Genomic DNA, 144179 nt, shown 5'->3' with positions numbered 1-144179 from the left:
GGTAAAGCCTGTAAATATGCAGCTGAAATCAGCCCAAACTGAGACAAAGAATGACATGACACCCATACCAGATACTAGGGGCCCAGGGTACATTTGACCCTAACACAATGATGTATGGCCACCAAGAAAGACCAACATATGTGGATAGATTCATTGAAAATGGAAATCAGCAAAGGTAACAGTCACCACCAAATGAAAGACAAAATATGAATTATGTATGTCGCCAATATAATCAGTCCCCACCAATGGTCGACCATGGTCAAATGATGCCCATTCTATGCTCTCCACCTCCTGTGCCACGTGAATTCACGGGTAACACAAATAGAATTCAATCTCCTGAAAAATATCAGAACAGGCCTAATCAGGGCAAATTGAATCATTATCGCCCCAGACCACAAAGAGAGGAATTCAGAGACATGGACAGGTTTCAATGCTCAAGTCAAAATGTTGTCTTAACAGATAGAAAAATGATGTGCGGTTTAAAAGCAATAGCCAAGTGAAGGTGCGGAAGGTCATAGGAGCAATCTTGTATGTAGCAATAAGTGACTAACTAAAAACCTCTGCCCTGATGAAAACACTGATGCCCATGAATCCCCTTTGAATAAAAATACTGAATTGCTTACTGATTTAAAATCAAGAAAACAAACAAATGAAAGTGAAACAGGGAATTATAACACGCACAAAAAGGGAGTGTGGTTTAATTTGGAGTTGAACCAGACCATTCAGGTGTGTGAAGACGAAGAACAAAAAAGGCAAAATTAACAAGAAGAACGCAAAGAGAGTGAAGCAGATTAAAAAAGAATATCCAATTTGAATATGAAACACAAAATAAAGAATTAGGATCAACAGATAGGTTATCCTTACTTGATAATCAAAATACTGTGGCTACCCCTACAGAGGAAACAATTGCCCAAAAGGCAGATGCAGGACAGTCACCTGTGGAGTTTTTTGAGCCACGGATGTTCTAAGGGACAGAAATGACAGGCTCTGCACAAAATTCACCCACCAGAAACTGACATGCTGTCACGCGACACTTTTGAAAATACACAGCCAATAAGTTGCAATATTGAAGTAAGCATAGAGTATCCAGACAATGGGAAAAGGACAATATGAATGTACTATGCCTAGTAAGATCGTTTGTCTTGTCTTCCCTATGTCTTCCCCTCTCTGGCACGGTTGAGCTTTGAAACACTTGTGTATAAACTCTTAATAAACAATCAATCAATCAATCAATGAGAAATTGGGGTGTGAACACTCGTAGTACCAGGTCAATGCGGGAAAGCCAGTGGCTATACTCCAATTGGGTTCTGAGCACAGGAGAAGAGATGAAGAAATTCAAAATGAAGTGGGCAAAAGGAGGGAAAAATGCAATTTCATACACCCATTTGTCTAGCAAAAATTGAAAATGAGATATGAAAACAAGGACAGAGACAACAATCTTACTAGGCCAAGTGACATTGAGATCGAGTAAGTGGAGGGAGGGGGCAAGTGCCAGGGGAAAGGGGAGGGGGCAGTGTTGTACATGGGATCAAAACAATAACAAGAAGTGCAGCCAGCAGGTGGCAGGTGGCAGGTGCAAGGGTAATTGCAGACAGCAGATGTCCAAAAGTGAAGGAAGCAGGACTGTAGAGTTACAGATACAGACCCAAGTGCAAGAGTTGCCGGGAGGCAGTGTGGGTGTGCAACTGGGCGGGCAGGGACCTGGGCCCAAATCAGAGGGTAGCCAGGTGACCAGTGCAGTATCAGATAGGAAATAAGCTGGAGAGAGGAAGGGAGAAGCTAAGAGGAAGATCTTGAGGTGTTTCTGGAACCAGAGATGGTTCTTCTCAAGTTTCAGAGAGGCATGGAGGCTGTTCCAGATGGCGCCCCCAGCTGAAGATAGAGATCTACCACCAACCTGTTGCTTGGAGAAGCGACTGACCCTGAGGGGGTTGGAGGTGGAGTTGCAAAGAGCTTGAGTAGGAAGGTATTTGCAAAGAGAGAGTTGGAGGTATTTAGGACCCAGGCTCCAGAAAGCTTTGTGGACAATGCAGAGGGTCCTGAACTTAATCCTTGCAGCCTGTTAGGCAGAATCATATGCAGTACCCTTCGGGAACACCACACACAATTAAGGCTACAAGTGACAGTACAAATTCACCTTTGGTACAAGTATGTACTACACAGTAAAGTGGTAGCGATGGCTGAGCAGCCAGACTTATCTCAAGAGTAAAGTGAGCAGTACCAATAGTTACACAAAGGACAGCAATTACTATCGTTCAAACAAACACTGACTCAAGGTTTCTGAGTAAAAGAATATACATTTAATTACACATCAGTTGTAAAACAATTCACCAAAGTAAAGCAGTAGAAAAATGGCACTCCGACAATTTAAAAGGCAGGGAAAGACAAGGTTAGACACAAGTTGAGCAGCACCAACAAGTAAGTAAGCAGGGCAATCTATAAAAAGTAACTACATTGAGGAAATCAAATCAAAAGCTCTGGGCCAAAGTCAATGGACCAAAGTCTTAGCAGAGGATCACACAATTCAGGGTAGTTTGCGGTTAAGTTTTTGCCAAGAGTTCAGAATGAAGTTGGTCAGACGAAAAGTTATTTTAAAGAATAGAGAAGGACAAGCCCTCAGATTGGAAAAAGGTTTCAAACACTTTCACCACGGTCAGACGGAACGAACAACCGGGTTTGAACAGTACCTTAAAAGAAGAAGAAGGCTGTAGCTGAGGCAGACAATCCTTGTAGGTCCTGCAGGCTCACGGTTCCTGAAGCGACTGTCAGACTGACAGGGTCCTGCACTGCCCAGGGAAGAAACCAGCAGCAAAGCAAAGCAACAAATAAAAGGTGCGCTCCTTAAAACCCAAGAAGGGTCCGTTCTTCTTGGCTATCTGGTTCACTGTAGCTGTGCACAGAAAATTCGACCAGAGGAGGGAGGCCTGGCTTGTAGTTTGGCAAACTAATTGGTGCCACCAGCTGAAGGGGAGAAGATTCCCAGATCTTCCATGTTGTCAAAGTTTGGAGATTCGGACCTGCAGCAGGGCTTCACTGGGAGGTTCAGTCGTGGTAGAGGTCCTCTCCTGTCAGCTTCTCTTCGGTTCTCTCGATCCAGTGGTGACTCTGCCTTCTCAGTCCCAGAGACCTGCTTTTTATGCAGATTTCCCCCATTCAAACAGCCTGGCTGTCAATCACACAGCTGGGTGGCTGTCCCGGCGGGACAGTCACCACAGCCAATCATACAGAGTGCGACATAGAGTCTCAAACCCTTCACTCACATCCCGTCCCCCTCAGACTTTCAGGCACCTAAGCAGTGCTTTTGTGCAGAAGCCCGCCAAAGGACGGCGAACAAAGGAACCAAACCTGCTTTGGCTCACAGAGTAAAACACGAGAAAGACCTTTACAGAAAGAAATGTCGAATTAACCCAGCCAGAACCAAATAAAAGTAAATGGGGTCCAGCGGATTTAAGTTTGAGGCTACTAACTTAGCCTAAAACAGTACCAAGGCTATTTAAATAGACTGCAGTAGGAAAAATAGGGTAGATACCACTGCCACCAGCCAAATTTTAAAGACAGGGGAATGAAATAATGTTCCACGAGAAACAGACAAAAAGGGATAACTATTAACCCTTTCCAGAACTCTATGTAAGATAGTTTGTAGTGGGTCTGTGAATTTAAAAAGACTAATAGAGTCAATGGCAACTTTACATGTTCTGGGAGACAGCAGTCAGTCCCAAAAAATGGAGTGTGAGTTCAGAAGTCTAAAAAGAAAACCCTGTGTCACTGCGCTAAAGTTGCTGTGTGACACACAGAAAAAAGATGATGCCTGTGGAGTAGGTGAGGCTCCACAGTCCACGAGCACATACAAATGTTAAACACACACAGCAAAACACATGTAAGAGTGGGAAAAAAGGCTCACACTCTTACCAGGTGAAAAAAATAAATCCTAGAAATCCAGCAAAACTGCTAAGGGACTCAGTAGGTCAGGGGAATTAGCCATTCTGGAGAATTCTCCCTAACACAGCCACTGGGAGCCAATGCAGAGATTTCAGTGCTAGAGAGATACGGTCCATGGGCTTGAGGCCAAGGACAAGTTTCACAGTCCTGTTCTGTCTGGATGAGTTCCAGAGGGCAGAGAGTAGAAGCAGGCAGATTTAGAAAGAGGTTGTTGCAGTAGTCTAGCCTAGAGAGAACCAGAGCACTAGAGACAGTGAGCTTCAGGGGGAAGGAGAGGAAAGGAAGAACACCTCTGAGGAGGTGCAGTTGATAGTTTGACTTCTTAGAGATGTCAGAGATGTGAGGAGAAAAGGAAAGTGTGGATTCAAAGGAAAAAAATGGCCCCTGTGGCCTCTTGCTTTCTATTGCATGTAACCTTTTCCCGAAGGCCCGGGAAGCCCTGACCCTGTCCCTTCCCCCTGACTGACTGTTGGGTGGAAGTTCCATATATGGTGTTGTGGGGAAGTCCAGGCCAGACTGGCTGGAGCCTTCCCAATGACTGTATGTTGTGGGTATGCCTGTGGGGTGGGACTGAATGGAGTGTGTGACAAATACACATTCTGTGTTATGGGTTTCTAGTATCTGGTGTGACACAATGACTGAGACAGCCCTGCCCAAAACTAGTATAAATGCAGTGTGCAGTGCTGAATGTTGGTGTACTTGTCCGAATCTACTAGGCTGTATGAATGGGTGTCTTTCTGCATAAAAGCAGGGTCCTGAGGACTGAACGAGCAAGACGTTGCCACTGGAACTACGGAACCGAAGGGGAGAGAAGCCACAGACATCTTCAGCATCTACACCACCGGTGAAGCCCTGCCGGATCGTCTCACCACTTTTCTTCCACAGGAGAGGAGATCTTCAGCGAAAGAGCCTCCTTCCCTTGAGCTGGTGGGGTCAACGAGTTCACCTATCTCTTCCTGAGATTTGCCTTGGTCAAATCGACAGTGTCCAGCACTTGGAGACTGGATAGCCAGGCAGCTATCGACCCGGACCACGATTAAAAGGAGCGTACCTTTTAAACTTTGTTTGGCAGCACCGCGGCTGGTTTCATCCCTGGGTAGTGCAGCGACTCGAACCTTCCTCCAAGACGAGAGCCCCAGCCCCTCTTCCTCTGTTGGATCCCTCGACCTGCAGGAACTACCAGGAACAACCGCCACCGCATGAGCCACTTCTTCACGTTTAAGGTACATTGTTCCGCCAGGCCGCCCTTTTTCCGTGGTAGCCCTAAAGGTGTTTTAAATGTTTAACTACTTGTGGGGTCGGCCGCCCTCTCTCTTAACATTGTCTTTCACCTCGCATCTACCTCTTCAATATTTTTCCACTAAAGACTTGACTGCAGCTAAAAGAACATTTTTGCTCCTAAACTCTTGGTCCTGTACCACTGACTCTGGCTCAGGCCTATTGACTGATTGGCTGATTTGTTAGATCTGCTCTCACTAGATTGGTTTTCAATGAGAAATGTGTTGATGCATCTAAATCTTCTAAATCCCTCTTCCTTCCTACTGTTTTAACTTGTGGAGTGCCATTTTGCTCAGTTTTTATTCACTTATCTTTTGGCTAAAGTGTTACTGTGCATTACTTGTTCACAAAACTTCAGGGAAGTGTTGCTAGGGGGTGTCTGAAGATATTTCGGTTTAACTTGTACTTTCCCTCCCTTTTGTTTTATTGCTAGAGTGCCATTTGTAGTTGGTTTTTACTGTGCCGTTTTGCTCAATTTTTCACACTACCGCAAACCTGTCTACAATTGAATAGGGAGTTGTATTTACTTTTCCTTAACTGAATGTTTAACTTACTTTACCTATTGTGATTATGTGTTGACTTAGAAGGGTATAAAATAAATATATATTCTCTTTTTAATACAAAGCTTTGGTCGTGTTTCCTTGCTCCATAGTACTGTACTACCTATTGTGTAAACCCTGAATACTGCTCATCTCCCTCTTGAGATACGTCTGACTGCTCAGCCACAGCTACCAACTAAATCTTTGTGGTACAGACTGATACCAAAGGGGATTTATTGCTCTCACATGTAGTCCTAATCTGGTGTAGTGCTCCCTAAGGAAACTGCACTGAATTCTGCCTAACAAACTGTGAGGAGAAAAAGAGAAGCAGTCTTTGGATATTTATTTGTCCTCTAAGAAAAACTGTCACACAGAAATAGATGAAAACACATTGCATTTTTATCTAAATGAAGAAAAATACTAACCAAATATTACTCCAGAGTTAAATCAGGAAAAACGTATTTCAACAATTGAAGAAATACACATGGGAGAAGGGCAGCCATGGATCCCTATCCATGTGAATGGGGATTCTGAAATGATTGAAGCCACTTTGGTGATTGAGCATGATGGGAGTTGTATTAGTGAAAAGGTACTCTGGCAAATACTTCACAGAGAGTTTAAATTAAAAAAAAACACACATTTAGCCTAGATGACCCAGAGTTTGGACTAAGAATTGTAGGAGGATTCATGCTAAAGATTACATTTGGCTCTAAAAGCATTCATCACAAAGTGTTGATCGTGAGGGGAACACAAAACAAATTCTATTTGTAAAATGACATCATGCACAACATGTGTATGGTATTAGACTTACTAAATCGTAAGGTCTGGACCAGATTGGGTGGAGCTGCATCTGAATTTGAAGAGACAAGCTTATTAGTGTGCCCAAATGATGCCATATGCAATTGAGCTTCAAGTGAAAAAGATGTTATCATTCCCACATTTACAGACAATTACAGACAATTTACAGTAGCATTAAAATACAGTAACAGATAAAAGATGCTGATTCATTTCTGTGTCTTAACATACACCATTGACCATTGATAGAGATTGGGTATGGGCCCATTCAAATCCTGGTGGACAATAATAGGTGTCAAGACATTCATTTGGAAGTGAATAAAGCATTAGGAATGGCAGTAAATTAATCTTACTAAACTGCTGATTTCAGTAACCCAGTGATCTTAAATATCCCTGAAAGGTATGTGACTGCACATGATGAATTACCAGAATCATTGGATTCTAAACCTAAAGGAATCTTTAAAGTTCTAATAAAGTCTGTATAACCTTATGAGCCAAGGAAAAAGTATGCTGTCATCAGGATCATTGTATCCTATTCAAATTAGGTAAATCTGAAAGAGAAAATCAGCATATTGAAGGGGAGGTCAATATTCCAAAATATGTGATTGCAGCGACTTTCCAAAGAGACACTGCCACACAGTTAGAGGAAAGTACAGAGGTTCCTCCTTTGGAGTATTTCCCAGTTTTCGAAAATGATAGAGGAGCAGATTCAAGCTGCAGATGCTTGCACAAATAAAGAAGAAAAAGTCCAATTGAGGAAAATATTTATGGAGTTCAAATAGGTTTTTGCCAAAAATGCTTGTGACCGATTTGCATGTTGCCACAATACCAGAAGGACATGGTAGGGAGCTAGTATTTGGGTGCTAATATAGGTTGCTCTTGGCATGCCTGGAGTCACTGGTTGAAATAATCAAACATTTAGAATCTACAGGAATCATTAAGCCTATTCATAGTACATCAAATACTCCTATATTAGGTGTGCAAAACCCCATTGACCATTGGCGCTTGTGTGAGGATCTATGAGAATTAAACAAAAAAGTACGTGTTTCAAGGTGGCCCCTTCCATTTATTGATCAGGGTCTTGCACAGGTTCAGGGGTCAAAGTTTTTTAGTGCCTTAGATCTTACAGCTGGATACTGGTGTGTGCCACTAGCTGAAGCCTTCAACATTTATTGACAAATCACAATATGCATGGTTCTGGACCCCTTCTGGGTATATCAATAGGGGGAGTGAGTTTGGGATATTCCTGAGCAAGGCACTCCTGGATGCAGCTGGAAGAGGAACCATTGTTTATGTAGATGATGTGCTGATTTGAAAAGCCATTTCAATGAGATTACATATGTACTCAGTCAGCTGCAGAAGGCTGGGGCAAAATCTTTACAGAATGCCTAGTGGTGCAGAGAAAGGTTAAATTAACAAGGGGGGGTGGGCCATGGGAGTCCCTCTGCCAGACATTAGTCCTGGTTGTGAGAGCCTTATCCAGATTCTTTAGCTCACTATCCTTCACAGATGAAAAATATCCAAAACAAATCAGTCTTTGTCCTGCCCTGAGGCAGTACAGCACCGACATTCTAGGCAATTCTCCTCTGAACAAGAGTATCAACAGCAACCCCAGACATGTGTTTCGGTCTGGTTGGACCGCATCAGTAGGGTGGAGCTGTGCCTCTCTAAGAATAGTGAGCAAGGTGTCCAGCTCTGGATTTCCCTTGTAACTTAGGGTGAGTTCCAAAGTTACTCAAATTATGCAAATTAACAAGGGGGTTCCTGGGAGTCCCTCTTGCAGACATTAGTCCTGGTTACGAGAGTTTTACCCAGATTATTATTTAGCTCACTATCTTTCACAGAGAAGAAATATCCAAAACATATAGGTCTTTGTCCTGCCCTGGGGCAGTCCAGCACCGAAATGCTAGGCAACTCTCCTCTGACCAAGAGTACCAACAGCAACCCCAGACACATGTTTTGGTCTGGTTGGACCTCATCAGTAAGGTGGAGCTGTGCCTCTCTAAGAATAAGGAGCAAGGTTAAACATTGTAGGCCATGACGTGACAAAGCATGGATTAAACCCACAAATGAATAAGGAGGAAGCGATTCTGAAACTAAAATATCCCACTAACTTGAAAAGTTTAAAGAGTTTGTTTGGAATGACAAGTTACAAACGAAAGTTTATTGAAAATTATGCAGATATTACACAACCTTTAACGAGATTACTGAATCAGGGTGTACCTTGAAATGGGAAAAGGAACAAAGTGAGGCAGTGGGCATGTTTTTTTTTTGTTTAGTTGATCAAATCAACCTTTCAAATTACAAAAACAATTATCTTTATCTACTTGTATTACATTATAAAAATTCACAAATTCAAACAACACAAAATGAAAAAATGAGGTGAAAAGAAAAACTAATATACTATACTCCAAATAAATACAAGATAACATAACACATGATTTCCTTGACTATATAACAAACTGAAATACACATCGCAAAAATTTCTCTGTAAATGTACATACATCAATACAATTATAATGTCATATTTCTGGAAATATAGCATCCAAAAACTGTACTATTGCTACTTTCATGGCCAATTTGGAACATGAAATAATACACTGCCATGGATCTGTTTGCAAACACAGGTTTTGTTCTTCAAGTAAGTTTTTAAAGTAAAACCTTTTGAGTGACATCAATTGGGGGCAGTAAACTATACAGTGTTCCAATGTCTCTTTTGGGTTTGCTTTTTTACAAAATCAACACCGGTTTTGATCCTTCGAGATTTGTTTCCTTCTGGCCAGCACATCCACTGTATGCCATAGATTCAAGCGGAATCGGAGGTACTTATATCGCATCTTTGGGGAAGGGAATTTAACCAAATAGTCGTCAGTTGCTCTATACTGTTTGTGACCAAATAATTTACAGTCGAAATCTTTGTAACGCAAACATTTGGTTTCATTGACACACCAACCATGTTGATGGATCTTTATTTTTGCAAGACTTTGATTGGCTAGAAGCAGTTCTAAATCAATTGAGGTGCCCGCGAGTGCATTCAAGATGAATTTGCACCATGTTTGTGAGAACAACTGATTCCGAGTCAACAAATGGTTAGCCATTATTCCTAATATATATGGATGGCTCAAAGACTGTGCACATTTTTACAACAAGGCGCAGTATTTCCAGATGACATAAGAATGCATGCATAGAGAACCCAATTCAAAGCGAATTAATGGTAATGGGGTACATACAGGAAGATGTCAAACTTGCTTCCAAAAGAACGATTCCAGTTTTTCCACCACAAGGAATCTTTTGCTTTTGTGGATTCCGTTCCATAAGTCAAAATCAGGATCACTTCTTGGTGGTGAAAGGTCAACACATGCGTTACTGAAAATTTGTCAAACTTTCCCATTAAGATTTTCGCCTGTGAGACCAAAGGGCGTAATTTGCCTCTTATTTCTGGCTCATAAAATGGATTTATCAAGGTGTCAGAAATCGTTATGCCCACGTACCTGTATTGGAATACTTTTTCAAGAACGACATTCTGTATATTTATATGCTTTTACTTTTGTGTATGAATTCCATTTACATACCATCATTTGAGTTTTAGCTGTATTAATTATTAAATGATTCAGATTTACATAAGTTTCCAAACCATTTAATACGTTCTTCAGTCCTATGTGAGTTTTAGACACGAGCACTAGGTCATCTGCATAAAACAAATAGGCGATTTTATGATGATCCAAGCTCGGTGAGTCGCTCGCAATCTGACTAAGAGCCACTTCCAAGTCATATATAAACAGGTTGAATATTGTAGAGGCAAGTATACACCCTTGTTTTAAACCTCTATACGTGGGGAATTTCGATGACATTTGTCCCCAAAGTGATAGTCTAACCTGCATAGTTGTATTTGTCTGTAATAGTACAATTAGAGCCACAAGGGATCGAGGGCAATTATATTTTACCCGTTTGTTGTAGAGTAAACTCCGATCAATAGAGTCGACTGCCACACTGAAGTCAACGAAAGCCAGATATAGTGGCTGCCTCTGAGCGGCGTAGTCTGATAGAAGCGTGTTCAGAGTAATGATGTTTGGAATGGTACCCAAACTGGCAACAAAGCCTGACTGAAAGGGATCATTATACTGTGCTTGACCAGACCAATTATTCAACTCTCTCAGCATTTAACGTGAACATATTTTCCAAGGCGTGTCTAATAACGCAATGGGTCTATAACTAGAAGGCTCTTTCCTGTCCCCCTTTTTATAAATGGGGACTATAATGGAATATTTCCATGTTAGGGGTAGTATTTGAGTCTTGTTGGTGATAGAGAATATATGAAACAAAAATTGAGCCCAAATTTCTGGCAATTCTTTTAACATGTTATTTAAGCTATCGACTGACTTGCTTTATTAATGAGCAGTCTGATGTCATCCAAATCAAAATGTAATTAAAACTGAGTGGGAGTTTTTTTGGATTCTAGTTGTTTTGCCCGGTCAGGGACTTTATAAAGATTTGTAAAATGTTCAAGCCAAGAGATTTCTGATACTTCATTGGCTTGAGTAGACACTTGAGAACCCACACTGGCTTGATTTAGTAAGGTCCAAATTTTTGCTACGTTCTTATTTTGAACAGCATTTAGTAATGTCTGACCATCTATATGAAAGAGCTTGGCGTGCCTAAACTTTATCCAGTTCTTGTATCTGGTTCTTATGTTTGGTAGAGCTCTGTACCTGATATTAATTGGTTGATTCATTGCTTCAAGTTTCTGTGATCTATACAAGCTTTTTCGTAATTTTAATTCATGATCATACACATGCATTTGTGATGTTCTATCACCCTGTTTTGTTGAAGTAAAATTCAATTTTGTTTGGAAGGCTTGCATAATTTCTGAGTAAAACACATTACTAATACCATTACTTGTACAGACTCTTGATGCTTCATGATTCAAACACGTGTAAAAGTTACCGAGAGCCTTTTCCGACCATCATAGTCTATTGCCAGTGTTATTTAGGTTGAGATGACCTTGAGATTGATTATCTCTCTCTGGTGAAAGAAAACTTTGAAACTGCCATTTAGCTGTTAGTTGGTTGTGATCACTAGCTGTCATTTCAATAATTTAAAAATCAGTGAAATCACAAAAAAAGTCAGTGTTGGTATACCTGTAATCAATGGTGGACACAGAGGCGCCTCTCCTCCATGTCGGACAGCGGGGGATATCAGACTTAAAAGCTCCTTTTAATCTAAGCAAATTATGATGTTTCACAAATTGGTTCCACTTCAATACCCTGCTTGCGTTATTTCTTGGTCTAACATTCATACAATCAAGGTTCAGGTTGCCTGCAATTAGAAATGTTGATACAGAGGCATCCAATAAGATTAAATGTAACACTTTGCCTAGCTCATTTAAGAAGCATTCATCTGTTATCCGTACTGGGTTCCAGTCTACGTTTTTAATAGCATAAATTGTTACATACAATTGTAAACAAACCATTTGAATATATGAGTTAGGAGAGGCCCAGTGGGTAATGCTAGAATCTGCTCTTGCTTGAATGGCTATTAAAAGGTCAGCAGTTGGTCTTCCTCAAAGGTTTTTTTCAGCAGGAATCAGAAGAACGTCATAATTATCCCAGATAGGCACAGATGTCAACCACATCTCTTGTAACATTATCAAATTAAACCTACATAATGAGCTATTGTTGTTATTTAACAGAGGTGAAAAACCCCTTGTGTTACAACTAATTAAAATGAAATCTTTCAATACAAGATTTTGCACTAGTTATTGTTGACTGTCCATACGATTACAGAGCCTGTTCACTTTCTGACCGTTAGAGAGACTTTCACATATTACATTATGGGTCACCTTGTGTACATTTTGGTGAGTCAAGTCCTGATCGTCAAAGTCAGCTTCCACTGTTAACTCAAACCCTAAATCATACATCTATTTTTTTGTAGACCACAGAATATTCTGGATGACTCTGGATTGCATCCAGATTCTAGCGGCATGAAGGTTTGATTTATTTGGAAATTCAACCAGAACTAAATCATTTGAGCTGATGTCCTCTAGTTGAGGAACATCAGAAAAATAGACAATGTCGATCTACGATTTAGAACATATTGTGTGTTTGGAACAGGTCAACACTCCAGCTTTAAGGAGTAGTTGGCTGGGTGTTTTTGTTTGGGGATTATAGTGGTTTTCCCTTTCGCAGTCATCAATGACACTATTGTGTTAGAATGTGATTGTTTAACATCTTTATTCTGGGCAGCTTGTATCAACTGGAACAACTCTGGATCAACTTCCGCTAACAATGTTTGATTTTTTTCCAGGGATGTCATCTGATTCAGTTGATGTTGTACAACTCCATCGTTTTTTTGGCTTTTTAATGGACTAGGTTTAAGAGGAAATTCTTCAGACCTTCCCACAACTTGAGCCAAGGCGTGCTGAGGTACATGCAGGGCCGGTTTTTGTTGTACTTTAGGAGGTTCTACCATACTGAATTCAGTCTTAGAAGGGCCACTGGCTCTCTAGTCAGTCACACGATAACCGGCCATGTAAGAATCAACCGCCCATCGAATTTCCTGATGGTTCAACCCAGTTACAGAGCGATCAGACATCCCAATTTTGTTTTTATTATTTGAAGGTACAACATTCTGGTTTGAAAAAGGAGGGGACTGGGAGGCTCTATTCGCCACGGCCTCTTCTATCAAAGCATCCAATGGGGCATAGGGAAGTACAGGCTTAGTGCAATTTGAAATGGCATGAGCATTCGCTAGTTGATGATATTTTTTCGACACCGCTGTTGAAGCAATTAGGACACCTTTCATCTGTTCTTTAGGGAGTTGAAGAAAATGTTTAGTTTTTGATGAATTGTCCGTCTTTGGATCTTTTAGATTTTTCAGCTTTTTGCTTAGGTTCTGAGCAGGCAGCTGTTTGTTGCCCTTTTGAACATTTTTGGTAAAGATGGTGTAAGGAATATTCTTCAGAGTATTATCTACAGATTGAATTTCATGGCCCTCTCCATTTGTCACAGATGTGGTGGACTGAACAGAAACATTTTTGATAATTCCTTCGATTAGCGGAACTGCCAGATTATGTGTGTGCCTTTTAGGTTTGATGGGGTCATTCGACCCACCCATGGCCACCTTTTCATCTGAAAAAGTTTGAGTACAAAGGGTCACTGTCGAGGCTGGAATCCTTTGTACTAAATCAAGAGGGGGCTGCACAATGATTTTTTATTGTAATAGCAAACTTACATCAGTTTGCCATGCCATTACTTTGTCCAGTTGTTTCGTTTGCTCAGAAATTTTATCATTTAAAGATTCAAATAATTTAAATAAGGATTGCAACGCAACATTCATGGCAATCAGATTTGAATTTACTAGGTTCTTTTCAGCCACCACTGCTTCTCGATTAAGAGGTAAAGAGGGAGAACTTTGAGGGTGACGAGGGGTCGGGGCAAGATATGAGATTTCGATGGCACAGCAGTCTAAATCAATGTCAGAAAACATTACAGGTGAATATGAAAGCTTTTTAGACAAACCATCTGAGAGTAATTGTTGCAAAAAACTTGATTTGCGCCTATTTAAATCAATTATTGCAATATCGGAACAAACACGAGCCTCCACACTGATCTCATCATTTAGAGGAGCTGAAGCTGGCAAATTATGCAATAACACACTATCCGACAATGATACATGAGTTAAGGAACCAGAAAGACACAACTTAACTGCATTTGCAGTTGCACCGACTTCAATCGTGTTAGCTACAACATCATTCAAAATCGTACGCCTTTTGTTCACAGTTTCAGATAGATCAATAGAAGGCTGCAAAGTACTCACAGGCAACCCAATTTTGGGGGCAGATTTATCTTGGGTCAGGTTAAACAGCCTGGTTTTAGGGGGTCTTTATAGAACTGGTCAATGTCAGGCATAGGCGAACCTTTAAAACCAACCCTCGGCCCTTTGCACGCTCTCCCCATTACCGATGTTGAACAGGAAGCCAAAGGCGGTTTCTTCCGGCTATTTGCCATAATGGAGCTGGCGGGGGCTTTGTGAAGGACTGGCAATATATTCGCTGGCATTCCAGTTTTAAGAGAGGGGAGTCGAGATTGCATCTTTAGTCACTGTTTGTACTTATACTCGATCAAATTATAAGAGTTTGCAGCGTGAGTACTAGATAACAAGCTGAGGGGCCTTGCTGCGAGCTAGAAAGCTAGAAAGTGAGACAGCACCACTCAGCAGACCACTCTGCAGAATGTGGGCGCTGAACGCACACGCGCAGTAGTATTAATGGGGAAGTTGAGAACTGGAGGGAGGGGCTGATTCCGATGGGGGCGTGCCGGCAATGTCTACTGCAATACAAAGTGTAGTCAGCGTCTCAGCGTCTCTCCGCAGCATCCCAGCGAGACAGTACCACTCAGCAGACCACTCCGCAGAACGCTAAAAGTGTATCTAATAAAATTGCCATGTATGGCATATCCAATGAAAAAACAGGATTTCTTTGTAGAAATAGGATTCACAGATCAATGTATGTCACCAGTGTTATATCAAAAACATGATGCAATAATAAAACCATTGCATATGCTAGCAAGACATTGTCACAGTAGAGATCAAATTTAGTGAATCTGAAAAAGCACTTCTGACCACTGTCTGGGTATTACAACATGTGTGTCCCATATTTCAAGGGGAGCAGGTGATTGTTGAAACAAATCACCAGCCTCTGCAATGTTTGCTAAGTAAGAGGATCAGATAGGGATTTTGACCCAGTCAAGAAACACTTAATAGGCATTAAATCTTCAGGGATGTGCATACCATGCAGAAAATGATGCTGAAAAATAACTTGTGACAAGAATAGGAAATGTGTTTAAATGTGACAGCATTCCAAGAGTAAGCATGAAGATAGGCCCCCAAAACAGTGAAGTGCAGAATTGGCTGCCATTTTTGAGGCAATATCTACAGCAGTAAAAAATAGAATATGCACATAATAGTTATGTGGAGTATTTACCTGGCTGGAAGGTGAAAGGTATGCTCACAACTAACAAGAATCAACTTAAACATGGCAAGATGATTCAAGCTATAGAGAAGCTTGTGTCAGAAGATGACCTGATAATCCATTGGAGGGAAATATGTGGTCTTTTCGAAAACACCAGGTGAGTATAAGGAAGGAAATGATAAGGCATATCAATTAGCCAAAATTGGAGCTGAATAGAGGAGTTGTATTCTATTGAATACGCTCTAAAAATCAGAAAAAGTTGAACAGCCTATGGTACAATGGAGTTTTTATACTCCAGATGAAGTCTTGATTAAGGCACAAAAGGAGAATCTTATTCTAGGCTCATTTTACAACCATTTGCTAGATGTCGAACAAATTTCTTTGAATGAAGAGTACTACAAGGGGAAAGAGGAATTGAGGGTGTTATTAAAAGACAAAAAGAGAATTAGTTCACATGATGGACTGATGATTAAATAATCTGTGACAGGCCAAATCCAATGGGTAGTGCCCTTGTGATTTCGGGGATTGATAGTACATCATGTCCACGATGGCATAACTGCAGGTCACAGAGGTTCACAGAAAAGTTTGGAAATTCCAAAAGATGATGCTTATTGGCCACACATGTCTCAAGATGTTGAGCTCTACACCAGAGGGTGTTTAGTGTATGTACACTTTTAGCCTGTGTCACCAGCTCATAGAGCACCATTACTGAAAAGGGGTTTGACACTCCCATGGTCCGATCTACAAATAGGTTTTACAGCGCCTGGGCCAAGATCAACACGTGGAAACAGGTACGTGTTAATTGTTGTTTGTTTAATGTCTAAATGGGTGAAGTGCATTCAAGCTCCAGTCTGCAGTGCGCAAACGGTGGCCACTTTACTTGTGAATCATATTTTTTCAAGATTGGGTTTACCTCCAAGAATATAATCAGACCGTGGAAGTCATTTCACTAATGCAGTAATGACAACAATGTGGCAAATCTAGGGTGTGACGAAGAAGCTAAACATTTCTTACCAGCCTTCCTTCAGGGGGAATAGAACAATGTAACAGATCAATAGTTCACATGTTGAAAAAGTTTGTAGCTGAAGCAGGATCTAGCTGGGATCTGCGGCTTCCATTGCTATTAATGGCTCTCAGGTAGACGCCATCTAAATCAAAAAATACCAGCCCCACAAAGTTTTGACAGGTAAGAAAATGGTTTTACAGCGACACTTTACAGAACGAATGAACATTTTCTTGTAAATGCGTCCACAAACCATGAATATGTGAAAGAAAGAAAGCACTTGCAATATTCTTTTGTGTTTGCGCAGCAGGAAAAGGCTGCTGACAGTGCAAAGTCATATTATAATAGGAAGATATCTATGAGAGAATATGAGATAGGAGACCAGGTCTACAAATTCAACTTTGAGAAAGGTAAGCATAAACATTCTAAATGTCTTTCAGCGTTGCACGGGAACATAGAAATGTATATACACTTTCACCTGTTGTCTACAGAATTGCTAGAAAGGAGGGAGAATTAACAGTGGAACAGTTTGTCCATGTTAATTAGATTAAGCCCTTCCACTCGAAACATGAGGTGTAGAGGCTAGAGCGCATTGAGACTAGCAGGGAGTGAAACAACTGATGGCATGAAAGTAAAGCAGTTACATATTAAATAGACTTACCATAGCACGTGAAAAGGTGTAAATAATTTGAAGATATCAAAATAGGGTTTAAAGGCATAAAAGGGGAAAGACATATCAAATTAGTGAACAAAAATATAAATAAGTAACTAAAGGGGTATTGTAAATAGGTAAAGGCTTAGTTAATTAGCATTATTTTTATTAGATATTGTGTTATGATTGGTTGTGTTTCAAACAGTTACCTGAAAATTCCCCTGTTTTATTAGTGTATTTTATTTATGTTTTTTTTTCTGATGATCCTAAAGAGATGTCCTCACTGGATTATATTTTATTTTGTGTTTAATGTGCATTTGTGTGCATAATTAATTTTGATTTTGGATATCCAAATGAAAAGGGAAAAGTAAATGGATTGATATATTTGATTCTTAAGTTGGCTTTTTTCTCTTTGCCTTAGAAAAATAACTACTTCCCCCGTTAGTGCTTTGGGAGTTAGCCTCAGGCCCCTGAAGGATTCCGCTGGAATGGAGTCCCCTGGAAAAAAAACCTGGACCGAAAAAAGGGGTGAAGGTGATGACCCCAAAAGAAGTCCCTTCTACAGAGGATGGAAGTTCACTTCACCAAGAATAATTTCCTTAAGAATTTCTGACTTCACTGTTAAATATCATATTTTATTTTATTATTTGTACTAATATTGATTTTTGTATCAGACTGAGGACACTGGCACAGTTGTATGATTTTGAAATTAATAATGTCCTCCTTTAAAGTTTTTAAAAAAAATGCAAATAGCAGATCACCACTTAAAAGAAGATCAAAGATAAAGGTGATCAGAATATTAAATTATAATATAAAAAATATAAAATGTTAACAAAAATAAATAAGAAATGATTTTTCTAAAAATATAGATATAACAAGGCCTGCGGTAGTGGCCCTGTAGATATGGTTAAGTTGCTGAACTCATAGGAAGAACACTTTTTGGGCAGCTTATTACTCCCACTGGATGAATTCTTACCAAACTTTGCAATAAAAAGTATATGGCCCGGTCCAATGTTGTCTGGCAATTTTGGTGAGGTTTCATTAAGGGGGGCAAAGTTATAAGGGGGTCCCAAATATTTTTCATTTCCATAGACGCAATGGCAAAGAAATGTTGCTCACGCCTACAGCCCAAACTGCTGGACAGAAATTCACAGCAGGAGCCGTTGCTTGGTCCCAAAAGAGTGCTTTTGTAAATTTGGTGTAAATCCGTCCAGTAGTTTTCTTTAAAACAGGCAAAATGTAGGTGAACAAAAATTAGTGATATCTGGGTCCCACTTCCCTATCCGTTGTGCAGAAAGGACTCTAAATTGATCCAAAGGGTGATGTGAAGTCTGTTCTATTACTTTTCTCTTAACAAGTTTACAGTTTTGAGGAACAGGGTACATAATGAGATGGGGTGTGTAGAGTGCACGTATTCTGTTTTACTTTATGATGCAAGGAATGTCAGCCTTGACTTCGCATCAAAATTGACTAGAAATAGTCCTTCAAGTGTACATAAATGTGACAGTGCTACATGAAAAAATACCTTCTTTCAAGACTGTACTGCCAATGTCAATGAAAGCCTGATCTAGGGTTGGATTTTGCAATCTGTGAATAGTGACTGCATATGCAAGAGATAGAGAAAATTGTTCTCTGCATACATATATGTCTTTAAAAAGAAGGAATCCTGCTGTTGAGAGTCCTATCCTTTTAACTTATGAAAGTTTGTCAAAGTGAATTTTGACAAAATGAATGCTGTTGTCATGTGGATATGCCTGGAAGCCAACAATTGTTCCATTTGCTCCATTAACAAGACCTTGCTCCACGTCAAGGTTACGTTTCAGAATTACTGTGAGGTTTAAACATAATATTAATATTTTCTTCAAACCAGTTGTATTGGAGATACATTTCTCTAAGCTACTCAGTCATGCTGCTGCTTGATGACAGATAGGGAGTGTCATGCCATGCACTTTCAGTTTGTCTGTGGAGCTAATATGCACTATTGGTTGCATTTATTTTTTAAACATGTTCTCATTGAATTGCATGCAGCTTGATAAGGTTGGCATTAAGGACATGTATTTTAAATTTGTTTGTGCTAATTGTCCCATGACATGCTCATATAGCTCATGAATGAGTCTACTATTCAAGATAGATTGTGCATCTTTAGAAAGAAGACCAGTCCTAATGCTTTTTAAAATGTTAGCATAGGTGAGGTCTGCAGACTGACGCATGTTTTGAGTTATTTCTCTGTATTGGAAATGTTGTCAGAGATTTACATTTCCTATGCTGCCAAGTGTGTTGTGGCATAGTTTGTGTCCTATGGTTTTAAAAATAGGTTCACCTTTCACTCGGTGTTAATTGTAGGAAATATGTAAAAATAATAATGTGTGTTCCTCCAAAGAGTTCTTCGCAGTCCATTTTAAGGACTTCTTGCAATCTGAGGTAAATTGAAGCCAACATTGGGTTGGAGACCATGCTCACCTCATCTATTAGGAGCATTTTCATTTGTTTCAGAATTCTACATAGTTCAGTAGCAGCGTCTGTTGATAGTTTGTAGTACTCTAATTGGTTTTCGTGTTCTACTGGAAGAGTAGTTGGTGTAAAGTAACACCTCCTACGTTGTAGGCAGCTAAACCTGTGGGGGCTATTAAAACAGTGGAAAGCTTATTGTTTGTTAACTTTTGGAGGAATTTGCTGATGAGTTGTATTAAGAATGTTGTGCCTGAACCAGCTTCACCACTTACATAGAGTAGTACAGGTTTATCATTTTGACAGCTACACATTTTCAGTTCATGATGCAAACCATGTTTGATTTCTTTAGTCACTTCTAGGAAAATGCTAAGTTGCTTATCATTGAGTTGCGATTTGAGAATTGCTCATATTGATACATGGTGTTTTCTACTTCAGGCATGGCTCCTTCTGCTTCATTTACTATGAGTGGCTATCCAAGTGGTTCTTGGCTTCCTGTAACAGAAGGTTGACTAACCTCAAGAGAGACTACATTTACAGCCTGATTCATGGAATTATTTGTGTGAAAAACGCAGATTTGCACGCCTTTCTGCCCGAAAATCCCTGTTCAAGTATGGGGATTTTCGGGCAGAAAGGCGCGCAAATCTGCGTTTTTCACGCAAATAATTCCATGAATCAGGCAGTTAGTTGTGCTTGAACTTCTTCCTCTTGTTGGTGTTCATTGTCCAAGATGTTTTTGTATTGCTTGAAAATTACATTTGTTATACTGCTTTTATTTGCATTGAAAGCAGCTTCAAATGAGTCATGGGTGCCCAATAAATCTTCTTCTTTTCTCCATGGTTTAAAAAGTTAGAGTAGAGACGTGTAGTAAAGTTCTCTTTATGTTGAGGAGTTCTAAATGATAACTTTATAGGATTTGGTAACTTTAACAAGGCTGTCTTCACATGTTTGTACTATGTATTTTCCATTTTTTTCATCTGGTTTAATACTATTTTGGTATGTGACAAAGTTTTGGGCTATGAGGTATAGGCACATGTTTTCCAAAGCAGTACTTCTGTTTGGTTAGTATGTGTCTAATACATTGTTTTTCAAAATATCCTAGCTGTTGCCATCATTGTTGGCTATTGTTTCTATGTCTTGGTATGATTTGAGCACTATTTTTCTTGATGCAGCAGGACCAAGGCTTAGCCAGACGATCGGCCTCATTACGACTTTGACGGTAGCCATGCCCTTAATAGGGGCATGGATGCCACCAAAACCGGGTCTGGGTGCAGATTCCCTGAATGGGGAATTACTGGGCCATTCCAAGTTTGGAGGGCCTGGTAGATCCTCCTTCAGGGAACCCGGGCCCGGACCTTCCCCATTCCCATTTGAGCCCCCCATTTGATTACGACCAGCCCCTTTGTTAGCTCCCGGGTCCCGCAAGGGAACCTAGTAATGAGGCAGAATGGGTTTAACAGGTCCGCCAACATTATCAGAATGGGTTTACGGCGCAGTAAAAGGCTGCGGCGCCATTAACCTATTAGCGCCTAATTACGAGGTCCCTTTGCGGGACCCGACCTTAATGGCTGGTGTAGACCAGCCGTTAAAGTAGGGACTCGCAAAGGGACCTTGGTGCTAATTACGGTGCCGCAAATTGCAGCACCGTACTTAGCGCCTTCCACATTCCCATTGAGCCCTATGGGGCAAAAATGGAAATGGTGAAGGGCCATAGAGGAAGGGGGAATTACCGCCCCTCCAACCTTGGAATGGGGTGGTAATTCCCCCTTTCTCCATGGCGGAGTCAGTAAGTTACCAGCATGGACCATGGTGCTATTAGCACCACGGTCTTCTGCCAGGGTCGTAATGAGGCTAGAGTTGCTAGTTCACTTTCAAACAGGAGGTTGAATATGTATTCAACATTTTATCTGAATCTGGGGTCTTCAGAATACATTTGTAAACAGTGGTATTCTGATGCTGTTATTTGTGTGTATCTATCATAATATCTTCCTCGTTTTCCTGTAGGAAAGTGTAGAGGACAGGTTTGTGCTTTTACACTTATGATGATTGGAGATCCTTTTGCTTGACACGTTTGATATGTTTCTAGTTGATCATCTATGGTGTCTTTGGAGTGTAGTGGGTGAATTGTATAGTGGTCTATAATATTGGATGCCATAATAGAATCTACAAGTTCAAATTGGCCAGTTGGAGAGGAATCCTGAATTACTTCGGTGATTTCCCATAGGTTTTTTTCAATGTTTATTTCTTCATAGTATTTATTGTTCTCTTCAAGATATTGTAGGGCTTCTCTAACTTTGTTGAAGTCTACTACTTGTTGCCAAATTTATTTGTCTTTTGTTGGTAAACCATTCACTAGGATAATCAGGGATTGGTCTATTGGCCGTTGCACTCCTAGAGTGTCTACATTTGTATTAAGATCTAATGGCAAATAAACTACTTTGCCAGAAATGCCTTTTAGTAATTCAGAGGAGGCAATTTGGGTGTTTTAGGTTGAAGGTGTCTTATAGCTTGCAATGGGTGTACTCTTTGGATTATAATGCTCTCATACAAATTAAGCTGTTGGAGAGGTTTTGTAAGTGGGAATATTTTGAAGTTATTGTTGATAGCCTGTGAAGGCATTTGGTTATTATCAAGCTTTGTATTGCAGTATGTGCAACGTATGGAGGGGTTAGTAATTTTGCATTTGTTTTCTGCTATAAGATAGAGAGCTAATTGGAACCATTGGGATTCATCATTGTCTTCTATTTTGTACAGTATATCTACAGTTTTGGTGCTCTTTTTATAAAAAGGTTCTGCAACAATACACACATACTTGGTTTGGTACTTCAGCAGATGTGCTTTTAAATTTTGCTATTTATTTTTTGTACGCGTTTATTAGAAGATTGGCATTTGTAAGGTTTACGCTACTCTTCTCTGAAGAAGTGTTCTTCATTTCCAAAATATTTGCTTTGGATGTGGTCTATTTGTTGAAGGAGTACTTCCGCTGTGCCATGTAGGAGAATGTTATTAAAATGTTTCAGTTCTAAAGCGGGACATTTTGCATAGTACAGTCTCTGGACAAGGTTCTGTATAGTGGAATGGTGTGTTGCTAACATTGTGATGTGGTGGAAGGTGATTTTGCAAGCAGGTCCTGAAATGCAGGCTAAAGAATGTCCTCCAAGTCCAGTGTAATTGTGCACTGGATAGGAGACCATGGTTTGTATAGATTTTATTCTAATTTTCTCTTTTACTTTCACATAGTGATTGAGGAATTGTTCTAAAGAGTTGAAGGATTGTTTCTGTATGTTACACATTGAGCTGCAGGGCCATTTGTAGACTGGATGGATTGGTTTGGTGGAATGTAAGTGTGTTGGGCACATTTTTTAATTTAGGGTTTCTTGTATCATAATGGTCTTGTCCACCACTTCATATGCTTGGCCACTGCTATGTTTAGCAATTGGATTGTTCTGCTCTTGTTTATATGGCTCTTCATTGAAAAAGACGTTTACAAAGTTATCTATGTTGACATTGCGCATGTTTATAAGTACTTTTTGTAGTTTATTGATTACTTTTATTAGTGGTTTAATTCTGTTTAAAATTAATATAAACCATTTTCTTTTGAGGAGCATTGCGCTGTCAATGAGAGCTTCTAGGATTAGTCTTCTGCAGTAATTTTTATGGGTTGAGTGTGACTTCTGCTGTTTTCATAAGATTGTGAAGTACTCTACAGAGGAACATTTTTGTAAAATAAATGTTTTGGAATGCTTAACTGTGGCTACATTAACATTGGTAGATGTAGTGGTGGTGCTATTAGTAGTTTTATTTTTCTTAATACATTTCATTTTACTTTTACTTTTTAGAAGAAGGCCATCGTTGTTTTACGGCTACCCGGTTCAACTTTGTTGACTGACTGTTTTAGCTATTTTGTTTGAACATTTGCTATACATTCTGCTAGAGGTGGATGAGGATTTTGCATGCTTTTCGTTTTTTCTGCTTCATTTTTTCATTGTTTTCTACAGTGTTGCTTTTTGGTAGGCATTCTGTTCTGTCTGTGGGTTTGAAAGCTGTGCAATGTATTTACGTGCATTCCCAATTAGTGTGTGAATATCAGGGCAGGCATAAATAGAGGGATGTGTGATTGTTCAATGGACTGTTAGTTCTGGTTGGGAAGGTTGTAAGAGTAGCTGTGTGTGTGGATGTATGAAGGGCTTCCTTCAGTGCATAGAACAGTGTACTGTGCATGGATAAGTAAGGACATTATGATGTTTTCTTGATACTAGTGTTACGATACTGGTGTTCAGATTAGAATACAAGGGCCTTCATTACAACACCGGCGCTAAACCATGGCGCTATTAGCACCATGGTTGGTGCCGGTGTTGTAACGAGTCTGCCATGTTGAAATGGGGAAATACCACCCCATTCCAAGGTTGGTGGGGCAGTATTTCCCCATTTCACCATGGCCCTTCCCCATTTTTGCCCCATAGGGCTCAATGGGAATGGGGAAGGCGTAAACTACGGTACCGCAAATTGCAGTACCTTAATTGCCTGTGAGGTCCCTTTGCGGGTCCCTACTTTAATGGCTCGTCCAGACCAGCCGTTCAGGTCGGGTCCCGCAAAGGGACCTCGTAGTAAGGCGCTAAGTGGTTAACGGTGCCGCAGCCTTTCACGGCGCCGTTAACCACTTAGCGCCTGGGTCGTAATGAGGCCCAAAGAGTGTACCTGCAATGAGTAAGAGTGAAGTGTTAGTTTTAAAATAATTTTGTAGGCTACTATACGGATACACTGCACTGTATGAGTGATAGAAACAATGCTAGTACATTACTGCATTTTGTAGGATGTGAAGAGTCGTTTTCTTTCTGTTGTTATCTTCAAGGAGAGAGGTTGCTGTCTTTCATAAGGCTGTTCTTCACTGCAATTGGGAAATAAGAACATGAGTGGGTATGCTTAGTAATGGCAAAGTAATTGTAGTACAAGAATACATTATGTTGCACTGTAGGAGGAGTTGTTGGGACGAAGAGTTAGTAACATTGCACGTGATTATTAATATGGTCAATTTGGTGGCAACCTGCTATTGCAGGTTGCCAGTAGACTCCTAATAATTGTTTGGCAGCTAGCTTCCCAGTGTCACTAGGAGATTACAGGGCCTGGAAAGTCAGGTGGTGAAAAATATTAGTCTTAATTTGTGTGTGGTTGCATGGCACTGTATGTGAATGGGGGCATGGGAGCACCGGCTGCGTTGGTAATGGGGCCGGTGGTCCAGTGATAGGTATGTATCCACAGGACTGGAGTTTTGAAAGTGTGAGAGTTGTTGTTGCACTATTTGTATTAGAAATACACTGCAAGTTGTAGTATGCAGAGAAAAAGTGAGAAGTCAAGAAGCATGTATAGATTGGAAAAGAGAATATTAGTGTGTGCAATTTCGTTAACTTTTCCACACATCCAGCTTGGTATGTGAGTGCTATTGCAATATATTTGATGAATCAATTCCATTTTGTTTCATTTATTTATTAAAAATTGCACACAGAACTGATGTAAATGTACACATGCATTTATTTGGTTTCTTTCAAACGGTGCTCAAATGAGTAGTTTTACACGCATTGGATTTTGTCATTTTTCATTCCATGTACTTGCCATGCTTTACTAACATACATCAATTTTTGTTTTGATTGTGCATTGTGGGAGTTTTTGTGCACCTGTGTTAGTGGGAGAAGTGGTTTTAAAGTGACAGAATGAAAGACGAAAATAACAGTTTGCACATTAGAACGGGTGATATGGGCAAACATGCATGTCTTGGTAAAATATAAGTTTTACACAGGATCTGGCACTTAAGCATGCTGTGGACATGTTTCAAATGTGTTTTCTTTTGTTTTACAAACAAATCACAGAGAGTGCTGCTTAAATTGCAAATATGAGTTTTGAAACTGTTATGAAAATGCAAATTAAATGAAAACTTTCTAATCACACATCATTGTAAGTAACTGCCACTTGAAATCAGCAGATGGGACAGACAAGAGTATGATAATTGATTAGGTTATGCAGGGTAAGTAGCAGGATCCCTGTGTATATGGATTTGTAAAAGAGTTGGGAATTTACTTTACACAATATATGCATACCTGCACTTTGTGTTGATGGATGCAGATGTGGCTGAATCTGCAAATCGAAATCTTGCAGATTTTTATGGTAGTTTCTAATGCAGGCGCTTTGGAATAACAAGAGACCTGTACTCTGTGTTGAACAGTACATCTGAAGAGTTGACAGAGTTAGATGTTGAATTCTTGGTTGTGACTGGGTATGGGTGTGTGACTGCTTAACAGTGGCCATTGAGAAAGTACTGCAAAGAGTGAAGTGGAAAGGGAAGAAGGGCTGCCCTGTGTTACAGGGTCCACAGACACCACAGTAGTCCGCAGACAAGGTGTGCCACATTCAGGGGTTTCAGGATGCCTGGCATGGAAAGGGGACTGTGGGTATTAGCCGATCAGGTGTTCTGATTGTGCTTTATAGGAAAAGAGGGTATTTGTTTTTTTTCATTGCTGTGTGTAGTGAAGATGGCTGGGGTTGCAGAGATGGAGAGAGTCAGTGGCCCTCATTACGATACCGGCGCTAAACCATGGCGCTATTAGCACCATGGTTGGTGCTGGTATCATAACGTGTCCGCCATGGTGAAATGGGGAAATACCGCCCCATTCCAAGGTTGGTGGGGCGGTATTTCCCCATTTCCCCATGGCTCTTCCCCATTCCCATTTTTGCCCCATATAGCATAATGGAAATGGCGAAGGCGCTAAGTACCGTACCGGAAATTGTGGTACCATACTTACCGCGAAGGTCCCTTTGCGGGTCCCTACTTTAACGGCTGGTCTAGTCCAGCCGTTAAAGTCGGGTCCCGCAAAGGGACCTCGTAATTAGGCGCTAATGGGTTAACAGCACCGCAGCCTTTTATGGCGCCGTTAACCCATTAGCGCCAGGGTCGTAATGAGGCCCAGTGTGTGGATGGTGCGATATTGCTTTGTGACTAATCTGCAGAGGTATGCAGAGATAAGTGACATTTCTGCCAACCTTGGATTTGAGGAAGTGGAGGCTTTGTGGTGTGGTGTGCCTGGCCACAATTTGAAGGGTGTGCTTGCACTTTGCCGAGATATGCACATTGTTAATACTCGAGATGTTCCTGTGGTGCACTGTGGAGGACTGCCTTTGGGGTACATTAGTGCAGTAACTTTGCAGAGTGCACTGACCGATTTGCTAAAGCTTCTTTTTCCATGTGTAAAGGTGATATTTTCTCACATACCACCTAGAGCACTATGACACTGCAAAAATGAGGGAGGGCGAGGTGCGCACTCCAGGTCCTGGCCAATTAAACCTGTTGCAAAAAATATATATCTGGGTTAAATCCCAAAATGGACAAGTATTCACCAGGGTTAAATCCCATCTGCTGCAAATCCCAAAGATGAACAACTATTAACAGCGTTAAATCCCTTCTGCTGCAATTCAGTTGCTCAGTATTAACAGGGTTGGATCCCATCAGCTGCAGTTCTGTTGTCTGTAGTTGTTCTCCTCCAAGTGCTTTCTTATCTCAAATAATCATCAGGGAGGCTGTGTTTCTTTAACAGGTGTTACTTATTAGACTCAAAGGATTCTGGTAGCTGTAGTGAAAACGTTTTTTCAGTTCAGGTGACCAGGGACTGACACCCCTCCAAAAGCACTAGTCCTTCACAAGTTTGGGGGAGGGGAGAGAACCATCTTTATGATTCTCTAAAGTGGGGCACAGTAACCCCGGTGCCGCTGCCTGTAGAGCCCGGGACTCCCATAGCATTAAATGAAGGCTGGCGAGGTGCGCACTCCAGGTCCTGGTCAATTAAACCTGTTGCAAAATATATACATCTGGGTTAAATCCCAAAATGGACAAGTATTCACCAGGGTTAAATCCCATCTGCTGCAAATCTCAAAGATGAACACATATGAACACCAATGTCTTCTTCCCTCAACAAGATTAAGGAAGGTGTTTCATGAACAGAGAGCCTACAATAAATAAATGGAATATTGGAACTACAAATTTGACTACTTGCAATTATTAATTTGTGGAATTTTGCTTTTCATATTTTTTATGAGAGTACTCACCGAAAACAAATTCAAAACAAGTGGTTGGCGCATTAGAGTAAAAGTATAACTCTTATCGATTCTTAAGTTCTAGTTTGTTTCTGTGTAGCAACCACACATGGATTAGAGAATTACTCATGCTGACAACCTTCTTATTAAAAAAGTGAACAATTTTGACCACATAACTGTCGCCAAGGCAAGCTTTTTTGTTTGGTTGCAAACTTCTTTACTGACTCATCTAAACAACATTGTATTGGAACATTGTTGTTAATACAGGCACCTTATCATACATAAACACAGGCAGCAGGCACAACAGAAGTAAAATATTTATAATCTTGTAATTTTGAATAGTAAAATAATTAATGCTACCTCATCAGAGTTTTAAGTAATTTTAAACCTGTAATAACTTGCTAACAATGCAAGCCTTACTACACACTTGTGCTAGTACAATCAATACAGATGAATACCAACACTACATACAAATCAGAGGCACAAACAGGGAGACTAAAGTAAGGAAGAAAGAAACAGCATCACCAGAAATTATTAATAACATTAAAGTTTATCTTTATGTATACAAATAGTGTTTTTGAAGCCTGCTTATTGCCCTATATACATGCACCATGAGCTGCGACCAAACCCTAAGAAAAATATTTTAAGAATATACAACGTTAACATCTAGATATATAGCATTTTAATATTCTGACTGGTAGTGAAAAAAAACACCTGGCCTAGATATGTCAGTGAACAAAAACAAGTGGTCTAGATATGTGATGTCGTCAGTGATGTATTCAATGACATTTGTGATGTTATCTTTAATGTTCTGAGTGTTAGTCAAAACAGTGCACCGTGGTGGGGTGACTTATGGTTGGATAGCTTACCATAACTGGCAAATTTCTGGGGTTTTGCGATTTTACTCTTAACCAAAATATCCTTTTAACATTGTTTTTCCACAGAATTTGATAGGCTTTTATTAGTGCAACTTAACCATAATGTCCTTTTAACAAGGTTTTTTCACCCCTCAAAGTACACTTATAGCAGCTTAGAGGATATATATATATTAATTACACGGCCACGGTAGTGGGCGTGTAGTTATGGTTAAGTTGCTAATCCCCTAGGAAGAACACTTTTTGGGCGGCTTATAACTTCACTCCCCCTGGACAAATCCTTACCAAACTATGTAGAGTAAGTATATGGCCCACTCTGAATTGTTTTGCAAAGTTTGGTGAGGTTTGGTCCAGGGGGGGCAAAGTTATAGGGGGGTCTCAAAATGTATTTTTATCCCATAGACTGAAAGGGGAAAAACAATTGCTCATGCCTCCAGCCCAAACCGCTGGACAGATCTTCACCAAATTTGCACCAGGAGCAGCGTCTTCGTCCCGAAAGTGTGCTTTTGTAAATTTGGTGAAAATCTGTCCAATAGTTTTGTTTTTAAAAGACCAAAATGTAGGTCACAAAAAAATTGTGATATGTATGTCCGCTCCATGGACACATTTCCCTGTTTGCTCTGCGGATAGGGCACTGATTGGTTAATCGGCTTGCACCATGTTCGCAGACATATGACGTGTTCGCTGATTGGCTGGAATGAAGTGTGAGGGGAGTCGTATTGTTTTGATGCACCTGCCATTTTGCAGACAGCGCGGCAACGAACGGGGGAGAAATACAACTTTGGCAAGTGTGTTGGTGTGTAAGAGTGCTGGGGATGGTGGGGGAGTAAGAGATGCTGTATTTGTTTTGGTAGCAGGCACCTCTGATGTGTTTGTCACCGCAGCTGTCCGCGGACATAGAAAAATGCACTTCTGGCTATTTTACTTTAGTATGATATTGGTTTTGGGGACAAGTACCAGAAAACAGATACACTAATCATGCACACTGCCCCTGCACCCTGAATATGGATATATGATATGAAAACCTCTCGAACTTCACACAGCCTACAATTGCGCCTGTGATGAGTCCAAAGGACCAGGAACAAAAAGAAAACCCACAGAGGAAAATTAGGAGGTCACAGAAAGACATTGAGAGAACCCGTAAGGAAAGGGGCAATTCAGACTTACAGGCCCATTACTAACATCCCAGTCGCTCACTTATAATAAAGAAACTACGCAGTGCACAATATAAATACGACAAAGGGGAAAATTAACCAAGGAAACATAAGGGATGTCATGAGTGGATCCTTATCTGTGACCTATGCAATAAGAGGAGCTGAGAAATACAAAATATTAAACCAATTAGCAACAAATAGATTGAACACATGCAAATAATTCAGGTGGTGCTCAGGGGGGTTTCAGGATCTTGCTCTCACGTGGTTTAAGCCCATTACCTATGAAGTACGCATTCATATCAGGCTGTATGTGTACCAGTGGGGGCCACAGAGGAAGTGCGAATTAAGGCACACATCAGATTGAGCAGTCCATAGTTGTAGCTAGTGAGACCCACACAAAAGGGTTTTTGAAGATTTTACAGTTGGTCATAAGGCATCAGAAGATCCTGAAGCCTAGTAGTACTAGGTGTCCAGCTTTTCTCCTCCTCTACTGTTTCAGTAAAGGGAGAGAAATGTAATGAAACCCCAATAATTCAAACTGGCCTTTGCCATACCACATGCTGAATTTTGAGCACTTTAGTGAAATGGTTTTAAACAATGCCCTCATGCATGGGTATACCTCCACCCCCAGAGGCAGTTCAGATTACCAACCTGAAGCTATAGAAGCTTCTCTGATGGAGAAGTGTGCTTATAAATGACACAGGGCTACATAAAGAGTGTACAAGGAACTCTAAACTACAGAAAGCAGTCCCTAAGACTGGGACCACATGCGGTAGTGGTAGGTTTACTATTAGTCGGCTATATGACCATAGGTCTACTCTTCGAACCCAGAAGAACATACCCTTTTCTTAATTATCTACAATTAATTGCCCTGTTGCATGTTTCATCAAAGCAACAAGAATTCACATTTATACTAAAATATCTTTGAAAACGAACTCATACCTTGCTGTTACACACTTAGTTGGTATGTGTACATATATTTTTTGTCTTATGAATATAATGCATATGTTTTATAAATATTAAAGTTAAACTACAATCAATTCCTAGTATAAGAAGAATGTACATAAATACAATATAGTAAATCGTAAGAGGTGATGACTGGAAGGTTTAGAAATAATCTTAAACCTCTGCAATTGTTCTGGGAAACCATCCAGACCATGCATCCTCATCCTGCCAAGTCTTTAGAGAAAGGGGAAATGCCATATGCAAATCAGGCTTGGTCCTACCCCAAAAGGGTGAGCCAGCACAAACTGCTGGCTCATATCCCTTCTGTACACGACCACAAATAACCCCAGTGGATAATAGGGATGGATTTGCAGCTCATGCCACTTTAAACCTATAGACATTGAACACTGACCATTCTCTGAGGCATTGGCCACTGATAACACGGTGTGGGGCGTGGCAACTGGATATTGCTCGGCTACCAAACCCCTCAAAGTACACTGGTAGTGGCCTTGTAGTTATGGTTAAGTTGCTGTTTCCATAGGAAGAACACTTTTTGGGTGGCTTATAACTCTTCTCCGCCTGGACGAATCCTCAACAAACTCAACAAACTTTGCAAAGAAAAGTATATGGGTCACTCTGAATTTTTTTGCAAAGTTTGGAAATATTTGGGCCAGGGGGGGCAAAGTTATAGGGGGGTCCCAAAACGTCTTTTTTACCCGTAGACTGAATGGGGGGAAAAACTTTGCGCACGGCTACAGTTGAAACCGCTGGACGGATTTGCACCAAATTTGTGCCAGGAGCAGGGGCTTGGAGCCGAAAGCGTGCTTTACTAAATTTGGTGACAATCCGTCTAGTACTTTCCTTTAAAATGATGAAAAAATATGTCTGAATAAATTAGTGATATCTATGTCCGCTCCGCTGTCACATTTCCTTGTTTGTTCCGTGGACATGATACCGATTGGCCAGGGGGTGGCGTCATCACCGCAGACACACGACGTCTGCACCGATTGGCTACAGCGAGCCGTGATGTACATCAGAATGTGTGGATGCGCCCAACATCTTGGATCCGAAGACAGCGCGCTACTTACTAGAGGCAAAATGCTGTTTTCAAAACTGTTTTGCTCTCCTACAGTGTGTGGGGAGGTTCACAGAGTAAGAGACAGATGGAATACTGTACTTGTTTGGCCGGCAATTGCCTATTATATATTCTGCATTGAAGCCTTCTTCAGGATGTTTGTACGTGCAGAAAATGCAGGATCTAATAAGGCTACTATTTGAGTCCGTGCTGTGTCCAGGTACCTTGAAAATGTTCTCAGGACACGCGTGTTGTTAGTGACCATTAATTTTGAGTGTATTTCCCAATTACATTACATTTTCCTATGGGTGTGTTATTCCTTAGTACGGCACCATGGACATGACATGCTGCAGTGGTTGTGGACAGGGCCTAGAGTCTTGGATGCATGGCCGTAGGCCGAAGGCCATACTTCCAAGACTGTAGGCCCTGCCCACAACCATCGCTGCGTGTCTGGCCAGAATAAGTGATGCATGTCACAACCATGGCTACACGTGTAATATTGATTATCGCTTACATGGTTGAGGGAAGAGTGTACAGTGTTGGGTGCATGGCCAAAGGCCATGTACCCAACAAGAAAGTTATAAGCACTGGAGTTATAAGCCAGTGCACATCAACACATTGCAATAATATCTATGTACAAACAGGTAGGAGTGCAGTGTCTGGCCAGAATAAGTGAAGCATAGCACACCTATCAATACACCCGTACTACTGTACATCACTGAGGTGATTGTGGGCAGGATGTAAAGTGTTGCTTCCATGGCTGCAGCACGTAGCCCATACATCATATTCGTAAAACCCTAGGCCCTGCCCAGAAACACCACTTCATATTACTGCAGTGCATACACTTGTCCTATAGGTTAGCATGTCAGACGGTTCTGGGGAAGGTGTACAGTCTTGGCTGCATGGCCAAAGCCCATGCACCCAGTAACGACCTTGTTATCGGTGGAGGTATATGCCATTGTACACCTATACATTCAGAAGTACGTAAACATATATCTTAACCTCTAGGTCCTGCCGGCACCCACTGCAGCACATTCAAGAGGGAGTGGCTGTTTCCATAGAAAGAACTTTTTTTGCCTGCCTTATAAATGTCCTACCCTTGGACTAATTGTCACCAAACTTTGGGAAAAAAATATATCGCCCACTCTGACTTTGGTTGGAAAGTTTGTCATGTTTGGTGCAGGGGGGCGAAAGTTATAAGGGAGATGGTTATCAAAACATCTTTTTTCCCCTTACACTGAACGGGGGGAAAAGGTCGTGCTCACGACCATGTGGCTCTTTCCCAGATTGTTTGCAAAATAGCATGCAGTAAGGTAGCTTTGTTCGGTGGCCCCCTCTCTTCTACTAATGTTTTCGTGTGCGCGGATACCGCCAGAAACCGCTCCAAAACAAGAGAGCATTAGACTTCTCACACTCAAGTAATAGTATTTCACAAGGTGACCTTTGAGGGGGCCCAGTGAGCTGTGGAAGCACAAAGTGAAAAAGTGCAGTTTTCTTGTCTGCAAAAATATACGTTTAAATGGAATTTCGTGCTCACTGCACCACAACCAATTACAGCGTGTGGATTAAAATGTGTTTTGCAGTAATATTTCCCTCAGATTGGTCTCTACAGTTTTGAGAACTAAGGCCATCTTCTGCACTGTTTGCTTGAAACAGCGCTTCTGAAGCTGTATGGGAGTACAGGTTCTGATAAGTAGATTTCATTATGTTGCTTCAAAGCAAGAATGTATTTGCCTTCTGAGTGAAGGCCACACAAGTTGCTTTTTTGGTTGACCACTCAGTACGCCCGCGCATTCAAGTGAAAGTAAAGGGGCAATTGTTTTTTGACCTTGAGCCCAAGAGAAACTTGCGCGCTATTCACGGAATGAAAGGGTAAAAAAAAACAATTGATAAGGTAATGTTTTAAAAAGTTTGTAAGTGACATGCATATCAGTCAAGGAAGATTCTTCGCTGCAAACACATTTGTGACTGATTTGCCGTAAAATAATGGAGGCCATACTTCCAAGACTGTATGCCCTGCCCACAACCACCGCTGCATGTCACGACCATGGCTACACGTGTAGTATTGATTATCGCTAACATGGTTGAGGGGAGAGTGTACAGTGTTGGGTGCATGGCCAAAGGCCATGCACCCAACAAGAATGTTATAAGCACTGGAGTTATAAGCCAGTGCACATCAACACATTGCAATAATATCTATGTACAAACAGGTACGAGTGCAGTGTCTGGCCGGAATAAGTGATGCATGTCATGACCATGGCTACATGGGTAGTATTGATTATCGCTTACATGGTTGAGGGGAGAGTGTACAGTGTTGGGTGCATGGCCAAAGGCCATGTACCCAACAGCAAAGTAATAAGCACTGGAGTTATAAGCCAGGGCACATCAACACATTGCAATAATATCTATGTACAAACAGGTAGGAGTGCAGTGTCTGGCCAGAATAAGTGAAGCATAGCACACCTATCAATACACCCGTACTACTGTACATCACTGAGGTGATTGTGGGCAGGATGTAAAGTTTTGCTTCCATGGCTGCAGCACGTAGCCCATACATCATACTCGTAAAACCCTAGGCCCTGCCCAGAAACACCACTTTGTATTACTGCAGTGCATACACTCGTCGTATAGGTTAGCATGTCAGATGGTTCTGGGGAGGGTGTACAGTCTTGGCTGCATGGCTGAAGCCCATGCACCCAGTAAACGACCTTGTTATCGGTGGAGGTATAAGCCATTGTACACCTATACATTCAAAAGTGCGTGGACATATATCTCAACCTCTAGGACCTGCCGGCACCCACTGCAGCACATTCAAGAGGGAGTGGCTGTTTCCATAGAAAGAACTGTTTTTGGCTGCCTTATAAATGTCCTACCCTTGGACTAATCGTCCCCAAACTTTGTAAAAAAAATATATCGCCCACTCTGACTTTGGTTGGAAAGTTTGGTCATGTTTGGTGCAGGGGGGCAAAAGTTATAAGGGAGAGAGTTCTCAAAACTTCTTTTTTCACCCTACACTGAACGTGGGGAAAAGGTTGTGCTCACAACCATGTGGCTCTTTCCCAGATTGTTTGCAAAATACCGTGCAGTAAGGTAGCTTTGTTCGGTGGCTCCCACTCTTCTACTAATGTTTTCGTGTGCGCGGATACCGCCAGAAACCACTCCAAAACAAGAGAGCATTAGACTTCTCACACTCAAGTAATAGTATTTCACAAGGTGACCTTTGAGGGGGCCCAATGAGCTGTGGAAGCACAAAGTGAAAGCGTGCAGTTTTCTTGTCTGCAATATGATACATTTAAATGGAAGTTCGTGCTCACTGCACCACGACCAATTACAGCGTGTGGATTAAAATGTGTTTTGCACTAATATTTCCCTCAGATTGGCCTCTACAGTTTTGAGAACTAAGGCCATCATCTGCACTGTTTGCTTGAAACAGTGCTTCTGAAGCTGTATGGGAGTACAGGTTCTAATAAGTAGATTTCATTATGTTGCTTCAAAGCAAGAATTTATTTGCCTTCTGAGTGAAGGCCACACGAGTTGCTTTTTTGGTTGACCGCTCAGTATGCCTGCGCATCCGAGTGAAAGTAAAGGGGCAATTGTTTTTTGACCTTGAGCCCAAGAGAAACTTGCGTGCTATTCACGGAATGAAAGGGTAAAATAAAACGCAATTGATAAGGGTATGTTTTAAAATGTTTTTAAGTGACTTGCATATCAGTCAAGGAAGATTCTTCGCTGCAAACACATTTCGTGAATGATTTGCCGTAAAATAATGGAGGCTGTAAATATTATTAAGTTTACTTTGGCCCACAGTACGCAATCCGTGCTTTATTTTTCCACAACTGCCCATCTAATTGTGCTAATATAATTAACAATTATTTTTCTGCCCTTGTACAATTTTCCTGTAATTTTGCAGATTGCACACGTTGTTCATTTGCAGGGTATGACTGCACTCAACCTTTTTTACTATTTATATTTCTAATTTGAAACATTTACTTTGTCCACATAGCTTTGTGTATAACTTTGCACGTTTTTTTGGTCTTCTTTGAAATGACGAGACATATTTTTTTTTAATGTGTCCACTCTTTTTTGTTTCTTACCTAAATTATCGTCTTTCTGTGTACTTGCCATTTTGTTATCTCTTACGGCGCATGCAAAATCTCGCCGTTTCTAACCTCCACCTATAGGTACATTTGGACATTAGTAACATATTACTAAAATGTCAACTTTGAGCATGTATTTTTGTGTACCACTTTGCACATTTTCTATTTGATCTTTTATACATTTTTGGTACAGGTTGGTTAATGACACTTATTTTTTGTAAATTTTCCCGACTAGGTATATTTTGCCGTACTGTGCGTGCCATGGTTTTCAAATCCCGAGTGAGGGCTTCTTTAGACGACAAATACAAATGCTGGTGAGCGGTTGCCTGTCCATGACAATAATGTGGAATTACACTGTAAACCCGCTTTGTCCGTTCGCTGAACTCGTTATTCGGAGCAACGTGACATCATTTATGGTGCTGTAGGCTCAACGTCATGACGACTTTTCGGAAATAACTGTGGAAACAAAGCGACTGCTTCAACAAAGTCCCCAAAATGTTTGTTTGTGCAAAAAAAAACGCCTCTTTATCTTCAACATTTGCAATGCCTCCCTAACCAGCATTGTAATCATTGCATTGATTATGCGATTATTCCGATGATCTATGCAAGTTTGTTATTAAAAAAAATCTAGTTGGTAACCTGTAAAATGGTCATGTGTTCTTTACCATTCCTCTGTTTTATTTGTAAATGTAATTTATTAGCTTGTACATCGCTGAATGTTTATTTACAGGTTCTGCGTCACACCACATCCTTGTGGTTTTTGCAACCTACAATGGAAAGGGAAGAGGGGCTATGTATGCAATAACCGCCTTCCCTTTCTATGGTGGCCATCTTGAAAGAGGATTTCTTTTGTGATCCTTACTGCCAAAGTCGCCTAGGATTACAACAAGTACACGTCCTTTTTAGTAGCACACGTTACTACATTCATAATTTAGACTATTGCTGGCAAAGATTATTGTGCTTATGTACTTTACAAAGAAATAAGGAGTGCGTGAAGTGTATTCAAGTTTTTTTTTTTTCAATTATACTGTGAAAGGTCATTGTTAACTCATTATTAACTTTGTTTACGGGTGGCTTTATTTTTTGCACAGCAGGCAATAAGGTAATATGCGACTGGCATTGAGCAAAAAGGCATTGAACGGTAATATGAGTGACTGTATGTGTGGCAACAAATTCTTTCTGTCTGTTATGTGCAAGATAGCAACACAGTTTCTTATGCTTTTGCATTACACCACTGCTGCTGTTTCGTAGGGAGGAAGGCTGCATTTATCTGATGTCTTTTTCATATAAGTACAACTCTCCCTACCAATAGATAATGTGTAGTGCATTCGCAGTCGCTGCATACCAGTATGTGTTGGCGTTGTTTAAGGCAAATGTTGAAGGTGGACGTTCCTACATGAATATAAAATCTATTTCCAAATTTCCCATCAGGGATACTTCGTTCAGGTAAGTGTGTACTGATTCTGGGACATGTCACGGTGCTGTACGACAGTATATTTTCATGTGGCATTCTTCGGAAGCTATATATTGTTTACCAAACGACCCTTCCTAAAGGAACCTTTTGGTTATGTTGCACTACTGAAAAACTGTGCCATGCAGTACAACATTTTTTTCTTAGGTACACCTTATATGTAAATTGTACTACTAAAAACCCATACAATTCACTAAAAAATAACTTTGTTGAGAGGACGTTATGGTTAAGTTGCCCTAGCAAACACCTGTACACTTCACTACAAAAATACTTTCCTCCTCCCCGTTATGCTTCCAATTAAAACCGGAAAACCCCTGATAATCGCCAGTTATGATAAACTAAGCCCCCAACCCTGCCACCGCCCCTGTGCACTGCTAACACTAGCACCCGGACCATGAAATATGTCATCTCAAATGTCAATGATGACATCAATGATGACATCACTTGTTTAGCCCCTTTCTTTTCCTTCCCTGCCATACATATATATGTGCATTCAGTAAAAAAATTCACTAAAAGAATGTTATACTCCACAGTGCAACCACACACCACTGCGCATTCCCCCATTATAATAAGCTAAGCAACCAAAACTCGCACCATCTACGTGCATTGCTAAGACTAATACCCAGGACATCAAAGATGACAACACAAATATCATTGATGACATCTCTTCTTTTTTCTCCATGGTTTAAAAAGTTGTAGCCGGGACATGTTATATAGTTCTTTATTTTGAGGAGTTTTTAATGACAATTTCATATGATTAATTAAGCTTCTTTTGGTAAGTTTCACTAGGCTGCCTTCACAATTTGTCACTCTGTATCTACCTTTATTTTCATCAGGTTTTATATTATTTTTGTATGTTAAGTTTTGGGCTACGTGGTATAGACATATGGTTTCCAAAGTGGTACTTCTGTTTGGGTAGCATGTGTCTATTCAATAGTTTTTCAAAATATCTTGGCTGTTGGGGTCATTTTTGGCTATTGTTTCTATGTTGTTGTATGATTTGAGAACTCTTTTTCTAGATTTAGCAGTGCCAAGACTTAGCCATACTATATTTTCAGATTTCCCATATAAAGCAGTACCGGTTAAACGATCTGCAGCCACATTTTCTATGCGAGAGCATTTTTATGCCTAAGCTGTACAATTTCAGAGAGAGTGTTTTTTGTCTGATGATAGATCATTCCAGAGGTCTTGCAGCTCTGTTTTTTCTGCAGTGGAATTGTCTGCAATGTACTGCATATCTATGTTTGCATTCCACAAAATGATTGCATTGTAATCATTGATATATTTTGCTTCTTCTGTTCTTTTTATGTAATATGTGTTTTTAGGTGATTTACCTTTAACATTATGGGCCTCATCACGAGTTTGGTGGTAGCCCTTAAATCCGGTGGTAGTGCTGTTACCGCCAGATTTAAGGGTCCACCAAATCACGGCTTTTGCTGATTTCATCCCAGCCCTGAGCTGGGGGAAAATCCTCAGAGATTTTGCCAATTTTCAGCGCGTTTGCCACCGGAGGGAAATCCGCCGGTGGTAAAAGCGTGAAATTTCTCCATTGAGCCCAATGGGGAATTGGGCATTCCTGAATGGGCTAAATGGGGAATGGGGATTTCCCGTTCCACCCAACCCGTGATCCCGCGCTAATAGCTCTGGTGAGTTTGGCGGTAGGGCTAATAACGCCCAACTCGTGATGAGGCCCTATGTCTAATTGAAGACATGAAGTTGTTCACTTCACCTGTTTCTGTAACTGGTCTAGGGAAACCAAAGTGTCATTTGGTGTAGTGTTTCCCTTTGTTTTTGTATTTGCGACAAAAATATTTCCCACATTTGTGTCTTTGAAATTGTTAAATTTGTACTTGAAGATCACTATTTTTTGCTTGTCTTGGAATTTCATAAGTGACATATTTTTCGATAAACTGTAAAACAGTGGAATCACTGTCTTGACCAAATTTAGGAGCATCTTTAATCCATAAATGCATGTGGAAATGTGGTGCTCCTCTGGCTTGGTATTTTTTTCTCCAAAAGAAGTGTTGCACTTCTCCAAGCGAGGAACAGTTTTATTACAAAGAAAGAGTAGCATAGCAATGAAGCGATGATGGAAATATCTTGAAACATTAGCAGGATCTAGAGAGCAAAGTTCTCCAGGTGTTAGTACATCTATGTTTGTTTTGTTTTTGTTTGCTATGTGTAGGAAATCATGTAAATCTTCCCATGCATATTCTGCACAATTTAATGTAACAAACCAAGTGGGGGGGCAAAGGTTTCTTATCATACAATGTACATCTCTGTGACTTCTGAACCAGTACTCTTTAGTACCACGCATGTTTGCTGACGAATTTGTAATGCTTGATTGTGAAAACTCATCTTTTTCTTGCATTTTTTGTAGTAATTGCGTAGCTGACATATTTTGGGTACCTGATTTCAATGCGTGTGCACTCCGTAGCATAGAGTTGCTAGTTCACTTTCAAAGAGTAGGTGGAATATGTATTCCACATTTTATCTAAATCTGCGATCTTCAGAATACATTCGTAACGAGCGGTATTCTGATGCTGTTATCTGAATGGGTCTATCATTGTACCTTCCTCCTTTTCCAGTAAGAAAGAGTAGAGGAAAAGCATGTGCTCTATACTTTTTTCCCATATGCTGATTGGTGATCATTTGGTATATCGCATTTGGTACGTTTCTAGTGAATCATCTATGTCATTGGAGTATAATGGATGAATTGTATAATGCAAGACTTGTCTAACTTTAAGTAAGTCTACAATTTGTTGCCACATTTTTTGTCTTATGTAGGTAATCCATTTACTAAGACAATTAAAGATTGCTCAATTGGACGTTGCACTCCCAGAGTGTTCACATTTTCTTTCAGATCTAATGGTAAATAAACTACTTTGACACAAATGCCTTTCACTAAATCAGAAGGAGGTCATCTTGCTGTTTTTGGTTGAAGACATATTATTGCTTGAAATGGGTGCACTGTTTGAATTATGATGCTCTCATATGAATTGAGTTGTGGCAAGGGTTTTGGTAGTGGGAATAAATCAAAGTTATTTGTGATAGCACATGAAGGAGTTTGGTTGTTGTCAACTTTTGTAGTCTAGTAAGTGCAAATAATTAAGGGGTCAGTTGTTTAATATTTGTTTTCTGCTATAAGGTACAGAGCAAATTCAAACCATTTGGAATCTTCATTGTCTTCTATTTTGTATGTTACATCTACAGTTTTTGAGTTACTTTTATAAAAAGTTCTGCAGCAGCACACACACACATTGTTTGGTACTTCAGCGGATGTACGTTTAAACTGTAGTATTTCTTTTTTGTATGTGTGTAGTAGAAGGTTGCCATCTGTACAAATGTTGCTAGTCTGTTGTAAAGCTATTGCATTTTGTAAGTGGCTTTCACTTCCAAAATATCTTCTCTGGATATGCTCTATTTCTTCAAGTAGGTCTTTGGCTGTATCATGTAGAAGATTGTTATTTAAATTGGCTAGTGCTAAAGCAGGACATTTAGCATAGTACAGTTTTTAGACTAGATTTCTTATACTTGAATGATGTGTTGATATCATTTTGATTTTGTCTTTGCCTTTCACATACTGATTGAGGAACTGGTGTAAAGATTTGAAAGAATTTTTGGCAATGTTACACATTGACATGCACGGCCATTTGTATACTGGACGTTCTGGTTCAGTTGAATGGAGAGGTGATACTGAATTTTCTGGGGACATTTTTGTAAGTAGAATTTCTTGTTCCATAATGGTATTTTTAAGTTTTTCATAGCCTCTTCACTGCTATGTATGGCAATTATGTCTGTTTGGGTTTGTTTGTATGCTTCTTCATTGAAATATGGTTCTGTGCTTGTGGTGTGACTCCATTCACCTCCACAGATATTTAAAAAGTTATTTTTGTTGACATTCCGTTTATTGAGAAGCCTTTTTGTAATTTAGTAGTTAGTTTTATTGGTGGTTTCATTCTGTTTAACACTACAATAAATGACTTCCTTTTGAGAAGGATTGCACTGTCTGTCAAAGCTTCTAAAATTAATTTTCTATGGTAGGTTTTAAGGGTTGTGCATGATTTCTCTCCTGTTTTTACAAGATTTTGAAGGACTCTGTGGCAGAATTGTTTTTCTAAAATACTTTTTTTGGTATGGTTACTTGCCACTACATCAAGATATATACGAGCAGTGTTAGCAGTAGTGGTAGCTGAATTGTTGTTAATCATTTACTATTTTGTTTTACATTTTGAAAGAGGAGGGAAAGTTTTTGTACTGGAAGCTTGTTTTGTTTCGCTTAATAACTCTATTAGATCTTTTGTTTGAACTTTTTGTACAAATTCTGCTAGAGATGGAGGTTTATTTTGGACACTTTTATTTTCATTTACTCTACTTTTGTGTTGCTTTCTACGGACGTGGTTCTTGGTAGACATTCTTTGGGGTCCGTTGAAAAAAAAGAAGGTGTGGGTTGGGCTGTTCTGCAATGTATGTGTGCTGTGTGCATGAATGTCTGAGTATGATGGTAAGGATCTATGTGGTGGTGTGTGATTGTGCATTGGGAGCTTTAAGTAGTTAGGAAGGCTATTCTTGTATTAGTGTAGTACTTTACTTGTGTTCAGATGACAGTACAAAGTAAGCAAGTGGTGAGGAGAAGCACTAATACTAAATCTAATGGTATAGAATGAAAACAGTTCTTTTTTCTGTAATACTTACATTATAGGGTCTGAGTTATGTCATTTGTGCGTCGCAAAATGGGTATTTGTGTGCCATTCTGCCTGTTAATCCCTGTTGGGGATTTGTGGGCAGAATGGTGCACACATCTCAGTTTTTCGGCACACAAATTCCATGAATCAACTGCACAGTGAGTTTGAGTAACAGTAAGAATATTATGGTACTATTGTACTTACGTTTTTTGTTTGGAATGAGCAGGTTTCTTCTGAGTTGTTTGTACTTCAGATGCTGCTTCTTTTCAGGAAACTGGTCTTCGCTGCAATTGTAAAAGAAAGATGTCTGTGTGTTCATAGCACTGATGTTAATTTAGACATTTATTTTTATGTTTTTGTAGTAGTATTCTTGTTTGATAAGTGAACATAGTGTATGAATGCAGTTTCCTTTGACTATGTGCAGGCTTTATATTTTACTTACAATATGTTAGATGCTTTCTAAATGAGTAGAATTCTAAGTGTATGAAACTCACTTGGTTTCTTAAGTCTGTGTTGTTAAATGTTAGGAGATAGAAGACATAATGATATATTTATTTTGCAATTTGTATATGGTAAATGGCAGAAACTGTATAGAAAATAATGGAATGTATGCTTTTGTGAAGGTATGGGTAATAAAGCAGAAGAATGTGATTTATATGCAGTGGTGTTATTTCAGGTGGGAGCTTTTCAATGATACTGTCTATCTTTGTGAGTGTATGAAGATGCATAACTTTATCCTGGCTGTGTGTAATTTTATAATACACTACTGAATGTTTTTTCTACAATTATACTGTTATTTCTCCAATCTTTTAATATTATAATTTTTTAGATAGCTGTGTGTGTAAAAAGAAATTAGATAGCAGACAGGTTTGGAAGTGACAGATGATTATAGCAGATGGGGAAAATGACACTAAGTTATTTTTATTGGTTATACAGGTTCAGTGGCAGTTACTCTGTTTATATGCATTCATAAGTTACTCTGTTTATATGCATTCACAGTACATGTACTGTGCATAACATATGCAGACCTGTGGTTTGTATTCACGCATGTGGATATGCATGAAGCTGCAAGTAGAAATTTTGGAGACTTGTACAGTAGTTTTTGTAGTCGGTGCTTTCCAATGATCTGAGATTTGCACTCAGAGTGATCAACAGTACATTTTAAGTGCTGAACTCTGATGATGGAGTGAGATGTAGAGGTCTTGGATGTGATTGGTGGATGGTGTGACTTCCTAGCTGTATCCAATGAAGGAATTGCAGAGAGAGTGAAGTGGAAATGGTAGAAGGGCTGTCCAAGAGTTACGCTGTCTGTGGACACCGTGGCTGTCTGTGGTGGCGTGCCACATCCGGCGTTTTCCTGCACATCCAGCATGGAAAGGGGACTGTAGAGGTCAGCCAATCAGATGTTGAGGTTATGGATTTGTGTTGAAAGAGATTGTAGTGAAGATGGCAGAGGTGGACAAAGTCAGGGTGTTGGTGCTTGGAGTTATGTTTGTGCATGGTTTACAGCAGTATACTGAATGCAGGCTGTGGCAAACAATTTTGATGTTAATGGAGTGGAGGTGGAGTGGAGCATTGTGCCTGATTGCAATGCACAGGGAATTGTTCAAGTTTGTGAAGATATGGGCAGGATGAACTGTACCCATATAGTAGTTTTGCACTATGATGCTTTCCATTTGGGCTATGTCAGTGCCCCTACTTTGTTGGCAGATTTGGAACACTTGGTTCAAGCAGTAATGAACATTCTTCCAAATGCCAAAGTCATTTTTTCTGGATTAGTACCTATGGCATTATGGGGCAATAGTTCTGTTTTTTGTCCTCAGCAAAACATTACTAGGTGTGCAATCAAACGAGGCATGTGTGCTTTCATGCTTAGAGCTGGTATGTTCTTCTGTAATAATGAGAATATTGATTCCAGTAATGCTGTTTATTTTTAAGAAGATGGCATTTACTTATCTTTTATGGGACATGCCATGCTGTTCTGGAATGTAAGGGTTGCTTTGGAGAAGGTTATGTGAAGATTTTAGGAGTAAACTAAGTAAAGAAAAATACAAAATAACAGGTGTCTGTCTCTGCGCCAACTTCAAAGAGGAAATGGGGCACACTATTTAAATTTAAATTCACCACGCTCAGATTTTCGATATGTCCGTGGACAGGGCGCTAGTCCGCAGACATTGCATATTACATATGGGGATTTTAGGGTGGAGAGGCATGCAAATGAGAATGAGTAAAGCAAGGGATTGGTCACTGTTGTGTAAGAAGAGAGTTTGTCAGAAAGTATTTTTCCTGAGAGAAGAACAGATAGCTATGGCTGTGTGTTTCAGAAAACAGATTATCTGGATTTTGGGAGACGCATGGATACATTGGTTGGAGGTGCATGCAGAACGCTAAGGAGTATATTCAGATCTTGAATTCCCTCATGTGGAAGTGCACTGGCATGGAGTGCGTGGAATGAAGTAGCTGGACTTGGTGCCTCTCTGTGCTAGTTGGAGACAGAGCATCATTCAGACATAATTGAAAATCATTGTGGAGGGAACAGTTTAGGACATGTGTCTGGAATTTCATTGCAATTTGCAATGAAAGAAATATTTGGGAAGGTTATGGATATGTTTCCAAATTCCCAAGTAATTTTTTCTTGTATTGCACAGAGACAAATGTGGCTGTGTTCTTCTTCATTTGGTCCACAAATGGAAAAAACGAGGTGCAATGTCAATAAGGCTGTTTGTGCCTTTCTAAGAGATGTTGGCATGTCCTCTTTTCACATTCAAAATATTATGTTTCGTAGCACATACATTTTTCGCAGAGATGGAGTCCATCTTACTTATGCTGGCAATCAGATTTTTCTGAGAAATGTACAAACTGCATTGCAACCTTTTTTGGAATTACAGCCATCCATTTTGCAGTAGTTGTTGACCATTTGAGGTTTTTCAAACACAAACAAACACCACCAAACAGCTCTTTTCATATCCACCACTTCCTCCCAGAGAAAAGTGCAATGTTTATGATAGGGCAGCACCCAAAATGTTATATGTCTGCAAACTGTCCACGGACTTCTAGGAAATACACAGGACCCTGTTCCCTTTATTTGCCACTTCTGTTTTTAAACTGTGAAAGGCAGCTCTGAAAAGAGCCTTTTTGTTGGGGGATTTTTGTTGTTTTATATTTGTTTGGTTTTTAAGACACAACACACTAGGAGAGGAGGAGTAAGGAGGGTAAGCAAGGGACACCAACCACGGGAATAAGAAAGGGCAGGTGGAGAGAGGAAGATGTAGGGTGGGCATTATTTAGGTAGGTAGCAGACCTTCTCGTGCTCCTTGACCGCAGTCTCGAAAGCACTTTGAAGATTCTCCCCCCTGCAGAGTACTGCGTTGCAGTACATACACAATATTGTGACCCTCGAAATGTAAGGGTCAACAGCATCATGAATGGCCTATGAGGCAACTGGAAGGATGTGCTGTCCCACAGGAGTGTCTCTTGTGGTGACAGGAGTGGAAACGGAGGATGTGGTAGAGGAACTCCACCTACTACATTGATCACAAGGTACAACCTTGCGAACGGCCCCCCGTGGAATGACCTTAGGTGTTGCTTCATAGATGTCCTACCAAAGCTGTACAAACCAGGCCTCCCACGACTCAGTACCATTTTGCACTGGTTACAGCTGACCTTGTTCGCACATGCTTTTGGTACGTCACCATGAATGGTAAACAACCACCACACCCAACACTCACGGCGTGTGCTGGTAGTAGGGACTTCCACTACCTCATCCTCGTCATCCTCTTCATCCTCCTTCTCTACATCCTCACGCCTGTTCCCCTCTTCAGGCCCTTGGGGAGGTGCTGGTGGTGGAGGAGGTGGGGTGGTGCTGAGGCACTAGTAGCACCAGCTGGAGCAGCAAGCATAGATGCCATCAAGACTGATGGGAAGCAGCAAAAGCAGCAAACTCAGGAAGATCAGCAGCCAAAATATATAATGCTCTGTCAGATAGCCAGAAGCACAATGAGGATGAGCTCTGGGGTTTGGCCTTTTATAGTGGTACAGGTGCGTGCGCCGTGGACAACTGCGGAGTCCGCAAACAGTTCGAACTCGCCAAAAATGCTCAAAAAGTTCCAAAAAGTATGTAGAAAGGCAGGGTCATTGTCTGGGACATGTGCAATGGTGAATATTTACTGTAAAATACTTTGGATTGTCCAAACATTTATTTTAAAACGTTTGCTGTCCCGAACAGTGTCCGCAATTCAGGACACACGCTCAGCGAGGGTGCGGTCACATGATGACGTTGCGAACACGTCAGCGAAAGGAACTGGTCTCCGCAGGACACCAAATGCACATGAACGGTTGTGTGCATGCGTGCGGGTGTTCTACGGACAGTGTTCGGGTCCGCAATCCGATTAAAAGTGCAACACAAGTGAGAAGGACCTTTACAGACAGGCGCGATGTTGGTACAACTTATGGGTATGGTGCACATGTGTGTAGAGATTCTACAGACAGTATGGACAAGTACAGTGTCCTTAGAACACCTCCATTTTGGTTAGTTACGGACATTCGGGCATTGCGCATGTTCTAAGAACAGTTCCACCTTGCTTGCGGACAGTAATGATGGGTATAGTGTCCTTAGGACACCTCCATTTTGGTTAATTGTGGACATTCCAGATACCGAGAGTGTTCTAACAACAGTTCTATCTTGCTTGCGGACAGTACGGACAGGTATAGGGTCCTTAGAACACCTCCATTTTGGTTAATTGAGGACATTCCGGACACCTAGTGTGCTCTAAGAACAGTTTCATCTTGCATGCGGACAGTACAGACAGGTATAGTGTCCTCAGGACACCCCCATTTTGGTTAAATACAGACATTCCGGACACCCATGCTGCCTTTTAAAAAAAAATAAGACACACAGGAATAAATTAAAACACACATATTATTTTTTTTATTATATACAGATGTAAAATTTATGAAAGAGAAAGGGAAGCAGAAACTGACACAAACACAGTGGAATTAGGGGCTTAGAGAGGATGGATGGGAGGGGATGAAGGGATGGATGTCTTATCAAAACGTTATTCTTGGTGAAGAGGGTTTGGGGATAGTTGACTGGGACATGGAGAGGGGGAACAGGTGCATGTGGGCCAATGATATTTAATTTTTTCTTCTATATGGTCCTCCACAAAATGTTTCAAAAGATTGAAATGTTCCATAAGCATGTCAATTTATTGTTCCATGTGCTACCCAGTACTTTCTAATGTCTCTTTTGGTGTATTATTTTCAATGTCTGTATGGTCTGTTAAAAATATATATATGTTAACTACACATAAATTAATGGTTATTAATTTGTTTATATAGAAAAGTGTGTACCATTAGTATCACTGTCTGGAGATTTCCTCACGTGGGAAATTTTCCTCAAGCCATTCCAAAGTACTGGACATTTCTGTGTAAAAAAAATATATATTACTTTTAGTGTACCAAATATAGAAAGTTTAGAAATATATAAGAAAAATGAAGTTAACTTACTAGTGTCTGTTAAATTGCGTTTGTACTGTTGTGTAGGTATGCTGTTGCTCCTAGGTGTGCAGTTTTTGTCAGGTCATTATGTTGGAGGCATATATTTTTTGTTGTGGTATATTTCATTTTAGTACATATGGTATTTAAATGGATGGTTGATGTGTTACATATATAGGTTCTATTTCTTATTTATTATTACATATAATGTGTTTATGTGCTGCTTTATGAACTTTTTCAGTGTTTATATAGCGTGATAGAACACTCTAAGATACCCCTGGAGTTTTTGGGTAGTGTCGATGTTGCACGCATCCATCCGCAGACATTTGCACAGTCCGCGGACATCAAAATCACTAGCAGGGGGTTCAGCATGTTCTATGTTATATGTATATAAAGTAAGGGAATCCTAGTAAACATCTATCAAATTCACACTATGTCTATGAAATTCAGTAAAAAAACTTTGTTAATGGGACGTTATGGTTAGGTTGCGCTACTAAAAACATATGAACTTCAGTAAAAAAACATTGTTAAAGTGATGTTATGGTTCCAAATAAAACCGAAAAACCCCTGAAATTCGCTAGTTATGATAAATTAAGCAACCATAACTCGGGCCACCACCGTGCATTGCTAAGACTAACACCCAGGACATCAAAGATGACATCACAAATGTCATTGATGACATCACTGATGACATCACATGTGCATTTACTTTTTATGAAAATTCTGTACAAGGGATTCTTATTATAATGTTGACAAAAAAGTGTCAAGGATCATTGGAATAGATTTCTTGAGCTATGTAGTGCATTAGGCAATGCATTGATATAAATAGCATTCTATTATGAAGTTCTTTACAGTATATAAGCATTGTGTGCAGCATACATGATGGAGGTGCAATATTCATAATCTTCCCATGTTGAATAGTGAAATGATACATGCTTGTTTATTAGAGTTTTGTGTACTGTGCAACATGTAATAAGTAGCTAATAAAACCACTTACTACATAATTTCATTATTACATACAAAACACAAAGACACAAAAACACATACAAATATGAGTGTATATAGAGAAAGTGAAGTACACAAAAAAGCAGCAGTAGAAGCAGAAAGTGTTTACAAAAACACTTTCTGATTATCTTTACGCACAGAAAGGATTTCTCTGCTTTACACCTACTACTTCCCTATGTACAAATATCACATGATGTGACTGCACCCTAAAGAAAGTAATGCAAATACAAATATGAGCACATCCAGAGAAAGTACAGTAATAAAAAAACAGCAGAACAATAAGAAAGAAAGTGTTGATAGCCTTACTCATTGTCTATATACATAGAAAGCATTGCTATCTTTTAAGTGTGTATTTTTCCTATGTATATGTTTCATATGCTGTGAGTGGACCCTAAGTGAATTATGTTGAGAACATTTTTGAAGTATAAGTCTACAAATATAGTACTTTTTGATTTCTTTGTTCCTAACTATTACTGTCTAAGATATATCACTAAAGGAAGAAACAGCGAGTCAAACATGTGATGTCATCAGTGATGTCATCAATGACATTTGTTATTTCATCTTTGATGTCCTGGGTGTTAGTCTTAGCAATACACGGTGGTGGCACGAGTTATGGTTGCTTAGCTTACCATAACTTGCAAATTTCAGGGGGTTTTTTACTTGGAACCAAAACGTCCCTTTAACAAAGTTTTTTTTACTGAATTTCATAGGTTTTTAGTCGCACAACTTAACCATAACGTCCCTTTAACAAAGTTTTTTTTACTGAATGTATATATGATGTTTTTGTGTATGAATGTTACCAATTGCATGTTGTTTGTATTTTATAACTCTATTTGTTGGGATTAACTGTTAAGATCAAGGTAAACTCATGCTCCAGATCACACATTGATTATGTGTTGAAGACGGGATTATTGTATGTTTGTTTTTTCCTGCAGTGATTTGTTTTGTGTCCCAACAGAAGAACAGGAGGGTGTGTAGGGAAATGCTATAAAAAAAAACAACTTAGTTGTATAAAACCTTATAAAGTACAGCACAACAGTATTCTGTTAATCAATTTATCATCTTCATCTTTTATACAGCCATATTCATCTTTTATGCAGCCAACACATGTTTTGACCTTTTCTTCTCCTCAAGGCTGTTATTCACATGATACAACACATAAACAAAATCATAATTCATTTAGATAACAATAATGTCATACAATTTGTGTTTTATACAACCCAAACACCAAATCAGCAAACAATCATAAAGAGTGATGTGAAGAAAATAATACAAAATACAATAAAATAATATTGTATAAAATAAAATTGCATTACAGTATATCAAAAATCATCCCCACTTGTGAATTATTTTATGCTCCTAACAATCTTATCACATATTAGTGTTGCCTGTAAGACTATTCAGACCTTAGACAGGCTTAAACAACTGATTTAAAATCACCAGTGCAGCAACTAGTTCCACCATCTGAAGACACTGGTGTGTTGCTTGTGAAAATTCCAACCAACACCTGTCCTCTACTCTGCACCATTAGTGATTAACAAAACCAATAAACTATACCTTAATCAAATCCTTGTCTTAACAAATCTTGAATTGGCCCTATTTACAAAATACAAAATCATAGGAATAAGTGCAATAGCCTCATATTCAATAGAATACAAATCTGCACTTCTAAAACTCGAGACTTACTTAATTGCTCAGCGCCAGCATGCATTTTATTACATCTCCTAATTTTCTGTTTAAACTTTCCGTCCATCACTACCTGTAAGCAACAATAAAAATCTGTAATTTAATACCCAAGTACTTAAAATCAAACTAAATTAGGAAGCTCTCTATCTGATCAATATACTCACGGATAACACAATCTATAAAGCATGATTACGCTTGGTCTACTTCTATTTGGCTTCCAATTATCAAGAAAACCACGCAGCACAAGGCCGCCACTTTGGATTTTGGTACTTTAAATAATTCCTGTGACTTCAGATGCAATGTTCTACATCCGTTTAGATGTACTTTAAGTTCCCATAAATTGACAGTGCTGCCTCCATATATAAAACCTAATCAGCAAACCAATTGTTGACAAATAACGATATTCAAATTTGGTAATAGTTATCATTAATCTCATAATACTGATGTTAAGTAGCGTCATTGTCAATAATCCAACACAGTGCCATCTTGATAAATTCCTAAATCAAACTTACTCAACTCAAAAGAAATGCATTGTCTGTCATGACAAACAGCTACAGACTATAATAGTATCTTGGCAGACCAACAATCATTCACAAATGTATTTTCAGTACCAGAATTGCAGCCAATACAATTCATCAACAATGTATAATTAAAAGCCAAATGTGCATATAAATGATTCCCATCAGCCGCCTAGTACGAACAATGAAATGGCTATTATCTCAAAATAATCTCACTATTGGGTTAATATATACCGATACAATGGATGCCAGGTATTCTAAATCATAACCTAGCATTGCGGCATCCCCTGTCATCAGCATTACAACCAGTACTGCAACCGGTGCATTTCACCACTCCTCCCTTACAGTAATGGTCCTAATATTCATTGCTCTTTTGTACTTTTTAATGTTAACTTGCGGTCCAATTTTCAGATTCAGAGTCAATCAATCTTGCCACACTTCCACTTATTTATAATCATAGAAAATGACCCATTTCATGGTCTGTGTTCAAACCCAACAAAATTGTCCAGTATTTACAAATAATGTTGGCCTCTAATCTCCTTAACATGTTTTCTCTATTCCCCCCTCTGCGGTCTTTAATTGCCAACTTGGGACCTGTAAACCTGATTCCCATTTTGGCCACCAAATCATGAAACTGCTGCCAATCTGACACCAGCGGTAATTGTAAATCCATTTTTTGCAAAGCATTCATGTGTTCCCTAATCCTCACATGAAGCTCTCGTATTGTGCTTCCATTGTAGAGTAACCAACAAGCACAAATGTTTCCATAAACAACAATTTTTGTCTTAAAATTAATGAATTCAGTGATAATCAGTTGTTCCTTGGTGTTAATAGTCAAGCTACAGCATTGTTTAGTGTAACAGCATATACTACAACTCCCGCAATTGTGAAAACCTGACAACCCGTGGTGCAACCATATTTTTCTGGTTTTGATTGGTTTTAAAAAAGATAAACAACCATTGATTACCGTTAGTGATTCTGATAAAAGAATAATTATCAGGCGGTACTCTGAAGTTAGGCTCACCACTATACCAAAAATACCACTATACCCCAAATACTACAATACCACAAGAATGCCATGAGATAGCAAAAATATACCCAAAAAGATCTCTAACATCTGCTGCCCCTGTGCTGCTGAGACTTGGATGTCACTGCAACTGTCCAGCGGGCACTTTGTGACCATTGAACCTGCTCTATGCCACAAGTAGCAGCAGACCATAAGTATTCATATTGATATTGATATTTTATTTCTATTGTGCTCATACACAAGTGTTTCAGTCAGAGCGTGACAAGTCAAGAGAGGGGAACAAGGGAGAACAAAACAGCGATCTTACTAGGCCCAGTGACATTGAGAACGTGCAAGTGCATGGGAGAGGGAGAGGGGAAAAGTGCATGGAAGGGGGGAGAAGTGGAAAGTGCGAAGCAGACGAGAAACAGATAAATAACAATACATACATAATAAAGGAAACACACAGTAGTAGTGCAGCCAGCAATTTGCAAGTGCTAGGATTAGGGCATCAGACAGGGTAGGTCTGATAAGTGCCGGAAGAAAAAAGGGGGGCTATATGGGTACAGATACAGACCCCAGTGCAAGGGGTGGCCCGGAGGCAGTGCAGGAGGGGGGCAGGGTGAGCAGGCACCTGGGACTGGAGGACAGAGGGTGGACAGGTGCACAGTGCCAAGAGAGAACATATCAGAAGAGGAGAGGGGGAGCAAAGGCAGACGGAAAGAGGAAGGTCTTGAGGTGCTTCTGGACCTGGAGATGGTTCTCCTCAAGTTTTAGAGTGGCAGGGAGGCTGTTTCAGAGGGAAGCCCCAGCCGAAGACAGAGATCTACCCCCAACTCGTTTCTTTAAAAAACGACTGACCCTGAAGGAGTTGGAGGCAGAGGAGCGAAGAGCTCGAGAGGGGAGATATTTGTGGAGCGATAGCTGAAGGTATTTTGGACCCAGGCCCCAGAAAGCCTTGTGGACAATACAGAGGGTTTTGAATACAATCATTGAATCCACTGGGAGCCAATGGAGAGATTTCAGGGCTGGAGGATACAAACCAAGGGCTTGAGGCCAAGGACAAGTCTTGCAGTCCTGTTCTGGATTAGCTGCAGAGTGCGGAGAGTAGAGGCAGGTAGATTTAGAAAGAGGCTGTTACAATAGTCCAAGCTAGAGAGAACCAGAGCATGGGATACCATGAGCATCTGGGGAAAGGAGAGGAAAGGCAAAGTACCTCTGAGGAGGTGAAGTAGGAGATTTGACTTTTTAGAGACCTCAGAGATGTGGGCGGAGAAGGAAAGGGTGGAGTCAAAGATGACCCCGAGGTTCTTAGCCTTGCATGTGGGGGTAGGAGGAGGGCCAAGAGAGGCTGGCCAGAGAGTGAGGGGAAAGGATGGTGAAGGTGTGCTGATGAGGAGGATCTCCGTCTTGCTGGCATTCAGACAAAGATCATTGGCGGCGCACAAATCTTGAATGGCAGTTAGGCAATCAGATATGAGAGAGGGACAGGAGGTGGCAGAGGGCAGCCTGAAAATGAGTTGAGTGTCGTCAGTGTAGCACTGGAAATTTGAAAGTGGCAATGCAGTGGCCGAGAGTTGTATTGGTTGAAAAGCCAGGGTGAGAGGTTAGACCCCTGGGGAACACCACATGTAGAGAGGAAGATAGATGAAAGGAAGGACCCAAGATGGACCTGGGAGGGTCGATCTGAGAGGAAAGAGGTCAGCCTGGCCAGAGTCTGATCAGTGATACCCAGGTTTTCACGGAGACGGTTGAGCAGGATGGTATGGTTGACCGTGTCAAAGGCAAAAGAGAGATTGAGGAGGATGAGGACAGAGGGAATGTTAGAGTCAAGGTTGGAGAGCAGATCTTCACGGATGTTCAGGAGAGCAGTTTCCCTGCTTCTGGAAGCCCTGAAGCCAGACTGGTGGTCATGGAGACAGTCAACAGAATTGGAATGAAGGTTAAGCTGAGAGGTGGCCAACTTTTCCAAGAGTTTACCCAGAACACTACGTTTTTGGCATGGCAATGTTGAAAACAGGAATCCAGTCAGTGGATTACCCTTTTGGAAATGGAATTACCTGCATCGTTGTTTGTAATAAAACAAATGAAAAAAGGCACTACTTTGCACTTTTGCCAGATGGCAATTGCTCACAGTCTCAGCGAGACACATAGTTGCATTACACTTTTTGCCATGGGACATTATGAAAGTGGGATCTTATTAGCAGCTCTCACTTTCAGATACATAATTACCTGTATCATGTTATTGCTAAGAATCAAAAACCTTCACATGAACATGGCATCTGTATCACAAGATGGTATTCTGTCAAACTAACATATTGCATACACCTTTTCTCCAGCCCACCATCAGTGTGGAACTCATGTCGACCAAACGTGTACAAAGTAGTTTATCAAAATACATAGAACCATTCAGTTCTTAAATAAACCAGCCAATGTTCAGAGCTTACCCCACACACCATTCCTAATTGTCATATTGTGCTGTATCAAATCCTCTTCCAGGATGATCAAGTCAATTTGGGCTGTCATTTATGCACCCATCTCCCGAATTACCTTGCTATACTATTCTTATTATAAATCACTTCACAAATCTGCTCGCCATGTTTACAGGAAGTCGGTGTCTTGGTTGCACGTTTATGTTTATCCTTTCTGTTTTTGTTGAGATATCAATATTTTATCCATTACTCCACTTGGCAACTTCTTAAACTTCAGTCCTTTGTATTTAAAACTAACAATCCACATCCTCAAAACCCGGTTTCCTTAAGGTAATTGAAATATTCATAGCTGTTCATACTTTGAAAGCCTTCCCTCACATTGCTGTGTTCAAAATCCACCTCAAAGAATACGCAGGTGGCTGATGACTAAGTGTAGCTCGAGTGTGGGTGTTGAACACACTAATGCTGTTTTTTATCTTTCTGTTTTCGATATAATGATTCATAGCAGCCAGACTATTTTCACAAAACGTAAATGAAGCCAAAGTCCTATTCGAACAGGAGAACGATTCCTATAGCACACCTTGAGGTCTCTGATCAGCCTGTGTCAAATTTATGATGCGCATGACAATTTCTATTAATTATCCACTTTTTTGGGGTCCACATCAACATGAATTTGATCAAATTGTCTGTTTTCCTGTTTTATTCAATGTAAAACTGAATGGTGATGGTTGGAATATTTCCATTAAGTCACAAACCAGAGGTAGTACTCCACGCAACTCTCCAAACCCTTGTTTTTAGCCTGCAATGCCATTAAATAAGAGGTCACTTCACTATGCAATTTGGACTGGCCCTACCCCCAAAAGGTGCAGTGGACCCTGTGTGTGTCCGTCTGTACAGAGGTAGCACGACCCTGTCCTCCCCACCGGAGTCATGGAGCCCGCACTCAAATGTACATGGGCTACCATGACCCCCAAGGGGAAAGAGCGTTGGGGCCCGTTGGTTGGATCGGATGGGGGTAGTTGGGTAACCAGGTAGAGGGTTAGGGAGCAGTTATGGATAGGTAGCGAGCTGTTGGAAAGGCTCCTAGACTCCATTGTTGCTTTTTAAATGGCCCACACGTGGTTCTCAACAACATGCATCAACATATAACATAAGGAGCACGTTAGTATCACATGCTAATCATTGGAGCACGTTTGCATTATGTGCTATTTATGGCAGTACGTTAGTATCACGTGTTACTTACAATACACACCTCATGCTTGCCTTGGTGTGTTATGCTTTGGTTACGAGTTAGTGTACCATACCAACATGGGTGACTCAGGAACGCACATTAACTAAAGCATGTGTTGAATCTTAGAACCTTATGCAAACATAAACAGTTAATGTATGTCACCATGCGTATCATCCATTGAGACTTTGGTAATTAACTTTGGTTTCTTTTCCCTGAATGCTATGCCTGGACTGCTGTGAGAGTCGCGTGACTGCAACCAGCGAATCATGTCCCTCTACAAAGAGAAAGAATCATCAATGGCAGGCAAAGCGGTCGGAAGAGCAAATGCATACTGCGGCTCTTGTAGATTGCTGTGAGCCTGCAGTCTTTGCTACTTCTTGCCTTGTTAGTACACTATACACTGTAATGGAGAGCCAGATTTGGCGTGTGTCTGCAACATTACTCCTCCTGGTGATGTGCCCCCAGATAGTCTGCCTTGGCTGTTTTGCTGTCCTGCTTTCTCCTGCACCTCTGCAAAGAGGACATATATGGCATCTGGTGTGTTGCTTGGCCCTCCATGACCTAAAATAAGTACCAACATAATGACAATATGGGCATAACGACAATATGGGCTATTGTGGCAGATTTCTATTGGGCAAAGGTGTAGAAGCCCTGGCCTTTTTAATTTTCATACATTAATAAAATGATATGGGTACTTGCATCTTTGAAAGAGTAACCAGCAGACCCCCTTTCACAAGCTCCATGCCAAAAGCATAGTGTATATCTGTGATGTGCTGCATTAGTATTCTGATCTGCAGTGTCTGCTCTTCCAGTGACAAAGAGCAGGTTCAGAGGTCAAAGGTACCCATTTGACAGCTGCAGTGACAGCCAAGTCTCTGCAGCACTGGTGCTGTTTTTGAGATATGCACCTCTGTACCAGGACTGTGATGATCAAAAGTAGTCAAGGCTGGTGTCAGGGTAAACCCTAAAGATATAGATTAAGGCATGGTACATGGCAATACTCATGATCATTGCAGCCAAATTCAATTTGATGTCACATATGTGTCAGCTCTTGCGAGCAAGCTCAGCTGTTGAATGTGATGAATATTCTGGCCAGACGGGTTGAGCCTCACAAATGACAAGACAGGAAACTAAAAATCCATGCCTCTTCTTTGATCTCTTTGTGAGGATAGACAACATGCTGCTCCAGAGACAGCTACACCACAGTCAGCTGTCCTGGGCACAGGCATTAAAATATTACACCATTCAAAGGAAGTAGCCTCACAACTGAGTACTGAAGTTCTAAAGGTATTTTGATACATGTGAGAATGGAGGGGTGTGGGGTTACAGTAGAAATGAGGGCTCTGTACCGTGGAGGAGGTTTCCCACCATCTTGTTTTTCTCTGCCTCTCTCACTCCTTCCTACCCCTCCACCTCCTCTAGAGCAAATCAATTTGGGTATGATATTAGAAGGGCAGAGTCCACCTTTTACAAGAACAGGGATTGGACCATTGAGACAAGCTACATTTAGGTATCAATCACCTGCAAACAATTACCTTTAAAAGATGGGGTCTCCCACTACTTCATTGATTCACTCTTGAACATACACCGGAAGACAAATTCATTGGACATCTGTTGGGAGAGTGTATCACCAGTGATGTGAAGGCTGAGTGTCCAAGGCAGAGGTGAGCTTTCCCCCCCCAATGATAAACATAGAGCATTGGGGATGGCCTGCTGCTGGGACAAGACCTGCCTCTCTGAAAGCCACAACAGTACCCAGGACTTCAACTTGTTGTAGACTACTGCAATTGTTGACATAATTGTATCTGCCACCTTCAAACCACTGCTCAAACCACCAGCATCTTTGCTGCCTATTGCCATCAACAGTCAAACCGACTCTACTGGTCCATCGAGTCTGACCATCAAACGACACATCGGGCGACTCACATCAAACTGCGTATCCAGTCTCCTGCATCTTCACTGTCGAAATGAGCATAAAGGCGCAGCCCGATGGAACTAACGAACAGAAAAGAGGATAAGGCTTCTGGACTGCATCTACTCCGGGCCTCCGATATGTGGTCACGCCGGGAGAGGCCTAGAACAACTCTAACCAGCCAATTCTGCACTACCTGGAGCTTGTGAATGTCTTGCTTGCTGACGCCTAACAGAAGACTGCAGCAGTAGTCTATTTGGTCCCTATTATAGCCCGAGAAATGGTTTCAGCGCTTGCCCGAGTAATAAGGGGCCTAAAATGTGACAAAGGCTTAACATAGTAAACCGATGCCGAAACAACCGCAGTTAGATGAGGTCTCATTGAGAGGATCTGATCAAGGGTGACTCCCAATATTTTTGTTTTAAGCAAGGGAGAAATTATGTTATCACATAAATTAAATGAACTATATGTTTGATTCAGTTTGTGCAAAGAGTCTAGGCTACCAACTATTAGAAGTTCAGTCTTACCCCTATTAAGGGCTAGGTAGTTATCCAGCATACATGTCTCTATTAGGTTGAATATTCTGTTTATTTCCTGTTCGTCCTGCCCATGAAAACCTGTTAGAGGGACGACACATTGTGTATCGTCCGCGTAGTTTGAAAACATAACCTCCTCCTCTAGCATAAAGAAGAAGGGAGCCATGAATAAGTTATACAAACAAGGGGATGTACTGGCCCCCTGTGGGACACCATAGAGTGCTGGAATAGGTGATGCTTTGGCTACCTCCGAGCAGACTCTGCTGCATCTGTGCTCCAGAAAGGAGGCAATCAAAGATGCTGCCATATCTGAGAAATTGTCAACCTCCATTAATCTAGAGATCAGCATAGTGCGTTTGATCAAATCGAACAAACCCGATTGATCGAGAGAGATTACGAAAGAAAGAGCACCCTTATCAACCTGAGCAAGGAGTATTGACTTCAATTCAAGGAGTGATGTCTCGGTTCCAAATCTTTTCCTAAAACCAGATTGGTGGGAGTGCAGAATAGGATACTGATCCAAGTGCTCTTCTATCTGACTGTAGGTAACCCTGTCCAATATTTTGAGTAAGAATGGCATGTTAGAGATAGGGCGATGGTTCAGGGGTTTGTTCCTGTGTAACGCTGGTTTCTTGAGAATGGCAGTGACCATTGTTTGTTTGAGGTCATCAGGGACCTTGCCCTTCCTCAATGAAGAGTTGACAAAAATACAAACTGCTTTTAGTGACTGAGAGTAAAACTCAATCCACTCTCAGTCTCCGATTTCCAGTTAACATCCAGATGCTAGAGTAAGGCAAAAAATCACAGGACAAGGGAAAGAATCGCCTACCCAATATGAGGCTGAGGTAGCATATGTTCACACGGTCTGAACTCAACACTGGAAGAGGAAGTGGTAAACCATGCTCAGCGGATTTTTGGAAGCAAGCAGCATAAGACCTCTGACCATAGGAAGGCTGCCACATGGTCCTCCATCAAGGACAAGGTGATGGCTGTGGGTAACGTTCCATGAGACATGGAGGACTGCCGCAAACGATCGAATGATCCCAGGTTTAGGGTTCACAAACTAATTTACCACCACAGGAGGGAGAGTGCAGACACAGGATGTGGCACTGTGGAACCTTTCACCCTAGCACACGGTGGGAGGAGAAGGCCAACTCCATTCTGCACATGGAGGGATTCAAGGGACTTGAGAGCACTGATGCCTGAGCCAGAAGCCAAGGAGAATCTGGTGAGTCTAAATATCCTCTTGTTCCCCTGACAATGCACTGGCAAAATGACCATCCCAAACATGTCTTCCTTAACATAGATTGGTCCAATGAACAAGGGAAGGTGCCACTACAAGGCAATGCCACCCTATGAGCATGCATGCAGAGCCGGTTTCAGGCATGGGTGATCTGGCAGTCACACAGGGTGCCACACCATCCCTCTCTGACACGCCAGCTTGGAGGAGTCTTACGCATGCTCCCCCTTGCTGGCATGTTGAAGGCTTCATATTGCAATGGAAAGTGCACAGTTCTCCACTAGAGGGTGGAGTCAGTTATTTCAACAGAGCACTACTGTCGTACCAGCATGGTGCAACCTTTGGAAGGCTACCACATGCTGGCAGAGCAGTGCTACTCAGTTGAAATGATTAACTCCCAGCTCCGGCATGGGAGCTGGGCACTATCCATTGCAATACAGCACCACAGCTACACCAGCATGGGTCTGCAAGCATTGCTAATGGTGCTTCCATAAGAAACATGCCTACATTGAAGATCTGGCCCATGCAGGCATTTTCGTTGTCTGGCAGTCCATAAAGGGTGGCAGTACATTGCTACCAGCACCCTTATTTCCGGACCACCAGACTTGGAATTTCAAGCTATATTTTGAAATCACAGATTATTTGGGAAGATGTAGTCTAACCTCGCTCTAAAATCTTTGTATCTGTGAGAATACAAGTTTGTAAATGAGGGACTATATCATAGGAGGAAAGAAACTGGAAGGTAAGGGGACATTTCCACCTTGAGGAGCATGCATTTACAGAGAAGGGCACTAATATCGGGAAATTAGGTAATGAAGAGTGAATCTTTAAATATGACTGCAACTCCCCCAGCTTGTTCAAATCAGTATTTTATTACAATTGTATTTACGGCTTGGATAGCATTTTATTATTATTATTATTATTATTATTATTATTATTGTATTTCTAAAGCACAGACCTAGCTTCGGGAAGCAAGAGTGCTTTACAATTATAGGGGGAAGAACACAGTAAGGGAACCAGAGAAGAAGCGGACAGAGAGCTTACAGAGGAGGGTGAGTGTAGGCAAATGCCAGCAATTGTTCTACAAGAAATGAAGGGAGGAGGCAGTGGGGAGCAGAACACTAAGTCTCAGGCAGGGTGGGGAGTGCCATTTTGTTGGTATTTATTGAGCATGGATCTAGCTTCGAGAAGCAACAGAGCGCTTTACAGAGGAAAACATCAATACAGATACATAACAGATGGTAACAGAACAGTGGGGGTAGGATACAGAGCGGGACACAGGATGGGTACAGCTGTACTGGATGACAGGGAGGAGAGGGGCAGGCAGTGTTTAGCCAGGTGGCACGAGGGTCAACATGGTGGACTATGTGGAGGAGGAGCAACTCCTTGAAGAGTTGGCTCTTGAGTTCTCTTCTGAATTTTATGAGCATGAGGGCGAGTCTGATGCAGATGGGAGGAGGTTCCATTGTCTTGGGGAGCAGGCAGAGAAGGCTTGTTTTCTGATCCTTTATTTTTTGCATTGGCGGATTTCAAGTCTGCACATCTCCTGGTTTCTGATGGTGCGCTGTCCTCCAGAGATGCAGAGGTTTTCCGCAAGTAGCTGGGTACCATGAGGGTGACATCCTTATAGATGAAGCAACAAGGCTTGAAGGTGATTACTGCATGCTGCTGGAGCCATTTACAGTCGACCACGGTTGCAGTGATGTGGTTGTATCTGTGCAGACCCTTGATGAGTCATACGACCACATGTAGGACACTTCTCAGGGGCAAGCGGGAGGATGACAGGAGGCAGGTGTGAATTGCCCCCATCTAGGTCGGATAGGACCAGTGTTTGAACAGTGGATTTAAAGCTGTCCGGAGTGAGGAAGGGATTGACTTAACGCAGGAGGGAGAACTGATACCAAGTTGTCTGAGTTTTCTTAGCTATATGTGTCTTGAAGATGAGATGTTTGTGGGTGTGGAACCTGCACAACTTGGTGCAGTAGGTGAGATTGGGTGTGAAGCCCCCAGAGATCATGGTTGATAACCAGGTTTGTATGTCTGGTTGTTAGGTGTTGTTGGTGAGGTGTAGGAGTTCGGTCTTGGCAGGGTTGAGCTTCAATTATGCACTGGACATTCAAGGCTGGATCAGTGAGAGTCAGGTTTTGAGCCTATGGATTTCCTTGATGGAGTCGATCTTGAAGTATAGCTGTGTGTCATCAGCGTATTGGTGGATGTGGATGTGTGTGGCTAGGAGGGATCCCAGCGGCTCCATGTATAGATTGAAGATCACTGGGGAATGGATGGAACCCTGTGTGATTCCACAAGGGGCGGGTAGCATTGATGATCTAGAGAAGTCCAACTGAACAAACTTCTTGTGGTTGGTGAGTTAGGATTCTAGCCAGCGTAGGAAAAGGTTGCTGGTCCCCATGTAGTGGTGTAGGGTGTCTGTATGCCCCATGGTGGTCTACTGTGTCAGAATCGGGTGAGAGGTTGAATGAAACCAGGAGGCACATGTGTCCATCATCAAGAATTTGATGGTGTAGGATTGGTAGGCTTGGAGGAGATTGTTGGTGTTGATGTGTTGCTGCAGTTGTGCGGCTACCACTTTCTCAATGATCTTACCAGGAAGGGAAGATGAGTGATGGGACAATAGTTACCTAGGTTGTCGGGATACAGAGTGGGTTCCTTTAGTAGAGGGAGGATTTGTCCTGGTTTTAGTGCAGATAAGAAGGTGCCTTGTGTTAGAGAGAAGTTGATGATTTCCAGGTAGGGAAGGAGAGTTTCTGCAGCAAGTGTATTGAGTATGGATTCTGGGAGGATGACATCTGTATACAATGTGGCATTGAGGGCAGCCAGGGTTTCTGCCAGGTCCTCTGTTGAGAGTGTCTTGAATGTTGTCCAGGGTGTGGAGATTTCACAAGGAAGGGCGTGAGGTGGGTCTGTGGATGCATAACTGTTGTCTATGTACTGGCAAATCATGCTGATTTTGTCTATGAGGAAGGTATTGGTGGCAGTGGATTTTTCGATGGAGTGTGGTATGGCAGGGGTATGTGGTGGATTGATGCACTGCTTGACCGCTTTGAAGAGGGTTCTGCTTTTGTTGTCAGCTTCTGCTTTGGTATTCTGATAGTAGGAGGCCTTGGCTGTGTTGATTTGTTGTCAGTGGGTTGCTCGACATTCATTGAGGAGCGCAAAGTTGGATGCAGTCACGGAGCGGCACCAGGTTTTTTCTTGAATTCTGATTACTCTTCTGCTGAGGTTTAATTCTTGTGTGTTCCAGGGTGCTGAACGTTTCGGTTTGAAGCTGTATTGTTTCAGCAGTGTGTGTTGGTCAATGGAGGCTGAGAGTGTGGTGTTCTTCCAGTAGAGAGTTGCAGTTTGGTTTGGATTGTTCAGTCCATGTAAGGTGTAGGTTGGCAAGGTCTTCTGTGAGAGCTTCCACTGGTAAGTTCTTGAAGAACCTGAAGATTTGTCTCCTGGGTTTCTCTGCTGGGAGTGCCTGACTGGGGTGGTGTGCAGGATGTTGAATGGCATGGCTAGGTGGTCAGACTAGTCAAGCGGGAGAGGACAGCTCTAGTGGAAGGAAGACAGTGCGGTAATGATTAGGTTGATGATGTTCCCTCTCTCGCGTGTTGGGTGTTTCATGTGTTTTGTGAGGCTGAGGGTGTCGAGAAGCCTGAGGAGAGCCTCTTTCATCAGTTTTATGGCCTTGATGCCTGGGAGGTTGAAGTGTCCTAGGAAGATGTTTGGGGGACATGTTGGTGACCAGGTCAGTGAAGTCTTAGATGAAGGCTGTGTTGGGTTTGGGCGGTCTGTAAATCAGATGAAACATGACTGTGTCCATCGGGGGGAGTGGGAAGTGACAGGAGAGGACTTTGAAGGAATCAATGTTGTTGACGTGAAGTCTGGAGCAGGGCCATAAGGTCTTGTGTATTACTGCTAGGCCTCCGCCTGTCTTGTTCGGCCAGTCTCTGTGTTTGATGCTGTAGCCATCAGGGACAAGGATATCTAGGATTTAGGTGGAGGTGGGTGTCAACCAGGTCTTCTAATGAAGATGGCATCAAGGTTTTTTGTAGTGATAAGACAATGTCTGTTGCATGGGTGATAGCTGAGCGGATGTTGGCAAGCATTAACTTCTGTCTTGTGTTCGGTGAGGGGATGTTGATGGGCTTGAGGCTAATGTGGGTGAGATTGCTGCAGATTCCATACCTTAGAGGAGGGGCAATGTCGTTGCCTGGTGATGGTGTGGATGGCCTGTGGGGAAGGAGGGAGAAACCACATGTTGGCGCATCCTTACCTGTTGTCTGAAAAGGGGTTCAGGCCCTGGGTTCCCCTGGTCCGAACAGATCAAAACAGGAATTGCCCTTTTCTTCGTCTGCCCTTCACTTCAGATACACAGGAGAGAAATGCCCTTGATCTAAGAGTTAAGAGCAAAAAGGCAGAGGCAGGGGTAAAAGGCGGGTGGGATTTAGTCATGGTGACCTAGATCCACTTGCACCTGCTCACCAACTGCAAAGGAAAGATCCTGGAGGGCTGCTTAAGTCGGGAAAAAGGCAGGAAAACAGGAAGACACCAACAGTTAAGGCCATTGTGTGGATGTAGGTGTCAGGTTCACACACCCTGCACCCCCTTCATTTATAATTGAAAATCATCCTTAAGCCAAGTCTCTGTTAGAAAAATCAGATGGGGTTGTAGCTTAGAAATTAGGTTGTGTGTCTTGTATTTGTGTTTGCTTAGAGAACATACATTTATACAAATAAATTGGGGAGACCTGTGGCAATAGGGGATGCTAATGATATTGGGTGTTACTGTTTGATGTTGTTTTTCTGATGGGGTATGGGGTGTTAGGGTGAGGGTGATTCATCTGCGCTGTACAGTTATTGTAAGTCTGAACCAGAGGCAAGTGGTGTGTTGGAGGCATATGATTTGATGTAGAAAAATTCCAAAAATGGAAAGGGAAAATTATGCGTGTAATTGTTTGTGGTGACATGAATTTCTATATAGGTGTGTCATGATTCCTTCTTTTTCTCAAGTTACTGGTCTTGGTCTTATTCTTAGTAAAGATTCTAATTCTGGAGGATCGAACAAGAACAACTGGTCCCTGCCCTTTACATATAATTGAGGAGCCTGCGTGACTTTCTGAGAGCGTGTATTATGGGTATATTGGGGATTCCAAGGATATTGTTTTGGCAGATGCAGCATTGTACATGGTGTGCTTCCTGGAACTGATTGGTTTCTGTCTAGCATCGTAAGCATAGTAACGACAGAGAGAACGTAATACTTGGTAAAGAGGAAACGCTGGATTGGCAGGGAGTTGTGAAGGAGTGGTGTATACTGACCTCTATGGGTTAAGCAGTTCAGGGTACACTTTTTCTTAGGAAAGGAGAGTTACCCAATGGGAAGGCTAATGAGACATGTCTTCTTACGAAAAGGACATGTGGTAGAAAAGTGGGCTGGTGTTTAGATGATGGTGCTCTGACCAAAGAACATTTTGTGGGTAGTCCATCTCCTCATACGTTTGTTAACTCTATAATCTATTTGAATTGTGGGTGCAGATTTAGTAGTGAATGATAACGGGTTTGTAAGTTTACATGGTAATACAGCTGTGTTCGGTTTTCTCTGTTTCATGCATGCTTTAGGTCTCACAGGTTTATATAGGTGTTGTTAGGTGTTGTTAGTCATTTACAGAAATATACCTAAAGGGATCCTGTTGTTCTACCAGTGTAATCACATTAAGTACGGGAGCAGGATCCCCAGATAGTGCTAGCACAAACACAAGGGGGCAGCGATAAGCACTGGATTCTATTAATCATATGTAATAGTGAGTGTGGGATGATAGCAGGTGTCCAGAGTCCAGGCTGAAGAGGTGTTCAGGACAAACAGTGCTTTATATTATTTACTCCTGTAACTAGGATTGACTTATTTGTTGAATGAAGTCTATATGCACAGCATAAGGGATAAAGACGTTAGGCCTGGTGCCCCAAATTCTGGCAGGTGTATTTCTGCGACATACAAAGTGGAGTAACTGAGATGAAAGAAGAGATCTGCTTTAGAGTCAGGCAACACAGACTTATAGGTGGTATGAATCACTGGGATAAGGGTGTGTGTGACGATAACAGTCTGATGTCCATTGTTTGCAGAGACGCATCTATCCCTGTTGAAAGTTTAACACTCTTGACAATGTGTAGCAATATTAGATGGAAAGTTCTCTCCAATGCCCGGACAGGCCATGCTCTTTGTTGAATGGGTCATATTATAATGGGATGTATATACCAATGCATAATGAATTCTGGAGCCATCCACCATTTGGCTCCATTCTTTGAAAAACACTTTAATCTTTAAGCTTTGCAGGTAAGTTGGTTGAAGCAACCTGACTTGCTTTTGAAGATTGATGAAGCTTCCTTTTGGGTCAGGGTGGCTACAAAATGCAGTTGAGTTAAAAGTGGAGTTCGGACTGATGTCCAGATAGGTCTGAGCATTGTATGGATCTTATTGATGGAAGATGGGTACGTATGTTCCTTAAATTGAAACTGTGTGTTCTGTGTGGAACTATGTAGAAAAGGTGCATACAGAGTGGTATAAATATGTTTGGTAACAATGAGGGTTCGGGTACTGGTGCTGAGAGATCTGTATGATTGCAGAGGGGTGTTAGGCTATTTCTCTTGTCTTGTTTCTTTGTTGGAGGGAACGTTCATTAAATAATATTCCCTGGCAGCATGTTGGCTGGAGGCTTGTCTGTGGTTAGGAAGTCTAGCTACAAATGGCTTCACTCACTATGAATCGATAATCATCTAAGTAGATGTAATTCTCCTCTGTGAAGGGTGCAGTGAGCTAAGATGTGGTTTTAGACCCTCCTGAGTGGGGAAATTCCATGGAACAGGGTATTTGACAAATTTTCATTCTCAGTAGAGGGACTCCCACACTCCTTTGCGACTTTGCAAAACTTGGGGATTCACCCAGGGTAATCCGGACGTGGACCCCTTACTCATTATGTCTTAGAGAGGCTTCGCTTCACGTCACTGATGAGGCCCAACTAGGCCGAAACACGTGTCTGGGGTTGCTGATGGTACTCTTTTTCATATGAGATTTGCCTAGCATTTCGGTGCAGGACTGCCCTTGTGGGTGGGACAAAGACAGATATGAAAATCGATATCTCCCCTCTGTGAAGGGTGCAGTGAGCTAAAACGTGGTTGTAGACTCCCCTGAGTTGAAGAAATTACATGGAATTGGGTATTTGACCCATGTTCGTTCTCAGTAGAGGGGCTCCCACACTCCTTTGTATAGTTGTAAGTCAACCTTCCATTGCTCATTAGCGGACTAGGTTGTTTTGCTACAGTGTCTGAAGAGGTGTTCAGGACAAACAGTGCTTTATATTATTTACTCCTGTAACTAGGATTGACTTATTTGTTGAATGAAGTCTATATGCACAGCATAAGGGATAAAGACGTTAGGCCTGGTGCCCCAAATTCTGGCAGGTGTATTTCTGCGACATACAAAGTGGAGTAACTGAGATGAAAGAAGAGATCTGCTTTAGAGTCAGGCAACACAGACTTATAGGTGGTATGAATCACTGGGATAAGGGTGTGTGTGACGATAACAGTCTGATGTCCATTGTTTGCAGAGACGCATCTATCCCTGTTGAAAGTTTAACACTCTTGACAATGTGTAGCAATAGTAGATGGAAAGTTCTCTCCAATGCCCGGACAGGCCATGCTCTTTGTTGAATGGGTCATATTGTAATGGGATGTATATACCAATGCATAATGAATTCTGGAGCCATCCACCATTTGGCTCCATTCTTTGAAAAACACTTTAATCTTTAAGCTTTGCAGGTAAGTTGGTTGAAGCAACCTGACTTGTTTTTGAAGATTGATGAAGCTTCCTTTTGGGTCAGGGTGGCTACAAAATGCAGTTGAGTTAAAAGTGGAGTTCGGACTGATGTCCAGATAGGTCTGAGCATTGTATGGATCTTATTGGTGGAAGATGGGTACGTATGTTCCTTAAATTGAAACTGTGTGTTCTGTGTGGAACTATGTAGAAAAGGCGCATACAGAGTGGTATAAATATGTTTGGTAACAATGAGGGTTCGGGTACTGGTGCTGAGAGATCTGTATGATTGCAGAGGGGTGTTAGGCTATTTCTCTTGTCTTGTTTCTTTGTTGGAGGGAACGTTCATTAAATAATATTCCCTGGCAGCATGTTGGCTGGAGGCTTGTCTGTGGTTAGGAAGTCTAGCTACAAATGGCTTCACTCACTATGAATCGATAATCATCTAAGTAGATGTAATTCTCCTCTATGAAGGGTGCAGTGAGCTAAGATGTGGTTTTAGACCCTCCTGAGTGGGGAAATTCCATGGAACAGGGTATTTGACAAATTTTCATTCTCAGTAGAGGGACTCCCACACTCCTTTGCGACTTTGCAAAACTTGGGGATTCACCCAGGGTAATCCGGACGTGGACCCCTTACTCATTATGTCTTAGAGAGGCTTCGCTTCACGTCACTGATGAGGCTCAACTAGGCCGAAACACGTGTCTGGGGTTGCTGATGGTACTCTTTTTCATATGAGATTTGCCTAGCATTTCGGTGCAGGACTGCCCTTGTGGGTGGGACAAAGACAGATATGAAAATCGATATCTCCCCTCTGTGAAGGGTGCAGTGAGCTAAAACGTGGTTGTAGACTCCCCTGAGTTGAAGAAATTACATGGAATTGGGTATTTGACCCATGTTCGTTCTCAGTAGAGGGGCTCCCACACTCCTTTGTATAGTTGTAAGTCAACCTTCCATTGCTCATTAGCGGACTAGGTTGTTTTGCTACAGTGTCCTCAGCTCACAACACTTTTTAAGATCGGGGTGAGCTATGGAACTAGGCTCATGTGCACTAAACACCGTTTGATATGTATGTTGTAGCGTGAGAATAATGAAATATATTTTGTGTAACCACATGCAAATACCAAAGTGCTTGTCCAAGTGACTGAGAGTTGTTGAAAAAGAGACATGTAACTGACTTAACTCAAGGGCATTCCTTTTAGATAACACCAGGGTGTTGTTTGAATGGGAGGGGGAAATGCAGAAGGGGCTGGATTTCACAGATTGCAAAGTTTCAGAAGTAGAAGGATTATGGGGCACTTACCTTGTGCTGTGCAATGAGTCTTTCACGTAGGATGATTTCCGTGTGAACTGCACACCATAAAATTCAGTAGATTATAAGTTGCACAATCAGTGGAGGATGCTGTCAATTTGGTCCGATTGGGAAACAAAAAACACTCTTATCTAAGGAAAGGTCTCCCCGTTACAAACACCAAATCTCATGGCCGATGGTCTTCTCCAAAACCTGTGCGCAGAGTCCCCACTCTCAATACCCTCTTATCACAAACTCACTGCCGACCTGCAGTTGCCACAAAGACCATAAATATAACTGACAAACTGAAAAACCATGCACCCCGAATGTGTGTTCTAACAAGGATGCGCTACAGAGTACACTCATGGTATCCAAGATATCCCTTAGTGCCAGAAGCAAAGCCATATATCAAAGCAGGGTTCAAAGTGGAAACAATATCGAAATTGCACAGCCAGAATGCACATAATCAACCACATCATATGTGTGTCATACATGTATAAATCTTTAGAATGTGTACAGCTGGGACCCACTGTGATAGAAATATAGTTTCCTAAAATACTGACAAAGTATACAGATCCAACATAAGGACAGTCCCAAATTATCCGAAACATGTAAAGGCCAGTACCCACTGTTGCCTGCTCCCTCACCTGCCCTATACCTAAAAAGTAGAACCAGAGGTTGCTTGACTTCTGCTAGATGTACTCTAGTGCCACTCGGCCCTGCAATTACTAAATATGAAATACTTATTATTGATAAGTACATGCCAAGATGTTTCAGAAGATAGCTGTGTGTCAAGCACTTTCTGTGGTGGGCTCTCAGGGTTTTTGTGCTTGAGAAAAATGCACAGCTGGGGGAGATCACGTACAGCTTGGTGCGAGGCTAGAATGCTGACTATTCATCACATCATAGGTGTAAGCATGTTATTGAATGTAGTTCTGGATGGAGAAGAGAACAGTTGAATGTCTTTGTGGGGTAAAAGGTGACAATCCATGTTTTGAAGGGGTCGCCTGCTATGGTTGTGTTTATGATGATGGAGTGATCATTTCTTTTTGACACTCTTGTAAAACCCTTGGGGCATCTCTGGAAGGTATGCTTGACATTTATTATCAATTTGTTTTCAAGATCAATATATTTTTTTTAACAAAAAGTTTAAAAAACTTCCTGAAAGCATGCTTGTCATGGCATGATTTTACCAAACAATAGATTGTATAACGAGACAGCAATGACAATTTTTCCAATAGCCAAATCATTATCATCATCACACTTGACCCTCAAATGCTGGTGTAGCCTACTCGCAGTGCTTGTGATTATCAGTAATATCTTACAAATCCATTCGTGAATAGATGATGAAGAAGCTCCTCTCATTGACTTACAAATGTCAATTCTGTAAGACTCCTTAAAGCCTGATGGAGCGTTTGGAAGCTACACAATCCACTAGGTGTGCGCTGACTGTCTGAGCACCCGGGGGTGCTTCTCTTTGTTGTAACCCTGCCTCCCTGCTTCCTGCACATCCTGTGCGCCTGTCACCTAATTTGGAAGGAAGGGCGAGTTGTTGTTTCACACCTCGTCCTTCCTTTCAGTCATCTTGGCTGCATGTCACCTTGTGACAGTGGTGGGGGAGAGGGGGAGCACAGCCCCATTGGTTGGGCTGTTGCTCGCCCCTCTCCCCCAAGCCTGGCTGCCATGGGGCACATGATACCAGGCCTACCTTGGTGCCTGGCAGCGTTGCCCATAACTAAAGTACTAAACAAGGCGGGGTCGCTGTGTTCTGGGCATGCACAAGTGCGTAATTCTCCATAGAAAACATGATTACGATATATCGCTGGGAGGTGCATAGGCTTAATGGAGAAACAGTGAGAGGGGTGACTGTTACATTGAATGAGAATGTTTCATTCCACACAGAGTTTAAATAAAATGAAAGTTTGAGGTTGCAAATGTGTGTTAATTTGATGTCTCCTGCAAGTACATATACAACAACATCTCTGTGCTTCTCCACAATGTATGTTAATCAAGCACAGTGTGTCAGGTTCTTTTTTGTTGCTGTTTTGTTCCATGCCTATCTCTTCTTTTCTTGTTGAAACATTATTTGGTTTGCTTGCTTGTTCTCTGCAAAAATAGCCCTACCATCACCATGACTGAAATTAACTCTCGATACTCTATATATCTTGTTTAGAAACGTCAAGTTACATTTTCCATTTTTCACAGACAAATATGAACTCATAATGTGTCAGGAATTGATTTCTGAATCATCCGCACACTGTAAAGCGATACTCATTTCTGTACAGCAACTTTCAAAATGGCATTTGGGGATCTGTTTGCTGAGCAATTTTCCGGATTTGGCACTTGGCAGTAGGTTATGATGAACTTGAATTCTTTATATGCAGCTGTCGACTGAGGCGAATTTGGATTTGTGCTGCAATGCACAATTACACGGCAAATAATGTGAACATGAAAACAAGAGAGTATGCCAATAAATAGTAACCAGGAAGCCAGGCCAGATGTCTTATGTATAAAAAACCCAGGCCAACCATCATGGGAGGAAATGTGTGACTCACAAAAGATTTGCTGTTATAGGATTCGGTGATATTCACACAAAAAAAGAATGAATTTGAATAAAAAGCCAGCTCATTGGTCTAAAGAAGCAGACATAGTTATGATATGATATGATATGGCATTTATAGCGTGCCTATACACAAGTGTTTCAAGGCGTGACAAGGCAAGGAAGGGGAACAAAGGGAGGACACACACCAATCATATTAGGCAAGGTGTCATTCAAATTGTGCAAGCGCAAGGGAGGGGAAGGGGGAAAAGTGCAGGGGTGAGGGGGGAGGGACAGTGCAGTCGATAGGAATAGAATAACAACAATAAGTAAAGGTAACGGCCAGCAGGTGGCAAGTGAAAAAGTGAGTGCAGACATAAGGTGGCAAGTGCTAGTAGTGGGACTGTAGGGATACAGAAACAGTCCCCAAGTGCGGGAGTTGCCTAGGCAGGCAGTGCAGGCATGTGTGACTGGCGGGGGAGGCACCTGGGCCCGGGATCAGAGCGTGGCCAGGTAACCAGAGCAGGTTCGGAAACAGCCAGGAGGTCAACAGCAGAGAGGAGGAGAAAAGACAGAAGCAAAGAGAAAGGTTTTGAGGTGCTTCCGGAAACGGAGATGGTTCTCCTCAAGTTTCAGGGGGGCAGAGAGGCTGTTCCAGAGGGAGGACCCAGCCAAAGAAAGAGATCTACCGCCAACTTGTTGCTTGGAGAAGCAACTGACTCTGAAGGAGTTAGAGGCAGATGTGCGAAGAGCTCAAGAAGGAAGATATTTAGGAAGCAAGAGTTGAAGGTAATGAGGCCCCAGGCCCCAGAAGGCCTTGTGGACAATGCAGAGGGGTTTGAACTTGATCCTCGTCGCCACTGGGAGCCATTGCAGAGATTTCAGTCCTGGAGAGATACGATCCATGGTCTTGAGGCCAAGGACAAGTCTTGCGGTCCTGTTCTGGATGAGTTGCAGAGGGCAGAGAGTAGAGGCAGGCAGATTTAGAAGATGCTGTTGCAGTAGTCCAGCCTAGAGAGAACCAGAGCTCTGGAGACAGTGAGCTTCTGGGGGAAGGAAAGGAAAGGTAGAATACCTCTGAGGAGGTGCAGCTGGTAGTGTGACTTCTTAGAGACGTCAGAGATGTGAGCAGATGTTATCAATGAAATAGAGCCTGTGGTTAATGCTGATTTTGACTTATGTTTAAACTACATGATGTTCAGTTGCAAACTTGCTTTCAGGAATGCAATACTGAAAATAAAATAGAATTTGCTGCATGAAAAAAACAAACGTTTTCACAAAACATGCTGCATCCATCACACCGCCATGTAATCTTGTTTAATAAAATGCCAGTTCTTTTTCTTCCGAAGGGCTGATGGATGGTTGAATTTAAATAAAGAATATTATTTTAATGGAAGGCTTAGCACTTTATCTTACTGAGAAGTGGGACACCTCTGCTAACTTCAGTCATTGCTATATATTGTGTGGTGAACACATGCCAGCAGTGTCAGTAGCTGCAGGTAAAAAGAGGGAATAATCAGCACTGCTAGTTAGTTCTTCTGTGCAACACAGGAATTCTCTGTTCAGACCAACATATGGTCCCATTATGGAACAGGCGCTGGCTGGCGTGACCATCACCTGAGCGATTTCAAAAATGTTGATGTTAGAGAGTTTATTTGAGGGTTTAGGTCTTTTTTGGTAAGTCATGTACATATCACCCTGTCATGATTTGTAGGGTGTTGGCTCATCGTAATCCTGTCTCTCCAAGAGATAATATGGCTGACAGGTCAAGTCAATTCTTCAGAAGTTGAAGGATGGATTCAAATTATGTATGGGTCTCACCCTAAGTTACTAGGGTAATCCAGACGTGGACCCCTTTCTCATTGTTCTTAGAAAAAAAATGTGGTTGAGACTTCCCAACGACTGGGGCCGGTAGAGAGACTCCTAGAACCCCCCTGTTTTGCATATTAAAAAGTAACTTTGTATCTCACCCTAAGTTACTAGGGTAATCCGGACGTGGACCCCTTGCTCACTGTTCTTGGAGAGGCACAGCTCCACCTCATTGACGAGGCCCAGCCAGGCTGAAACAAATGTCTGGGGTTGCTGTTGGTACTCTTGTTCAGAAGAGAATTGCCTAGCATTTCGGTACTGGACTTCCCTTGTGCAGGACGAAGACTGATATGTTGTGGATATTTCTCTTCTGTGAAAAAGATAGTGAGCTAAAAAATCTGGTTGAGACCCCCCCTGTGACTGAGGCCAGTAGAGAGACTCCCAGAACCCCCCCTGTTTTGCATATTAAAAAGTAACTTTGGTTCTCACCCTAAGTTACTAGGGTAATCCAAACATGGACCCCTTGCTCACTGTTCTTAGAGAAGCATAGCTCCACCTCACTGATGAGACCCAGCCAGGCTGACATACGTGTCTGGGATTGCTGTTGGTACTCTTTTTCAGAAGAGAATTGCCTAGCATTTCGGTATTGGACTGCCCTTGTGCAGGACAAAGACTGATATGTTGTGGATATTTCTCTTCTGTGAAAGGGATAGTGAGCAAAAATATCTGGTTGAGACTCCCCCGCGTATATGCTTAACAGAAATCACTGTCACAATGAAAGTATATATATTATATGTAAACAGGGCACTGTGAAATTGAGGAGTCCAGAGAAGACCCTGTGAAAGTTAAGGGGACCCACTGAAGAGATTGTGCTAATGAAGGCAACTCTGCACCACTCCAGAAGTTGTAAAGATGAGTTGTAGAGAAGGTGTGCTTCTGCATGGTTTGGCAAGGACAACTCAATACCCTGAGCCATAAAAATGCAGAGCATGACAATGTGAGTCAATTGGGGCCCAGCTGAGATGATATGAGCAACCCTGATTCTGACATCTCTGAGAGTGCAGTGTGGAGTTCCTCTAGAAGCAGCAGTTCATTAAAGTTCATAATTGAGAATCTTGTCAGAAGCATTTGAGCATGAGTATTAAGTGTTGGGCATCTGTTTGAAGTAGTGTATATTGATATGGTATATATTGTGAATGTTGTAATACAACAAGGGTTGGTGGAAGGTTTGAGCAGTGGACCATCCCAGAAATGTATTTGACAATCAGCAAACCACTCCTGTGTGGATGACTAATGATATCTAATAATATCTGCCGCACACACTGGGTTGTTGCCTACTCTCTTTACTGATGCACAATAACAGGTATATGCTTTTCTCTACCACTTTTGATAATACAGCCCCCACTCCTCTGGGGGTGAAGGAGAGCCTATGTGAGGTAGAGGTGATGAAAATTACAACAAGATAAAATCCTTGAGTGAGCTCGCAACTCAATACAATCCTACAGCTTAAATATTCTCCCTACCTAGCTACTGAAGAGGAGGTAAGGGGGTTGATAGAGGCCTTTCGTTACAAATAATACAATTACAGATCTTAAAGCACATTCTAGTGAATAGCAGGGTGTTGAAAACATCTCAAGATCTTAGGAATACACTGGAGTGAAGAGCAGGCTGTCTTTTAAGCACCTTCTCTTAACAGCTATCTAACTAAGACATAGTGGAATGGCTAACCCACATGGCAAATCCTTATACCTGTAGATTTCTGCCGAGTGATAACCAGATGGCTAAATCTAGGGGGTGTTAGAGATGTTAAGAGCAGCTTTTACTTGGAAGTGGCTGTGCCTGAAGGATTGCCAGGGGAAACCCTGTTTACTTATATGAAGACAGCTGGTTTGAAACACTACATCAGAAGTGATTTAGACCAGATACAGTACACACCCTACAGCCATCATGAGTCAGCTTTGCAGATGGTAGATCACCAAAACTAGGTTCACAGGGGCTTTTACATATCCCACTACCAAGGCTAGACATGTACATTCTGCTATGGAAGGCTTGATATTGGAGCACATCCTTATGTTCAACCCAGATGGGGAGGCAAATGCTCCCTATACCAGGGAACAATATGAACTCCTAAGGAGATACTTTGACACAGTCTCTGGTCAAGATGTAGAGTACAGAGCTCTGGGGGTTGTTCCAGCAGTGCCTAGATCAGAGGAAGCAGAGGAGAAAGGAACACTTCAATTCCGGATGCGCAAAGCCTTATTGGGCACCTCCCCCACAAGGCAGGATGACATCATAGATAGTATTAAACTAAGATGAGTCAGCTTCAGGCAGACTACCCTGAAGTTCACAGTAGCACAGTACTGTGAGGTCTGTGTGTCGATATATGCATCCATTGGAATTAGTCCTTAGTCAGGTGTCGTTGAAAGAGCCATTCCACTAAGATGAGCCAGCTTGAGGAAGTCTACCCTCAAGTTACTGTGCAGCAGGGGCAGATAACTCTGGCAATCATAATTCCAACATGTTGTAATTTGCCCTTTAAACACTTTGGTAGTTGGGTTTTAGGGTATAGTTGGAATTACCTGAATTTAATAAGGACTCCCACCATAACAGCATTCCCCTTCATTCTGGGAGGGATATTGAAATCCCAGGGAGAAGAAGAAGCAATGCGTTTAGGACTTGCAGTAGCTGGGGGCAACTATCCCAGGGTAGAGGGAGTACCCACACCCCTCATAACAGGTAGATCAGTGAGGCTAGAAGTCTTTAGACACCTAACGGTTCTGCCCAGTGATCATGAAAAAAACTCCAGTTTGTTCAAATTATGACAGTTACTTACAGGTACCTGGGTAATGTTCCTCTGGGTATATGCCCAGAGGAGAGGACACAGAAAGACTCAGGTGAGAGTAAGCACACTAAGATGGCATCACCTTCTAGCACAACTTGTAACAGAGGAGAACCAGGCAGAAACATCTTTCCAGCTAGAGGCGGAAAGGTAGGACACATGCTTCTAGTATGACGCCCATAGGAGAGGAAGTAGGAGAAATCTTTCATGGTAGCAAAGAATCTGTAGAGAGGAATAGAATAGGGCCCTGGCTAGTAGATGGTTGGGGTATCAGTTAAGGGAGAGGGCATAGTTTAAGCAAGCACAATGATGCAGAGATGAAGATTATATTTTAAGAGAAGAAACAGGGATCAGCACCAAATGGAGAGCAGAGGCCCATTACGAGGGAGGAGACGAAGGGGAAGAGAGAAACGAGGCAAACTGCAGCTTTGAGAGTGGACAATGGCAAATGCACTAACCCACAGTCACAAGAGAATACCAGTGCCTAAACAACCAAGTAATTGGTAAATAGTCTAGGGCAAATCTCAAGTAAAATACAATCCAGATTAAAAGACATACAGACATTCGTAAAGAAATGTCCACATTTGCAGAGCCCATGTACACTTAAGCAGTTACAGGCCATACTTGGCCTTTTAAATTTTGGGCGTTCTTACGTTGCATTCAATGGAGCATTAGTGAAACCTCTATATGAGAACTATGGAGAGACAAATACCATAGCATACCACTGACATGCTTATACAATCCCAAAACAGAGGTTTGCTCCAGAAGAAAAGAATCTGGCTTTAGTTCTAATAATAGTGCAGCAATAACACACATTAGCTTCAAACATAATTAGACACATAAACACATGGCTAGTTCAATTAGAACCAGCTACACGCGCTAGTGTTGTAAATGCAAAGGTCCTATACTCCAGATGCGTATAATATGCCTCAATGCAGACAGCACAAGAAATACAATATCATTATGAAACCAGAACTGTCACAGATGTATGAACTGTGGTGGTCTTGAAAACCAGAAGCAGATGCAGCAGTACCAGACATTCCACTTTGTATTTTTACTTGTGTGCTATATTGTGATGGAAGTGATGTTCCAGCAGTTGTGACATGCTGTAGAAATTCAAGGTCACAGACAGAAGGATTATGTGCACAGTACAGGTAATGCCCTTGCCAATCATTCTGCAAGACAGCAGACTGTATAAAAGGTAGTAGCAGCATTGATATAACAGCATGTCTGGGTGCAAATAGTCCTAACCTGCTAGGGCTCCCCTCTACATATACCTACACTGTAAAATAGAATACAATGATAGTCACTATCCCTAGGTCAAAGAGAGACCCTGTTGACAGGGTACTACCAGATAAGCAGGATAGAGTAAAGTTAATGGAGGTCATTACAACCTTGGCGGTAGGGGGTTAACGGGGCCGGTAGAGCTGCCGGCCTCGTAAGCCCCTACTGCCACATTACAAGGTTTGCTCACAGGACCTGTTAAACAGCAAATCATATTATGCCTCCTTTTGATTTATATTGGTCTAAGCCTAGTCGCTCTGCGAAGAAAACCGCGCAGCAAAGTTCCGATTTTAGATCGACTTCGTCGCCATTTTAGAATCATCTGCCATTTTGATTTCTGTTCTTATATTCTTTGTTCTAAAATGGTGGGCTGTGTTTTCAACTTGCAACCAAGCCTATCAACCTTTGAGTTCTGTTAATGTTTACGCTGGCCAAGAGCAACTGTTTGGACTAAGTAATGAGGCCTTGTACTGAGCACGAACTGTTGCCGCAGCATTGTCTGTGCTCACGAAACTAATATACGAATACACGTCTGGGACAATGCAGAGTAAATGCCAAGCGTGGACACAGGCCGAACTCAATTGTAACATAGTTGTAAAAGATGCTTGTTGTAGGATTTGAGAGCATATGTTGTCATTGTATCACCGCGGAAATACAAACTCATGTTATCCATATGCATATTACTGTATAAGCTGTATGTGAACTATGCACAAACTCTGGACCGCAGATTATTAACATGTAGAGGGGCTGGACAATATTGTTGAAATGTATGAAAAGCATGAATGTTCAGATGTCCAGTACTCTCTCTCCTCTCTTTGATGGGCTGGTACTCATTGCGGGGTGTTGAGAGCCAGATAGCTATCTGTTTCTATGTTTCTTTATAAACTGTACAGTAGATCTGTGAATCTTTATAGCCCGTGCTTGGTGTATTTTAATTTGTGGTACTCAGCCTCGATATTTCCTTGTTTTTACAGATGGTGCCTGAATAGGGACCCTCAAGATCGATGCCATCTCGTTGAAGTGTTGACGCGGCTATCGGACCGGGATCGGACAGTGAGAAAGGGGGCCCCTTCTTGGATGAGACGTGATACCTCAACAGTACTGCACGACCCGATCCCCTGACGGTGAGCACGCGGTCCGAGACGGCATCTTGAGGAGGGTCCATATATCGAGGCGGGCAGTTTTGCTGAAATCACCAACCACGAGGGTCCTTTGTTGTCCTTAGTAATCCGATCTCACCTCCCTTAGTTCTTTGATCAAGTGAGTCATGCCCCGATTCCTAAGTATCCTGATAATTTGATTTGGCGCATTGTCCTTGCGAGTACAATTATTGACCAGGTAACACCAGATATCTGATATGCCTGAGAAATTGTTTGCCTGTTTCAGGGCATTATTCCGCAGGGACAGACAATTTTTGGAATTTGTCCGTCCGGCACCACAGGAGGGGTCACCGGCGTGTACTATGTACTGTAAGCAAGGCATTGGTAGTATCGTGTTTAATGATATTTGGCACAGACAAACTAGACATGCTTCCGAACTTCAGTTGCCAATCAATGGTAGCTTTGAGATTTCTCACATAGAATATTTAGAATCTATATTATTAAAGAAAAAAACTAGACCTGCAGCATTTGATGTATTGCAAAATTGGAAAAAAGAAGCTATGCAGCAACTTAAAAGTAGAGAGAAACATGCGCGCCGACATATGTTGAACACAGAGAAAGCGTTATTGTATGATCAACAAAAACAGTCAGAGTTAGTTAGAAACATGGACAGGGCTTTTCAACTTGGCATTCAGAAAATATACCCGTTTAAAGATTTTCATGCGTCTGATGAATTAATTGACAAGCTTTTAAATGAACGAAGGCCTGGTGCCACTGTGCCACCTCTGTATGTACCTATTCCTGTTGCTTAACCTCTTCCTGCTGTAGTTCCTCCTCCTGTAGTAATTCCTGCTCCTCCTACCATTCCTCCTATTGCTCCTCTACCTGCAGTTATTGCTCCTCCTCCTATTGTTGCTCCTCCACCTGTACCTCCACCTTTGCCTGCTGTTATGGGTTTGGTAGATTTGTCTTCCTCACCAGTGATAGCACCTTTGTTGTCTAGTGTACATGACTTGTCTACTCTTTTTCTTCCCAATGGTTCTGTTCCACTTGTAGTTGATAAGAGAGCGGAATCAAAGATTGTAACTCGTAATACAGTGTCTAAAGAAAGAAAGCGAGATTTTAATGCATGGGCTAGACAGTGCATGGAGAAGGGTGAACAATCTGATGTATTTGCTACACTCTCTAATTTAGAAAGCTTTCCTGAGAAAAATGTTTTTATTGAAGGACTGGGAATTCATTTATTTGTAATGTGGAACAGACTGAATGATGTAGATCTACCACAAGGGTTGAGGGATCTGAATGTTTTTATATGAGCATGTCGATAGGGTTTTTGAGTATAGAAGGGAGTTAGAAAAGTTACGGAATGAAGAAATAGATGGTGATAGTTTGGGCGCTAATTTAGTACAGAAATGGTTCCTTCCTCTTTGTAAATAGATGAGTGAAGAAACCCGAATTTGAAGAAGAGATGCACTGAGATGGATTTCAGACATGTCCATATCTCCCATAGAAGTATATGACACGTATAGTCAGTATACGCCAGAAATGCAGAGTAAAGTGATACAGGTTATGGTAGAATACCTGCAGGATGAATGTATAAAAAGAAAGATTTGTTGTCCCGCAGAATTATTGAATATTTATAAGAGAGCTTTTTTTCGTCTAACACTCCTTCAGCTGCTTTAGCGTTCGATTTAGCTCTGTTGCTCAGTAAGCGTTCGGAGTTGCCTACTTCTCAGTTGCCTATGAGAGAGGTTCCTCCGACATTTGTCCCTAAAGTTAAGGTTCCGGCTAATGCCGCAACGAGGGTAAATGCCTATGACATTGATGCACATTATGTATCACAGTTTGTTCACGTCCCGTTCTCAAGACAGGAAGTGAACACCATCAGACAATCTATCCCAGATATTAGAAAGAATCTGACAGGGTTCTACAAAGAAATAGAATCTGTCTTGCTGTTGTCAGTATTCACTTTGGGTGATATAGATTTGTTATTTCCTGTGCTCCTACCTGCTGATTTGTGGAAGCAGATTAGGACAGTAGACGGTGTACCAGGGTAAGGGGACACATGGGATAATTTGGCTAGACAAGATATAGATAGACCAGCTGGTGAGAAACCACAGCAGGTAATTCTGACTTTGCCTGATAGAATAGTGACAAAATTGAAAGCCTTAATTCCTGAGAGAAGGATTTTTTGGAACAAACTTACTGCTTGTGTCCAAGGAAAGTCTGAGGGTGCTACTGAATTCTTTAATCGGTTTCAACAAGTATTTTCAGATTTCAGTGGACAAGATTTAAGCACCGAGTCTGGAAAACAACTATTTGTAGACAAATTTGTGTGTGGATTGTTACATGACATTCAGTCACAAATTATGACTTCTGAGAGCGCATGGCAAGCTAAGTCTCAGTCTGAAGTGTTGCATATGGCTCAGTATTATGAAAACCGAGTCAATAATGAGAAAGAAAGGATTGAAAAGAAAAAAGGAGACCTGAAAACTAGGGTATTGTTGCAACAGATTGTTAGAGGTCCTAGAGGGGGTACTACACAGTTTAGGGTACAGTATGTTCCACAAGGTAATATGCCGTTGGGTCCTGTACACTTAAACCAATGTGCTTATTGCAGACAAGAGGGTCATTGGCGAGCACAATGCCCGATCCTCAAGCAGAGGTCAAATAACACATTTGGTATCATGGGTAGACAATCCAGAGGCCGCCGTGGGGTAGGGGATCCTGGTAGAAGTCAGTTTTCTCAGAAGATAATGCAAGATAATCAGCCACTGAGTGTGGATAATAGAAACATTTTTGATCATCCTTCCACTGCTTATTTCTCTGAAGACCTTACCTTTGATGATATATTGTTTTGCTAGGATTGCCCGGAGCAGGGTGTGGAACCGACACCTATTCCCGTTAATCAGAAAGGCCCATACATTGAAATATTAGTGGGAAATAGGAAACATCTATTTTTGATAGATACAGGAGCACAGAAGTGTTCCATTGACCATTCACGGGTTCCAGACATTCCACTGTCAGGGCAAACTAATGTTTCTGTAGGGTTTTCTGGTATGCCAGTGGTTAGTCCGGTTTCTTTGCCGGTACCAATTTCACTGGGTCGAATTCACGGATCACTGTCTGTTTCTTTTGACATCAAATTGTGGTGAGAATTTGGTGGGGTTGAATCGGTTGAAGGAATTAAATGCGGTATTCTTTGTTCTTCGGATGGAGTGTGTTTGGCGATTTCACCACAGCAATTTTCTGCCTCACAGTTTCTGACTAGACCTTTGCCGCCGGAGTTTAGTGACGTCCCGGAGAGTTTATGGGCGATAGCTAACAAAGAGGTTGTTGTTTTACAAATTGCGCCTGTTAAAATTGCCTTGAAATCTGGAGTAAAGTTGCCACATATTCCTCAGTATAAGATTTCGGTTGATGGTGAGCAAGCTTTGAAGTGTATAGTTTCCGATTTTGTACACCGTGGGGTAATTGAAGAAATTGCAGGTAGTTTGTGCAATATTCCGATTTTACCAGTGTATAAGAAGGGTTATAATGCTGTTCCTTTTCGTTTTATTATCGATTTACGCGCTATCAATAAGATCGTCGCTCCACAATTTCCTATTGTGCCTGATGTGACAACGATATTAACTATGATTCCAGCTTCTGCTACTCATTTTAGTGTTGTAGATCTTAAGAATGCTTTCTTTAACATCCCTATACACAAAGATAGCAGATACCTGTTCGCTTTCACCCTAGGGGGACACTCGTTTACATTCACCCCTGCACCGCAGGGGTACACGGAAAGTCAGAGCATTTACAGTAGGGCTTTGAAAGAACAGCTTGATACACTTGAGTTGGCTGTCACTTGTACATTGCTTCAGTATGTTGATGATCTTCTTTTAGCTGCAGATTCAGAAAGTGTCTGTAAGGAGGGCACCTTGATGTTGATTATTCATCTAGCAAAGCATGGACATAAAACTTCACTGAAAAAGTTTCAATATTGTCGACAGGAGGTCACCTATTTAGGCTATCTCCTGTCAAAATAGGGAAGAAGATTGACACCAGAGCGGATTAAAATAATTTCTAGCATGTCTATCCCAAATACGCAGAAGGAAGTCAGAGCCTTGATAGGAATGGTGTCATGAACTACAGAACACGTCCCTTTTGGACTTCCTGGTCCTTGTCACAACAGGGCTTGCACTCTATAATACTCCCAACATGGTCATCCAGCGTGAAACCCCTTTCTCGCTCCACGCGCTGGATGTAACGTATTCTATTGATAGACCACGCCTTCCGGGGCTCCGTGCATCTCAATGCTATTGCAAAGTAGCGATCCGATGTGTGTCCCGTAGCTCGCAGTATTGTTTCCTTGTACCTGTCTATCTACCCGTTCCTTGCCCCTTCCTTTCCTCCTATTTCCTGGACTCGTGTGCTAGTTGCACCTTTCCTAGTTTCCCAGATTCCTGGACCCGCGTCCCGGAAACCGAATGCACTCTGGAGTCGGAAGAGACCCGGCAGACTTGTTCAAAACCAGGTCCGAACGCAAGAAGGCAGCGACCAAGGACTCCAGCAAAGAACGGACCCAGGTGAGAAGGGGGGAACTCCTTGACAGTTTGAGACGCCACCCGACCGAACTCGATAGCGACATGGAAGCCGCTGTTCATGACCTGATGCGTGGCATGCAAGAACTATCAACCGAGGTCCAAAATCGAAAGGCGGAAAACGCTGCACTCAAACAATTGGTCCTATCCCGGGATTCAGCCACAAAAGAAAGTGTCTTGTTGGGCGGCATTGTTGACAAATACGATGTGTCGGCAAAAACCCTTTGTGGATTCCTGGATTCATGTTTGGTCCACTTTACATTTAAGCCTTATTACTTTTCGACTTCCAGGGCTAAGGTGGGGTTCATAATTTCCCATCTTTCCGGGAATACCATAACCTGGGGTACACCACTCGTTAACTCCGGCGATGCCCTCCTAGATGACTATGATGGGTTCATACAGGCCCTTAATAACATGTTTGATCGCCCTGAGCAGGTCTTTAGTGCTCAGGAACGTCTGTTAGACTTTCAGCAGGGTCCCCAGGATATGCTGGCCAAGGAAGCTGATTGGTCCTCTGAGGCGAGTTTCACCCTTTTCAGGAGTGGACTGAATGATGAGATTAAGGATGAGCTGGCCAGATTGGCTCGACCAAACTCATTCTAGGCACTAATGGACCTTGCCATGCAAATAGACTTCCGTATCCAGGAAAGAAAGGCTGAAAAGAAGAAATCCAGGGGAAATCCTTCCAAGGCGTCCTTTGAGAGCACCGTCAGAATGAACACAAACCCAGGCTCAGTCACAGAACCAGAACCCATGCAGGTAGGAGCCTTCCGTGGACCCATATCCCCGCAAGAAAGGATGAGAAGGATTCATACGAGGTTGTGTATGTATTGTGCTTCGGACAAACATTTGGTTAGGGAATGTTCTCTAGCCCCCCCTTGGCGTTCGGGAAACACCAGCTCCCAATCCTAGATGGAGCAGAGCTTCGGGAGAGAGATGTTTGCTCCACATCAATTCCATCCTTGAACTCTCCTGGACAAAACAAATTGGTCATACTACAGGCATTTCTATCACTCTCCAAGAGCAAGACCTATCCCATTTTGGCCTTGGTAGACTGCGGAGCAATGGTGATCTTCATTGCTCATGATTGGGTTGCTAATCACCAGATTCTGTACGAGACACGAAGTACCTTGCAACCTGTGGAAGCCAACGACGGAAGACCCCTCACTTCAGGGCCCATAAGCCTGCAGACCAAGGAGATCCAGCTCTCAATAAATCACCATCAAGAGCTGATTAGGTTCGCCATCATTAAGTCAGCCCACTACCACATGGTATTGGGTATGCCCTGGTTATAAAAACATAATCCGTATATCAACTGGACAGCAGGGTCACTATTCCTAGGCTCAGAGTTTTGTATGTCTCACTGCCTATTCCTGGAACCTTCATCAACACCCCCTAAGGAACCGCGTAAAGACCGAGAAACACCACTCATGGTTTCCAATACAATACAAGTGCCTGAGGCCTACCATGGTTACGCTAATGTGTTTTCGACTGCCATAGTCCAGGCCTTACCCCCACACAGGCCTGAAGACTGTGCAATAGAAACGGAACCCTCAGCAGTGATTCCCTTCGGCAGGATGTTCATCCTTTCTGAACCCGAGAAAAAGGCCCTCAGAAGGATACCCAGGAACTCAGACCCTGCCTCGATTATCGTGGCCTAAATCAATGCACCCTCAAAGATCGATACCCACTACCCTTGATTTCAGATATCCTGGAAGCCGTAAGAGGCGTGGTAATATTCACCAAGTTGGATCTCCAGCGTGCCTGTCATTTGATCCGTATCCGGGAAGGAGACGAGTGGAAAACCGCCTTTAGAACACCCTTTGGCCATTACGAATACCCGGTCATGCCATTTGGACTAGCTAATGCCCCAGCCGTCTTCCAATGTTTTATGGATAGGGTGTTCTCTGACATGTTGTTCCTCTTTGTCATTGTATATCTGGATGACATATTGATCTTTTTCAAAGACCCTCAAAAGCATGAAGAACACGTAAAGGCAATACTACAAAGACTCCATGAACACCAACTCTTGCCCAAACCCGAAAAATGCTTGTTTCACGTTACCTCTGTTCACTACCTAGGATTTATCCTTAGCCCAGAGGGAATTGGTATGGACCCTTCAAAGGTAAAGGCCATTCTGGCATGGCCTGCTCCCACGTTCATGAAACAAGTTCAATCCTTCCTGGGACTTGCCAATTTCTACTGAAAGTTCATATCCACCTTTTCCGAGATTGTTCAACCGATCGTTGCTCTCTTAAAGAAGGACACCCCTTTTTTCTGGTCCACACAGCAAGACACAGTGTTCCAGCATTTGAAGACCGAGTTTACACAAGCTCCTATCTTAGCCCAACCAGACATAAGCCAACCATTTCTAGTGGAAACCGATGCCTCTAATTACGCCATGGGAGCAGTGTTGAAACAGAAATTAGAAGATAAGCTGGAACACCCCATTGCTTATCTTTCATGAACCCTGACTACGAGTGAAACACACTACTCTGTCCTGGAAAAGGAATTGTTAGCCATCCGCCAAGCCATCACTGAATGGCAGCATCTACTTCTGGGAGCTAGACATCCAGTCCAAGTCCGTACGGACCATCGGAATCTTCAGATTCTACAGTCATTGAAATGTAGAACTAGTCGTCAGGCGCGTTGGGCCTGCTTTTTTGCCAGTACCAGTTCCACATCACTCATGTCCCTGGATCACAAAATCTGATTGCTGACGCCTTGTCTCAATGTCCTGACTATGTAACCACTGAAGATAAGGCATTTCCTAAAATGTTTTCCCCCACGATCATCGTAGCTCAAGCAGTCAACCTCCTGGAAGAAATCCGAGCGCAAACCCAATCCTCTTAGTTATGGAAGGATATGTCAAGGAAAAATCAATGGAATCTAAGAGCCAAGGAACGATATTTATTCAAGGACAATGCACTGCTCATTCCTACACAGAAATTACAACAGAAAATAATAACCCTCTGTCATGACACACTTCAATCCGGGCATCGTGGCATCACCAATACCCTCTGTTTTATACAGAGACAGTTCTGGTGGCCTAAGATGAAGACTGACATACAGCACTATGTCCAAGCTTGCGTTGTCTGTGCTCAAAATAAGCATGATAACAAGAGATCGGCGGGTCTTCTACTGCAACCAACACTGCCAACTAGGCCATGGGAATTTATCGCTACAGACTTCATTTTGGAACTACCACCATCTCGAGGATACACTACTATCATGGTTACCATAGACTTGTTCACTCATATGGCTCATTTTACTCCCCTCAATAAACTACCATCCTCCTCTGAACTAGCTGGAATCTTTCTGGAACAAAAAGCTGTCTCACTTTAAATGTGAATGTTCTGTCGAAAGAACAATGTCTCCAAAATTTTATAAATAAACACAAACCCTATTCAATGTTTGCAGCAATATGGTTTGTTGTCGTAGGGCAGTGAGTATGTTGTAGATTGGTAAAGACAAGGTGTGGCTCATATTATTCAAATTCAATGTGGAGACTAGGGACTTCATCTTTTGGATTGTGCATCAGTACATTTTATTAATTACCATCTATAGTAATATTCAGTAAAAAATACTTTGTTAAAGGGTCATTATGGTTAAGTTGCGTACTAAAAAGCTATGAAATTCAGTAAAAAAACGTTGTCAACTCGCGCCACCACCGTGCATTACTAAGGCTAACACCCAGGACATCAAAGATGACATCACACATGTCATTGATGACATCACTGATGGTGGCGGTGCGAGTTATGGTTCCTTAGCTTACCATAACTTGCGAATTTCAAGGGTTTTCCGGTTTTACTTTGAACCATAGCGTCCCTTTAACAACGTTTTTTTACTGAATTTCATAGGTTTTTAGTAGCACAACTTAACCATAACCTCCCTTTATGAAAGTTTGTTTTACTGAATATACATATTCATAGTGAATTTGATAGATGTTTATTAGGCTTCCCTTACTTTATATACATGTAACATAGAATATACTGAACCCCCAGCTGGTGATTTTGATGTCCGCGGACTGTGCGGATGGACGCGGACAACATCAACACTAGCCAAAAACTCAGGGGGTATCTTAAATTGTTCTATCATGCCATATAAACACTGAACAAGTTCAAAAAGCAGCACATAAACACATTACATGTAATAATAAATAAGAAGTGGAATTTATGTATGTAACACATGAAACGTCCATTTAAATAGCACATGTACTAAAATGGAATATACCAAAACAATAAAGATATGCCTCCAACATAATTACCTCACAGAAACTGCACAGCAAGAAGCAACAGTAGACCTACGCAACAGTAACTACAAAAATAAACTTAATTTTTCTTATATATTTGTAAACTTTCTGTATTAGTTACACTAAAAGTAATATATTCTTTTTACACAGAAATGTCCATTACTTTGGTATGGCTTGAAGAAAATTTCCCACGTGAGGAAATGACTGAAGATAGTGATACTAATGGTAGACACTTCTCTATTAAGCAAATTAATAATCATTACTTTATATGTACTTAACATATTTTTTTTAACAGACCATACAAACAATAAAAATAATATAGCAAAAGAAACATTAGAACATGTTCTGCAATTCATTGATACAAAAAATGTGTATGCTTATGGAAAATTTCAATATTTTAAAACATTTTGTGGAGGACCACATAAAAGAAAAAATTAAAAATCATTGTCCCACATGCACCTGTCCCCCCTCTCCATGTCCCAGTCAACTATCGCCAACCCCTCACAACTAAGAAAAACGGTATGATGAGACTTCCATCCCTTCATCCCCTCCCATCCATCCTCTCCAAACCCCTAATTCCCCTGTATTTGTGTGAGTTTCTGCTTCCCATTCTCTTTCATAAATTTGATATCTGTATATAATAAAAAAAAATATTATGTGTGTTTTAATTCAGTCCATTGTGTCTTATTTTTTTTAAAAAGGCAGTTGCCGTGTCTGCGGACAGCGCTGTGTCTGGGATGTCCATAATTAACCAAAATGGGGGTGTCCTAACAACAGTATACGTGTCTGTACTGTCCGCAAGCAAAATGGAACTGTTCTTGGAACACACTTGGTGTCCGGAATGTCCGCAATTAACCAAAATGGAGGTGTCCTAAGGACACTATACCTGTCCGTACTGTCCGCAAGCAAAATGGAACTGTTCTTAGAACACACTCGGTGTCCGGAATGTCCGCAATTAACAAAAATGGAGGTGTTCTAAGGACACTATACCTGTCTGTATTGTCCGCAAGCAAAATGGAACTGTTATTAGAACACACTTGGTGTCTGCAATGTCTGCAATTAACCAAAATGGAGGTGCCCTAAGGTCACTATACCAGTCAATAATGTCCGTAGAACATCTACGCACATGCGTACCACACCCATAGGTCCTACAAACATCGCGCCTCTCTGTAACTGTCCGTCTCACATGTGTTGCACTTTTAATTAGTTAGAGGACCCGAACACTGTCCATAGAACACCCGCACGCATGTGCATGACCATTCCTGTGTACTTGGTGTCCTGCAGACACCTTTCCCATTCGCGGACGTGTTCGCAATGTTATCATGTGACCGCACCCACGCTGAGCGTGTGCCCTGATTTGCAGACACTGTCCGGGTCGCTGAACATTTTAAAAGTACTTTTTTGGACAATCCAAAGTATTTTACAGTAAAGATTCACTGTAGATTTCCCAGACAGTGCCCCTGGCATTCTACATACTTTTTGGAACTTTTTGAGGCTTTTTTTGTGTGTTCGATCTGTCCGTGGATAGCACGGCTGTCCGCGGAGCATGCCCCTGCACCCCTATAAAAGGCCACACCCCAGAGCTCATCTTCATTCTGTCTTTCTACTATTGGAGATTGATCTGCTTTTGCTGTCTTTGCTCTCGCATCATCAAACCTGATGGCATCATGGCTGCTGTTTTTCCAGCTGGTGCAGCTTCTGCCTCAGCACCATGCCCACTCCCTCCACCACCACCACCTCCCCAAGGGCCTGCAGAGGGGAACAGACATGAGGATGTAGAAGAGGAGGATGAAGAGGATGAAGAGGATGAGGTAGTGGAAGTCCCTACTACCAGCACTCGTCGTGAGTCTTGGGTGTGGTGGTTGTTTACCACTCTTGGGCGAGTGCCAAAAGAAACACATGCGAATATGGTCACCTGCAATCAGTGCCACATGGTGCTGAGTTGTGGGAGACCTTGTAAGTACAGCTTTGGTACGACATCAATGAAGCGACACGTAAAGTCGTTCCACAGTGGGGCTATTTGCAAGGTTGTACCTTGTAATAAACGTAGTAGGTTGAGTTCCTCGACAACATCCTCCGTTTCTGCTCCTGTCACCACAATAGACACTCCTGTGGGACAGCGCAAACCTCCAGATGCCTCACAGGCCATTCATGATGCTGTTGACCCTTACCTTTCGAGAGTCACAATATTGTGTATGTACTGCAACACAGTACTCTGCATGGGGGAGAATCTTTGAGTGATTTCGAGACTGTGGTCAAGGAGCACAAGAAGGTCTGCTACCTTCCTAAATAATGCCCACCCTACATATTCCTCTCCCCACCTGCCCTTTCTTATCCCTGTGGTTGGTGTCCCTTCCTTACCCTCCTTTCCCTTCCTTTCCTTGTATGTCGTGTGTAAAAAAAAGATATATATATAAAACAACAAAAATGAAAAAAATGCTCTTTTCAGAGCCGCCTTTCTCAATTTAAAAATAGAAGTGACAAATAAATAGTGCAGTGCCCTGTGCATTTTTAAGAAGTTTTCAGACAGTTTGTGGACATTTATTTTTAGGGGTGCTGCCCTATCATAACCATTGCACTTTTCTATGGGAGGAAGTGGTGGATCTAAAAAGAGCCTTTTGGAGGTGTTTTGTTGTGTTTGAAAAACTTCAAATGGTCAACACCTACTCCGAAATGGATTGCCCTAATTTCAAAAAAGGTTGCAATGCATTTTGTACATTTCTCAAAAAATCTGATTGCCAGTATAAGTAAGATGGACTCCTTCTCTGCGAAAAATGTATGTGCTACAAAACATAATATTTTCATTGTGGAAAGAGGACATGCCAACATCTTTTAAAAAAGCACAAACAGCCTTATTGACATTGCGCTTCGCTTTCTCCATTTGTGGACCAAATGAAGAAGAACGCAGCCACATTCATCTCGGCGGAATGCGAGAAAAAAATACTTGGGAATTTGGTAACATGTCCATGACCTCCCCAAGTCCTTCTTTCATTGCAAATTGCTAAGAAATTCAAGACACATGTCCTAAACTGTTCCCTCCCCAATGAATTATAATTATGTCTGGATGATGCTGTGTCTCCAAAGTAGCACAGAGAGGTACCAAGTCCAGCCACTATGTTCCTCGCACTCCATGCCAGTGCACTTCCACATGAGGGAATACAAGATCTGCAGCTACTCCACAGCGTTCTGCATGCACCTCCAACCAATGTGTCCATGAGTCTACCAAAATCCAGATAATCTGTTTTTTAAAACACATAGCCATAGCTATCTGTTCTTCTCTCAGGAAAAAATACTTTCTGACAAACTCTCTCCTTACACAACAGTAAACTTTATTGACCAATCCCTTGCTCTACTATTTCACATTTGCATACCTCTCCACCCCAAAATCCCTGTATGTAATATGCGGTGTCTGCGGACTACCGCCATGTCTGCAGACATATCGAAAATCTGAGTGTGATGAATTTAAAATTAAATATTGTGCCCCATTTCCCCTTTCAGGTTGGCTCTGAAAAGAGACATTTTTTTGGGGGGATAAATAAATACCATCTTCTTTAAAATAAAAAGCATTACTGGAATCAATATTCTCATTATTACAGAAGAACATACCAGCACTAAGCATGAAAGCACACATGCCTCAGGTCATTGCACACCCAGCAATGTTTTGCTGAGGACAACAAACAGAACTATTGTCCCATATTGCCCTAGGTACAAAACCAGAAAAAAATTACTTTGGCATTTGGAAGGATGTTCATTACTGCTTGAACCAAGTGGGCCAAATCTGCCAACAAAATAGGCACACTGACATAGCCAAAATGGAAAGCACCACAGTGCACAACTACCACATAGGGACTGTTCATATCTTCACAAACTTGTACAATTCCCTGTACATTGCAATCAGGCAAAGTGCTCCACACCACCTCCCCTCCTTTAACATCAAAATTGTTTGCCACGTGCCTACATTGAGCATACTACTGTTAAACATGCACAAACATATCTCCAAGCACCAACACTCTGACTTTCTCCACCTTTGCCATCTTGACTACACACAGCCTCTTTCAACACAAATTCACAACCTCAACACCTGATTGGCTAATCCCTACAGTCCCCTTTCCATGCTGGATTAGCTGGAAAACCTCAGATGTGGCACACCCTGTCCACGGACAGCTGCGGTGTCCACGGTCCGCGTAACTCTTAGACAGATCTTCTACCCTTTCCACTTCACTCTCTGTGCTATTCTTTCATTGGATACAGCTAAGCAGTCACACAACCATTCACTAATCACATTCAAGACCTCTACATCTAACTGCATGATCAGAGTTCAGCACTTCAAATGAACTGTTGATCACTTTGATTACAAGCCTCATATCATTGGAAAACACCTACTACAAAAACTACTGTACAAGTCTCCAAGATTTCTACTTGCATATCCACATGCATGAATACAAACTACAGGTATGCATATTTTATGCAGAGTACATGTACAACTTTTATAAATGCATATAAACAGAATAACTGCCACTTAACCTGTATAACCTATAAAATGAACTTACTATTATTGTTCCCATTTGCTATACTCAACTGTCACTTCCAAACCTGTCTGCTATCTAAATTCTTTTTTTACACACACAGCTATCTAAAAGATTATAATATTAAAAGATGGGAGAAATAACAGTATAATTGTAGAAAAACACTTAGTAGTGTATTATAGAATTACACACAGCCAGGATAAGTGCATGCATCTTTATACAGTCACACAGATAGACACTATCATTAAAAAGCTCCCAGCTGAAATAACACCTCTGCCTGTATATCACATCCTTCTGCTTTATTACCCACACCTTTACAAATGCATACATTCTATGCTTTTCAATATAGTTTCTGCCTTTTACCCAATACAAATAGAAAATAAGTATTTGATTATGTCTTCTATCTCCTAACATCCAATAACACAGCCTTAAGAAACCAAATGAGCTTCATACACTTAGTATTATACTCATTTGCAAAGCATGTTCAACTAACACATTGCAAGTAAAATAAAAGGCTGCACATAATCAAAGGAAACTGCATGCAAACATTATGTTCAGTTATAAAACAACAATAATACTACAAAAACATACAAATCAACATCTAAATTAACAACAGTGCTATAAACACACAAAATTCTTTCTTTTTCAATTGTAGTGAAGACCACTCTCCTGAAAAGCAGCAGCATCTGAAGTACAAACAACAACTCAGAAGAAACCTGCTCATTCCAAACAAAAAAAGTAAGTACAATACTACAATAATGTTCTAACTGTTACTCAAACACACTGTGCGGTTGATTCATGGAATTTGTGTGCCAAAAATCTCGGATTTGTGCACCATTCTGCCCACAAATCCCCATTTGTGAAACAGGGATTTGCGGGCAGAAAGGCACACAAATCCATGTTTTTTGGCGCACAAATTCCATAAATCAGCCCCTAGAATATTAGTATTGCAAAACAAATAACTGTTTTAATTCTAAACCATTAGATTTAGTATTAGTGCTTCTCTTCACCGCTAGCTTACATTGTATTGCCATCTGAACCCCAGTAAAGTAACACACAAATACAAGAATAGCCTTTCCATCTAGTTGTAGCTGGCCATTGCACAATCACACACACCCACATACATCCTTACCATCATACTCACACACTCATGCACACAGCACACATACATTGCAGAACAGCCCAACCCATACTTTCTATTTTTTTCCAACAGACGCCAAAGAATGCCTACCAAAAAGCAAGTCTGTAGAAAGCAACGCAGAAGTAGAGCAAATGAAAATAAAAGTGTCCAAAATAAGCATCCATCTCTAGCAGAATTTATACAAAAAGTTCAAACAAAAGATCTAATAGAGTCATTAAGCAAAACAAAACAAGCTTCCAGTACAAAAACTTTGCCTCCTCTTTCAAAATGTAACACAAAACAAGAAGTGATTAACAAGAATTCAGTAGCCGCTACTGCTAACACTGCTCCTATAAATCTTGATGTAGTGGCAAGTAACCATACCAAAAAAAGTATTTTCCAAAACATTTTCTGCCACAGAGTCCTTCCGAATCTTATATAAGTTATTTATTTTACTGTTAAACAGAATTAAACCACTAACAAAACTAACTACTAAATTACAAAAAAGACTTCTCAATAAACAGAATGTCAACAAAAATAACTTCTTAAACATCTGTGGAGGTGAATGGAGTCACACCACGAGCACAGAACCATATTTCAATGAAGAAGCATACAAATAAAAGCAAACAACCACAATTGCCACACATACCAGTGGACGGGGGTATGAAAAACGTAATAATACCATAATGGAACAAGAAATGCTGCTTACAAAAATATCCCCAGAAAACTCAGTATCACCTCTCAATCCGACTGGACCAAAACGTCCAGTGTACAAATGGATATATGCAGAAAAAAATATTTTGGAAGTGAAAGCCACTTACAAAATGCAATAACTTTACAACAGACTAGTAACAATTCTACAAGTGGCAACCTTCTACTACACACATACAAACACAAAATACTAAATTTTAAAAGTGCATCTGCTGAAGTACCAAACCATGTGTGCGTGTGTTGCCACATAACGTTTTATAAAAGTAGCACAAAAACTGTAGACATAACATACCAAATAGAAGACAATGAAAATTCCAAATGGTTTGAATTAGCTTTCTACGTTATAGCAGAAAACAAATCTGAAATAAATGACCCCTTAATACTTTCCAGTTACTGCACTGCAAAACTTGACAACAACCAAACTCCTTCACGTCCTAGCACAAATAACTTGGAATTATTCCCACTACCAAAACCCTCGCAACAACTCAATTAAATGAGAGCATCATAATTCAAGCAGTGCACCCATTTCAAGCAATAATACGCCTTCAACAAAAACCGCAGAATTACCTCCCTCAGAATTAGTGAAAAGCATTTGTGGCAAAGTCGTTTATTTACCATTATATCTGAAAGAAAATGTGCACACTCTAGGAGTACAACGTCCAATAGAGCAATCTTTAATTGACTTAGTAAATGGTATACCTTCAAAAGACAAAAAAAAATGGCAACAACTCGTAGACTTACATAAAGTTAGACAAGCCTTGCAATATCTAAAAGACAATAATGAATACTACAAAGAAATGAATATTGAAGAAAACCTGAGGGAAACCACTGAAATAATTCAAGAGTCACCAGAAACTGGTCAATTTGAACTTCTAGATCCTGCTACAGTATCCAAATATTTTAGACCATTATACAATTCATCATTACACTCTAAAGACACCATAGGTGATGCACTAGAAACGTACCAAATGCGAACCAATCAGCATATGGGAAAAAAGTATAGACGCACTTTCTTTTCCTCTACTCGTTCCTACTGGGAAAGGAGGAAGGTACGATGATGTACCCACTCAGATATCAGCATCATAATACCGCTCGTTACAAATGTATTCAGAAGAACCCAGATTTAGACAAAATGTGAAATACATATTCCACCTTCTCTTTGAAAGTGAACTAGCAACTCTATGCTACAGAGTTGCACAAACATTGAAATCAGGTACCCATTTTCAAAATATGTCAGCCACGCAATTACTACAAAAAGTGAAAGAAAGAGATGAGGTTTTACAATCAAGCATTACAAATCTGTCACCAAACATGTGTGGTACTAAAGAGTACTGGTTCCGCCGTCACAGAGATGTACATTGTATGATAAGAAACCTTGGCCCACCCACTTGGTTTGTTACATTAAGTTGTGCAGAATATGCATGGGAAGATTTACATGATTTCCTACGCATATCAAAGAAAAACAAAACAAATATAGATATACTAACACCTGGAGAACTTTGCTCTCTAGATCCTGTTAATGTTTCGAGATATTTCCATCATTGTTTCATTGCTATGCTACACTTTATCTGTAATAAAACTGTTCCTCCGCTCGGAGAAGTGCAACACCTCTTTTGGAGAAAAGAACACCAAGCCAGGGGAGCACGACATATCCACATGCTTTTAAGGATTAAAGATGCTCCTAAATTTGATTAAGACAGTGATGCCACTATTTTACAGTTTATCAAAACATATTTCACTTGTGAAATTCCTTCACAAGCAACCAATAGTGATCTTTATGCACAAATTCTACAATTTCAAAGACACAAATGTGGGAAATGGTGTCATCGCAAATACAAAAACAAAGGGAAATACTACACCAAATTCCGCTTTGGTTTCCCTAGACCAGTTACAGCTACAGGTTAGATATAGTGTTAAAGGTAAATCACCTAAGAACACATATTACATAAAAAGAACAGAAGAAGCAAAATATATCAATGATTATAATGCAATCATTGCCTTCTTATGGAATGCAAATATAAATGTACAGTACATTGCAGACAATTCCACTGCAGTTGCACAATATGTTACAGCCTGCTTAACCAAAGCAGAAAAAACAGAGCTTCAAGACCTCTGGAATGGCCTATCATGAGACAAAACACTATCTCAGAAATTGTACAGCTTAGGCATAAAAATGCTCACTCATAGAGAATGTGCCTCCTATGAAGCTGCAGACCGTTTAACCGGTACTGCTTTGCATGGAAAATCTGAAAATATAGTATGGCTAAGTCTTGGTCCTGCTAAATCTAGGAAAAAAGTTCTCAAATCATACGACAACATAGAAACAATAGCCAAAAATGATCCCAACAGCCAAGACATTTTGAGAAACAATTTACTAGATACATACTACCCAAACAGGAGTACCACTTTTGGAAACCATGTGTCTATACCACACAAACCTCACATACAAAAATAATATAAAACCAGATGAAAACAAAGATAGATACAGAGTGAAAAATTGTGAAGACAGCTTAGTGAAACTTACCAAAAAAAGCGTAATTAATCATATTAAATTGTCATTAAAAACTCCTTAACATAAAGAACTATATTACATGTCCCTGCTGCAACTTTTTAAACCATGGAAAAAAGAAGAAGAGTTACTAGATATCTATGACTCCTATGAAGACACTTTCAAAGCTAATGAAAGCACTATAACTGATGTAAACTTTAGACAGAACAAAACAATGTTGCACAATGAACATCAACACGAAGAAGAACTTCAGGCCCAACTAGATAAGGATACTCCCAACAGTAGTCAACCTTCTGTAACAGGAAGCCAAGAACCACTGGGACAGCCACTGATAGCAAATAAGGCAGAATTAGCTATGACAGAAGTAGAAAACACCATGTGTCACTATGAAGAAGATACAGAAGACTTAGCTGTACTGCAATCAAAACTGAACAATGAGCAGCAAAGCATTTTTGAAGAAGTAACACAAGAAATTGCACATGGTGTACAACATGAACATAAAGAATATACCTGCCAAAATTACAAACCTATACTACTATACATCAGTGGTCAAGCTGGTTAAGGCAAAACACTCTTAATCAAAATCATCAGCAAGTTCCTTCAACAATTGACAAACAACAAACTGTCAGCTGTTGCAACTGCCCCCACAGGTTTAGCTGCTTACAACATGGGCTGTGTCACTTTACACTGATTACTACTCCTTCCAGTAGAACACCAAAACGAATTAGAATATTACAAAGTTTCTACAGAAGCTGCAATGGAACTACAGAGAGTGTTAAAACAAATGAAAATGCCACTAATAGATAAACTGAGCATGGTCTCCAACCTAATGTTGGCTTGATTCACCTCAGATTACAAGAAGTACTCAAAACAAAATACGAAGAGCTCTTTGGAGGAAATCACATTATTGTTTTCGGAGATCTTCTTCAATTGACACCAGTGAAAGGTGCACCTATTTTTAAAACCTTAGTACACAAACTCTGCCGTAAAACTGTTGGCAGCATAGGAAATGTCAACCTTTGGCAACATTTCCAATACAGAGAATTAACAGAAAACATGTGCCAGTCTGCAGACCTCACATACGCCAACATTTAAAAAATTATTAGAGTTGGTATACTATCTCAAGAAGCACAATCAATATTAAAAACCAGGCACATCCATGCACTCTATGGCCATAACTCATGTGCTACTGATGTCATGGAACAATTAGCACACAAAAATGTCAATTGTATGTCCTTGATGCCAACTCTTGCAAGCTGTTCCAAATTCAATGAAACAATGTTGAAAAAAGAAATGCAACCGATAATTGAAATTTGCTGTACAGACAAACTGGACGTACATGGTATGACGCTACCCATGTTTCAACAAGCCACAACAAGTCTAAATACCTTAGAAAATTCTATCTCCAACACAGCTGGTTTGGAGAAAATATTTAAATAATTATCTTTAAACTGTAGAGTAATGCCTAACTGTTACCTTGACGTGGAGCAAGGACTGTTTAATGGAGCACTTGGTACAGTTGTTGGCTTTCAAACATACCCACGTGACAACAAACATTCAATTTGTCAATATTCTCTTTGACAAACTTTCACAAGTAAAAAGGACAGGACGCTCAACAGCTCGATTCCTTCTTTTCAAAGACATGTATGTATACAGAGTACAAAGCACACAATTGAATAGGTTCAAGAACACTACGCTCATACAAAAGAACTCCCACAGTTTTTTATAAACTCTGCACTTGTTTAAAGAGGAAATTACTCTTACAAGTTATATCATAGAGAAAACATCTCAGAGAGCATTTTTCTCTAACTCTAGCATACGCAGTCACCATTCACAAATCACAAGGTCTTACCCTAGATAACGCATTGATAGATATTGGGAACACAGTCTTTAAAGAAGGCATGAGCTATGTAGCACTATCAAGTTTACGTAAACTTGATAGTCTATTTCTAATCAACTTTGGTGCAAGTAAAGTAAACGCTGATATTCCTTGCATTTTAGAATATAATAGACTAAGTTCACTATACGCCCCATCTAAAAACCTATCCTGTTCCACAAAAAGCAAAATGTTGTAAAAGAAAACTACTTCAAACAGAAATGCAACAGGATCTCACTGCAAATCCTCCAAAGATAGTAAAAGAAGCTAATATGTCATCAATTACTACAACCAAAGAAGAATCTACTACTCAAAGTAACTCAGGTTCTTCTTCAAAGATACAACACACACTCCGAAGAAATGACTTGGACACAGAACTATCTAGTCCATTCAAATTTTCAAATACAACTGGTGTAAATTGCTACGCAAATGTAACAATAAATATTCTATTCCAATTGCCACCAATTTTTGACAACATTTACTTACACAATTCAGACCAATTGTGTTTGCAAATGTTGGTCCTTCATAGAAATGCAATCAACAATCCTTACAACACATACAGTCTTCATGGAATAAGACACAAATTGGACTACTGAGCTGTAATGGTCAAATTCGCTGTAAACTCACAAGAAGATCCACAAGAATTTCTAATGTACTTACTACAAGTACTGGAAAACAAAAACCTACCTAGAAATTAAATCTTCCAGATTTCATACATGTGGAAACATACATGCACTCTCTGCAACAATGTGGCACAAGAACAAATCCCTAATGAACATGTTGTGTATGTATTCATACCTAACTGTGAATCCGTTCCATTTCAGCAACTTGTACAAAATGCAAATCATGGCATATTATGTACTACCTGGAATTCAGATAATCGCGCCACCTTACAAATACAAACACATAGTAAATACATAATACTAATGCATCTATGTTACAATGCAGATGGTACCAAAAACAACTGCAAGCTGACTGGATTCACACATGGTCAAGTATCACTTGGTAAGTAAACCTTCACAACAATAGGTATAATCTACCACACAGGAGCCACAACCAACGCAGGTCAATACACCTCATATATAAAAACAAATGGTGGATGGTTCGAATGTAATGATAGTACTATTACTCTAAAGCAGAGATTACCAGCAAATCTTATAAACGCTTAATTAATATTCTTAAAATCAAAATGTAATAACTAATCTGTACATAAACAATAATGAACCTTCAATTAGAAAACTATAAACATATAGAATATGCCAACAGGTATCTAACTGCCCCAAGATTTTGCAACAACCAAACAGATAAATCAATACCACTAAATTATAAGAGGACATAACCAGTTAGAATACACCAACAGGTATCTAACTCCCCCAAAAATCAGCAACAACCCAACACATAGATGAGTAATTTGAAAATATAAATAAAAAACTATAACCAGTTAAAATTCGCCAACCGATTTCTAACTGCCCCAAGATTCTGCAACAACCAAACGGATAAATCAATACCACTGAAATATAAGAGGAAATAAACAGATAGAATACACCAACCGGTATTTACCTACCCCAAAAATCTTCAACAACCCAACAGATAAATGAGCAACTTGAAAATATAAATAAAAAAACTATAACCAGTTAGAATACGCCAACAGGTATCTAACAATCTGCAACAAGCCAACAGATAGAACATTCGCCAGAAACAATAAATAAACACTGAAAAGAAAGAAAGAAATGTATAGTACCATAACAAAAATGTTTTTTTTTAATCCAGCATTGATTTATTTTTCCACAGACCCAATGATTTAAGAAACAAATAAAGAAACTGAGCAAATTGCACAGTACACTGGTTTGTAAACTACTACATATGAGGGTCAAAATAATGCAGAAATGTCTATTATTCAATGCAATAACTCATTATAAACTACCTACACTAACATGATCTTTTCTTTTATCACAGAAATTGAAAAAGAATATCTGCTCCAGTTACCCAAGTCATGAAAAAATATATCCAATCACAAAAAAACAAACAGTAGGTATATTATAATTAAAATCACAAATACTGCTCCATAACACAACCATTAAACAAACATCTAACCATACACCACAATTCAAAATGTTTACTTCCATAGATATGTTATATTTCATGGCGTGTTACCAAATGCTACAATCTTAATTACATGATGTATCCAAATCTTAACATACAAACTATACAAATCAAACAGTACACAAACATTAGATTTGTGGATATTTGATGGATGTTTGATTCTATGGGTGTGTTATGCTGCAGTGGTTTTTTGCAAGCACAAGGTAGTCCCAATTGTATATGTAATTTTTTAAAATTGTTTTTGTAAGTCTTATATGTTGTAAAGGTCAGTTATGACCAAAAAAAATAAAATATTACCTGGCCACGGTAGTGGCCATGTAGTTATGGTTAAGTTGCTGTTTCCATAGGAGGAGCACTTTTTGGGCGGTTTATAACTTCGCTCTCCCTGGACGGATCCTCACCAAACTTTGCAAAAAAAGTATTTGGGTCACTCTGAATTTTTGTTTGGTGAGGATTCGTCCAGGGGGGGCAAAGTTATAGGGGGGACCCAAAACTTTTTTTTTCCCCATAGACTGAATGCGAACACATTTTTGCTCGCGTCTACAGCCCAAACCGCTGGACGGATGTTCACCAAATTTGGACCATGACCAGCGGCTTGGTCCCGAAAGCGTGCTTTTACAAATTTGGTGAAAATCCGTCCAGTAGTTTTTTTTAAAATGACCAAAAATTAGGTAAAAAAAAATGTGTGATATCTGTGTTCGGTCCGCGGACGGACTTCCCTGTTCGCTCCGCGGACAGTGTCCTGATTGGCCATTCGGCTTGCGAGATGTTCGTGGACATGCAACGTGTTCGCTGATTGGACGTCGTGGAGCGTGAAGCGCGTCAGATTTTTGGTAGCGCCCGCCATCTTGGATTTGCGGTCATCCGCGGACAGCGCGGTGAAACTTTGTTCAAAATGTGTATTTAGTAGAGTGTGTTGGTGTGTAGGAGTGTTTGGGGAGGGTGGGAGTGTATGAGATAGGATGAAAGTTGTGTTTTTTATGTGTTAGACGTTCTTTTTGTGTTCGATTTGTCTGTGGATATCACGGGTGTTCTGAAATGTTCTAAATAAACTGAATGGGGTTGTTCTGAGGACTGAATATGTGTCCGTTTTGTTCGCAAGCAAACTGAAACTGTTCTAAGAACACTCGCAGTGTCCTGAAATGTTCGCAAATAAACAAAATGGGGGTGTCCCGAGGACTCTGTCTGTATTGTTCGTTGTCAAGTTGAATATGTTCTAAGAACACTCGCGGTGTCCTGAATTGTTTGCAAATACACAAAATGGGGGTGTTCTGAAGACGTTGTTGAACACTCGCTGTGTCCTGAAATGTTCGCAAATATGAATGGGGTTGTGGCTAACAAGTTGAATGTGTTCTAAGAACACTCGCGGTGTCCTGAAATGTTCGCAAATAAACAAAATGGGGGTGTCCTGAGGACGCTGTCCGTATTGTTCTCTGTCAAGTTGAATGTGTTCTAAGAACACTCGCGGTGTCCTGAAATGTTCGCAAATAAACAAAATGGGGGTGTCCTGAGGACGCTGTCCGTATTGTTCGTTGTCAAGTTGAATGTGTTCTAAGAACACTCGCGGTGTCCTGAAATGTTCGCAAATAAACAAGATGGTGGTGTTCTGAAGACGCTTCTAAGAACACTCGCGGTGTCCGGGGAATGTTCGTAGGGGGTGTCCTGAGGACGCTGTCTGTATTGTTCTCTGTCAAGTTGAATGTGTTCTAAGAACACCTTGCGGTGTCCTGAAATGTTCGCAAATAAACAAAATGGGGGTGTTCTGAAGACGTTTCTAAGAACACTCCCGGTGTCCTGGAATGTTCGTAGGGGGTGTCCTGAAGGCGTAGTCCATATTGTTCGCTGGCAAGTTGAATGTGTTCTAACAACACTCGCAGTGTCCTGAAATGTTCGCAAATAAACACAATGGGGGTGTCCTGAGGACGCTGTCCGTATTGTTCTCTGTCAAGTTGAATGTGTTCTTAGAACACTCATGGTGTCCTGAAATGTTCGCAAATAAATGAAATGGGGGTGTTCTGAGGACACTGTTCGTATTGTTCGTTGTCAAGTTGAATGTGTTCTAAGAACACTCGCGGTGTCCTGAAATGTTCGCAAATAAACAAAATGGGGGTGTTCTGAAGACATTTCTAAGAACACTCGCGGTGTCCTGGAATGTTCGTAGGGGGTGTCCTGAAGGCGTAGTCCGTATTGTTCGCTGGCAAGTTGAATGTGTTCTAAGAACACTCGCAGTGTCCTGAAATGTTCGCAAATAAACTAAATGGGGGTGTCCTGAGGACACTGTCCGTATTGTTCGTTGTCAAGTTGAAAGTGTTCTAAGAACTATCGCGTTGTTCTGAAATGTTCGTAGGGGGTGTCCTGAAAAGGCTGTCCGTATTGTTCGCTGGCAAGTTGAAAGTGTTCTAAGAACACTCATAATGTCCGCGGACATTAAAAGTTTCCATAGACCATAGTTGAAATGTTTGACTCTATGGATGTGATATGCTGCGGTGGTTGTTGCCAGGGCATAGAGTCTTGGGTGCATGGCCCTTTGGCCCTTTGGCCCTTTGGCCATGCACCTTTGGCCATGCACCCAAGACTCTATGCCCTGGCAAAAACCACCGCAGCATATCACATTCATATTTGCTTATAACTTTGGGTGAAAAACAAATGTATAAGGAACAAAGGTATTAGATACTATGGATGTGATATGCTGCTATGGTTCTCCTTATTATTGTATACTTACTGTTTGGTCTAGTAACGGGAGTCCATGTTTTTCTTGTTAATTTCTGTGATAAAAGAAAATAGCATGTTAGTATTAGTATTTTGTAATGACTTATTACATTGTATAATCAATGTACTTTTTTTTTTTTTTGGGCCCTCATATTTAGTAGATTACAAATCAGAGTACTGTACAATTTGCTCAGTTTCTGTATTTGTTGCTAAAATCATTGGGTCTGTGGGAGAAAAAAAAATCCATGTTGGATTAAAAAAAACTTTTTCTGTTATGCTACAGTTTATTTGTTTGTTTGTTTTCAGTGTTCACTTGTTGTTTCTGGCTAATGTTTAATACTTTGGCTTGTTGTATTTTTTTGGAGCAGTAACATATTATTTATTTGTTTTGATATTATAAAATTTTGGAGCAGTTAGATACCAATTGACGTATTCTAAGTGTGTTCTTTTTGGTCTAATTTAGTGGTATTCATTTATCTGATTAGTTGTTGTAGAATCGTTGAGCAGTTAGATAGCTTTTGGAGTATTCTAACAGTTTATATTTTTTTAACACAAGTTTACTTAGGGTTTAAATACAGTTTAGTTATCAAATTTTGGTTTTAAGAACATCAAATAAGCGTTTGTAAGATTTCCTGGTAATCTCTACTTTAGAGTAATGGTATTATCATTACATTCAAACCATCCACATTTATTTTTCATGTATGCAGTGTAGTGCCCTGAATTGGTTGTGGCTCCTGCGTGGTAGATTATACCTATTGTTGTGAAGGTTTTCTTACCAAGCGATATTTGACAATGTGTGAATCCAGTCAGCTTGCAGTTGTTTTTTGTACCATCTGCATTGTAACGTAGAAGCATTAGTATTATGTATTTACTATGTGTTTGTATTGCTAACGTGGAGCGATTATCTGAATTGCAGGTAGAGCATAATCTACCATGGTTTGCATTTTGTACAAGTCGCTGAAATGGAATGGATTCACAATTTGGTATTGATATATATATGAAGCGTTCATTGGGGATTTCTTCTTGTGTCACATTGTTGCAGAGAGTGCATGTCTGTTTCCACATGTATGAAATCTGAAAGATTTCATTCATAGGTATGTTTTTGTTTTCCAGTACTTGTAGTAAGTACATTAGCAATTCTTGTGGATCTTCCTGTGAATTTATAGTGAATTTCACCATTCCAGCACAGTAGTCCAATTGTTGTCTTATTCCAAAAACACTATATGTGTTGTCAGGATTGTTTGCTGCATTTCTGTGAAGTACTAACATTTGCTAACACAATGGGTCTGTACTGTGTAAGTAAATGTTGTCAACAATTGGTGGTAATTGAAATAGAATATTCATTGCCACATTTGCGTAGCAACTTACACCAACTATATTTGAGAATTTACATGGTCCAGGTAGTTCTGTATCTAACTGCTTTTTTTGGAGTTTGTCTTCCTTCTTTAAAGAAGTACTTGGTTTACTTTCCCTAATTGATTCTTTTTTGCTTGTGGTACTTGATGATGTATTAGTTTCTTTTACTCTCTTTGGAGGATTTGCAGTGACATCCTGTTGCATTTCTGTTTGATTTATTTTTCTTTTATAACGTTTTACTTTTTGTGGAATAGAATATGTGTTTAGGTGGGGGGTGTATAGTGAGCGAAGTCTATTGTATTTTAAAATGCAAGGAATATCAGCGTTTATTTTACTTGCATCAAAGTTGATTAGAAATAGACCGTCAAGTGTACGTAAGCGTGATAGTGCTACATAGCTCATGCCTTCTTTAAAGACTGTGTTACCAATATCTATCATTGCTTTGTCTAGGGTGAGACCTTGTGATTTATGAATCGTGACTGCGTATGCAAGAGTTAGAGAAAATTGTTCTCTGCGTACATACATATCTTTGAAGAGAAGGAATCTAGCTATTGATTTTTACTTCTGAAAGTTTGTCAAAGAGTATTTTGACAAACTGAATTTTGTTGTCGCGTGGGTATGTTTGAAAGCCAACAACTGTACCCAGTGCTCCATTAACTAGTCCTTGGTCCACGTCAAGGTTACGTTTAAGCATTATTCTGCAATTTAAGGATAATTTTAATATCTTTTCTAAGCCTGCTGTGTTTGAGATTGATTTTTCTAAATTATTTAGTCTTGTTGTGGCTTGGTCACACATGGGTAGTGTCATACCATGTACATCTAGTTTGTCTGTGGTGCTAATTTCCATGATTGGTTGCATTTCTTTACTTAACATTATTTCATTGAATTTGAAACAGCTTGCAAGAGTTGGCATTAAGGCCATACAATTGACATTTTTGTGGGCTAATTGTTCCATAACATCTGTAGCACATGCATTATCGCCATAAAGTGCATTAATGTGCCGGGTTTTCAATATTCCTTCCGCTTCTTTAGAAAGTATACCAACTCTGATACTTTTTAAAATGTTGGCATAAGTGAGATCTGCAGATTGCCGCATGTTTTCTGTTAATTCTCTGTATTGGAAATGTTGCCAAAGGTTGACATTTCCAATGCTGCCAACAGTTTTACGGCAGAGTTTGTGTCCTAATGTTTTAAAAATAGGCTCACCTTTTACTGGTGATAATTGAAGCAGATCTCCAAAAACAATAATGTGTTTTCCTGCAAAGAGCTCTTCATAGTCTGTTTTGAGTACTTCTTGTAATCTGAGGTGAATCAAAGCTAACATCAGGTTGGAGACCATGCTCACTTCATCTATTAGTAGCATTTTCATTTGTTTCAATACTCTGCGTAATTCCATTGCAGCTTCTGCAGATAGTTTGTAATAGTCTAATTTGTTCTGGTGTTATACTGATAATAGTAGTAATCGGTGTAATGTAACACCACCTATGTTGTAGGCAGCTAAACCTGTGGGGGCAGTGACAACATCTGACAGTTTGTTGTTTGTCAATTGTTGAAGGAACTTACTAATGATTTTGATTAGGAATGTTTTGCCAGAACCAGCTTCACCACTGACGTACAGTAGTATAGGTTTATAATTATGGCAGGAACATTCTTTATTTTCGTGTTTTACACCATGTGCAATTTGTTTTGTTACTTATTGAAAAATGCTACTTTGCTCATTGTTTAGTTTTGATTGTAGTATAGTTAAGTCTTCCTTATCTTCATGGTGTTTTCTACTTCTATCATAGCTAATTCTGCCTCATTTATTATTAGTGGGTCTCCCAGTGGTTCTTGGCTTCCTGTTACAGAAGGTTGACTACTGTCAGGAGTGTCCTTATCTAGTTGGGCTTGGAGTTCTTCTTCGTGTTGCTGTTCATTGTGCAACATTGTTTTGTACTGTGTAAAGTTTACATCAGTTATAGTGCTTTCATTTGCTTTGAAAGCATACTCATATGAGTCATAGTTATCTAGTAATTGTTCTTCTTTTCTCCATGGTTTGAAGAGTTGTAGCAGCGACATGTAATATACTTCTTTATGTTGAGGAGTCTTTAATGACAATCTGATATGATTAATTAAATTTGGTTTAGTGAGTTTAACTAAGCTGCCTTCACAGTTTGTTACTCTATATTTACCTTTTTTTCATCAGGTTTCATATTATTTTTGTATGTGTAGTTTTGGGCTATGTGGTATAGACACATGTTTTCCAAAGTATTACTTCTGTTTGGGTAGTATGTGTCCAATAAATTGTTTTTTAAAATGTCTTGGCTGTTGGGATCATGCTTGGCTATTGTTTCTATATCTTCATATAATTTTAGAACTCTTTTTCTAGATTTAGCTGGACCAAGACTTAGCCATACTATATTTTCAGATTTATCATACAAAGCAGTACCAGTTAAACGATCAGCTGCTTCATATGATCCACATTCTCTATGGGTGAGCATTTTTATGCCCAAGCTGTATAATTTCTGAGATACTGTTTTACCTGATGACAGGTCATTCCAGAGGTCTTGGAGCTCTGTCTTTTCTGCTTTAGTTAAGTATGCTGTGACATATCGTGCAACTGCAGTAGAATTGTCTGCAATGTACTGCACATCTATGTTTGCATTCCATACGTGGGCAATGATTGCATTATAATCACTGATATATTTTTCTTCTTCTTTTCTTTTTATGTAATATGTATTTTTAGGTGACTTACCTTTAACACTATGTCTAACTGAAGACATGAGGTTGTTCACTTGACCTGCATTTGTAACTGGTCTAGGGAAACCAAATCAGCATTTGGTGTAGTATTTCCCTTTGTTTTTGTATTTGCAACGACAATATTTTCCACATTTGTGTCTTTGAAATTGTAAAATTTGTGCATGAAGATCACTATTTGTGGCTTCTGATGGAATTTCACAAGTGACATATTTTTCAATAAACTGTAAAACAGTGGCATCACTGTCTTGACCAAATTTAGGAGCATCTTTAATCCATAAAAGAATGTGGATATGTGGTGCTCCTCTGGCTTGGTATTCTTTTCTCCAAAAGAAGTGTTGCACTTCTCCAAGGGGAGGAACAGTTTTATTACAAATAAAATGTAGCATAGCAATGAAGCGATGGTGAAAATATCTTGAAACATTAACAGGATCCAAAGAACAAAGTTCTCCAGGTGTTACTATATCTATGTTTGTTTTGTTTTTATTTGATATGCGTAGGAAACCATCTAAATCTTCCCATGCATATTCTGCACAACTTAATGTAACAAACCAAGTGGGTGGGCCAAGGATTCTGATCATACAACGTACATCTCCATGACGTTGAAACCAGTACTCTTTAGTACCACGCATATTTGCTAATAGATTTGTAATATTTGATTGTAATACCTCATCCTTTTGTTGCACTTTTTCTAATAATTGTGTAGCTGTCATATTTTGAAAGTGTGATCCTAATTTTAATATGTGTGCAACTCCGTAACATAAAGTTGCTAGTTCACTTTCATAGAGTAGGTGGAATATGTATTCCACATTTTGTCTAAATCTGGGATCTGCAGAATACATCCGTAATGAGCGGTATTCTGAAGCTGATATTTGAATAATTCTATCATCATACCTTCCTCCTTTGCCAGTAGGAAAGAGTAGAAGAAAAGCATGTGCTTCTATACTTTTTTCCATATGCTGATTGGCGATCCTTTTGTTTGATGCATTTGGTAAGTTTCCAGTGCATCCTCTACGGTGTCATTATAGTGCAAAGGATGAATTGTATAATGGTCTAACGTATTTGATATTGTAGCAGGATCTAGTAGCTCAAATTGACCAGCTTCTTGTGTTTCTTGAATTATTTCAGTTGTATCTTTCAAGTTTTCTTCAATATTAATTTCTTTGTAATATTCATTATTCTCTTTAAGATATTGGAAGGCTTGTCTAACTTTATATAAATCTACCAGCTGTTGCCATTTTTTTTGTCTTTTGTAGGTACTCCATTTACTAAGATAATTAAAGATTGCTACATTGGACGTTGCACTCCGAGAGTATGCACATTTTCTTTTAGATCTAATGGTAAATAAACTACTTTTCCACAAATGCCTTTTACCAATTCAGAAGGAGGTAATTTTGCTGTATTTGGTTGAAGGCGTATTATTGCTTGAGATGGGTGTACTGTTTGAATTATGATGCTCTCATATAAATTACGTTGTTGTATGGGTTTTGGTACTGGGTATAATTCCAAATTATTTGTGATAGCACGTGAAGGAGTTTGGTTGTTGTCAAGTTTTGTAGTGCACTAACTGCAAAGTGTTAAGGGCTCAGTTATTTCGTATTTGTTTTCTGCTACAAGGTAGAGAGCTAATTCAAACCATTTAGAATCTTCATTGTCTTCTATTTTGTATGATAGGTCTACAGTTTTTGTGCTACTTTTATAACATGTTCTACGGCAACATACACATACATGGTTTGGTACTTCAGCTGATGTACTTTTAAATTTTAGTATTTCTTTTTTGTATGTGTTTAGCAAAAAGTTGCCATGTGTAGAATTGTTGCTTAATTGGTTTAAAGCTATTTCATTCTGTAAATGGCTTTCACTTCCAAAATATTTTTTCTGGATATAGTGAATTTCTTCAAGTAGGTCTTTTGCTATACCATGTAGAAGGATGTTATTTAACTTTGCTAGTGCTAAGGCAGGACTTTTAGCATAGTACAGTTTATAGACTAGATTTCTTATAGTTGAATGATGTGTTGATAACCTTTTGATATCATGGAAAGTGGTTTTACAAGTAGGTCCTGTAATGCAGGCTAATGAATGTCCTTGTAGTCCTGTGTACTTGCGCACTGGACAGGTATCCAAATTTTGCAGTAATTTAATTTTGATTTTGTCTTTGCTTTTTACATATTTATTGAGGAATTGGCGTAAAGATTTGAAACATTGGTTGGGAATGTTACACATTGACCTGCATGGCCATTTGTACACTAGATGTTCTGATTCAGTTGAATGGAGGGGTAACTCTAAGTTTTCAGGGCATATTTTTGTAAGGAGTACTTCTTGTTCCATTATGGTATTATTCACTTTTTCATAACCTCGACCACTGCTATGTATGGCATTGTATTTGTTTGCTTTTGTTTGTACGCTTCTTCATTAAAATATGGTTCTGTGCTCGTAGTGTGATTCCATTCACCTCCGCAGATACTTAAGAAGTTCTTTCTGTTGACATTTCGCTTATTGAGAAGTCTTTTTTGTAATTTAGTTATTAGTTTTGTTAGTGGTTTCATTTTGTTTAACAGTAAAATAAATAACTTTCTTTTCAGAAGAATTGCACTGTCCATCAACGCTTCTAAGATTAATTTCCTACGATAGGTTTTAAGCATTGAGCCTGATTTCTCTCCTGTTTTTATTAGATTTTGAAGGACTTTGTGACGGTACATTTTGGCTAAAATACTTTTCTTGGTATGCTTACTTTGCACTATATTAAAATTTGAAGAAGTAGTTTTATCTGTAGTGATAGCTGATTTTCTGTTAATTGTTTTTTGGTTTGTTTTACATTTTGATAGAGCAGGCAAAGTTTTTGTACTTGAAACTTCTTGTGTTTCACTAAATGACTTTATTAACTGTTTTGTTTCAACTTTTTTTACAAATTCTGCTAGAGATGGATGCTTATGTTGGACACTTTTATTTTCATTTGCTCTACTTTTGCGTTGCTTTCTAAGGACTTGACTTTTGGTAGGCATTCTTTAGGGTCTGTTGAAAAAAATAAAGAAGATATGGGTTGGGGTGTTCTGGAATGTATGTGTTCTGTGTGCATGAGTGTTTGAGTAAGATGATAAAGATGTATGTAATGGTGTGTGATTGTGCATTGGGAACTACAACTAGTAGGGATAGGTATTCTTGAATGTATGTGTTACTAAACTGGGGTTCAGAGGACAGAAAAAAAGTAAGCTAGTGGTGTGCAAAAGTACAAATAGTAAATCTAATGTATACAATTAAAACAGTTGTTTGTTCTATAATATGAAAATTGTAGCGGTTCAGTTGGGTAATTTGTGTGTCCAAAAATAGAAATTTGTGGGCCATACTGGCTGTAAATCGCTGTTTAAGACATGGAGATTTTTGGACAAAATGGTACACAATCTCTATTTTTAGGCACCAAAATAGCTTGTATTAATGTTATAGTATGTTTGATTAATAATACAAATATTATGGTGATATTCTACTTACTTTTTTCTTAAATTAACAGGTAACTTCTCAGTTCTTCTTTATTCTTTGAATTCGGCTGCTTCTTTTCAGTAGACTGGTCTTCACTGTAATTGTAAAAGCTTCAAATTAGTAACTTTGTTTGTATATAGCGTTGTTTTTAATTTAGATATTGATTTTTTTAATTGAAATTCTCAGTGCCTTCTTTAAAACCATTAAACTAATTTAACATAGATGCCATCTTTGATGTCCTGGGTGTTAGTCTTAGCAGTGCACGGTGGTGGCGTGAGTTATGGTTGCTTAGCTTACCATAACTGGCGAATTTCAAGGGTTTTTCGGTTTTACTTGGAACCATAATGTCCCTTTGACAACGTTTTTTCACTGAATTTCATAGGTTTTTAGTAGCGCAACTTAACCATAACGTCCCTTTAACAAAGTATTTTCACTGAATATATATATATATATATATATAAATAATGAGGAAATCCTGGTCTATGAGACCCAGACTGGACAAGCATTGCTCGACTGGAATAGGACATGTTGGCATGTATGTATTTCATTAAACTTCACTACTATGAGAACAAAATGAAAAACAAATCAAATGACCTCTTTGCTCCTGCTTGCTCTGACCAATCGCTAGGCCTATAATCGTTTCCTACCCTCTACCCCCCCCCCCCCTATGGTGGCCTTAATCTATTGGCAACAATGCCATCTACTAAAAGTGTCAGATAGCTCACCTGATTTGTGGCAAGTGCGGGCTGTGCATTTAGGCCTAGGACATTTCTAAGCTTGTCATCAGAATCTTCTTGCAAGTAAAAAGTGTTTATTCATTTAAATATCAGCTTATCTGCTAAAAGGACATTCTTTAGTAGTACTTGGCCCAGGGAATATAGCTGTGGCTTAGGGTCTGAGAGGAATCTTCACAGGAAACTCCTGCAGACTGCAGAGAGCCCCTCCACCAACCAGACATAGTCATTTATATCTGTGTGTTTCACACAGTGTTGTGCGCAATTGAAGGCTCTGGCGGCCAGGAAGCTGTGATCCATGTAGGCAAAGCAGGAACGTTGGCAGATCATCCACTCTTTGTGTGCAACCATGTTAGGATCTGCTTTTTTCTGCTGCTTGTCACCTCTGTTGCCAACGGGCCCATGAGCCTTGCTGGAAAATGTGGCCTCTCAGATTGTGAGAGCTGAGACACTCCTTACTTACTGCAGCCTCTTCAGGCCAAATTATATGCTTAGCCACCAGTGTCAATACAGTAAACCAGAATGTACAAGGGGAATGTTATTTTGATTTCATGAAAGGGTACAAGGTAATTCTACAGGTATATTGTTTCATCCCTAGCATCAAGTGTGAGGTGACCACCTGAAACCAGCTCCAGATGGTTATGCCCCTGTACCCAAAATAGGAGACCCTCTATCTTGAACAACCTGACAAGCAGGCAAGAGCAGTTGAACATGTAATGTTAACAATCAATCCAAAAATCTCCTCATCCTTAGAGAATGCCTATTTTACCAGGAACTCAAGAGCCAGAAACAAGGCTAGAAGAAAAGCCAAGCACAATTGGCATTATTGTTTGGTCATGCCCTGAACAATCTGGCCACTGTCAATGGCCACAATAGAATGCTTACTTTGGGTTTAACAAATTTAACATTCTGCCCACTGGCTAAGGTAGGAATAGTACAATTACTTTGGGGTCAATAATTATGTAGTTTTACTATTTTTAGCCATGCCCAGAACAATATGGCAACTGGCCATGGGCACACAAGTATGTTTACTTTGGGTTGAATACCTGCAACAATATGGCTACTGGCCATGACTAAAATAGTGTGCTTAGTTGGACATGGTAACAATATATTGTTTGGGGTATGTCATCATGGAATGTGGATATGGTAGTCTGCCCACTGGCGAAGGTAGGAATAGTACAATTACTTTGAGGTCAATAATTATGTAGTTTTAACTATTTTCAGCCATGCCCAGAACAATATGGCAACTGGCCATGGCCACACAAGTATGTTTACTTTGGGTTGAATACCTGCAACAATATGGCTACTGGCTATGACTAAAATAGTGTGCTTAGTTGGACATGGTAACAATATATTGTTTGGGGTATGTCATCATGGAATGTGGATATGGTAGTAGTAGTAGTAACAACTAATAACTTCGGGTTGAATGCCTGGAACACTGTTGCTACTAGCCATGTGTGCAATAGTGTGCTTAGTTGATCATGGCAACAAGGTAACATCTGTGTTTCTTTTTCAGTAAAGACATGAAACTAGCCCCCGGAGTAAGGGGAGCAGCAAATCAATTTTCTTGGATAGCAGGTTAGACTACTGCAACAGCCTCTTTCTAAATCTGCCTGCTTCTACTCTCCGCCCTCTGCAGCTCATCCTGAACAGGACTGCAAGACTTCTCCTTGGCATCAAGCCCTGGGATCTTACCTCTCCTGCCCTGAAATCTCTTCATTGGCTCCCAGTGGCTGCAAGGGTTAAATTCGAGACCCTCTGCATTGTTCACAATGCTTTCTGGGGCCTGGGTCCAAAATACCTTCAACTCTCCCTCATTAAATACTTTCCCACTGAAGCTCTTCACTCCTCCACCTCCAACTCCCTCAGGTTCAGTCGCTTCTCCAAGCAACGAGTTGGGGGTAGTTCTTTCGTCGGATGTGGCCTCCCTCTGGAATATCCTCCCTGCCACTCTGAAACTAGAGGGGAACCATCTCCGGTTCCATAAGCACCTCAAGACCTTCCTCTTTGCTTCTGCATTCGCTCTTTCTCTCCCCTGCTGATCTGTCTGCTGCGGCTGCATGCCCCTGGCTACCCTCTGATTTTGCACTGAGGTCCGTGCCCACCCAGCAACACACCAGCACTGCCTCCTGGAAACCCTTGCACTTGGGTCTGTATCTGGAACCCTACAGTGTCCTTACCTGCACTTATCAGATACCCCTTGCCTGCACTTTAAAACGTGTGCTTGCCATATTGCTGGCTGCACTACCAGTTGTTTTTTTTTTATCCCTTTCTCAGCATTTTCCACCTCTCCCCTCTCGCTTGCACGTTCCCCCTTCCCACTCCCCTGCACTTGCGTGTTCTCAATATCACTGGGCCTGGTAAGATCTTTATTTTCTCCTTCCTTGTTCCCCTCCATTGCCTCGTTGCGCTCTGAAACAAATACATATGAGCGCAATATAAATAAAATATCATATCATATCAGGCTGAAACTGCTAATCTCAGTCCACGTTCCATGGAACCTAGATGCTACTTCCCCTGCTCCACAATGCCATCTTCTCCCACGCTCCCTTATGTTTGTGTTATGGTTCCCTCCACCCCTGACCCACTTACATCTTTTCATCAGTGGCAGCGGCCCTTGTTCCCCCGCAGCCACGCTTCTGCTGCTGCTCCGTGACCGCCATGGAAACGGAAGAGGGGCTCCTTACGGAGCCCCGCCTTTCATATCCATGGTGGCCATCTTTAGACAGTATTTTCATTCAATGATTGGGATTTTACATGCAATTCGTTTGTAGAAAGAAAATCCAATTTTCATAGCACCCCATGTTTTACTGATTGGAAACAAGAGGTGCTAATAGGGTTAAGCACCCGTTCTATGGGCTGAAAGGATGTTAATTTCCCAGGGCCTTCGTTAACTCCTTAAATGGCAGGCTATTATGCAAGTCTATGCAAAAAAAGACAAGCATACTCGTACTTGGCAGTTAAGTGGTTAAAGGCCCTTGTTTTGCTTGGGACTTTAACTCAGGCCCTGGGCCTTTAACACCTATTCCAGCATATGGAATGGGCGCTTAACGCAATACTCGAGTTAGTTGTAGAACATGGAATCGAGATATGCAAGCTTAAGATTTTATACACCATTTACTTTTTTCACCCTCATAAATTGTGCATTGTATGTACTATGTGTTATACCAAATGTAATACACTGTTGTCGTACTATCACATTGTAATCATTGGGCCATGGGGAAAAATCCAAGGTGAATTAAATAACCCATTGTGTATAGTTTCTGTTAATAAAATGTACATCTTATGCATCTTGTCAATTTTTTCAGACTTTGAAATGTATGAAAGGGAGACATTTTTGTATGTGTCGAAAGTAGTATATGAGTGTACTAAGTAATTGCATAGGTGATGTCATGTTCTAAATGTAATGTAATTAAGATATATTTGTTTTTTGTGTTTCTTTATGTTTAACGTAGTTGGATACCCATTGGCATATTATAACTATATAGTTTTGTAAATGTAAATGTAAAGCATAATTTAATGACTAAATTTGCATTTAAGGAATATTAAGAAGGCATGTGTTAGTTTTGCTGGTAACCATTGTTTTTGAGAAACAGAAATGATGTTACTTTCAAACCAACCATTTCTTTTTTTCACATGTGGAGTATAGTGGCCTGAAGTTGCTGTGACTGTCATGGCCACTTGCCCAGGATCACAAGAGTGGTACCATCAAGTGGAGGGAACAGGGGGCATCATGGGTCACGCACGTCCCTTTGGGACATTTATACATGGGGGCCTGGTTGGACATAGTCCTGGTGCCTCTGGCGCCAGGCTCATGGAAGGATTTAAACAGGACATTTCTATTATGGGCAGAAGTGCTTAGAATGAACAGGAACTCTTATATTATGAGCAAGAATACTCTCATGAACAATTGGGTAACTGCTTGGGTGTGGTCTCCATCTTCATCTACATCTGCACGTGCATCTTCTAACTTCTAGGAGTGGCATGGTGTGGCATGCAGAACTTTGCTATGGGGCATGGCCTTAAGAGCTCAGCTATAAAAGCCAGCTCAACCCCAAGGCACACGCTTCTCGTTATTCTGCACCTCCATGCAGCGCAATGCTCACCGTCACCTGGGATTCTTTTTACCTGGAGTTATACTGCCATCTGCATCCGTGCTTGTCAATGGAGAATCCTGCTCTTAACTGAACGCTTCCTCCTGGCACTACGGCTTACCTGCAAAAATCTCGGAATGCAGACATCATCCTCCTGGGACCGTGGGTCACCTGCAATCATCTTGGAGCGCAGACATTATCCTCCTGGCACCGCGGCTCACCTTCAAACATCTCGGAGCGCAGACATCTTCCTCCTGGCACCGCGGCCCACCTGCAAATGTCTCGGAGTGCAGACATCTTCTTCCTGAAAACGCGGCTCACCGGCAAACACCCCAGTATGCAGACAGCATCATCCAGGCACCGCGGCACGACGCACTCCATCCGAACTCGCAGCACCTGCAGAGAAAAGGGAAAAGATAAGGTTAGAAATTTGACAGACATTACGTTAAGGGCTCACTGCCATTAAAATCTTGTACCTTCCCTAAAGCCATTACTCACCTGCTGCTGAACATTGTGGTTGCATCCATCTTCCACTCAGCCGCGTTCCGCGCCTCCACAGCCGTTGTTAGGCCGCATTTCCACCTATTTGGGAGAAAACAGAGAGAAATGTTCTTCAGTGCAAAACAACCACATTGAGAGCAATAACATCAAGACATTGGGCCTGATCACGACTTTGGCTGTAACGCCGGCGGTATTACCGCTGGCGGTATTAGCCCTACCGCCGAACTCCCCGGCGCTAATAGTGGCGGATCATGAGTTCGGGGTAATGTAATTCCCCATTCCCCATTGAGCCCATTCGGGAATGCCCCATTCCCCATTGGGCTCAATGGGGAAAATTTGCGCTCTTACCGCCGGTGGATTTTCCGCCGGCGGTAATAGCGTGAATTTTCAGCGGATTTCCCCCCAGCTCAGAGCTGGGGCGAAATCCACTGAAGTCCTTGTTCGGCGGACCCTTAAATCCGGCGGTAATAGCGCTACCGACGGATTTAAGGGTTACCGCCAAAGTCGTGATCAGGCCCATTGAGATGGAAAAGACAAAGACATTGAAAGAAAGCAGATAGAGGGGAAAAGACAAAAGACATTGAGAGGAAGCAGAAAGAGGAACTTAGTCGCAGCAGGACTGGACAAGTACTCAGGAATCAGTGAAGGAACTAGATTCCAGCAACTAGCACCCCTGCCAGGAGTAGCATGACAGAGAGCTCATCATTCACATTAATCAGGTGAGCCTTATGGGCCGGTACGTGCCCACAGAAATCGCACCTTGGGCTGAAGGGGTTGGGAGATACCACAGTCATCTACCAGCGCATTCACGTTTTCCCATATCCACGCAGGAACAGCGGCACCAATTGTTGCTGCCCATAGCTGATTTGCAGGGGACGAAACCAGAAGGGGGAGATCTAACACCAGGGAGGGCTGCAACCGTGCCCCAATGCCTTCGCAGAGACCAGTGAACATAACAGTGACTTCAGTGTGGTATAGTATACCTACAGTTTTGAATGTTTTCTTGCCAAGAGATTCTTGGACATATGTGAAATTAGTGAGTTTAGAGTTATTTTGAGTGGCATCTGCTTCATATCCTAAAATAATTAATGTTATATATTGGGCATGTGAATGTATTTGGTTGTTAGAAAGATTGCAAAATGAGCATAATATGCCATGAACTCCATTTTGAAGAAGTTGTTGAAATGGAATTGCATTACAATTTGGTATAGATACATATACAAATAGTTAATTAGGTACATGCTCTCTTGAAACATGGTTGCAGAGACTACATGTATGTTTTCTAGTGTATGGAATCTTTAGGATTTCATGTACAGGGAGAAGTCCTGTCTCTAATACTTACAGTAAGTATATTAGGAATTCCACCATGGACCCCATGTGTGTTCATGGTGAAGTTAGCAATTCTTGCACAGTGGTCCAATTCCTATCTTATCCCTGAGACACTATATATCAGGGTGAGGATTTGCAAACATAGCTGTTCTGAGCCATGTAAGTAAATATTGGGCCATGGATAACTAGATATAATTATAATTGTTCTTTTTCAAATGCTTAATACCAGAGACTAGTTTCTAAGCGTGAGTCTGGGATTCAAACCTGTTTTGATATGCGTTGTCTTGCTTCCAAGACAAATGTGTTGACCCTTAGCTATCCTCCCAGCCTATAGTTTTTGTTTAGATATGTTTGAAAGCCAACAAAGGTTTCAATTTCTCAATTGACTAAACCCTGTTCAACATCAAGGTAGTGTTTTAGTATCACTTTACATTTTAGTCACATTGTCAATAGTTATTCAAGCTGCGTTTGGGATATATTTTTCTAGGTTATTTAGTAATACTGTTGCTTGTTGACACATATGGACTATGGGTGGCATCTCTCTTTTCAGTATTGTTTTATTAAAATTGTGACAGTTTGCATCGGTTGGATTAAACAATTGTTGATTTAATTATTCTATTACATCAGAGGCAGAAGTGTTTTCTCCATACGCTCATTTACTAATCTTCGTTTCAAGAACGACTTTCCGTCTTCAGTAGGCACACCAATTCTAATGCTTTTTAATGTGAGCATATGTTGGATATGCGGACTACCACATGTTTTGTTCAAGTTCTCTGTATCGGAAATGCCACTACAGATGGACATTGCCTATGCTTCTGGGTGTATTATGGCATTCTTTGTAGCCTAATGCTTTAGATATATGTTGCCCTTTCACCGGTGTTAACTGTAGGAGGTGGTCAAAGACAATGGGCCTCATTATGGTCCAGCAGTAACCCTGCCTGTGCTACCGGCGGGTAGCTGCCGGACCCATAATAATTTACCAGCGCCTGACTTCCCAGTGCCACTGGGCTATTCCAAATCTTGCGGCCGGGAAGTCAGGTGCCGGTATTTTGATTGCATGACGTATTATATCCCTGATTTGTATAATAATACATTTATTTTCAGATGTTCCAGCATGGCGAATGGGTTCCTATGGTTGCGCTACATAATAATAATAATAATAATAATAATAATAATAATATCATTTCATTTTAGATGTTTCAGCAGAAGAAGGATGAAAATGTGTCTTTTTCTTTTTACTCCAGAAAATGTATTAATTAACCCTTCAGTGCCGGATACTTGGAGCGCTGGACCCGTGGAGGATGCCACTGGTTTGGAGGCCCCTGGAAAGCCACATCGATCGAAGAAGGGGGGTGAAGATAAAGTCTCCAAAGGCCGTAAAGATAATGACCAGAGATGAGGACTGGCTGTTTTTCATAATATTACTTCTGAGTGTATCAGGTGCCATGGTTCGCGAAGGCACAGGTTGTGATAGAGCCAGGACCGGCATCTGTGATTACACTGGAAGAAGTGGCAGGTTTTATCTTGGGGAATAGAAAGTTGCTGGATTAGAGCATGTATATTGGCGTAAATCCTGACTTCATTATTGAATGTTTTTTAATGAAACAGAGATAACATCAAATCAGGTAAAGAAACCAGAGATCAAACTGCATTTGGAAAATACTTTTGTGAGTTCATCTGGTATAAAGAAAACGAGAGGGAAGCAGGTGGCGGGTTTACTCGTGTTGTCCATTGTGATGACTATAGTTGACGCTGTAGTGGGCATGACAATGTCCACAGCCAATGCCGTGTCTGTCGGTGCTTTAAGTGCTAAGGCACAGGAATCAACATATTATTTAAAAATGCTGCAACAAACGTTATATGAATCAGAGGTAGATAAAATGAGGAGATAAGCTATGTAAATGAGACTATTTTGGTGTTAAATGAATAAGCCACAATTGTGGAGCATAGTACCAATGTCATTGTTAAACATGATAAATTGCTACATGACATTTTTAATTTAGTAAACCCAATTAAGAGGATGATGGAGAAATAGTTCCAGAAAATTCAAAGTGTGATGTCTCAATTAATTGAAAGACATGTACCCGTGTATTTTGTGTTATCTGATATCATCCGTCAAATGATGGCACAGATCACACAATGAGAGGTGGAAATGATACAAGAAAAGATTGCATTTGAGATGGGTAGTGCAATGCCATTACATATAAATATGGAGAGGATGGAGATAGGTTTCCTGTTATGCATTCCATACATTGCTCCAGAGTTGATTTATCAATCCAAGTTGGTACATAATGTATGTTTTTGGCAGGGTGAGAAATATATGCAGATTAAAACTCTGGAAATGATAGCGTTTCAACCAAGGGAACCTGCTGTTTATCTGATTCCAAATTTGGATACTTGTGTGAAATTCAAAGAGCAAAATTATATATGCCTGGACAAACCATTCCTGAGGCAGCAGATGCTATTTGTGGGCTGAAATCAGATCCTGGAGTGTCTGGGGGGTATGAGGTGGTCATTACTAATCCCGAGGTTGACGACTGGAACATGCTAAGTTAATTAAGGATAAGTTGTTGGTGAGTACCTTGATGAAAAATTATACAGTTACTCACCTTAACCATGGACCTTTTAATGTAAAACAGTTGCAGCATAATGTGTTTTACGTGTCTGTCCCAAAGGATACAGTGGTATCAGTTGGTGGGTTTACCTTGTTTCATGCTGATGGCGATTTGTGGGAGGGAAAGATAGAACATATTGAGTTTTTTCATAACAAACATGTTTCCAATTGATCCGGAGTTCTTGTTGAAGCATAAAAATATACATACAGCTAGAATGAATCTGAAGAAGGATAATATTACTGTGAGCAGTCTAGGTTTAATAGAGGCGGATAGATTCAATTGGGGGGCATGGGTTGAAAGAGGTTTCGTGGTTTTGCCAGTTCCAATGATGCTGATGTCGATATGGTTGATCATTATCACCATTAAGATGAAAATGTTGATCCTGGTTTTGATGACAATGGGGAGGGAGCTATTTCAATTGGGAGCAGCACATACATTTTAAAGTGTTTGATTTTGTTTTCTCCTGCAGTGATGTCCAGTGGATCCCAGCAGCAGAAAAAAGGAGGGATTATGTAGGGATACATATGTATGGATAACTGGGGGCTATTAGGTACAGGGGTTTATGCATATGTAATGGTAGCGGGTTAATGTAGAAATACAAACATCATAAATGCAGCCAGCGCATGCACCAGATGTAAATGCACAGATTCCAGGTACAAAACAAGAAAAGCACATGTTAAAATTATTACATTTCTGGATAAGATGCCATTTGACTAAATTTGCACCAAATGTAATAACTAATATACATTAACATACTAACTTAACTGGATCCCATTTAACAAACTGAATCCCATATCCTTAACATGGAGTGCAAATAAGTTTACATGGAAATAAATGTTCCGAATCTTGAAATGCATGTGGTTTCATTCTGAAACGTGCAGCATGGCATTAGCTGCGAAGATAGAATGTGCCCTTTTGAAAAACACCATTGTGTGCAAGAAGCAATGTTACATTTGCAGTTAGCAGAACTGTCCTTTTCCAAGGGAAAAATAATGGGCTGAATGGATGAGGTGACATGAGCTAAGCAAGGGAAAGGGTTATTCTTGAGTGACAGCGACCGAAACTGGGAGAGGGTTTGGGCAGACATGCAGGGTGACGAGCAGTAGTCACTTGTGAGACATCCACTGGGATTCAGGTCGTGCCATCCTCGAGGGATTTCTGAGAGCTGGGCTGAGGCAGTGCTGACAAGGCTGGGGTTTTGACATTTCTTATCGCTGGCGAACCAAGTGAGAGTGCTTCCCACAGTCAGCTGTGTCGGGAATCTCGACAATTGCTAGGTAAATGTGGTTCTTAAGTGAGGATTTGCTGCATGAATACATGGCAGATAGCCAGGCAGGGTTAGCAGACGTTGCTTGTAATTGTTAATGTTTAAAACAATATCTCTTCCATCGTTCATGAAAAAGAAAGTTGTTGGCTGTGGTGTTTTTTTTTTCTCTCTCTCAAACTGCCAATTTCTCTGCAAGGAAGGACATTGTGTAAGATAATGGTCGGGGAGCCTTTGATGGGTGTAACTTTGTAGTGTAAAACATACTTTTCTATTTTTTCTTTTGTACACATGACTTATACTGCATGAAGTATTTATCTGAATAACTCTTAATATCATTGCATATAAAATCAGAAGCTGAATATACTCAGTTGGGTTTTATTGCATATCTGCACTCATTAGCCCATATACTGAGAGTTCAAAGGCACTAGCCCTATTTTACTTTAAGTGGTAATTCATTTTGCCACCGGTGGTAAAATCTGAAGTGAGCTGTTGGTTTTCCTAGTAAGTGAGTTTAGAAGTGTATGGTGTGTGTGTGTCCAAACACCTGTTTATCATGTAATATGATGTGCAGTTTGGCTGCTAGAGCATAGCTCATCATCATAGACAGGTTGCTGAGAAGAAGTGATACTGTCACTTATTAATTGTAATAAGCCCAGTAGCTGGTAATATAAAGGACCGGGGGTAAAGAAGATATTTGGTAGAATGTATTCTGAGGAGAGTGCCAGTATTATAAAGGGGATTATCACAAGAGCTGCTATGCTATAATAAATACCACTATTTACCACCATAATAACCTACCCCATAATTAGGTGTAACTTCTTCAGAGATTATATCTAACACACCAGGCTATTCTACATCTAGTGGCCGGGAAGTCAGGCGCTGGTCCATTTGTAAATTCCCATTCCCATAGGGTCATATTGGATTCTATGGGAGTGGGGACACAGGAGCACTGACACCGTCTGCAGTGTTTGCTTCCAGTTCATTGACCAGTAAGGTTGTGACTGAGCGGTGTTGAGTGACGTAGCATTTAGCCTGTCCTTTGTGAGCCGTAATCAAGTGGTTGACAGATAATGGGATGGCGGCGTGGTCAGACCAGTCAAGTGGGTAGGGTCTGAACAGGTGTTTCAGGGTGGATGATGAGAAGACTAAATCTAGGCTGTTGCCTTTGTTGTGCATGGGGAGAGCACAATTTGCACAAAGAAAGACATTACTAGAATGTGCTAATTTGGCAGGGGATAGTAAGTTGGAGATGTCTGTGAGGTGGTCTATAGATGTGGTTGAAGGTGATGGATTCCTTGTGTGATAGAGTGAACCAGCAGGCAAGTGATTCAAATGAGCTTGTTATGTGAGAAAGGATGAAGGAGCATGGCCAATTGCTCCTGTGAAGGATTGCCACACTGCCTCCTGCCCTTCCTGGCTGGTTGGTATGTTGAATGCAGTAGCATTGGGGTAAAGGGGTGTCAATTATGGTGAGTAGCAGTAGTAGCAATTAGCTTTCAGGTGAAATGCAATTAGCAGGCTAGGCCCTTAGCCCAATCAGGCTCAAACACGCCCAAACAGGTGAGGTTTGTATCTTCATCTGTCCTTTACTGTGGACGCCTAAGGAGGACTGATTAAATAGGCGGTGGGTGAAGTAACTGAGTGGCAGGGCTTGGTTATGTGACCAGCAGCCTGATCAATGCTGTCTGTCTACATTGCTTGGCTTGAGTCCTTAAGTAGAGACTTGTAAGGTGCGAACACTGGAAGCGGGAATAGCAACTGAGTGGCAGGGCTGAGCAAGTGAGTGGCAGGGACTGGTCATGTGTCTAGCAGTCTACTTAATGCAGTCTGCCTGCAGCTGGCCTATGGTCCTTAAGTGGAGGCTTTGAAGGCATGAGAATTGAGCTGGGTGGGGCAACTGAGTGGCAGGGCCTGGCCACATGACCAGCAGCCTACTCAATGCTCTCTTGCAGCTGGTCTAGAGTTGAGGCTTGGAAAGTGTGAAAACTGGAGGTGGTCGCAGTAACTCAGTGGAAGGGCCTGGTCATGTGACCAGCGGCCAATGCTCTCTACTTGCAGATGGCCTAGAGTACTTAAGTAGAGGCTTGGAAGGTGTGAAAACTGGAGATGGGCAAAGCAACTGAATGGCAGGGCCTGGTCACACAACCAGAAGCCTACTCCTTGCTGTCTGCCTGCAGCTGGTCTAGAGTCCATAAGTAGAGGCTTGGGAGGCGTGAAACTGGAGGTGGGCGGAGTAACTTAAAGGAAGGGCCTCGTCACGTGACCAGTGGCCTGTTCAATGCTGTTTGCATGGAGCTGGCCTAGAATCTTTAAATAGAGGCTTAGAAGGTGCGAAAACTGGAGGTGGGTGGCGGAACTGAGTGGTAGGACCTGGTCAGGTGACCAGCAGTTTACTCAATGCTCACTGCCTGCAGCTGGCCTAGAGTCCTTAAGTAGAGGCTTGGAAGACATGAAAATTTGAAGTGGGCGGAGCAGGTGAACGCCAGTGACTGGTCACGTGACCAGCCACCTACTCAATGCTCTCTGCCTGCAGCTGACCTACAGTCCTTAAGTAGGAGCATGGAAGGTGCGAATATTCGAGCTGGGTGGAGCAACTGAGTGGCAGGGCCTCATCACGTGACCAGTAGCTTACTCAATGATCTCTGTTGCAGGTGGCCTAGAGTCCTTAAGTATAGGCTTGTGAGGTGCAAAAACTGGAGGTGGGCAGAGCAACTGAGTGGCAGGGCCTGGTCACGTGACCAGCAGCCTACTCAATGTGGTTTGCTTGGAGCTGGCCTAGCATCCTTAACTAGAGGCTTGGAAGGTGTGAAACAACTGAAGGTAGGCGGAGCAACTGAGTGGCAGGGTCTGGTCACGTGACCAGCAGCTGACTCCATGCTGTCTCCAATCAAAGAGTGCTGTACTTGTCATCCTACTCTTAGTGTTTTCACATTTTCATTATGGTCTAATGGCAAGAATACTTCCTTGACACAAATGCTTTCGAGTAATTATGATGGAGGCAATTTGGCAGTCTTGGGCAGTAGACATATTCTAACTTGGAATGGGAGTATTATGATACTCTCATATATATTAATATGTTGGGGAGCATTTGGAAGTGGAAATATTTTTAAGTTATTGATAGCTCAAGATGGCATTTGGTTATCATCAAGCTTAGTATTGCAGTATATGCAAACCATTGATGGATCAGTTATATTGTATTTATGTTCTGCTGTTATACACAAGGACATTTGAAACCATTGTGATTCCTCATTGTCTTCTATCTTATAGGACAGACCTAGCATTTTTTAACATTTTTTATCATCTGATGGAACGTGCTTTTACAAGCGGTTCCTGAAATTCAGGCTAATGAATGCGCTTGTCCAGTGTGGATGTGCACTGAGTTAAGTAAAATGTTGATTCTACTATTTTAACATATTTATTCAGGAATTATTGTAAATATTTGAATGACTGTTGGCACATATTGCATATTGAGCTGTAGATCCATGTGTACACTATAAGACCTTTGAGTGTGGTAGAGTGTCTGGTGGTCTGAGGATCCTAAATTTCTTGCTGCAGATATTGATACCAGCTACCTGTTGCTATGTGCCTTTCTGACTTACTGAGTCTGCTACAAGCTCTTTGCTGGCACAAGCCGTGCTGACTCGCTGAGTCTGTTTTTACTGTCCATTGCCGGACAATCACCCTCCTGCTCACGGTCGCTCTCATAATCACACAGAGTAGCAAAGTGCAGCGGAGTGTGGTAGAGTGTCTGGTGTCCGGTGGCTGCTGGATGAGGCCATGTTACTACAAAACTGCAAGAATTGGTCCATGCCGGTGCAAGGAAGTCCTTCATCTGCTCAACACTGACTTCAACTGCCACACATGGAGTCACCAGAACCTGCATTTAAAGCTCAACTGGTGAGTACACCTAAGATCACCATTCTGAATGTTACAATCTCCTCATCACCTGCAGCACAGACTATTTTGAGCCCAGCATTTTCTGCCCATAAAGAAACTGCAACTGTTTCTTCTGTTTTACCTTTATGTACAACCTCAACAGACACAGAAGCTTCCCTTTCGTTTACTCATAAAATGTGTAATCCGTCTACTTTAAAAGCTGCGTGTAACACTCTCTTAGGGCCTAAACTACACTTGTCTACACAGCCACCTCATCAGGCACAGGAACGCCTGTCGGAGGTAGACAACCAGCATTGTTTGGTGCCACATTTTGCCGTTAGCCCTGGGGAACTTCTATGTTCTGGTGGTATCGAATCTAGACCCTTTAGACATTTTTTTAATATGGATATCCCCATTAAGGGAGAGGGACCTTTGACAGACGGCACTGCCAACCTCATGGAGGAGGTGGACCTGGCCAGTTGTCCATTTGGCCATCCAGTCCTGATTGAGGCCCAAGTGCATACTCACTTAACATCTGCAGGACAATTGTTTTTGTCTCCCCCGCTTTACACGAGGGAGATCCCAAGCAACAAACCAGAAGACAATTTCCAAACTACCCTCTCTCCGAAGTGAACCCACCAGCGTCATCAAGAGCATGGTCTCGCCTTAACGAGATCAGGAGGTTGAGCTCGCTTTAGGGGCAATCTCTCGTGAACTCAACCTTGACAGAATGATCCCTGCCAGTGCCCCGCTATTGAACATCACAACTCCCGCTCACACCGACTCTGTTGCTAAGCCTCCATCAAAAATGGCAAAAATGCACACACAAGTAACGCACTGCCTAACCGCTTGGTGGTAGAGAAGAAAAAAAAGTCGATGATCCCACTGGTGAGACCATCCACAAAGCCTCGTACATTCCACAAACTTGTTAAACGATGCCCTTTGAGGGGTCCCACTGTGCCCCTGATGTTTATGAAAAAAATCGACCTTGACTATCTTTGCTGATTTGTCTGATGCAGACCTTCTGGAAGGAGTGGAATCTTTGGGGTGGTTTAACAGTAACTCTAACGACACTGATGTGGCCCCTGCTACACACACCAACTTGATTACCCCAATTAATTTCACAGCACCTGCCATGACGTCTAAACATTCATCATCTGCTCCCATGACCTGCAGGTTGGTCAAATCGAGCAGTGGCTTGACTTTAGGTGACATCAGGAGCGGGCCACTGACTCCAGTCCCTGTGATGCCATGTGCCTTATGGGTCAAGAGTCAGATTAATGCTCCCTTGCCCTCTAACAGGTCCCTGACAATGGGGCTGATGACGGAAAGGGAAAAACATAAAATTTCGGAAAATATTGCGGGGACGAGCTGTGGACGGAATTTGTTTCCCACTGTGTGGGGACTCCCATCCAGTTACTAGTTCATGTCGGACAGGGCAAGACCTAACACCACTTAATCTACAATTACATCATGAACTGCCGTCTCGTGGAGAAGATTGCCACATTTCTGAAGGACCTGCAATCTTTAATACAGCCTCCTTCACAGCGCCATCAGCTGTCCCCATTGTGCCTGAGTCTCTAGTTGACCACTCTAATGCTGACCTTTGTTCAACTCATAATCAAAAGCGAGAGACAAATGATCTATTCTCCATAATGTCAACGATCACCATCGCCTTGCCACCGTTCACCAAGTTGTATGAACAGCTAAATGACGCCCTTAAAGACCATACCACTCTATTGGCCATAACCCACCCAAAACATATTTTCTGGAGGGCGTCATTACAGCACACGAAGAATGGTCATAAGGAAGCACCCTCAATGCAACCAGGACAGTATATCACATCACAAAGAGCTTGTTACTAGTTCATAGTCTGTTCAGACCACTAATGTGTCGCTTTATGTGGAACTGACAGGCGAACATCCTGTTCTGTCGAACATCTGTAAGCCCCCATAGAGGGAGAAACCGCCTTGACAAATGGGTCATGCATTTGCAACGACCAGACTGTATTTAATATATCAGTGCTAGACCATATCAGGGCACACCTAAAGCAGCGCCAAGAAAAAAAGCTACAATGTCAAGAAATGTGGCTTTCAATGGTCTTAGTAAGCAGCTTTCAGACACTTGGATTGCTGCCTCAGGGCAAAATCTTTGCTAAAGCCTCTTAGTCCAACCTCAACAGCCCTGCTAGACCTTTCAACCGACTCACTGGATGAATAATTAAGTTCCCAGCCTTCAGTGGAGATAGCTTTAGCCACAGCCTCTGACCCTAAAGGTGCTGTGGAACAAGTTGAGAAACTGGCAGTCCTTCCAGCTTCTCCACGATTTTTGACTATGGCGGAGAAAAGCCGTGGAGTAAAAATCAACAGTTTGCCACACAAAAATACCACAAGCATGTCTTCATTGTGTTTAAATGATCGTGACTTCTGTGCTGAAATCCCAGGAAGGACAGAAGTCCCAAGATTGTACAAGACCAGTGCACGTAATGTAAGCCAGACCTCGGGGAGGCCAGGGCATACAAATGTCCAATCCTGTACCTTTAAATTAGGAAGAGTACTGGATTGTAACAATTTAACTATTGTTAATCATAGAACAATCCTGGATCTCTTTTGGTCTATCCCTAACTTGAGAAAATTACGTTCCTCTGACCTGCCATTGGTTGAATTTTGTAACGAAAGACGCTTGGATGCTATGTTTCTCCATATAAACTCGCCAGTTGTCAAAAACATGCTGTTCGAGGTGGCCCAGAGCTCATTAATTATGGGGTTCAATTTGACGGATGGAAAACCCTTAGGCAAGGCACTTTCAGAGACCCTTCATCCATCAACTGAGAAGAAAAACGTTTGCAATAACAAGGCTGGCCAAACCGTAACAGAGGCTACAATTCCAGGCCGGGTGCCATTACTCAACCATGAGGACCCTCTAGGTGTAGGTAGGGTCCAGACTGGTCCAGGAGTGAAAATAAATGTCACCTTTCATCCCGATTCTCTTTCCCGACATGTGGGCTGTATTGATTTGAAACCATCTCCAAGGAAGCCCAGCCTGGCACTAACAACCTGGACCTGGCTGTCTCGCACATTATCAGCCCAAAATAACTGTTAGCAGCTCAACAGCAACTTAGTAGGGCAAAGTCGGAACTTGCCTACAATTACCCCAATTCCACCATTGGGGAATTTAAAGTTGGCTTCATGGAACAGACATGGTTTTGTCCACCTGACTAAACCCAGTTAAATTAACTTGGGGGCTTTCGACCTGATCTGTCTGCAGGAGACATGGTAAAGAAAGAAAACGGTCCTGGACAGTTTTTAAATATCACTTAATACGGCATCTAAGGGGTCGGCAGGACGTCCGTCAGCGGGTCTTCTTACCGTGGCCAAGTCTGACAGCACCCTTAATCTTTTAAAATCTATGTCTTCGAATCTCCTGACACAAGAATCATTGATAGAATGGGCAACCGAGGCATCAGTGAGGGGATCCAAACCGCCAAGTAAATTAACAATCATCAACCTTTACTGGAACCCAATCCTGGTTGCCAATGAAGTGTTCAAAGCCCAGGTCACTGATTTATTGGACAACGCGTTCATTAACCAACAGTCTACATATGTTATCATCTGTGGAGATTTGAACATCTCATGCCTGACAACAGAAAAACAGACAAGAAAGAGTGTGAAACTCTGAAGATCCCATATACATCAGAGGCGACATCTGGAGCGCTCTCATAGACTCCACAGACCAGCACCTACTTAATGGTAACTGCACAGGTGACATTCCTTCCCAACCCACATGGGAGCATATGGGATGAACTTCAGTCCTTGACTATATTTATGTTTCAAATAATGTTCTTCTGTTTGTGAAGAAGTTCCAAGTCATCAAAACTACGAACAGTGATCACCATCTCCAGTTGTTAGAATGGAAAGGCCCTGGTGTTCAGGACTGGGTTTGAATGCCAATATCATTCAACACTTTTAATGGAGGGTTACGGCTCAATATATCTACCACCAAGATAAAAGCCTTGACATCAGAATTGGAGCAAGCTGGATACTCGATTGAATATTCTCCTTTGTTGGATCAGTTCCACCAGTGCCCCAAGAAGGGCAACCACGACTCCAATCATAAACACACTTTTAATTCTGAATGGGTACCCCGGAAAAGGAGGTTCTAAAGCAAGCATGAATAGCAACTACATCTGGCTCATCCGAGGACCTTCGCATATTCCGGTCTGCTAAGTCGAACTACAAAAATTGGCTTTCTTCTTCAAAGTACAAGCAATATCAGGATGACTCAGAGGCCATGCTGAGAGCATTAGCCGGTAAAGATCCAAAGACATTCTGGTCCATTTTAAAATCCGAAGAGATGGTTCCAAAATCAGATCAATCTAACTCAATTACAGAGGAAACCTGTACTAACCATTTCGGAGGCTTGTATAAGAAGGCTCATGTCACTCACAAAGCCATTAATTCCTTCGACCACCCTGGGCCATGGGTTGACACAGTTAACGAGAGCGATATTGCAAAGCAAATTAAAAAACTGAATGGTTTGAATGCACCTGGCCCTGATGGGTTGTCGAATCTCATGATCAAAGAGTTTCCCAACGACTGGACCTTTTTCTTCTCTATTCCAATTAATCAAGTTACCACCACTCATCAACTGCCGAAATCTTGGAGGGGAGAAATCGTGGTACCCATACACAAAAAGGGCACTTGGGGGACCCAAATAACTATCAACCTATCACTCTCCTCAACGTTATCGGCAAACTCTACATTTCCATCATTCTTGAACATTTTCAAAATTGATGATGGGAATTTAGATCTTTTGATCCTATACAGACAGGCTTCATTAAGGGCCTGGGTACCTTGGTAAACATCCTTCTATTACAACTTTTGAAGGGCAACTCAGGAAAGAATAAACCTAAGATATATATTGTCTTTGTGGATCTAGTCCAAGCATTTGGGCAGATTGCTAGAACCAAACTCAGGTCAAAGCTTGAAGGGGAAGGCTTCCCGAGATTGATCCTTAATCCCATCATAGCCATGTACACAGAAACTTCCTAAAGAGTTAGACCGAACAAGGCGGGGCTCGTTTCTAATGAAATAGCAACTCTGAGAGGTGTCAAGCAAGGATGCCCCATGGCCCCTGCACTCTTCAACATTTTCGTGTAGTACATGCCCATTGCCTTTTTGTCAATTCAATCAGATCATTCCCCCCGGAAGTGGGCGGTGTCCAGTTCCCTCCTCTTCTATACACGGACAACAGAATGCTCTCCAAACATACATTCAAAAGAACAACCTTGAAATCAACAAGGGGAAAACTAAAACTCTGACTTTTGGCAAGTACCGTCGAGAGAAAAGTCGCAACTCTTTGTTCCTGGGTGGTGAAAGGATTGAGCAGGTACAATCCTTTAAATGATTAGGCGTCTGGCTGAGTAACTCAAAAATCGAAGCACCAATGTTAGCTTACCTTATTGGAAAAATGAAGGCTCTCACCAGTCTGGCCTGTGCTCTGAAAAGAAAGTTTGGTCACTTCTCCATCTTTCCAGCAGTAAGGTACTATAAAGCACATGTGGTTCCAGCGGTAACCTATGTGTCAGATGCAATGTTTAATCTCCCGGACATGCTCTGGAGTCATATCGAGGGGGACATTCTCGAAGAAGCTTCTGTTTGTCCCTCTGACCACTCCAATTGCCATCATCTGAATAGAACTGGGCCTGTACGGTCAGTTGGAATAGACTTGCCCTGTTCAGAAAATGCTGCAATGCCTCGCATTCTATGATTTTGGAAATTATATATAAAGAAATGCCCTCTATCTCTACCTAAACTCTGCAAGGATGGCGTCTTTCCATGATGAACCTCCTAGCAGAAATCGGCAGTTCTTTTGACCAATTGTTGTCCAAACCCATACGATTGAAAAGTAAACTTCAGGACTATGACTGGATTCACACGTTTGAAATGGCTGGCAATTTTCACTCGGTAGCTCATCTACCTGTAGAAGGTCGTAAGCTACACACAACGTGTGACTATTTGAAACAGTTCCCTGAAAAAAGGTCAGGGACCACTTCATGATTGCCCATTTGAATTTACGTAACTCGAGTCCTATCATCGGTAAAACACTGTCGCCACTGCAACAACGATTCTAAGGTCGAATCTTTGTTCCACATAATAACAGGGTGAGATTAATCTGACTGAACCACTTTAGATCTTTGTTCTCCAATTTTGCAATTTCCGACTCTAACAGATGGTGGAGGTCTCTGATGGTAGGACAAAGGACTGAGAAAATTATCGCTGCGGTCAAATTTCTTATTGAAGTCCTCCCGGAGATCGGAAGTGTTAAGGTCCACTGACTGGATTTTCTGCTTTTTTTTCTTTTCTTTTCTTTTCAATGTTGTGTTGTTTATTTTGTTCAGAAGGCTGAAGGTTGAATGTTATCTGTTGCTAAAAAATTGTTAATTCAATTTCAAATGCAAATAAATAAATAAATAAATACATACACAAATAAATAAATAAATAAATACATAAATAAATAAATAAATAAGACCTGTGTGGTCATGAGGAATATTTGTTTGAAAGTTTGTTGGGGAATATTTTTCATTTACGGTTTCTTTTGCCATAATGGCATGTTCTACTATTGCATAGCCTCTTTCATTAGTATCTATAGCAATTGGGTTTGTTTGTTGTTGGTGGTATGCTTCTTCATTTAAAAACAGTTCTGGGCTACTAGTGATAAACCATTCACCTGCACATACATTAGAACATTTTTGTATATGTTCACATTGAGCATGTGTAGAAGTTTTTGTTGTAGTTTTTAAAATTAATTTAGTTAGTGATTGTATTATTTTTAATCTAATATAAATAGTTTTTTTGGTTTGAATATGCTGTTTTAAGCATCTGTTTCTTTGGTCATTTTGAATTGAGGAACCTGACTACTCAGATCTATTTATGAGATTCGTAAGAATTCTACACATGATATTTATTGGTAATAGATTTTTTTTGTGTTTTATTGTTTAATACATATTTGGTTACTTTTTTGAGATGCAGGCACAATACATTTGTTACTAGTGTATGTTTTCTATACATTGTTTTAGTGGAGGGTGAGTATATGACTTTCCCTTCTTTTTATCTGCCTCATCTTTTCTTTGTTTTCTTTGGAGCTGAGTGTTAGTAGGAACTGTTTTGCATCTTTGGAAAGACTCAAGTGTGTACTTTAATGTTATAGAAGGGTTCTGTGGGTCTTATTGTACAGGAATGAGGAACAGTCGTGTATGGATACTGATATTAATTAATATTGGGAACTGGGAGGAGGAAGAGGCGTGGTGAAGTCATAACATAGTTTCAAATTAACAAGTGTTATGAGGAAGATGGATGTGAGGATAATGCAAAATAGTGTGATTTGAATAATGGTATGGTAAGGGCAACATACAGCAATTAATATGTTGATGTTAGTGAAGTCACACAATTGAGAGTGGTGTAGGAATAAGGATACAGATTAATGTTGGGATGAGGAAGAGTGGTGTTGGGGTAATAATTTAGATTATAATTGCGCAGTATGATATGGAAGAGGAATGCATAGATAATGGAAGCTACAGACTATCATATTTGTAGAGAAAGAGGTTTGTAGACCTCTGGTGTTGTTACATGAGGAAGAGGGATGTCGGGATATTGCAGAATAATGTGATTTCTGTAATGGTGTGAAGAACAGTCAAATAAAGCAATAAATGCATTGTTGTTACTGAGGACACACGAGGGAGAGTGGTGTAAGCATAAATATAAAGACTAATGTTGGCTACTGGGATAAGGAAGAGGGGTTTTGGGGTAATATTATTTCTTATAATTGTACAGTAGGATGTGGAAGAGGAATGTATAGATAGTTTGAGCTATGGCCTAACATATTTGTATTAGGAAGAGGTTGTAGAGCTCTGGAGTAGTGGTATGAGGAAGATGGGTGTAGGGATGATGCCTGATAATGTGATTTCAGTAATGGTATGAGGAAGGGGAGAATACAGCAATGAATGCATGGTTGTTAGTGAAGTCACATGGGAGAGAGTGGTGTAAGCAAACAGATATAGGTTCATGTTGGGTACTGGGATGAGAAAGGGAGGTGTTGGAATAATAATAATAATAATAATAATAATAATAATAATAATAATAATAATAATAATAATAATAATAATAATAATAATATACATTATCTTTGTTCAGTATGATGTGGACGAGGATAATATAGATAATAGGAGCTGTGAACTCAGAGATTTGTAGGGGAGGAGGTTGTAGACATCTGGTGTAGTGGTATAAGGAAGAGGGATGTGGGGACATTGCAGAATGATGTGTTTTAATTAATGGTATGAGAACGGGGGAAAACAGCAATGAATGCATTCTTGTTAGTGAAGTCTCATGAGGGAGAGTGGTGTAAGTATAACAATATAGATTAATGTTGGGTACTGGAATGAGGAAAAGTGGTGTTGGAGTAATACTATAGTTTTTAATTGAGCCGTAGGATGGTGAAGATGAATGCATAGGTAATGGGGGCTGTGGACTAAAATATTTGCAGAGGAAGAGGTTGTAGACCTCTGGTGTAGTGATCTAAGGAAGATGGATGTGGGGATAATGCAGAATAATGTGATTTCAATAATGGTATGAGGAACGGTGAAACACAGCAATAAATGCATTATTGTTAGTGAAGACACATGAGGAAGAGTGGTGTAAGCATAAAGATAGAGACTCATGTTGGCTACTTGGATGAGGAAGAGGGGTGTTGGAGGAATACTAGATCTTATAATTGTACAGTAGGATGTGGAAGAGGAATGCATAGATAATGTAAGCTGTGGACTAAAATATGTGTATTGGGGAAGAGATTGTAGAGCTCTGGTGTTGTGGTATGCAGAGGAAGGATGTGGGGATAATGCCTAATAATGTGATTTCAGTGATGATATGAGGAAGGGGGAATACAGAAATGTATGTATTGTTGTTAGTGAAGTCACATGAGAGAGAGTGGTGTAGGCATACAGATATAGATTAATGCAGGGTAGTGGGATGAGAAAGAGAGGCAATGGAGTAATAATATAGATTATAATTGTGCAGTAGGATGTGGAAGAGGAATATAAAGATACTAGGAGCTATGAACTAACAGATTTGTAGGGGTGGAGAATGTAGAAATCTGGTGTATTGGTATGAGGAAGAGGGATGTAGGGATAATGCAGAATAATGCAATTTCAGTAATGGTTATAGAACGGGGGAAATACAACAATTTATGCATTTTTGTTAGTGAAGTCTCACGAGGGAGAGTGGTGTAAGTGTAATACAAATGCAAGTTCTGTGCAGCAAAAAGGTGTGCACTTATCAATTGTGAGAGTAGCACTGCAAAAGGTGAGGGGGCTCCTATTAATCATTTTACAAGTCAATCCCAAAATAAAAGTAACTTATATATAAAAGAAAGGCAGGGGCATGAGTAAGTATAACCAAACTTAGGGGTAGGCTATGAAAGTGAGCATCCCCCAAAAAGTCATTAATAACTCCCGAGTGAGAGTCAATGATGGACACACCCCAGATGGGAATGAGACCGAGACCAAGTGCGGGTGAAGTCAAAAAGTTAAAGTTTATCCAAACCGATAAAGGTCAAGCAGAGAACTCTGTAAACTCTGAGAGCGCTCTGACAAACATCGGCAAACATTCACATTTTGTTACAAAACCACATCACCTATGACGTGGGAGCTAAGGGATACATGAATCGAAGAGATTGGGCAGTGGGGAAGGGCACATATATATGTATAGGGGTGAAGCTTCATGATTGGTGAGGCTCCTTGAGGTGTCATGCTGATGCTTGCAGGTCAGCTGAACTCATCAAGGTGGAGCTCTGGTTAGACGATGGTTGATTGATGTATCTTGACTATTCTAACATTTGCCCTTGTGGCCACACATACTCGTTCAGTGTTAATTGTAATTCATGATGCCCTGTAAATCCTACAAATCGTTATTCTAACATCACAAGACTTATAACACATAACTCTAGGTGTGAGTATTTCATCATTCTAAAGAAAATGCTATACATAGGGTGAGCAGTAGGTGAGCAGCTTTCATTGGTTTAGGTGACTTATCAGGGGGCACAGGCAGGGATACATCTATCCTTCCTCTTTGTTAGATCTAGTGGGGGACACCTTTGTAGTATGTTAGTGAAAGAAAAATATATGGCTTCTATGGTCAGTTGGGGTTAGGGTGAACTGGGATACTATCGGGTCAGAGGGAACTTAGCCGGTACATCAAGAGGAGGTGGGATGAGAGGCTTGTTACCCACATTTCTTTCAATCAGAGTCTGGGGGCTAAGGAGGGTGCTCGCTAGGTGCAAGCACAAGGGAAGGGCGAGGGGTTACAATTGCAACATCACATCATCCGTAGGGCCAGGGCTTTACATCTCAGCCCGGCCAGAGGGAGAGAGAAGGTGGGGGCTGATCATGCAGTGGTACATGAGGGGGGAGAAAAAGGCTCTGTAGCCTGTTGGGCCAAATATTGTTTATGTTGTGGATGGTGCACATGGAGCATACACACAAGGTAGAACTAGGTTAGTGTGTGTACTGGTACATTCAAAAGGTGTGAAAAGTTCTTGTTTACAATATGGGGTGCATGGTTCAATGCTCAGGGGTTATACATATGCTACAAAGGACACTGTATTATACAGTCAACACACATCATAATAAACTATACATATTGTGATTCTATTTTAATATATTCGGTCGGAATCATACATTTTTAGAAAGTCAATGAGTGTATATTGATGTCATACATTGCTTTGTGTATTCTGTAACAACCAATAATCCTCGCTTGGTGATTAAAAGGCTCAAATATACAATGCATGGCTCTGTGTGGAATCTGGGATGGGTGAGGGTCACCTTATTTCAATTTATACAATCAATCTCGTGGCATACAACAACAGAAGTGAATTTATAGTCTCTTCAGTGGGATTAGCTGTATGGGTGAAACAACGTGGCACACGGACTATGTATGCGTATCTGACACTTCAAAAGGGGAACAGAGTTGGGGGATTATCCACAGCATATGCCATAAATGTGATGTCTGTAAGTTCTATGGAGATAGCTTGATTTTCTCAAACCCCAACTTCGGACCGGTCATCTGTGGGTCAATGTTGGACTGCGGAAGATGAAAGATACAGGGCCTCATTACGAGAATGGATGTAATGAAAATAGGAAGGCGGAATGGTATTAGCGGCATTGTTAATGGGTCCGGGCCATTACAACTTGACAACCCGCCAATACCGTCACTGCCCGTATCGTGCCCCGTAATGCCGGCATGCGCGCATACACGCGCCCCTTCGTGGATAAAATACCGGGATGCTGGTTATAGGAGGACATCACAACTCACGCGGGCATGCAATTACCGGCATCATGAAGGCAGTAATTAGGGCCTGCACGATGGCAGCCATACAGGCATCACAGACCACCCGTAAACAGCAACCTGCAGTCAAGGCAACTGCCACAGGTGCACACAATCACCACAGGTGGAGTCAATGGAGCCTGTCCCAGTATAAAAGGAGTACACCCACACACCACACCCCTTCCTACACCAAAATTATACCACTAGCTGTTGCAATCATGTGGCTGGAGGACATGCCTATACTGCTACAACTACAGCAACAACATCAACTACAACAACAACTACAGCTACAGCAACAGGCAGCACAGAGGAGACGCAGGAGGAGAAGGAGCTTGAGACAGGCCCAGCAATTACCACCAGTGGAGCCAGTAGTACCTCGTAGGCAGCCACCAATCCCTCACATCAGACCCAGTCCATTCAATCTAACCCCTGAGCAGATCCACACCCTGTACCGGTTGGACCAGGACACCATCACCACTGTTGTGGACATGATACATGACAACATCGTCAGCCTCATAGAAATACGCACTGCCATCCCCCCACTACAAAAGGTGATGTCTGTGCTCCACTTCCTGGCCACAGGCACCTACCAGCACACAGTGGGATAGCTGCATGGCATTTCACAACCACTATTTTCATGCATGCTGACCCAAGTGCTAGATGCACTCCTGAAGCACGCTAGCACACACATATCCTTACCACGGACTTACCAGGAGATAGCTGACACCAAAGTAGGCTTCCATGAACTGGCAGGCATGCCCAATTGCGTTGGTGCCCTCGACTGCACCCATGTAGAATTGGTACTCCCCCATGCCCTAGAGGCGGTGTACCGAAATTGTATGTGACTCCAGCAAGATCATCACACATTGTTGCGCCCGATATCCCGGATCTACACATGATGCCATGGTGCTGCATAACTCCACTCTACCCCACTACATGGAGCGACATGCTGGACGATGTGCCTGGCTGCTTGGTGCGTTGCCTGACTGGCCCATGGCAGTGCATCAGGGTTGTGAGGTGGGGGATGCATACTCCACCAGGTTGGGAATGGGCAGTGAGTGGAGAATGCATGCAGAGCTAAACATTACTGACCTGAACCTCCCAACTTAAACATGACACATCACTGCCACACATTGGACCAATGCCGAATATCAATGACAACATGTAAGACGCACAACCTGGCCACCATGGGTATGTCAAGCAATGCATGACTAAACATGATTGCAAACATCGTCCTACATCCACAGTACATCCGCATCAGCAAGCAAGTAATCAACCTGCATCATCTCTACAACACCATCCAGACTACCACACCATATTGCAGTATACAATGCATATAAATAATATTTGTGCATATGTACAGGGACATGTGCATGTCAACACCAAATTGCTGTGACCATGGCTGTGAATCCTGAAGGTGGCAGCTCAGAGTGACTCACACAGACCTATTTGTATTTGCTTGCAGGTGATGGAGGATATCCCTTGAAGTCGTGGCTACTTACCCCTGTGCGGAACCCGCGGAACAGCCATGAAGAGGAGTACAATTGTGTTTATACCTGTACCCGTGTTGTGATTGAGCAGACCTTTGGCCTGTTGAAGGTGCGGTTCCGCTGCCTAAGCAGGTCTGGTGGAGCACTCCTTTATAGGCCTGAGAAGGTGGCAAAGATCACCATGGCCTGTGACATGCTGCACAACATGTGCGTCCGGAGAAATGTACCACTGCCACCTGGCATTGACATGCATGCACCGGGTGTGGATGATGAGAATGAAGACGGAGGAGAAGCAGCACCCCTGCCAGTACGTGATGCACAAGATGGCCATGTTGTATGCCAATCACTGATTGACAAATACTTCTGGCCCACAGGGACGTTGATGGATATGTGTCAGAGCTACACTGAGTACTGGGTCCATGTAGACATGCACACAGGGTATGCGGGGAGTTGGGCACTGTGCACTGTCATGAATAAAATGGATATACACGAAATGAAAAATGTCCAGGCATGAAATGATGTTTTACACAACGGGTGTATTAAAGTAAACTACAGTAAAGTGCTACCCCCCAAAACACCAAAACTCCCCATACCCCTAATGAACTCCCCACACCCCAAAGAACTCCCCACCCCCCCCCAAAGAACACTCCCTTAAACACATATACACCACAGACACCCTCTCCCCCACTCCCATTGTTGTCCAACACTATTTCCTAGCTTTCTTGGTGTCCGGGGGCAGCATTTCTGACTGCCTCGCACTCTGTCTTGTCTGATGCACAGGGCTGGAGGGTGCAGAGGAAGCAGGTTTGGTGGATGGGGTGGAAGCTGCGGTGGTTGGCAAAGCTGGTGCGGGTTGTTGCTGCTGCATGTGCAGCAGGATAGAGGTCAGTACCTGCGTGACGGCCCCCAGACTGTCTTGCATCATCACTGCAGAGGCATTGATGGCGGTTATGTTCCCTGCTATGGCCTGCGCTTTCTCTCGTCTCGTGTCCTCTTCCTCCGCCATGTATTGTCGGACAAGCTACAGTATGGAGTCTTGTCTTGCCTCCACCCTTGGCAGCCGTGCCTCAAGGTTGGTGGGAGCAGCAGTGGTCAAGGGTGCTGCGACCGGGCATGCATTGGCTGGGCTGGCCTTGGGGGTGGTGATGAGGTCTGAATCGTGGAGTGCCGGATCCGCAATGCTGCTGGTCGGTGTGGCCTGAGTGTGAGGTTGGGGTGTGGACTGGGGGCCTGGGGAGTGTGGACATGCCACATGGATTAGTCCATCCACATACTCCTCCACTCCAGTTTCAATGTTGCTCAGTGGGACAGTGGCTGCTGCCTTGCCCACGGAACTTGTTTCCGCCGAATGGGTGCCACTGGCCTCGCCTTCCACTGGTGTTGCCAGCTCTGTGGTCCCGGTCTTAGGCGTAGCAGTGGGGCCCTCATGTGTGGCCATGGCCTGGGCACTTGCCCTGGGTTTTGGTGTGGGCTGCTAGGTTGCCCTGGAGGTGGATTTGTCTATGGCAGTTGTCTTGGTCCGGGACATGGATGCCCTTGTGGTTGGTTCCTCACTGGCATCTTCTCCATCAGTGCCTGGTGGGGTAGAAGAGATGCAGGGCATCAGTGATGGTGGTACATGCAAGTAGCATTATATGGTGCTGTGGAGATTTTCAATTATCATGCATTCATATCTTACAGGTGTATCACAAAGGGTAGTTTGAAGGGGGGCATTCTGGCATTAGCTGTGACGTCTCAATTCAGGAATGCTGCATGGCAGGTGTCATGCTGTTGTATTGGGGTTTGTGTGATGTATGACATGGGAATGGTCTGTGTGTGTTGCCTGTCTGTTGGTAATGGTATTGGCACTCAGCATGCATTGCAGTGTGGCAGGGTTTGGGCCTCCATCTGGACATGGATATTATGTTGATGTGTGTGTTTTGGGACATGCATTGCCTTGCCTAGACTCTATTCCAGGTCACTTGTGCTACGTCATGGTTTCCCCTACTGGGGTCTGCAGGGTCACTCACCTCCATCTCCAGATGTTGCGGTACCCGTCTCCATCTCCCCAAAGCCCTTGATGGACTCAAGCTGGATGAAGGTACTGCACGTCTCCTCCCAGCGCATTAGTTTCGTCTGGGAGTGGGGCCCCCCTACCTGTGGCCATGGCCTCCCTCCGATTGCTGGCCAGGATGTTTCGTATCCTCAGGCGGAGGTCATCCCACCTTTTCTTACAGTCTTTGACTGTCCGTGGGGTGGTGCCGACAGCAGAAACTTTGCGGGCTACCTCCTCCCAAATCTCCTTTTTCCGCTGCTTTGCCTCCCTCTTGAGGCTATGGGTATTTATGTCCTCAGCATGGGCAGTGAGGGTGTCCGCCAACATGTTTAGTTCCTCATCAGAAACACGCTGCTTGCTCAGGCGGGGATTAGATTTTCTGATTACCTTGGACATGGTGATTTGGAAGGCCCTGGTCTCTCCTGTAAAACACTGGTGGTTTGGGAGGATTGCAATGGATTCTGTTTTTAAAGATGGCCGCCGGCGCATTTCCCATTCCAACGCGATGGCGTTACTTCCGGGTCCAGTATTTTTAGCCCGTATTAGCATGGTGTTATTACCGGGTCGGTATTAAGGGGTTCTCCTAGGCAGAGGCAGTATCAGCGGGTCCTGTGATGGCGCTATCGGGGGGTTGGAGGTCCTTTAGTGGCATGCCGGTATAGCCATTACCGGCATGGGGGTTCGCGCATGCTTGTGCACTCGTAATCAGCTGCTATTAGCGGAGTCATACGAGCACGGACCCGCTAGTTCCTCCATGTTGGTAATGACCCCGCTTTTAGCGCACTTCTCGTAATGAGGCCCACAGTGTTTGTCATGTAACTTGTTCGCGCCTAGTCTCCCGTGAGAACAGGCCCGCTGCAGGGACGCCGAGGGAAGGAGGGCAAGGGAAGTGCCTGGCTCGCTGTGCGCGATCAGGAGGGGAGAGCTGCAGCCCTGCAGACCGCTTGTGTTGTGAGGCCTAAGTTATGATGTTCAAAATGGAGTCTGAGCGTCCTCAAAATGGAGTCTGGTACCATGCTGCCGGCTGAGTGTTGTAGCAACATGTGATGACCCGCAGCCTTCCCACATCCCTGGCCACAGGCGCATGGGTGGCTGCTGGATGCTGGATGAGTCATAGTCTGCACATTGGTGAGAATGAAGGGGAGGGGGCCTTGAAGACCCTTCCTTCCATACAGCTAAAACACAGTAAGACACAGTAAGTAGGATGCTTTTTTGCAAAAGACGTGTGTTACCATTTAATTAAACTGCAACAAAGATGCAGTGGCTGATAACACATTGCAGGTCCCACAATCCCAGGCTGATATGGTAAGAAGCAAACATTAGTTGTTATTTTTTCGAGGTCACAGATTAGAACCCATGGGCAAGGAGAGCATAGCCATTTAGTAATTCCAAATGTTTGGCAAAACATATTTAGATGGAGTCAAAAGAACCACAGCAGTATCAAATTGCCTCTTATTGCATTTTGCCTGTGAAGAAGGTCAGAGTTCCTAATATGCAACATTTGTATAGAAATATGTCCGTGGTTCAAGGCTCTGACAGTGCCATGGTAGAGACAATTTCTCATGAGAAAGTAGATGAGATGCCCGGGACAGATGAATAAAGTTTTGCGGGTTGCCGCAAATGTTTCAATAAATAGTCATTATAATGTGGGAAGGGGGGGCTGAATTGTGATGTCACAAACATTATAATTATGGGTGGTCTGGGAAGGTTTGTGGACCCAATTACAAAACATAGTGTATGTTTTTCTATAAGGGTGTAATGCGCGAACACCAATCAGCTTGAGCGGAGAGATTTTTTCATGTTGCAAAGCTACAAATGATAATTCATTTGATTGTCATACAAGACTTAGATTTACGGGTTTTTCTTTGACAGTGCCTTTTCATGTAGTTCTGTTCTGCAATCTGTTTGAATATAGCTGGCCCAGCTACATCTGGCCCCTAATAAACCTGTGTTACTTCTTGCCTGAGTACACTCCTCTTGTGACTACTTTTGTAATTTTTTTATTGGTGAGGCCTGAGGCGAACCCCAACACATTTATTTTTGGAGGCATAGATAATCCAGCAGTGCTCCCGGAGGAGTGGTGGACAGCCACTGTTGACCATTACTAAGAGGTGAAGCAAGAGGTGGTCCGTGGATGTCGATTTCCCAAAAGTCTGCCTGGTCCAGCAATGCCTTCACACAGACTGAAGTACAGGCCTTTAAAGGGAGACTCTGAGGTTGAGAGAAGTGAACAATCTCTTAAAAGGATATGTGAGTGTACTTGTGCATGATAGCGCAAGGGGTGGGAAGGTCTATTTTATGGTGTATAGCGTTGGTCCCTAAGAATGGTGGAGGGCGACTGACAGTAGTAGTCTCAGATTTTCGTTTGCTGCTCATATAGCGAGCAGCTGGATGGTGGCACATCTGCATTAGAGCAGAGGGTTGCATAGTAAGTGGCAGACCTTGTTAGTGCAATGTCAGAGCACCAACCTGCCACTATATTGGACACCCCAGAAATGAATACGGCCTTCACCTTAAGTTTATGGGACAGGAAGAAATCCCAAAAATGCAAAGCTAGTTCTGTGAAATCCTCAGATCTCGACTCCTTACTTTGTTAATATATCAGACTGCAGAATGGCTGTCCATAGAAAACGTAATTGCATATTGCCTTCAGGCCTTTTTGAAACTTTGGCTCCAAAGGAGCCTCCAAGCATCTCTACACATCTGATGTGTAGTTCTGACTTATTGAGTTACCTCCATCCTCCAGTGGAAGGCACACCACAAAGCATTCCCCATCTGCTGATGCTGGCACAGGATTCTAAAACGAAACTTAGGACATGCTAATGATGGCCCTGCAATTCCATGCATCCCGAAGATGGAGCCACTATCATAACTCATCACACAGTTCTAAAGAAAGCCAAAAAAGCCACACCCAAGCCACGCAATCTACGCTTTGTTTGATTTTTCAATTGATTTGCTTCTGGAGAGCTCAGTAATGAAGGGGTTGTCGGTAATACTCGCTGAATGGATGATGATAATAGCCCTATGATTTGTGACAACAGACGCAGGGGAAGGCCAGGAGCCCACAGAGCACAAGTCATTTCCCTCTTGATGGTGTATACCCATGACTTTGGAAGACACAAGTCTGAGGATGCATAATCTACCATGAATGCCAGAAACTGCAACTTTGGGAAAGGTCTGATTTCTCCCAGTTGATCACAAACCCCAAGTCGGTCAAAGAATTTATGGTTGAGCAGAAATGTTCATGTAATAATGTCCAAAAATGGACCACAATTAGAATAATATCCTGAAAAATGAGCAACCACATGCATCTACTTCTGAAATAGCTTGCTACAGTGGTCGAAATAACTTGGAGAAACACCAAGGAGTCGAGGAAAGCCCAAATGGTGGGAAAGAAACATTTGACATTTGCCCGTGCCAGCGGCAATCCAGAAATCTCCTGTGCTCATGATCAATCGGAAGTGTCAAATAGGCATCGTTGAGATCTAATCTGCCCAACCAATCGCCTGGCCACACCATGCCTCTCAACAATGCAGTCATCTCCATCTTGAAATGATGATATAGTCCAAACTGATGGGGAGCCGGAAGTTTTAAAACAGGACAAAACAGCTGGTCCTTATTCTGCACCAGGAAACTATTGCGGAAAAATGTGAGAGAGTCCTGCATGCATGGCCAAATTGCCCTCTTGCATAATAATTCTGATACTTTCCGCTGGATTCCTTGGTGTTGCCCCCGGCCTAATCAGAGAGAATCAGGGAGACTGGCCTGGAAGAGCTCCCTTATTGTATCCAGTACCCAGTGGTCGATAGATTCCCATAACCCATTTTTTTTAAATACTGAAGATGGCCACACACTGGAATGTGAGACAAGGGAAGGGGAAGAACACACACAATTGAACGAGGCTTAGGCTTTCCCCCGGCGAGATTCTCTGCTGCATTGTCCCCTTTGTGAGAAAAAGGGACTCCTGCCACGTGCCTGCCGGAAGGTACTTCTGGTATGTGGAACCAGATGTTGGCATCTGTAACTCCCATGCTTGGAGGCTTGAGCCCAGTCTGGGTTGTTAAGCCTGGCCCACCGAACCCCTTATATACCTAAGGCTGGAAAATCTTCTTAAGTGAAGTTTGGGCCGTATCTAGTGAAGTACATGGCGATGCTAATTTGCTTATTTTCTTCAATGAGCTGTCCCCAAAGAAGACATCTTCTGAATCCTCTTGTGCTGATGCATCTACTAAGCCTACAAGCTTTGGATTGATCTTGAGCAGGATGCCCATCAATGCGCTTGAATAATGGAGGGGTTGCTGCCACACACCAAACATAAAGATCTCTGTACCTAGCCAGAATGGTCACTTCAGGATAAGGGGGCTTTCTGGTTACCAGGGCTGCTTCCACCCGATCTAAAATATTAAAAAAAGGTCTGGCAGTATTTGAAACGAGATCCTGGCATTTTGCCCAGGCTCTATCCGCACCACAAAAGATATTTTTGCCATACTGGGATATAAAGAAGAGTTTAAGATCTGTGCTGTTTTCCACACATGGAAGGGCGTAAACACTCTGCCTTCAACTTACAACAGGATCCATTATCCAGTTCCATCTAAGGAAGACTGTACAAACTTCTCAACATGGGGAAGGACGAATCATTCTTTAGAATTTGGATGCATCAGTATAAAATTGTACAACATGGGTTTGCCTATGTCATCTGTTACTCATGTGGTTGCTTATCTTGTGTAAAACCCACCCAATCATCCAGATCGTTATCAACAATAATTGGGAGGAAACCTTGTGCCCCAAAACCGAGTTCCACCATTCCGCCCCTGATGATGTGCCTAGGGCCAGGAATGTGGCCTTCTAACACGGATATAGGCATTCCCCTCCACTCAGGGGCTCCATTTGTGTCTCATCAGCACCCACCATTGATGCCCCGTCCAGTGCCTGCGGCCTAGGTATGCTGGGCTGTAAATCCCCATACCCACTATTAGTGCTGCTTGCATGCTGCTTTGCATTGTCTATATGCTTCATTCTTGTGATGTACTTTGGCCAACAAATGCTGACATTTTAGTCTGCCATTGAACAGACTCTCTACCTGTTTCTATCCCAGCAGTAGGCAACTTTCCCCCTTCTTATCTTTTCCAGTGGCCATGTCCATGCAAGCTGGCTCACCCTGAAAGATGCTCG

This window comes from Ambystoma mexicanum, chromosome 5p, assembly GCF_040938575.1.
Source record: "Ambystoma mexicanum isolate Mex_15411 chromosome 5p, UKY_AmexF1_1, whole genome shotgun sequence".
Classification (NCBI taxonomy): domain Eukaryota; kingdom Metazoa; phylum Chordata; class Amphibia; order Caudata; family Ambystomatidae; genus Ambystoma; species Ambystoma mexicanum.
This window is presented reverse-complemented; position numbering follows the sequence as displayed.